The sequence below is a fragment of the Scardinius erythrophthalmus genome (assembly GCF_964197995.2).
Source record: "Scardinius erythrophthalmus genome assembly, chromosome: 6".
Lineage (NCBI taxonomy): Eukaryota > Metazoa > Chordata > Actinopteri > Cypriniformes > Leuciscidae > Scardinius > Scardinius erythrophthalmus.
The window spans coordinates 38719577-38863755 of record NC_138226.1 but is presented as its reverse complement, the minus strand read 5'-3'; the positions used below and the strand labels follow the sequence as shown (position 1 = coordinate 38863755).

General features: G+C 38.2%; 4 protein-coding genes across 5 annotated transcripts in view; 3 read left to right on the top strand and 1 right to left on the bottom strand.

Moving 5' to 3' along the window:
* The window catches only part of ppp1r9ala (protein phosphatase 1 regulatory subunit 9A-like A), a 56109-nt gene extending 14202 nt beyond the window's left edge, over positions 1–41907 (top strand). Inside the window, exons 3-19 of one of the 2 annotated variants that reach the window (XM_081368440.1) lie at positions 17146–17278; positions 18020–18140; positions 21679–21783; positions 24604–24727; positions 26966–27124; positions 27218–27271; positions 27361–27590; positions 28631–28727; positions 28815–28893; positions 31006–31157; positions 31260–31521; positions 32324–32375; positions 32526–32597; positions 34027–34225; positions 37767–37883; positions 38262–38450; positions 40411–41907. In XM_081368440.1, the coding sequence (XP_081224566.1) occupies positions 17146–17278; positions 18020–18140; positions 21679–21783; positions 24604–24727; positions 26966–27124; positions 27218–27271; positions 27361–27590; positions 28631–28727; positions 28815–28893; positions 31006–31157; positions 31260–31521; positions 32324–32375; positions 32526–32597; positions 34027–34225; positions 37767–37883; positions 38262–38450; positions 40411–40569 (2304 nt within the window). In that variant the 3' untranslated portion in view covers positions 40570–41907. The remainder of the gene's footprint in view (positions 1–17145; positions 17279–18019; positions 18141–21678; positions 21784–24603; positions 24728–26965; positions 27125–27217; positions 27272–27360; positions 27591–28630; positions 28728–28814; positions 28894–31005; positions 31158–31259; positions 31522–32323; positions 32376–32525; positions 32598–34026; positions 34226–37766; positions 37884–38261; positions 38451–40410) is intronic. The other variant, XM_081368441.1, reaches the window with a different exon arrangement.
* A 1503-nt stretch (positions 41908–43410) lies between these two features.
* pdk1 (pyruvate dehydrogenase kinase, isozyme 1) lies at positions 43411–53089 on the bottom strand. Its single transcript, XM_081368439.1, has 11 exons — positions 52304–53089; positions 51708–51849; positions 51546–51617; positions 50217–50401; positions 49884–49979; positions 49291–49368; positions 49097–49173; positions 48841–48939; positions 47180–47290; positions 44888–45001; positions 43411–43852 (listed from the first exon to the last, which is right to left on the bottom strand). Exons 1-11 carry the CDS (start codon positions 52410–52412, stop codon positions 43712–43714), a joined length of 1224 nt encoding a protein of 407 aa, XP_081224565.1. The 5' UTR covers positions 52413–53089; the 3' UTR covers positions 43411–43711.
* Positions 53090–56740: 3651 nt separating this feature from the next.
* Positions 56741–64246, top strand: LOC308692826 (tripartite motif-containing protein 16-like protein). The gene is made up of 6 exons (XM_081369231.1): positions 56741–57149; positions 57612–57707; positions 57844–58068; positions 59149–59308; positions 59387–59446; positions 61150–64246. The coding sequence occupies exons 1-6, from the start codon at positions 56808–56810 to the stop codon at positions 61683–61685; spliced, it is 1419 nt and encodes a 472-aa protein (XP_081225357.1). The 5' UTR covers positions 56741–56807; the 3' UTR covers positions 61686–64246.
* Positions 64247–64668: 422 nt separating this feature from the next.
* dync1i2a (dynein, cytoplasmic 1, intermediate chain 2a) lies at positions 64669–116416 on the top strand. Its single transcript, XM_081368471.1, has 16 exons — positions 64669–64739; positions 66804–66915; positions 67437–67551; positions 68670–68760; positions 78220–78335; positions 91853–91939; positions 93083–93245; positions 93331–93430; positions 95031–95156; positions 98518–98664; positions 99686–99799; positions 100236–100369; positions 101618–101762; positions 101849–101989; positions 102863–102988; positions 114984–116416. Exons 2-16 carry the CDS (start codon positions 66808–66810, stop codon positions 115095–115097), a joined length of 1827 nt encoding a protein of 608 aa, XP_081224597.1. The 5' UTR covers positions 64669–64739; positions 66804–66807; the 3' UTR covers positions 115098–116416.
* Positions 116417–144179: the final 27763 nt, after the last annotated feature.

Genomic DNA, 144179 nt, shown 5'->3' with positions numbered 1-144179 from the left:
AATGATGTTATTTAAGCCAGCGCAAATACCTGTGTTTACATCCTGTTTTCGGTTGAAGTCCAAAGTAGTCGATTGTCGAGTTCACGCGCGTGATCATAGGTAACTAAACCTATGCGGGTGAACTCGACAATCGATTACTTTAGACTTCAACTGAAAACAGGATGTAAACACAGGTATTTGCGCTGGCTTAAATAACATCATTTTTATTCATATCTTTCACATCTACTGCAGTCAGATCCACTCGTGTTCACTCTGAAGGAATCACTCACATTAGCTGGGCACTTGTAATGACACATCAAGGATGTTAAGAGGCTAAAAGCAGGTTTAGTACTTGCCCTATTGAAGTCAACAGGGTGCAAATTTTAAAAATAGAATAACTCGGTGTAGGCAACACCGATTTTTGTAGTTGTTCTCTGTATTGACAGCACTCCAAATGTACAAAAAAATGAGCTCAATGTTAAAATTGACCGGAGTTCTCCTTTAACTATTAAAACGGAATCCAGAAAAATGTAAAATTTTGGGCTGGGGAAAAAAAACGAACAGATTGTATAGGGCCCCACAATCACAGCCAATCAGAACACATTTTCCATTTAGCATACAAGATTTTGAACCAATCACATTTTCCTGGAGGCTGGGCCACCCAGCACATCGCTGCAGAAATAGAAACCAAGCGACAGACAAAACTGTTGTCACAGTAGAAGCTGGTTGGGACAGAAGCTCATTAATATGGAAGAGAGAGAAAGCTCAAATTGTCACACATGGTTAGGACACATTGCCAGCCTCGTACGGTTTACGAACAGTTTTAATGCATATTGCACTCAAAAGTCTTCTGACAATCGCAAGGTCCAGTGTGATTGGCTGCATTGGTGTCCTGGAGTCAGGGTGCACCAGAAACAGTCTGTCCCGTGTTCCGGGGGGAGGATTCGGGCTCTGATCCGGCTCTCACAGTAACCTGAGACTGTCCTGTAGAGGAAGAGACACAGAGACAGAAAGAGAGACTCTTTGTTGACAGAGAAGAATAACTCCCTTGATCACTCTCTTCTGTTAGATGTCTCTGTTGCTCCTGAAGTCATTGTGATCTATAAAGGGCCACATTCTAAGTCCACTTTTTTTTTTATTCGTCATTCAGTGGCTCTGAATTGTCAAAACACCTCTCAAAATGTTTGCTACAGATGCAGAAAAAATCAAAGCCGATCTGAATTTTTTATGACAGACAGATGAAAGTTTCTGAGGCAGTGTGTAAACGTGATTGACACAACGTGAGGTCGTATTTATTTTTTAACGTTCGAAAATTTCGGACTTGGTGTGCACTGACCTTGACTTTGAATTAGTGGCTGTTTTTGCTACTGTACCTTTAAGACTTATATATGTAAATATTTCTGTTGTGATTGGCTATTCAGTAAGTAAACACAAAGCTAGTACCATTCATTTGGGTGAGCCAGGTCTATAGATGTTGACGGTAGTACTTTACGCCTACAAAGAAGATCATAATAATACGTTTATTATCTGTTGTGTGGGATTGGCACATCCGCTTGCCATGCCCCGTTAGTAACTGTTGCTAACGCTGTCAAACTTTCTTACTGGTGCTTGTTTTGTCTCTGGCAAATATGTACGAAGAACTGATAGGATTAAGTGATTTATCCCAGCAGGAATTACTAAAGATTAACTGTATTTATAGCCATTATTTTAATGTGGTCTGCTGGTTTGTCATGGAAGGCTTAATCTAGAGCCCGATGTGTTCTGGGAATGAATGTTGCACAACCAAAGAAAATGATCATCACGGTCTACTAAAAAGAGACAAGCAAAATAGATGGCAAGCCAAAATAATTATGTTTTCCATCATTTATTTTTATATACATTTCATTGTTTTTTATTGGAACACTATTATGCTATTTTAAACAATCATAATTTTTATTTTGGAGTCTCCTTTACATGCATGCAGGGTCAAAAAACAATTGAATTTTCTCATAATATACTCTGCTGCATGAGCTCTTTTCTCACAGTGTCTGAAACGGTTCGACAAAGGATTCTGTCTCTCTAAACCCCTCCTCCCAAAGAGTCTACTTTGCTCTGATTGGTCAGATGGCCCAGTCTGTTGTGATTGGTCTACACTGCTCTGATTGGTCAGATGGCCCAGTCTGTTGTGATTGGTCTACTCTACTCCATTCTGATTGGTCAGATAGCCTAGTCTGTGATTGGTCTACTCCGTTCTGATTGGTCAGATGGCCCAGTCTGTTGTCATTGGTCCTCTCTGCTCTGATTGGTCAGATGAGACTGTTGTGATTGATCTTCTCTGCTCTGATTGGTCAGATGACCCAGTCTGTTGTGATTGGTCTACTCTGCTCTGATTGGTCAGATGGCCCAGTCTGTTGTGATTGGTCCACTCTGCTCTGATTGGTCAGATGGCCCAGTCTGTTGTGATTGGTCTTCTCCGCTCTGATTGGTCAGATGGCCCAGTCTGTTGTGATTGGTCCACTCTGCTCTGATTGGTCAGATGGCCCAGTCTGTTTTGATTGGTCCACTCTGCTCTGATTGGTCAGATGGCCCAGTCTGTTGTGATTGGTCCACTCTGCTCTGATTGGTCAGATGGCCCAGTCTGTTGTGATTGGTCTACTCTGCTCTGATTGGTCAGATGGCCCAGTCTGTTGTGATTGGTCTTCTCCGCTCTGATTGGTCAGATGGCCCAGTCTGTTGTGATTGGTCTACTCTGCTCTGATTGGTCAGATGGCCCAGTCTGTTGTGATTGGTCTACTCTGCTCTGATTGGTCAGATGGCCCAGTCTGTTGTGATTAATCTACTCTGCTCTGATTGGTCAGATGGCCCAGTCTGTGATTGGTCTACTCCGCTTTCATTGGTCAGATGGCCCAGTCTGTGATTTTGATCTACTCTGCTCTGATTGGTCAGATGAGTCTGTTGTGATTGATCTTTTCTGCTCTGGTTGGTCAGATGGCCCAGTCTGTTGTGATTGGTCTACTCTGCTCTGCTAAGTCAGATGGCCCATTCTGTGATTGGTCTACTCTGCTCTGATTGGTCAGATGGCCCAATCTGTTGTGATGTGATCTACTCTGCTTTAATTTCTCTTATCAAACATGTATAGAATGCCAAATGTGTTCTGAAAATCGCAAGCTCCTCCAGTCTGATTGGCTAATCTCTCAAGAATGTAATGAGGATGAATATATGCCACTATTTGTTTATAATTTAGAATAAATGTTAGTATGAATGAAAGTTATTCATAAATTAGGATTTATGAGTTTGTGTGCTAATTTGTGCGTACACATGATTAGTGAACGAGGACCATTGTTTTAATCAAATATCCTTTCTATTCTTTCAGTAGTTTTTGAATCGGTTTTCCCATGTAGATTGTGGTATGTAATGTTGTAGGTAGATATAGAAGGAGTCCAAAGAGTTTGAGTGTCTGCTCACTTGAACCAAATTTAAAAGCAGTTAAATGTATTTGTAGTGTAAACGTTAATGCATCCTGATGCTTCCCGGATAACAGTGAAAGACTGTTCTACTCATCTGTCAATCATTCACTGTACTAAAACAAGCACTTTAAACAGTGCAGGTTACGTGTGACTTTAACTGTCTGACCATTTACAATAACAACAAAAAACGATGAGCATTGCATGCATTTGAATATATCTGAGGCAAAAATGTAACCACTTTTTGGTGCTTTATCAACATCAGATCTTTTCCTCAAAACCCTTCACAAGTGAGATGCGTGTTACTAGCAGTTGTCAACAGTTATCCATCTCTGCTGAACACTTGTGTTCAGATCATCAGAGATGTTAATACTAGGGCCAAAGTAAAGAGCAGACAGCACATAGTTAGTTGGCGTGTGATGACACCTCACTGCGGTAATGACAGGTTGGTAAGTTAGCGCTTAGCTTTCCTGAGCCGTTGACTGTGTGTTTGGAGTATGTACTCTGGGTGTAACTCAGTTGCTGGCATCTCAAATACTCAAACCACAAATACTGTTGCACATTCCATATGTTATTATAGTTTTAAACATTTGTTGGTGGTGCGTATTTTTAAAAGTGGTGAGATTAGTATATTTGGACAGTAACAGCTGTCCGTCTGTCTGCCATGTTCTCTCTGAAAGACAGGGTTATTTTTGTTGTTGTGTGTGAAATAGTTATAGTTAATCGGCAGTTCAAGTGTGAGTTCAATCTCTGAACTCTTCTGCTCTTGATTCACTCGCTGTTTGTCTAAACTAGAATGCGTTGGCATGGCAAAAATAAAGGAAGAAAAAAACAAACAAAGTGGCAATAGTGCAAATTGAGCAATATTATCTAGTGGTTAAACAGATCGTAGTTTATACGTGATCCCTACGGACCCCACGGTTCAGAACGCATTTGATTCTCGGATTAATTGCAAAGTTTAATCATTATAGAGTTAAAGTTTATCATCTGCACGTTTTTTGTCTTGCCAATTTACACATTCACGCGATTTTAAACCATTCTAACGCAAGAAGATGCAAAAAAGAACTCAGTTTGCTATGCGTGCTGTTATCTGTGTATGTAAGCACAAAAAAAGGCTTCCTGTCTCGGCAAGTATTCTCGTAAACTATGGAAGTAAATAATGCCAAAAGTTTTTTAAACAAAAAAGCTTGTTGAATTGCACTACTTGTGAAAAAAACATGCATTGCATCAACCGTGCTTGCATTTTAATGCAGTGTATTTTTAGGGCTTGCTTTTATATTTAAGCTGTGAATATTTAAATTCAAAACATTTAACACACATTTTCAATATTACAAATTTTCAGATTTCACTTCCAAAATATTCATTCTGTTTAAAAATTACAACCTATAATATTCGACAGGCCATTTTGGGTCCATTTTATTTCGCGTAACAAATTCGCTTCCACAAATTCAGTGGTTCAAATTCGACATGAAATGTGTCTGTTTCTCTATTTTATCGAGTCAGGACATTTCCTTCATCCTCACACATGTCTGTTGTTGTTATATTTAGCAACACAAGGTGTGTTCCTCCTGTTTAGGGTTTTAATGTGCATTTGTCTGCTGTCGTGTTCTGCTTTGGCCGTTGTAGCGTGTGTGTGTGTGTGTCCCATGTGTTTATGAAGTGCACCTGCCGGTCGCCCCACCTCTTACCGTTCACTCCAGGAAGTTCAACAGCCTCTCCTCAAAGCTACACAAAAGTTTGAACAAACACACGGGTGTGGTGTAAACACGGGAATACTCGTGTTTCTGTGACACACATCCGCCGTCACCTGAGGAATGTAACTCTCTCTCTTTGTGTCTCTCTCTGACATACTTGAACATATTTTGGAAATACTCACCCTAATCAAGGGGTATGTGTAAAAGAGTGCACTACTATACTATGTTAGCAGTATGGATGGGATTCTCAGATGATATATTTGGCCAAATGTGCAGTAAACAACCAGAACTCTGTGTGCAGTACTGTATCCCACAATGCTGTGCGCTTGACTTGACAGTGAGATCAGTGAACTGGAAGTAATATCATCTCCTTCTTGACTCATCATTTGATCTCACTGCCAAAAGTTAACTACTAGGGCTGTCAATGTAAAAGGCATAGTTCACCCAGAAAGGAAATTTGTCTCATGTTGCTCCAAACCTGTGTGACTTGCTTGATTCTACAGGACACACATCTTAGTTTACACACAGATATGAATTAATATTTAAAGCTGAATATTCAGAGCTGATTGGAAATATTAGCGATTATTGTGAGCGCACACAGCAGTCGCTCACTGTAGTTTATAAGTAAATGATAGTGAAAGATCTTTACTTTCGTTTTATTTATAATTAAACGCAGGTGAGACGGATAATGTGCAGTGTTTGTATGAAGAAATTTAAATCAAAGCTTGAAATGATTGAAAGTTTGCATATTTACTCAACGAAGCCTCAGAAATATGCATATATTTAAATTTTTTTGGGTGCTTAGAAGTAGAGTGATCATAAATTATTCATGTTAACAATGAATAGGCTACTGATTGGTGTAATATTCAGTCTCTACTGTTGCTAAATTGCAGGACATGTGTGATGATAAAAAGAGATATTAAAAACATAATCCGCGCAGGAGACGCCGTTTCCAACTTCAAGGCTTCATGTGTGTGTGCTCCGAAACGGACCGCAACTAGTCAAGCAAATTATACAGGCTTTGTGTGTGCGTCTAAATGATCAAATACACTCAAAATATGTCAAAATGACCGGCTTGGAGTGTATTCACTTGGAGAGTAATAGTCTATATCGGGATTTGATTAATGTGTACTGACCTACTTTTGATTTATTCATCCAAGATTTGACATTTTGTGATTCAGTCTGTGTTTTCCGCATTGTGGAAATCATAGGGCCCTACTTTAGCAAGAGATGAAATGCATTATGGAAGTCTATTTGTTCATAGAAATTCACAAGTGTGACCATGTAAGGTGCCTGCATCATCAATAACAGTGGACTTTCGCAATATTGGACGGATTGCGTTCATACCATCAGTGAATTGTATCCCAGACCACCTTTTCAAGCAGACTGCCGTACAACCAACAAACTGAAATCAACAGACTCAGAGCCTTTCCCACATGATTTTGTGAGAATAAATGTGAGACAGAAATATAAAATATTATCGGAAATTACTAAAACTTACAGACATTTTATATTATGAGAAGTGTAAAAATATTTCAAACATTATATCAATTCAACTTCTACATGTGAAGTCATTTTGTTTATGTTGTCACATACAACGACTTATTACTCATTAAATTGTATGTGAGACTTCAGTGTCCATATACTTTATGGGGCCACTGTAAGTAGAAATACTGTAACCCAAACCAAATGAATAATAACATGTTTTTTTTTAAACTCTGAAACAGTTACTCATTAATAATTGGTTATAAAGTACAGCATGGGTACGATTCACTGGCGCTTTTCTTTTTCACAATCATGACACATGCTGACAATCAGTCAAATATTAAAGTGCATGGAATTGTGTAGTTTAAATTGGTCAGAAAGAATATAGCATTAATAATGTTCCTGTTGTCACAAATCTCCAAATCAGCTTCGTTATGGCAGGTGGAAATGAACCAAAATGTCATGTTGTAAATTCTCAGGAGTGTGTGAGGTGGTGTTGTACAGGTGTGCTGCTGGTGTTTAGGGATCAAGAGGCATTTATTTATCATTTGCACAATTAACGCTGGGGAAAACTGGCCATTGAAATACTGGTGGTGAGGCTCAGACATACAGTAATATTAACAGGAGCATACACAAATACAAACCCACAAATTTAGTAAGCATGACCACACATACAAGTGGAGCACTGGGATATTAAAGAGATGTGCTATTCTGCAGGCAGAGCAATAAAAGGTAGACAAAGCAATAAAAACAATAAAACGTGCACAAGCAATAATAATAATAAGTTGCAGTAACAAATACAATCAAGTCTAAAGTCTCGTTCACACCAAGGATGATAACTATAAAGATAACGATAAAGATATAGTTCTAAAAATCATTCTCAGTATTAAATAGCAGAGTTCACAATACAGCTGTAACGATAACGGCACAGATAAACGATATCATTGGAATCACTTTCAGATTGATTTTATCCAGCTTATGAATGATAAAAACATTGACAGCCAATCAGAATCCATCCTGATGTAATGAGCTCGAGCATTTAAAGTGACAGACAAGCACACGCTTAGAAAAACAGAATGATATCGTCTGCTGGACGCTAATATAGTTATCTATAGTTATAGTTATAGTTATAGTTATAGTTATCATTCTTGGTGTGAAGTTGAGCGGGCCTTTAACGGTGTAAAGTGTATTAAGTAGTCCTGAGTAAGAATACTGAGGTAGAAATCCTTGTGTCCGAAGTAGCAGTAAAAAGTGACATTGAATTGACGCAGAGCTAGATGAGTGGCAGTAATAAAGTGTCGGTTGTACAGTATTGCAGATCTAGATGAAGGACAGCTGGCTGGTAAGCAGTCTGATGGCTTTAAGAGAAAAGCTGTTCTTCAGTCTGGATGTCCGTGATCGGATGGATCGTAAGTGTCTGCCAGACGACAGTGTAGTAACGGTGTGAGCAGTGTGAGTGCAGTCCCTGATGATGCTGCGGGCCTTTCTCAAGCAGCCTGTCTGGTGAATGTCCTGTGAGGCTGGCAGTTTGTGTCCTGTGATGAGCTTAGATGTTCTCTCCACTCTCTGAAGAGCTTTTTGTCGGAGGAGGAGCAGTTGCAATGCCATACAGTGATGCAGCCGGTCTGAAGGCTCTCTGAGGTGCAGCGATAGAAGTTTGACATGATGTCCTCGGAGATGCCAAATCTCTGCAGCCTTCGCAGGAATAGAGACTTTGACGGGCTGTTCTCAATGATGTCTTAGTGTAGGCTCCAGGAAAGGTCCTCGGAAATGTGAATGCTCCTAACTCTCTCTACTTCCACCCAATTGATGTTAAGGGGAACGTGACCACCTCTCTGTGACTTGTTGCAGTCCACAATCATCTCCTTGGGATGCTTCTCAATACTCAAATTGATGCTTCCTCGTTTCCTCGTTCCTCTGCCCTCCAGCCTATGACCCGGAAACCGATCGAATTCAGCCATCTTGAAGGACATCTCAATTCTCTAGTTGCACCGCGATGAGCGAGGATGCACTGGTGTATCCTATGCGGAAGTCTTTCTTGTCGAGAAACCTGATGCACGTATAAATTCTCCTCCCCCTTCACATCTGTCGCAATCATTTTCATTTATGCTTTACTTTTGCAGTTTAAATAAACCATATATCACACATAAATCAACAGAGCATCTTGCTTTATCTTTATTATTTCATAAATAACCAAACTTAACAACAAAAGGGCAGATCCTTTGAGCACAGATGACGCTTTGAAGTGACGCACGTTTTCCTTCAATTCCTCCGCCCTCTTTTTCTTTCCTTGCAGCCTTCCCTCGCATCCTGGGACGCGAGGAAAGGAAGCGAGAGAACGAAACGAGGATGCACAAATAATAAATGAGAAGCACCCTTGGTCTTGCTGATGACCACTTGCATTTTTATTTATTTATTAAAACTAACATCATAAAGTATGATCTTTTTTTACTCTGAACAATGATGGAGCTATACTTGACTCTTCTTAGCAGCATATAAAATAAAAACTGCAAAAATTTAATGTAATAGGCTATTGTATTAGCCTAGTTATAGGCCTAAACAAAGGTTTATTTTATTTCAGGTTTATTTTAAGTTGGCAAGACTCCACATTAACATTTGAGGGCAACATTTTTATTCATAATGTGGAAATAATAACGGAGACATTTGAATGCTTCTCACTAGATCTCGCAGCGATGTTATATTACTTATGTGGTGAATTCAAATGCTTTCTTTACTGGATCTCTTAGCGCTGTGTAGTAACAGTGTGCTTGATCAAGATTGGCTCGCGTTGCACTGACACTGGTCCAAACTCATAACGGACTGTTAAGCAGAAATGAGTTGCACGGTTTCGTTCCGCTTTCATCACGTTTGCCATTTGACGTTGGCCAATGCTGTGGTGGTCGCGCCAGCGCGAATGCTAACAAAATTTTGGTTGGCAGGAAAAATGGTCCAATGAATCGTTCGGTTTGAAATGTGTACCGAACCGAAAGCCTTGTACCGAACGGTTCAATACGAATACGTGTTTCATTACACACCACATACAAATATGCATGTGTGTGTTCCATTCAAGTTTTTGTAACTGTGATCACATCTCTTGCTCCACCAATCCCTGCTGAAATCTGGGAAATGTTTCCTGGAACATGATTTGAGTTTGCTTCACCTCACACAGCTTGAGTGTGTGTGTGTGTGTGTGTGTAAGACACTTCTCTGAAGCTTAAATGAGTTGGACAGTATTGTCTTTGAAGGGAGAGATGGAGACATACAGGGGAGATTGGTCTAGGATTCCAGACTTTCTCTGGACTGGAGTTGTATAAATGTAAATGTGAAGCAGATGTACAGTATGAGTATTTAATGTACCCACATTACAAATATCAGGACATAAAACATGCACAGTGGTCAGGCATTAAGCATTCTGTCTCCATTTGCTCATCCTCATTTTGCCCCAAATTCTTCTCTGCTCTTCAGAAGGATGTTCACACTGCTCTTTTCCCATACACTGAAAGCATTCAGTGACCAAGGGCTTTAAAAGTCCAAACAGGTATTAAGGAAAGGATCAAAAAAGCCCTCCATGTGATTTCTTTCTGATGATTCCTATTCACTTTTTCTGAGAAACGCGTCCAAATTGGTTAATCACTAAAACCGTAGTGTCTTCCTCGGTAGCCTAGTTCTCAAATCTCATGCATTCTTTTGCAGCATCTCAAAACTTTGTACATTAAGATGTGTCATGGCAGGTTTGATGATGTTAATACAAGACGTCATTGGATCTCGCACATCTGGTGACTGATGAAGTCAAGCTTTGTGTGTAGGTCTAATTTCTTATGCGTCTCATCCCGTTGCTAAATCTAAAGTGTCATTTTAGAGCTAGTAACAGTTTTAATCCATCCCCTGTGATCTTGGTTCAGTAATAAATTGCACTGATATGCAGACTAATGCAGTTATTGGAGAGAGATTGATAAACTGATAAAGCGTGTGTGAATTACCTGAGTCTGTGTCAGCAGCATCTAGAGCTTATCTTATTGTCGTAAATTTTATCGCAGTCTTGATATGATATTGTTTATCGCCAAACCCTATTACAGTGGTTAACAGCTCTCTGGAGAGGAAGATTATCAGTAAATAATGACATTTAATTGAATCTAGTCTCTCACACGAAGCTGTCACATGACTATGGTAGATGTTGGGGATTTCGAACATGAGTCGTATCATCTTTAACACCTGTGATGCTTTATTTCTTCTGTGGGACATAAAAGGTTTGGAACAATATTAGTATAAACAGTCATTTTTTTGGTTCCCAAACTGTAACTGCTCTCTATATGAGGACGAGAGAGGAGGTCAGAAGTCAGACAGGAAGGTGTTTGAATGTTGTAGTGTAGCTGAAGCAGGTGTGAACAGCACAGCACAGATTCTCTTCCTCACTCTCAGAGACCAGGACTGATCAGGTTTCAGCAATGAAAAGGAACATTGTTTGAATCGCTGGCGTCGTCCAGGGCAACCGGAGAGATGGAAGAGAGACAGAAAGAAAGAGAAGGAGAAAAAGAGGCCAAGTGTAACCACAGAGCAGTGTGAGGTCAGCGCAGGCCTGCTATTCATCACACACGCACACACATACTCTCATAATTTTAACAGTTAATTAACACGCAATCACTGCAGTTTCTCAGTCTCGCTATTATTTTTCTAGATGGAGATTCACAGGTTCGTTCTCTGGTGGGTGTAAGTCGTTTTTAAATTGGGATGTTGTCTCGCTTTCCAGGAAAATATATAAATAAATACATTTACTTGAGAAGCAAAATTGGATTAGATAAGACTTGTTTTCAGAGAATTTATCTTGAACTATGCTATTGTTTCTCCATTTTCAAATATAAACTTCAAAGATACATTCTCTGAAAACAAGTCTTAGAAGCTTCTCAAGAGAATTTGATCTCGTTTTAAGGATAAGATATTGTTCTTTAAATCAAGACACAAATATTGATTTAGATTTTTTTTTTCCTCCAGTGTAACGAGCTTCTAAAGTTCAGCAGACACTGAGTCAGTGGGTGAACTGCATTGAGAGAGTTCTGTTCAGTCGCTTCCGTGAAGATTCATGCTGAGCTTTTCTTTTCTAATGTGCCGCCCAGCCGACATTTGCCGACTGTTGTTTAGATTAAACCCTGTGAGGAGTGTGGAGGAATCTACAGCGCCATGGCTGAAGAAATCCTATTTTACACAAGTTCTGTGTTTGCAGTCTGAATTAAAAGGAATAAGTTAAAAGAAGTGATTAAATGGCTACAAGTATTTCTCTTGCATTGTGAGTGCAACCACTTTGAAGAGAATGATTCTTATGAACTGGTTCTTTTTAATAAATCAATTGAAAGGATTCTTGGACATGGAATTTAAAGGGAACTTATTATGTCCCTTTTCACAAGATGTAATAATATAAGTCTCTGGTGTCCCAAGAATGTGTCTATGAAGTTTCAGGTCAAAATACCCCAGAGATCATTTATTATATCTTATATGTCAGCAAAAACACTACATTTTTGTGTGTGTCCCTTTAAATGCAAATGAGCTGCTGCTCCCGCCCCCTTTACACGAGCTTCGGATACTCCGGCAACAACAAAACTGGAGAATCTCACACAGCCAAAATATCAGAAATTGTCAGTAGCGGTGTTCAGACTTACATGTTCGAAACAGAGTCGGACACTGATGGAAGTTACAACTGGACATTTCTGAGTGGTTAGTGGATACATTTATGTAGTTGTTGTGGCGTTAAATTGATTCAACTCATCGACTAGCATGTACCGTTGGTGGATTTTTACTATTAGCCTATAGGCTGGTTGTTTACACATGTGGACACACATCTCTGTTCAAACATCTTATAAAAGGCCCCTTTAGATCAGTTTAACAAATCATTTGTGATTGGTTACAATTAACACCACTAAACTAAGTCACTTATCATCTTAACTTCAGCTCTAAAAATAAGTGAACAAGAACGATTCGCATATCAGCCCACAGTAGTTGTAGATCACAAGATGAGATGGTCTCTACATAAAGCCACTATGTGAGAATCGGTTCTTTTGAACTGTCCATTTCAGTCAATCATTGCAAACAGTGTGTTTTTGTATTTTTGTAGTGCGGTTATACACTTTTTGTATTTTATATTATATATATATATATATATAATATTGTTATATATATATATATATATATATATATATATATCAAATTGTCCTTAAATTCTTGTTTTTTTTGTATTAGTCTATTAATTCTTAAAATGTCTTAAGTTTCATTCAAACAAAAAAATTTGGTACAAAAGCAGTGTGTTTTTGTTTAGCTTGTAGTTAAGACCAATTATTATTGGTTAGGAAAGTTAGTCCCTGTGGTTGAGAGAGGAGACTTTGTGTGTGTAGACAGAGAGACGTCTAGTCGTGTGGATTGGAGATTATGTTCAGGGTCAGGAAGCTGAACACTTTTTTCCAGTTTTTGGACTATATCAATTTATATATCACCATCTCCATCCCAACCCTGTTCAGTTTCCATGTTTTATGGGGACTTTCCATAGATATTTTGATTTTTATACTGTACAAACTGTATTTTTTCCCCTAGCCTTACCCATCACAGAAAACTCTTTACATTTAAAAAAAATAAATAAGCCATTTTCCTCATTGGAACCAAAAAAAGTCCCCTCAAGGTCAAAAATGTATGGTATTACTGAATGTACACACAACAAAGGGTTTACCAGGACCACACACACAAACATGCACGGACATGCTCGCACACACACTCTGTTTATAGAGATGTCATATTAGACTTTTTTTTTTTTTGAAGTCCACTAAGTGATGTTAGTCAAGATTTCATGCACCAGAAGAAGTTGTAATTTATTAAACATACCGTTTTTGCTACTGTACCTTTAAGGTTTCTATATGTAAATGACAAGTATTTTTAACCAGAAGAGAGTGCAACAGTTCTCCTTAGGGAAATTGATTTTTAATAACTTAAGGCTTTAAAGACCCACGTACTGTACTGTGAGCTACGGTGTTGCTAAATGAAGGTATATGCTTTTGATCAAACCATCAATCTGCATAATTTAAACCTATTCTTTAATCTGATTGTCATTTGCAATGCTTCATGGGATTGTAGTTCTTTCCCTCATTAAAGCAGAGTAACTTTGTCTTTTTGTCTGATTGTTTTTTTTTTTTAAGTTTGTAATGTTGTGATTCACCTCATGGCTGGTTGGTTTAGTTCATGGCTTATAAAATCTTTTATGAAGACTTTTTAAAAAATCCCTATGGGACAAATACTTCAGGAACCAATGTATCTGAAAAAGTGGACACACACTGTTGCACTCTGTAGTTCTCATCTTTCATCAGGACTCGCCAAGTAAGTGAATGTGGAACAAGTGATGTGTAATTAATATGTAAATGTCTGTGGTCATATGGTAATGAATCATGGTTTTGACATCATAATCATCATGATCTGCTTTTCAGTTTAGCTTCAGTAAATATTCTGCACTCTTATGTAGAAGAGCAAGTCCACAATAAGACTTTCTTTTTAAATCAAACTGATGTCTGCTGTAAAGTGTGAAATTATTTGATCAATCTCAAAAGATAGTGTTTTTCAAATGTATTGATAAAATATAACATTGTTCCAACACATGCAGCTTTCTAGAATGAATCCAGTGAATCTGCCTTAGTCTGTGCTGTAATTTGACTTTGGCCCTCGTATGAATTTGGCATCATCCTGATATATTGATGTATTTCATCACATGAGAGCTCAGCACGTTTGCTGTGAGTTGCAGCGCTGTTTTCTGTGCAGTGATGCGGTTGTTTCTCTGTAATAAAGTTACTCTTTTCTGCTCCTAGTTTTAAAGCTATTTAATTCAAACCACAACCCTCAATGATATAAACCCAGATTGCGAAATACTTTGGACCCTTCAGAAATGTTCTTTTCCCCTAAAACTGCAGATCTGTATTTTGAGAAGCTCTCTAAACCTCCACAGAAAGAGCGGTTAGTTATGATGGTATCTGTCTCCGTGTCTTTCCGTCTTAGTAAAAGTTTGTGGCTCTCAGAAGGATTATATGATGAAAACAACATCAATTTCCTGTCTGATGAAAGTATGACGTGACTCAGATGAGCTGACTGACTGCTGTTGGCCTGCTTTGTGTATGTTCATGTGTAGTCGCTCAAGCTCCGACATGCTCCTGGTATTCCACACACAGGACATGTTTACCAAGTTCAATCACACCTCAGAGTCCAAATCAGTGGACTGATCACATTCCCTCTTCTACACTGAATGAATTGAATTTGATGAGAGACATACCTGAGTTTCTCTTCAGATCTATAGAGCCTTAGTGGAAAAAGTGTGTGTGTGTGTGTGTGTGTGAGAGAGAGTGAGAAAGAGAGAGAGAGCTGGCATGGATTTGTGCTTTGACTTTGTTCATTCAAAGTTTGGAGACCGGTCTGTGTGTCTCTCAACAAAATAATACTTAATTTAGGATAGTTTGACTCTGTCTACAGTTGGATTCATTTTATATTGAGTTTCCCCTCCAATTTCTTCTCTCAGACTGATAAAATATAATTAGTGGAAGCCAGTGAGATCATTTTACTCAAACCCAAAGTTTTATTGTTACTCTCTCACAGTGATCCGACTTAATCTGCTTTCACTCACATATTTAACTCTATCCATTATTCAGAAACAGTTCACATACTATTTAAAGGCATATTTCAGCCAAAAAAATAAAAGACAAGCGTCATTATTTACTGTTACAGTATGTCCTTCCAAATCTGTGTGACTGTAATAACACAAATTATTTTGAAATGTCTAGAGGATTGTTTGTCAAACAAAAATAAAAGGGGACTGTTGGACTGTCAAGCTCCTAAATTCTAATAATAAAAAAAAAACGTAAGTCCTTTATATGAGGGAAAACCAAAGTCGATATTTATTGAAAATGTCTACCACCATCATAGTTCCCAAATCTTTTTTGCCCTCATGCTTATAAGAAAATAAGGCATACTTAATATTTTTGGAATGAAATGTGGGGTGAATACATAATTACAAATTGGGGTGAAGTAAACTTTTAACTAAACTATAAATAAAATCTAATTAATTATACACAATTACAATTATTTGGAATGTTCAACCAAAAATTTAAATTTTCTAAATTTGCTCACCCTTCATCTTTCAAACACAAATGAAGATGTTTTAGTGAAACCTGAGAGATTTCTGTCCCTCCAACCAAAGGCCATTCACCCAATGATTTGACATTTCAAAAAGTTCATAATGACATTATAAAAGTAATCCATATGAAGTTTTGGTGTAATGTACTGAACCCCTAAAGGGCATGGTGGTGGAAAAAAAATATGAGATGGGAGGAAAAATAATAAGTCAATGCCTTTGGTCTCTCTCGCAAATGTTTTGCTTTCCCCCGAGAAACTTTGCGTTCGCTGGCGAAACCTTTGCGTTCCCCCGACAAACTTTGCGTTCCCCCAAGAAACTTTGCGTTCGTTCGCAAAACATTTGAGTTCTGCCGAAAAACATTGCGTTCCCCAGAGAAACTTTGTGTTTGCTCGCGAAACCTTTGCTTTCTGAGGAAAAACTTTGCTTTGCTCGCAAAACCTTTGCGTTCCCCCAAGAAACTTAGAATTCGCTCGTGAAAGCTTTTTGCAAGCAAAAGTAAAGTTTCTTGGCAGAACGCAAAACATTTGCGAGAGATCGCAAAGGCATTGACAAACAATTTTTCTTCAATCTTTTTTCTTTTGCATGTCCCCTTAGGGGCTCCATAGTAATTTAATTTCAATGGAGAGAAATCTCTGAGATTTCTCTAAAATATCTTCATTTGTGTGTTTCGAAGATGAACGAAAGTCTTGTTTCTGATAGGATTTGTATTTTTGAGTGAAAATTTTTTTTAATGATCTTAATTGCTTAAAAGTTAAACTTTGTAATACATGTTAGTTGACCATGAGCTGCAACAAGAAATAATTTTCTGTTTTGTTTAGAAAGAATTTGTTGTTTGTGGCTGAAAAAAAAAATCCAGCCATAATAATCTATAATAATAAAATAATAAAATGACCATTATATTTGTTGCTTGCCTTGTCCTTTGTTAGACAGGTGCTGTAAGAGCAGCTGCACTGCAGAACTGTGACCCTATCATTTTGTAAAACCATGGAAAAGATTAATCAGATTTCCGTTTTTTTTTTTTTTTAAAACCTTCTGACTAAAATTGACCAAAGAATGACTAAATCTGTAAAAGTGATTTTGTGTGTGTGTGCAGTTATTGTTTTGAAGTGATTTTATTTTTAGTAGACAAGGGCTGCTTTCACCGGGCTGATATTAAAGCAGAGAGGAAGCCCTTCTTTGGCAAGACTGTAGAGAAACTGATTACAGCTTTGATGTTTTGGTTTCTGTGAAATGTCCACTGTTTTTGCAATAACTGAAATACTGACCTGTGTTCTAGGAAGGGGTTTCATCTTCATAATACACATAATAAGCAGTCTTAAAGATTATGAAAGTAAATGAACAGTTATTGTGTGTTATTAGCTGTAATTGATCTTGAGTTGTGTTTGTGGTGTCTCAGGTGTACAGCACGTTCTCCAATGAAGACTACGACCGGAGGAATGACGACGTGGATCCTGTGGCGGCGTCTGCGGAGTACGAGCTGGAGAAACGGGTGGAGAAGATGGACGTGTTTCCTGTGGAGATAGAGAAAGGTGAGGATGTGTCTTTCACAAAATACTCTTGACTCTTTCTGGGATTTATTGATTAAAAAACCAACAGTCAAAACAATTTCAATTTGAGTTGAACTTTTAAAGACCACATTCTTGTTGACCTTTTTGTTCTTGTTATATATCAACTTTTGTTTTTCCGCACCAGAAACGGCCATAATATTAGATTTCATGCTAATTTTTTCCATCCTCTCACTGACCCTTAAATTAAGGCCCATTCACAACAAGAATGATAATTCTAAAGATTACGATAAAGATATAGTTCTAAAAATCTGTCTAAATATATAAGAATAGCAGTTCACACCACAACTATAAGGATAACGACACTGAGAAATTATATCATTGCAATCACTTTCAGAACAATTTTTTTCGATAAATGAACGATAAAATGAATGAGCTCGAGCATTTAAAGTGGCAGATGCCATAACTGCAACGCACACTTCGTTTAACAGAATGATATCGTCTGCTGGTGTGGACGTTAATATAGTTATTGTTATGGTTATATTTATAGTTATCGCTCTTTGTGTGAACAGGCCTTTAAACTGTTTTTGTTGGTGGCGACAAGTGAAGTGACTGTTACGAAAGGCATTTGTCTTGGAATCATTCATTCAAGAGATTCAAGAGAAACACTGATTCATCCAGGAATGAAACAAGTGAAATGTTTATGAGTGAGTCATTTAAACATTCTGCCTTTCTTTTTCTCTCTTTTTACTTGTCTTTGTGTAGGTGATAAAGGGCTGGGGATCAGTATTATAGGGATGGGTGTTGGGGCAGACCAGGGTCTGGAGAAACTGGGCATCTTCGTCAAGACCATCACGCAGGATGGAGCCGCAGAGAGAGATGGGAGGTGAGATCTTTTGATTCATCAAAAGATTAAAAGTTTGCACCGGTACAGTAGAATTTCTCACAACAAGCAGTGAATTACTGAGCAGGGCAGTAATTATTAGTTACCAGCTGTGACACATCTGGAACCTCACATGTAGCCTCCTTTACTGTGGGCTTTTACACCTGCTTTTCATCCAGCACACGAAAAAACACACACCTCTCCTCATCAAGTCCTGATATTCTATATTAGAGCCGCACAATCATTTGTTAAAAGATTGTGATCTCGTTACAAACACACAACCGATCTTATTCCTAAATGACAACAATTCGGCTATGTTTATTAAACACGATCACAGTGAACATTCAGACCTGCGTTGCCGCTGATCCAGAGAGCAGTTGACATGTATAGATATGAAACTGCTTCACAAACAGTCTTTTCAATCATTTCTGTCTTACAATAATTCAAATTGTCACAGAAGTGCTGGGATAAATGTAGTTTGAAAATAAACACTGATGTCTGCAGTAGTGATTAAATTAGAGCAAATCACCTTTCGAAATTAACTTGACGCTTCAAATTAACGATTGTATCACATTGTTACACCAGTAGGTGGCGACAAGTGAAGTGACTGTTACAAAAGGTATTTGTCTTAGAATCATTAATTCAAGAGAAACGCTGATTCATCCAGGAATAAAACAAGTGAAGTCTGCGTGAGTCATTGAATCATTCATTCAAACCGTTTTTTTTTTTTTTTATTCATTCAAATTAAGTAAAAAATGTTAACGTTTAAATCAGGACTGCAGCAATTAACATTTTGTCTGAACCTCTAGTAAGTTACATTTTGTTTTGTTTATTTTGTTCATAATCACAGGGAGAATCGTGATCTCTATTTAAAAAAACACACACAAAAAAAAACACGTGGTTCTCAGTTTATCCAGAATCGTGCAGCTCTTTCATATATTAGGCTATATCATCCTAATCAGACCAGTCGTCCAAATAATTGGAGCCAGCAAGTATTTTTTCTTTTTCTAATATTTTTTCTTTTTTCAGCGAGCATGCATTAAATTGACTGTAAAGACTTTGTTTTTTATAAATGATTTCTGTCAAATACATTTTTTAGACTTTCTATTCATCAAATAATCCTGAAAAAATGTTCATGTTTTTCACAAAAATATGAAGAGGCTCGACTGTTTTTAACATTGATAATAATCAGAAATGTTTCTTCAGCAGCAATTCATCATATTAGAATGATTTCTGAAGGATCATGTGACACTGAAGACTGGAGTAATGATGCTGAAAATACAACTTTTATCACAGGAATAAATTACATTTTAAAATATATTAAAATACGAAACAGTTATATTAAATTGTAATATTTCACAATATATATATATATATATTTTTTATCAAATAAATGCAGCCTTGATAAGCTTAAGAGACTTCCTTCAAAAACATGAAAAAGTCTGACCCCAAGCTTTTGAAGCGTGTGCGCGCTGGTGAACCCTGTTTCGGGTCATGTTGCAGCTGCAGTCGTGTTGGGCATGTCTATGTTCTGCTTCCTGAGGGCAACTGAAGCAGGACACACACGTTTGATCTCTCTGATCGGCTGTCGAACATTCTCTTTCCAAACACTTTCATGGATTTGTCTCTGTCACAGCACAGAAAACACACTTCCTCTTCCCTGTGAATCTCAGCGTTCGCTGCCAGCTGCTGACTCTTTGAAATACTCAGTGCTGTGTGGAAAAAGCAACCCAGCTGGGTATCAGGCCTCAGAGGTGTCAGCCGTAAACATGTTGTGATGTGTAGTTCGAGTGCAGATTAGGTGTGAGAAGTGTTAGCAGTCTGTCTTTGCCCAGAGAGGTGCGATTACTCATTCAGTGAGTCATGAACATGCGCTTAGCTTGTATTTTACGTGTCCCAGTGCAGCATTAGGCAGCACTTTTACAACAGTGTGAAGTACATACAATGAAAAGATCCAGATGTTTAACATTACATTACAGTGGGATTTGGAGCTTTGTTGAGGGCGATGTGTGTTTTGTAATCGGATATTAAAGTAAATTGTTACTTTTTGAATCGCATTTAATTTTATTTCACGCATTTACTTACAAATGCATTTCAAAACATCTGCACAAAGTATGCTGCCATATCAAAGGCCTGTAAAAAAGTATATGATCAGTTAGTCATGGCAACATGTTTTACTTGACTTTAGCTCATAATAATAAGTAATTCAACTTTTTTTTATTCGTTTTGCAAAATTGAACTTGTTTTTTATTTTTATTTTTTTAAATTCAGCTTAATATAATTTTAATTAAAATTAATTATACAGCCCAGATTCTTTTTCTATTTGAACATATTTTAAGCTGTAATTTATTCCTGTGATCAAAGCTGAATCTTCAGCATCATTACTCCAGTCTTCAGTGTCACATGATCCTTCAGAATCCTGAAGAAATGTGTCATGGTTTCCACAAGAAAATTAAGCAGCAAAAGCTGTTTTCAACACTGATAATAAAAATCATTGTTAATAATCGAGAATCAAAAAGTAATTGATAAAAACTGAGCATGCGAAACGGGTATTTAAATTGTGATAACAAATTGTAATTGTAAAATATTTCACAATGTTAATGTTTTTACTTTTTTGTCAAATAACTGCAGCTTTGGTGAGCAAAAGAGACTTTAAACATTAAAATATTGTATCATACCAAATTTTAGATCGGTAGTGTATATTGACACAAGTGTTACTGTAATACACAAAAATGTGTATTGTTTAAGCTACTTTTTATTAGGAATAAATAATGATGAATATCTACATATAACAATGCAAGAATGTGTAACTTTTGAAAGTAACATTTCACTACACTGGTTGAGGTGTCAATATTTTCAGGTTTGAGGCCAACAGTAGTTTGAGGTTTGTAATATTGTTTGCTGTTTGGTTTGTAACTTAAAGGAGAACTCCGGTCAATTTTAACATTGAGCTAATTTTTTTGTACATTTGGAGTGCTGTCAATACAGAGAACAACGACAAAAATACCTGGTTAAAAATTCGGTTGAAGTCCGAAGTAGTCGATTGCCGAGTTCACGCGCATAGGTTTAGTTACCTATGATCACGCGCGTGAACTCGGCAATCGATTACTTTGGACTTCAACCGAAAACAGGATGTAAACACAGGTATTTGCGCTGGCTTAAATAACATCATTTTTAAACATATCTTTCACATCTACTGCAGTCAGATTCACTCGTGTTCACTCTAAAGGAATCACTCACATTAGCTGGGCACTTGTAATGACACATCAAGGATGTTAAGAGGCTAAAAGCAGGTTTAGTACTTGCCCCATTGAAGTCAACAGGGTGCAAATTTTAAAAATAGAATAACTCGGTGTAGGCAACACCGATTTTTGTAGTTGTTCTCTGTATTGACAGCACTCCAAATGTACAAAAAAATGAGCTCAATGTTAAAATTGACCGGAGTTCTCCTTTAAGCATTAATAGTTGCTTAATGAGACACGTGAAATCAAGATTACTTTTGTCAATGCAACACATTAAACCTCATCGTGTTCTGTTCCAGGATCCAGGTGAATGATCAGATTGTGGAGGTGGATGGCATCAGTCTGGTTGGTGTGACGCAACACTTTGCTGCGACCGTCCTCAAGAACACGAAGGGAACCGTCAGGTCAGTTCTGCTCCGTCTGTTTGTTACATCAGCGCTTCTCAAAGTGTGTGGCGGCGACTGCAGGGCAGAAAAAGAAAACAAAAAAAAAACAAAAACTGCTGTGGAAAAGGCATTCGAGTGTGTAAATGGCGGTTGGCTCTGTGCCTTATAAAGTGGCACCAAATGCCAAATTCCTCAGAATTTTTCCTCTTCAGACCGTTGACTTTGCACTGTCTGAACAAGCCCAAGATCATCACCGTAAAGCTGCATCTCTTCAGCGACCGGCATCGCAAGCTGTGATCTTGCCGCTCCGCTGCCGTGCCAGAAGCTGAGCTCCTGAGGCAGCCGTCAAAAGAGCTCACTGCACATTGTTCATACGAATCAGCATCACTGAAATATTTGAAAATCTTTACATTTTCATCATTTTTTTGTGAAATTATTTGGTAGGCAGAGGTGGGGTTGGGGAGCGCCAGATTTATTTTTAAAGGTTTAAAGAGGAGTGCAACCAGAAGAGTGTGAGAACCACTGAGTTACATAAATATGAAGTCTTCTGTTATGAGTTAGAAGTTTTAGAGAAGACGTGAAAAACCTCACATTCAGTCTAGTTAGTTTAGTGTGGTCATTAGAATTTTCTAATAGTCTTGTGTTTGCAGACTTTTAACTGTAATGTGTGCCACATCACACCTTAATCTGGCCTTAAACACCCTCCAAATAGACGAGAAGAGACCTGACATGTAAAGCGATCTAGCATAGCTGTTATTTTTACGTGATGAAAAGGAGCTTGTTGGTTGGTCACGAGACTTAGGGTGTGTTCACACTTGCCACACTTGAGATTGCTCTGTTAGTGTGGTTCATTTGAATGCGTGTGAGAATGCTGCCATCCGAACCCTGGTCCGCACCAAACAAGCGGACCGAGACACGACTTCCAAACGATTGCTCTGTTAGTGCTGCCATCCGAACCCTGGTCCGCACCAAACTAGCAGAACAAACCCCTGAAAACGACCAATTTGTGCTTCAAATGAACACACACACACAGTAAACAACCCTGCTGACACGTACAACAGGTCTGAATTTATGTAAGATCCCAACATGATAAAAAATAACTGCTCAAACAGCTTTTCCCATTTTTGCAAGTGAATGCTGGGCAGCAGATGAACAGTTTTATTTTGCTCACCAGTTAGAGACGGGCCAGACCTTTGAGGAGCGATTAAGTGCTTTGCTTCCTGATCTGGGTCAAGAGATGCAGAAGAAACCAACTCAGATTTAGCAGAATGAGTACATTCAAAAGTCATTCCCTAAGATAAGGCTTACCCCTTTCACTGGAAACACAGGTCGTACACCAAGAGGAACCGCACCTTTAACCAGATCAGATTTAAGGTACACCATATGCACACCTTAACTCAATACCGTGGACCAGCACATCAGTACCAGAGTATCTTTTGACAGAGAACGGCATAATATCAGCTAAAGTAAGAGATTGTGCTGCACCAGTGTCTCTTAAAATTGTAATGGACTTACTAAGAGTGTTGTCAAAAGATTTATCGATACATATTGATACTGAAAAATCGGAAACTCTTCCAATACTCATATTTCGCAGAATAGACACACGATAGCAGCTGCTCTTTCTCGCTCTCTCATCTCTCCGACAGCGAGTTACACACAAACCCGTTTCCCCTCACTCACTTTTTTCATTTGCTCCAGATGAATATTGTTGGTGTTACAGGGCTTGAATTTCGGCATGAGTTTGCACGTATTGCACATAATTGTTAGCCTGGAAATCCAGACCTAAAACTGAAAGATTAATGGTCTGGCGTCGACTAATGTAAATCGGCCAGCTCGAGGGGCGGCACCAAGCATGCATTTGAAAATCTCACTGCATGCAATTGGATAACACTACGACCAATCACAACAACAAACCCCATACGCTTAGCTACCAGCGGAGCTAACTGGTAGATTAGACTCTTGCCGTATCCGTTCGGCAAAACAGCAAAAACGTCTTTCTTGCAAAGGAACGATTCGAGCGCCGTCTTCTGTTCCTCTTTTAGATAAAAAGCCAAGTCTAACTCGTTCATTGTAGCAGCGAAAGCCGTTTCAAACAACTGGTGTTCATCCATAGCCATCTTGCAATGTTTACTAATGACTTCGACGTCACAGCGCTGTCGTCATCTCGCCTCTGGCCCGCCTATATCAGATAACCCGATGTGATTGGTGCAGCTCGGATCGAGGGGCATATTTAATGAGCATCATTACTCGACACCAGAGTAACTCGCTGAGCAAATTCAACTTGTGCTCTCGCGAGAACTCTGGATTACCAGGGTACATAATTGTACTCATTCGCACAGATTTTGTGCTCACACCCAAAGTGTGCGCACATAAAGCCGCCTCTCAGTACTTAATTGAGTTCTTTTTCGCTGCTTATTGTGCTTAAACAGTCAAATACACACAAAATAATGTCAAAATGCCGGTTTTGGCGAGTATTCACGTAAACACAGTCAGTTATGTTTTAAGTACACATGCGTTTTCTTCCCCAGAAGAATCACTAATGAAAACATGAAGGAACCAGATTAGTTAAATTCCTAATTATAAAGGCCTGTACACCAAGAATGACTTTACAGGTGTGCTTTATTTGCTCTCTAGCAATTGCTTAAAAAAAAAAGAATGCTCTGAATGCTCATATTTCTCTGTAGGCTCTGGGCTACCAGTTCCCCACATGCAAATAAACAATATGCACTCTCACACAGGCTCTGTTGTTTTCTCTCCACCTGATCAGCAGATCAGTATACGTTACACACATAATCATCCTTGTTTCCTTCTTGCTCACCTGTCACTCTCCCCGTGCAGGTTTCTGATTGGCCGAGAGAAGCCGGGCGCTCAGAGTGAGGTGGCGCGTCTGATCAGCGAGACCCTCGAGCAGGAGCGCCAGCAGCAGCAGGTGGACGACGTGTACGAGCAGTCTACTGAAGAGGTCAGTCAAGCACATCTACTGGGCCTTTCTGCTTACATCTGTGCTTTCTACAAGTTTGAAGTGATTTTGTGGAGAGTATACAGAGCTACTTTTGTACTGTAGTTTAGTATCAGTGCACTTCTGTGTGTTCCTGTTGATGTTGTTAATTGTTAATTATTGGTTATAGTAGTTCCTAAAGACTCCTAAAGTGTATTTATTATAAGTTCATAAGTGTACCAATTAGCTTACTTCCTCTGAGTTAGTGGTTTGCGGCATGTTATTTATGATGTCAATCATACATCATTGGTATAGTTGTGGGATCTACCAGCTAGGGCTGGGTATCGTTAAAAAAATGTCGATACCGATACCGATAACTTGATTTCGATTCCGGTTCCTGAACGATACTTTTTTCGATACCAATTTTATGAAATCCATTTTAACAAGATTACATAACACATTACCTCAGAAAAACTTTAGTTTTATTTTTTCAGTTTGACTCATGCTCCTTAGTCAGTGCACTAAGGAACAAAAAAAAAAAAGCACAAAGGAACAAAATATTCCTTATACATATACATAAGGAACAAAATATTTTTGTATAAAGAGCTCATGCTCACCGAAGCTGAATTTGTTTGATCAAAAATACAGTAAAACTTGTAATATTGTGGAATGGTATTACAATTTAAAATCTTATTTGAATATATTTCAAAATGTAATTTATTCCTGTGATGTCAAAGCTGAATTTTTTCAAAATCATTACTTCAGTGTCACATGATCCTTCAGAAATATGAAAACAGTTTTTGGAAACTATGATACATTTTTTCATGATTCTTTGATGAATAAAAATTTCAAAAGAACAGCATTTATTTGAAACAGAAATCTTTTTTTTAATGATCATTTTTGATCACTTTAATGCATCCTTACTGAAAAAAAAATTCTGACCAACACATTTTTGAACGGCAGTGTACATTCAGTAGGTCATTATTGCAATATAAACACTGTCAGAGTGATCAACAAGGTATCTCTTCATTTACCAGTCGAAGACGGAGCAACTTTCTGCTCTTATGTTTACTCCGTGCACTGTCAAGGGCTTCATCATATCTGCCGTGGTACCGGTCTTTGCAGAAATTATTTTACCGCAAATACTGCATCGCGCGCTGTTGGCATCGAGCCTGGAGAAATGTAGCCACACTTTTGATCGACTTTTCCACATCTTTAGGGTATTGTGAGTGTGTGTACTGTGCTCGCGTCTCATTGAGTATGTGCGCAAGTTTGTGTGTGTGTGCTCGCGTCTCATATGAGAATGTGCGTGAACAGTTTGTATGCGCGCGCGCGTCTCATATGAGTATGTGCGCAGAGAGTTCCGCGCGTCTCGTGTGTGTAGAGTTTGCGTGTATGTGCGTGAGCGACTTTAGGCGTGTCGTTGTGCATTTCATATGTATTTGTTTGAGCACTGACGTTGACGAGTTAACCCCTCAGGTATCGAAATCTGGTACCGAAAAACAAGTCATTTTTCGATACTCGATAGTATCGAGGCAATTCGGTCGGTACCTAAAAAGTATCGAACTCGGTACCCAGCCCTACTACCAGCAGGGGCTAACTGGATCATGCTAAACTTTGGACTAGACGTACTTTTTTAACTTTATTTTAATCTTGTCATAGGGTTTTAAGGTGCAGTCATATTTAACTTTGCTTGGGGAAATCCATAACAAAAGATGGACGTGTCTGACAGTTGCGCTTGCGTCTTTTGCAGCATCTCAAGCATGACACGACATTCAAAAAACGTGCCGTTCAGTTTAAAAGTTAAAGTGATAGTTCGCCAAAAAATGAAAATTCTGTTATCATTTACTCACCCTCAAGTTGTTCTAATCCTGTATTAGTTTCTTTCTTTTGCTAAACTCGAAAGAAGATATTTTGAAGACACCGCGCAGCCGAGTTTAAGCATCTCCAGGCTTTTTCAGCTGTAATCTCCTCAGAGCTGCTTTGTGTTGAATGTTCTCAAGTATGCAAACTATATGTAAAAATGCACCATGTTGAATGAGGAAACAGATTTGTGAGTTCATTCACAATCGAAATCGGGTTTATTCCTGTCGAGTCACTCTGTTTTTCAGGTACGTTTTGCCAGTCAATTTTAAATGGTTAATGTTTTACCAGTTATGTAAAATAAGAGGCTTATAAAAGAAATGACTTATTTCTCATTTCTGCTCTATTGTTTCTTGTTGCGTGTGTTACATCATGTGTGTGTGTCTGATGTCTTCACAGGACGAGCACTACGAGGATGAGGAGGAAGGGGGGGAGGATGTCATCCTGGGTTCTAGTTTCGGCAGGAGGAACGTGGAAGTGTACGACCTGCCAGAGAGCGAAGAAGTGTTCCTGCCATCAAACATGGACACCACTCAGCTAATGTTCAGATTTAAAGAGGTAGCGCCTTCTGCTTTTCATTTCACTTGTTTTTTTTAAATAGTTTGCCATGAATGATTTCTTAATTCTTTGTATATTCTGTTTTAATTTCAGCTCCAGATTAAACACACCATTGCAGAGGCGGAAGTAGATGAACTAAAAGAGAGAGTACGAACTTACGAACCATCGTATCCATTGGTATCAAACGTATAGCAGTTCCTGTGTGTTTTAACGGTGATGTTTGTTTGATGATGTAGTTGAGGGATTCGTCGGAGGAGCGTGCGGCGTGGGAAGCGAGGGAAGCTCAGTTAGAGAGGAGCGTTCAGGAAAACTCGGAGAGAATCGTCCAGATGGAGAAGAACTGGCTGGAGGCTCAAGCTCTCTGCAAAAGCATCAACGAGCAGCTCAATGACACGCAGGGCCAATATGAAGCTCTGGATAAGAAATACAGCAAAGCCAAGAAGCTGCTCAAAGACTATCAGCAGAAGTGAGTGGAGACAGCAACACTAACCTCTCCATTAATGTTACCTGACATTTTAATTGTCTGTTATGTCTTGGATGGTGTGTTTATAAGCAGTTTATAAGCAGTGTTTATACGCTATCATTCAAAGGTTTGGGGTTTTAAAGAAATTAATATTTTATTCAGCAATGATGCATTAAATTGATTAAAAGTACAGCATAATGTTACAAAATATTTCCAATTTTCAATAACATAAAACAAACAAACAAAACAAATAATTTCTTTTGAAATTTCTGTTCATCGAATAATCCTGAAAAATAAACCATGTCAAATGACCATGTCATTTCCACAAAAATATGAAGCAGCAAAAACTGGTTTCAACATTGATAATAATCAGAAATGTTTCTTGATCAGCATATTAAAATGATCTCTGAAGAATCATGTTAACACTAAAGACTGAAGTAACGATGCTGAAGCTTTGCCATCACAACATTTTTTGTTTATTTTAAATTGTAATATTTATTGCTTTTACTGTGTTTTTGCTTAAGTAATTGAGTGAGTAGAAGAGAAAGAAAGAAAGAAAGAAAGAAAGAAAGAAAGAAAGAAAGAAAGAAAGAAAGAAAGAAAGAAAGAAAGAAAGAGAAAAAAAATAACCCCAGACTTTTGAATGTGTACAAACAATAGTTTTTGTTGAGGAACAAACAGATTACAGTCCTTCTGTCACACAAAGCTGTCATCAAAACTCTGGGATTATAGTCTGCAAGTTGTATGGGCTTGTTTTGTGATACTTTTTTTTTTTTTTTTTTTTTTTACTGCTTTTTGTTCTTTTTACACTTTGAATTGTCACAGTATGTTTTAATTGTATGAACAATTTCCTTCAGTGTTTCACAGTAGAAAGTTATCCAGATCTGGAATGAAATGAGAGTGAAAATCCTTTTCGGTCAACTAACCCTTTAGAGTGGGGCTTAAAATGTTCCTTAAGAGTTCAGAGATTCTGATTCTGTGTGTGTGTGTGTGTGTGTGTGTGTGTGTGTGTGTGTGTGTGTGTGTGTGTGTGTGTGTTGTAGAGAGGCGGAGTTTGAGCAGAGGGAGGAGGAGTTAAAGAGAACTCTGGAGGAGAGAGAGGCTTCATATAAAACTCAGATAGAGGATCTGCAGCAGAGGGTGAGAAGTTGAACATGAACAGAAACACACTCACACACACAGCTTTCATGTTCTCTGACTTCCACCTGTCAATCTCTCTCGGTGTAGTTGGCCAAGCTTGAATCCGGCGGTGGTCGTCATGAGTCTTCACTGTCGGGCAGTAAGTCTGCAGATTCACTTCTTTTGGGTGAGTTAAACCTGTTGTTGTTGTTTTAATAGCTCTCTGATTCCAAGAAGGATTCTTTGATTGTGAGGTCATGCTGAGCCTATACTGAAGTTAAAACAATTGGGATCAGTCACAGAAACATAGAAAAACTGAGGAGTAGCAACAAGAAAGGTGCATTATTAAGCTAAATAAGCATGAAATAGACTTTTCACATGGGAAATCAACTCTCAATGTTTGGATGACCTATTATGCTTTTTTTTTTTTACATGTTCAACTGTCTTTTGTGTGTAATGTTGCTGTTTGAGGATGAAAAAAGTCTCTATATTCTCTATATCAGTGCTCACTGTTTCTCAACTCCCTGAAACGCCTACATTGTAGTCTTGAGTTTTCTTCCGGGAACGAACACGTCACAATATTAGATAGTAATAATAGTTAGTAGTGTGTTGAAACGTGCGGTTATTGTAAGGGATGGGACATTTCCCAAACACACTCGAATCGCTTGACGGGTTGAGCATTTAATATTGGACAATAGAAATGTTGAATGACCGACAGTAATGTCCATTGATGCAAACTAATCTTTATTTTTTTATTTTTTTTTATTTTGCCATTATGAATTGAAAATTAAACATAGTTTGAAGGGCCTTAGAATAACATGTTTGTTGATGTTTTTCTGTTTTTAATTGTTTGTGGGTATAAATGTGTGATTTGTCTTATTGATTGACCCTTATAAAATCTTTCCCCGCCAGACTTTTTGAAAAAAAAAGGGGGGGGGGGGCACAAACAAACAAACAAACAAACAAACTGAATTATTAATGCAGGACCGAATGTAGGCTAATAGTTAAATAACCATTCTAACATTGCAACTTTACAATCTAAAAACAAAATAATGCTTTTTAAAGAAGTAGTTAAATTCACTAAACTTAAAAAAAAAAAAAAAAAAAAAAAAAAACTGATATCATAAAAATACACTTGTAGTTTTGAAATTCTATAGCACATTTATGTTCACCAACAACAACAAATATTCAACAAAAAATATTTTAGGAAAATACATTTATATTTTAGTGTTAATGTATATTTTAGTCAGAATTATTACGCTTCTATTCTATTGCGCTCCGTCTGCATGCACGCGGCGGCGCTCGTTCACGGAAGTTTAGCTTTCAGAAGCTCATTCATGACTTTCTAACATTTACAGATGGAGAATATGTCCGTGAAATGTAAGTTGTGCACTGAGGAAATTATTGGGTGTCACTTCAGCTTAAAGATTATTACTGCAACAATCGCTGCACAAGTTAAGGTTACGTATGATGACGAAAGCACGTTCGTGCAAGCCCTCCCGGAACCCCTAGCGAATGCATTGCAGTGCCTGCAGTTCGAAAAATAAAAATCTTTGTATGGAAGTCTTTGGGAACACTCTGAAATCGCCCAAAAAGGCGGATCTCCACAGAACGTGACTTGACGCTGATTGGACTATATCAAGAGGCAGAACAACAGTGACGGCTGGCGTAACTCTGTGGTTGAATGCGAATGTGATTGAAAAAGTCACTTTCACACTTTGCTTTTGGGAAGGGAAAAGCAGGGAAGTGTTGTCTCATAAATTACAGAAAATTCCATCAATATCGGGTAACGAGTTAAACTCTTTAGGTGCGGTCACATTACCGAAATTTTGAAGGAAAAAAGGTCCATTGTCAGTAGTGTAGCAATGTATGAAGCACTGTTCACACAGAAGTCACTTTCAAACCAAGCAGCTTTCTGACATCAGCGTTGAACACGAGCGAAATCTGCATGGTGAACTTCTTCGCTCTAAGTCAAAACTCCCAATTGGCCAATTGAAATGACTGGATTTCACCCACAAAATTTTGCAGCGCAATGGCAAATGTGACCGCACCATTCTATCTTTTCAAAATATGTATTCATCCAGGCAAACAGAGTTCAGCCAGACATACAGAATACAGATATACGGAAATTCAGTTCCCTGAGAAAACTGTGTACAAATGGACCAGAGCGTCTTAAATTCTGCCCACACTGTATATAGTACAATACATTTACAGGGAATGAGCGAGTAATTTAGACAATTGGAGAGCTTTCCAAAGATCTCCAAAAGCGTTGGTTGATGATTGGTGGGTTGTTCTCCAGGAGCGGACTGGAGTGAGGTGGTTCCCGAGACGGAGCGTTTGGACACCAGCGCCCATCGTGCAAGAGCCCATCTGGCTCAGAGGTCCAAACGCCAGCCCCCGTCCCGAAGCAAACTGAAAGAGACGCTCAGCTCCCCGACGGGACAAGCACAGGTCACGAAGAGCTTGAGATATTCATGAGCAGTTGACTGCTGTAAAAACCCAATTCATCTCGTTTAATGTCTCTGACGTTGGATGCGCTTGTCTCTATTCCAGGGTGAGGATGAGAGCGAGTCTTTGAGTCCAGATTCTCCACCGTCTCGTAGGAGATCAATCCAGGAGAGTTTGTTCCTGCCGGTTGCCATATCTTCCCCTGCAAACCACCCGAAGGATGAAGGATCTGTTACGAGCAGCAGCCAATCAGTGCAGAGGGATCCTCAGGGCCCCGCCCTCTCGCCCCCCAAAGACTCCTCCCCCTCCAGCTTCCTGAGGAACGTGAAGAAGAGAGAGTCCAAAGGCAAGGGCAAAGAGGTCAAAGGTAACTAGCTGGATTTAGGATCCTATTAGCATGGAGCTTTTTACAATGATCTATTTTCCGCCTAGCAACAGCAATATGATCAAAAAAAGACCTATTTAGTAATTATTATACAGATAGATCTGACTCCAAATTCTGATTGGATCATTTTTTTTATATAATTGCTCAATAAAAGAGTTAATTTCTTTAAACAAAAAAAACTTTTAAATTGCATCTACTACTAATGGCATTTGTTTGCATGTCCTGACTGTGTTTCCTGACATAATTCATGAAAGGAATGTCAAATAAAGCACAAACACATGACAATGGGACGCAGTCAGACACAGTTTGAATGGGACAATATGCACAGAAATGCACCTAAATAATGGCTGAATTAAGAATCACAGAGAAATTATACCATTGGAATCACTTTCAGAATGATTTTTTCCAGCTGATGAATGATAAGCATAATGCCAGCCAATCAGAATCTCTATAGAGCTTGAGCATTTAAAGCGGCAGACGACAAAACTCAGCGTATAATAAACAGAACTTTATCTTCCGCTTGTGTAGACGCTGCTATAGTTATCATTAGTTATATTTACAGTTATTGTTCTCGGTGTGAAGTTCGGGCCTGTAGCCTGGCAGACATGATCACTAGAAATGCTGCACTGAAATGGCTTGTTAAAGTAGTCCAGCTGTTGAGTGATTTTGCCTCAAAGAGTTTTCTCATTACTGCGACGAGAAAGTGCAAATCAATTCATGTTAGCCTGGCCATCAGATGTTTGTCTGTGTTTGTGCTCTGATACATTTCTGTTATTTATTTCAGACGAGTCTAATGATGCAGCTGGAAAAACCAAAAGAAGATTCCCAGATTTTGGGTTGGTGCAAAACAACAAATCCCCACCATCCTCCATAGTATCTTACAATATCAATAAATGGGCCATGAATGGTTTACTGTGAAGTTACTGTTTTTTTTTTTTTCTAATTATGGATTGTGTTGTATATAATGCATGTTGTTTCTCTGATAGTGGTTTAAGGAAATCTGGAGGAAAGGGGAAAAAAATGAACAAAGAATCTACAAGGGCGTCACTGGACAGCAGGTACACATGAACACACACACACACACACACACACACACACACACTGATGACACACTGATGATCCAAATCCATTTGACCTTAGAGGTTTGTCACTGTGAAAGCTGTTTTCCCAAATCTGCTCCTCTGTGAGGAACCATCATTTTGTGTTCTGCAAAGTTTGCTGCTTCTGTATTTGAAGATTTTTTTGTTCACGTTTTTATGGTATGCTGGAAAACAATGATCAGCATTTAATTTTTTTAAGGTTTTAAAGGCTTTTATTGCCAAAAACATTCAATGTATGCAAGGACTCAATATTTACAGTGTTGAATCATCATCATCATCATCTTCATAACCTCTGTAATTCACTCAGTCATGCTGGATATCAGCGGGTGGGCCAAATCCTGACGGATGGCAATCCATTCTTGCTCAATTTGTGGACTTCTGCTTGTCCACTCGCCTTTTGAGGACTGACCACATGTTCTCTATGGGATTAAGATCCGGGGAGTTGCCTGGCTACGGATCAAACATTTAAATGTAATGATCTCCGAGGCACTTCATTATCCCTCTTGCCTTGTTGTGACATGGCTCGCCATCATGCTGGAAAATGCACTTATCACCAGATTGCTCCTGGACCGTTGGGAGAAGATGCTCATGCTGGACGTTTTCAGACCATTCTTTATTCATGGGAGTGTTTTTGGGGCAGAATTGCCGCTGCCTTGGATGAAAAGCAACCCCTACACATGGACGGTCTCAGGATGCTTCTCTGTTGGCACGACACCAGACTCAAGGTAGCGTTCACCTCTTCTTCTCCGGATAGTTGATTTTCCAGATGTCCCAAGCAGTCGAAAGGGGGCTTCATCAGAGGAAATAACATTGCACCAGCCTTCCACTGTCCAATCCTTGTTCCTCCTGCTGAATTTTAGTCTGTCCTTGATGATTTTCTTGGAGAGAAGTGGCTTCTTTGCCGTCCTTCTTGAGTCCAGGCCGTGGTCCAGAAGTCTTCACCAAAGTTCTTTCAGATCCAACATTCTTTGCAGCTATTTCCACACATGCAAGGCCATTTTAATGCAAGGCGATGATGGCTGCACATCTTTGTTTGAAAGTAACCTTTGCAAACACAAGAACACATTGGTTGGAAGGGAACCTTTAATAGTTTGCTTTGATGATCCAATCAGAATGATAGAGTGATACTTGTTCATGGTTTCCCATATGCTGATGATATGATTAGTGAAATGGCCAAAACAGGGAAATTTGGGTTTTAAAAAAGTTTAAAAAATGTGGCTTATGAAGCATTTTGCAATTATTTAAAATGCATCTGTTCACAATAATCTAGAAACATTGTGAATCAGCACCACAACAACTGAAGCTAAACACAAACTTTATGTCACTGCCAACACTGTATTGGCTGTATGTGTATTGGCTCTTCTCATGTCTGGTCTTGGTGTTGCAGGGGTTCAGCAGAGTTACTGGACGAGTCCGGGGGGCGAGTCTCCCCCTCAGAGTCCATGACCTCCATCCCAACCTGCATGCCCTTCTCCTGGTTTGGAGAGAAGGACAAAGAGCGAGACCGAGAGCCGTCGTCCTCCACCAGCAGTCTCCCATACACCACTGCAGAAGCCAGCGAACACACACACAACTCCAAGAACAAGGTGAGAACTTCTTCTCTCACGGGGCCGTTCTGCGCAAGAAACCTGAATTTGATTCGCTTGCACGGATTAAAACTAATTCAGAACTGTTAATTATTAATTATTATTAATTGACTGAGTTTGTGTATGGGAATTTGACACCATTTATAAAACAATTATCTTACTTGGAGTGTGAATTCTGTCATCACTATCTGGTATCATTACTTATTACATGGCTTGGCTGAATTCCAATGTAGAATGCGGTCTGTTATTTCTTTATAACAGACCGCTGCGAAGTATAACAGACCGTTGCCATGAAAAACAGCGCGTTGCTATGGACGCGGAATGGACTATTTTCTTTGGCGGAAGCAATACAATCGTTTTTAAATCAATAAACTCCTTTTAAAATCAATAATTCGCGGCAAATTATTTATTTATTTTGTAGGTAGCCATGTAATAAGCGGGATAATGTATAGTGAGCCGGTTGTTATAGTGAATAACAACCCCTTCAGGCTGATTCAAGATCCCTCCGCTTCGCGTCGGGATCCCGTTCAGCCTGTCGGGGTTGTTATTCACTATAACAACCGGCTCACTATACATTATCCCTTACTTAATATATTGATCCTTGTAGTTTCAGGGCTAAATAATATGTAAATCAAAATATATTTTAGAAGTATTATATCAGCTTTTTTTTGTGTTCATTTATAACAATAAACATTAAACGAGCTTAAAAAATCAAGCAAAATTGATCAAATTAAGCCTAGTTTTTAAAACTAAATAGTATTCATAAGTGAGTCATGGTTTAAAATAGTTTATGCTTCTCTTTAATGCTTCTCACAACAAAAACATGAGATCTGTGCATTTAAGGCTTTTTTTTAAGTCAAGGGACACCAAAGTGTATCATTTGATTCATATTCATTAAAAAATGTCCATCTACATACCGTTCACAAGTTTGGGTTTGGTAAGATATTTTCGTGTTTTTAAAAGAAGTCTCTTCTGCTCACCAAGGCTGCATTTATTTGATCAAAAATACAGTAATATTGTGAAATATTATAAGAACTGTTTTCTATGTGAATATATTGTAAAGTGTAATTTATTCCTGTGATCAAAGCTGAATTTCCAGCATCATTACTCCAGTCTTCAGTGTCACATGATCATTCTAATATGATGATTTGATGCTCAAGAAACATTTATGATTATTATCAATGTTAAAAACAGTTGTGCTGCTTCATATCTTTATAGAAACTAGGATACATATTTTTTCAGAATTCTTTGATGAATATAATCTGAAATATATAAATATTTTGTAATAATGTAAAAGTATTTACTGTCACATTTGATCAATTTAATGCATCCTTTCCTAAAAAAAATAAAATAAAACTTGGTGATCCCAAACTTTTGAACAGTAGTGTATGTACTATTGACACTGTCTAGTTTATATCATCGCTTGTAAAAGTGAGTCATATGGGAGAACTAACCAGCTTTCTAACAACACACGACTAAAACTAAACAACAAATATCTGGCATCCAGCTGGACTTGGTTCAGTTTGTTTTCAATTGTGAGATGCTAAGGAGAAGCAGTGTCAGAGTGTTCTGGGATGAAGTCTGCAGGCATGTGGATGTGATCAATAACCGGACACGTGCGTGTGCTCAGAATATGACTATGAACTGCCTCCGGCTGAAGCGTGTTTGGGACAGTGATGTCATATTATTAACCCCTCTCCCCGAACAGACAAATCTCTCCTGGTCTTCTCTGTTCAGTCGCTCCTTAGATTTGGTACAGTATATTTTCTCTTATAGACGCTCAAATTGAATCTAGCAATGTAGTGAAATTCTAGCTGAATATCAGACCTAGTGTCTAGCATTAATAGTTGTAGAATCACATTAGTGTGTATGTGTTTGTTCTGAATGCAGTGCACTAGATGCATGATGCTGCTTATTATTTAATCAGATTTATTTGTACAATCACTCTTTTTTTTCTTCTTCTCTCTCAAATGATTATTTTTCCAGCCTCCGAATAAAGGCTTCTGTTGTCATTAAAACAACGTTGTTGCTTGTAGATGCATTACGCTGCTTATCTGATTTAGTATGTGCTGTTATGTTGTAGTTGTAGGTAAGTGGGGATTGACCGATATGAGTTGGGCGATGTAATGTAATATTAATAGGGCTGGGTTGAAAATATTGACTACTTTCATTTTGATGAGCCGATATTGATTCTTAAATCCCAAGATCGATTCTGTTGATGCATGAAAACACCTCAAAATTATTTGTAGCGCGCTTCCCATCCAGTAATCGCAACAAGCTTTTTAGTTTAATTACTTTTGATAAGAAACACGAAATTCAAACATATGTGGTTTTGTCGCTCTTCAAGCAGCACAAAAACCGATCGTCTTTACTACTAGTTATAGCATGAAATTAACAAAAATGAACATCAGAAGGAATGGTGAAAGAAACAGTACTTTTACTTTACTGTAACTTACTGAAATGTCTCATGTAATCGCTGTTTCAACCGCAGAAAGACGTCTATAAAACAGCTTGTAAACAATGTTGAGCGATGTTACATTTGCCTCAGAAAAGCCATTCAGTGACCATATCTCAATAGTTAGCTGTACAAAAATAACTAGAGAGGAGAATTGTAATAAATGTATGCATTATATTGTGTATTCATTATATTTTTACTCAAGCTGTCAAATAAATCTTTCAGGAAAACAACCATTGTTTAAATGTTTATATTTGAACAAATGGATTATAGTATATAGATTTTATGAATTCAATTAAAAGAAGTTAAGATAAAAACTGCCTTCTGTGCAGTTTTAAATGTTTGTATACAACTCAGTTTTAATTATATCTAAAAAATAAATAGCAAGATAGTTTGGACTCTTGATAATTTTAACCTTTAATATTATTGTAATGTACCAACGGACAGGGTTTCCTGTCTAGTTTACAGCATTATAGTTGATATTTTATATATTATATTATGTACTGTAGCTGATATACAGTATAAACAAATGAATCAATATCAAATCAAAACTGAATTAATGAAAGCTTGTGAACTGGAATCTAATCGATTCAAGACACCAGTATATATATATATATATATATATATATATATATATATATATATACACACCAGAATCGGAATCGGATAGATTCAATGATTCACTCATAATGACTCCACTTGTTTAATTACTGGATGAATCAGTGTTTTAGATGAATCTCTTGAATGAATGATTCAACGATAAAAACATTTATAAGTCATTTGTCGCCACCTACTGGTGATTTAATTGATGTAATAAACCTTTATCCTAGTACTTTTGAGATCATTTGAATTATTGTAAGACAGAAATGATGATACCGTAAATAATGTGCTGTACACACATATACACACACATGCAGCGTATTATGTACAATCAGCAGGATTGGAATGTGTTTGTGTTTTAGTAATCTTAATTGATTACGAGATGCTCTGTGGCTGTGCATCAGCTCATTCTCTAGGCGTAAAGAGCTGAAAATCCCCCTGTCTTTGTGTCTGGATAACAAATCCTGCTTTCTGTGCCTGTTCCAGAGTTTGTCAGTGCTAGATGATTCGAACCATAGCAGTCCTGCTTCAGATTTTTCTGGGCTGGTGGTGGAGCCCAACCTGTCGGGCCGCTCTCATACACTAACCTTCTCCTCCAGCGAGGTGAGTGCAGATCAGACACGTCACGTTCGTTTGCATGGCTTTCCTGTGGCGTGTGAAGGGTCCCCTGGAAGGTCAAGTATTGTCTCGATCCCCCGGCCCTTCGCTCGCGGAGTTCCTGAGTTGAAGTTATTTTTACTCTGAAGCGCTGCATGTGTGTGCTGATGGCGATCCCCGTTTCATTTCATGTGTCTGTCGTCAGTAGAGTTTGTTTTGCATGACGAGAGGATCGGCGGGATAAGCGGATAGCATTCATTCCATCCTAAACACATGCTGTGTGTTTTTTGCATTATGGTGTTAGAATTTGGGATGAAAATGTTATTGAAATGAGATTTCATGAGATTCACCTGGCTGATGTGTGTGTGTGTGTGTGTGTGTTAGATGCTGGACGAGGAGCCTTGCTCTGGAGGGAAGGAATATCACTGGCAGACCCGTCCGGTCTCTGATTGGACGTCCCAGCAGGTGTGTCATTGGCTGATGGGTATGAACATGGATCAGTACACACCTGAGTTCAGCACACAGGCCATCGATGGACACCAGCTCCTGAACCTGGACAGTGACAGACTCAAGGTGAGCGGGCGGAGCGCTCCGAGGAGGATATGATGTCAGAACTGTTTCTAATCTGATCTTAAAGGGATAGTTCACCCAAAAATATAAATTCTGCCATCATTTACTCATCCTCAAGTTGAGTTTCTGTCTTCTGCTGAACACAAAAGAAGATATTTTGAAGAATGTCGGTAACCAAAGAGTTGCTGGTCCCCATTGAAGTCCATCAACTGTTTGGTTACCCATATGCTTTGATGGACTTCCAAAAAAATATACCCATTATAAAGCTTGGAAGAGCCAGGACATTTTTTAATATAACTCAGATTGTATTCGACTGAAAGAAGAATGTCATATACACCCAGGATCAGTGTTGGGAACGTTACTTTAAAAAAGTAATTAGTTATAGTTACTCACTACTTGTTCCAAAAAGTAAGTAGTAACTGAATTACTATATAATAAAAGTAACTCGTTACAAGGGAAAGTAACTATTTGCGTTACTGTAAAAAAAAAGTTGCTATGTCAAAGAATTTGGATTTTTTTTTTTTTGCAGTTTTCACAAGTCAGTTGAAATGAGTAGAACAAACAGGTGTTTGTACATAACTTTCGATATTTATTGCATGTCGACAGACAGCAAGAGGTTTATTCTGCACTTCAAGCATTATCTTTGTAAGAAAAGTAAACAGTTACACCATATAAAGTGCATTTAACTCTAGCAAATTAAATCAACCTCTCTCAACTTTTTATTAAAAGTTGTATTAATAAAGTAAAGGCATAGATGTTTTCCTTAATTTTAATTAGCAGTAACTTAAACACTTTGCCGTTTGAATTTCCATAAACAAAATTACGGAGTATGTTTTTATGTTTCCACTGCTCGATCGCGTCTGCGCCTCACACACACACACACAAATGTAAACACTTTGCGCCTTTTCGATCGCGCCCGCGCCCCTCTCTCTCTCTCTCTCTCTCTCTCTCTCTCTCTCTCTCTCACACACTCACACACTCACACACACACACACACACTCTCACACACACACACACACACACACACACACACACACACACACACACACACACACACACATTCCAAATTACATCGCAGCCTGTTCAGAGCTAAGACGGGGCTACAGATTTGGTGTCCCTAAAGAACCCGCGTATCTCACAGTAGATCAATGAATTTGAAGTAGGCTAGTGCTTATATCTCCACCTTGAAAATGGCAACTTTTCATCGGATTGCTCCTGACTCGCCATCTCTGCGGCTTCATCGAATCTTTGTTTAGCTGGTGTGTGTGTGTGTGTGTGTGGCACGTGTGCTGGCATGTGTGTAAAAACACTGGCTCTGATTGGCTACCATGAAACACATGACTCTGCCTTAGCCAATCATAATCTCTTACCTCGTTATTAACCCACCTCATGACTTCAGGGTGAGAAAATCATGGGCTAATTTTCATTTTTGGGTGAGCTATCCCTTTAACCAGTATATCACCCACCCTTAACAATAGTGACATGAAATTATTTTAGGGATATTTTGGCTTCATAGTCTATGATATGCATGCAAAAAGGAAAGCACAATCTTTTAGAAAGATCTCCCCCTGGTGGCTGGCTAAAGTATAGCTCATAAACCCGCCCTCTTCATGTAATCCCGTGGGATGAGTCAAATTACAAAAATGCAATTTTTTGTCATTTTAGGTAGTTATCATGTTGGCGTATGTTCAAGTGTTAGTCAAGTGTTTTCCAATAAGTTTGGTTTTAGTTTAGTTGGTTATTTGATGCTATTAAAACGGGGTGTAACGTCATGATTGACAGCTGTGCTTGCCAGTGAAGGCCTGGTGCACTTTCTTTTTATTTCAAAATGCAGATTTAAAATATGCATTAATATCACTTCAACATTAAAGACGGTGCTTAGTTGTATATCGCCAGCCGTAAATGCCTCATGCCACTGTCGTCTGCTGATTCGCTTGTGTGTTTTTGAAACGCTCTCCCACAGGCTCTGGGTGTGTCCAGTCAGAACGATCGCGCCATCATCAAGAAGAAGCTGAAGGAGATGAAGAAAGCGCAGGAGAAGATGGAGAAACAGCGGGAAAAGCGTGAGAAAGAGGCCAGACGCAGCGGACGCCTGCCCGCCAGCACTGACTCGCTCTGCTGAAGATGATGTCGATATCTGCTCTCCTTCATGTTCGGCACACTCCAGCGGCAGACTGGGACCACTTCCTTCAACACACACACACACACACACACACACACACGCCGTTCTAAAGGAGTCACTGTCAGTGAATATCCTCACATATGGAGTACGGTCAGTAATAACCTGTGCGTAAACACTAATGAAGCTGCTTATGAGAACATCTTCACACACAAATATGAGCAGAATGTTCATCTAGAGGTAGTGAATTTAATAAGAAAAGCGTTTACAGACTCTACCCATTTTTGGGCCTGTTGCCTTCACTGTTAAAAAAAATATATTTTTTAAACAGTATTTTTGTCTTTTTACCGTTAAAAATCGAAACCTCCTAAAACAAGATAAATGCATAAGAAGCTAACTAAATTTAGCTACATTTTGTTAATTTGCCAGTGAAGAAAAATACATTTAATTGATATTCTCTTTCTTTTCAGAGAATATGAAATCAAGACAAAATACTGATAAGAAAATGATTTTTTTGCCGTGATTTTTCTACTAGGCTAGCTTGTGAGACGATGAATATGGCTGTCCAATGTATAGCAGACCAAAACTTTTATTAGTTTTAATTGTATTTTATGAAACCACTCTAGGGGCTTTAAAAACACTCACTAAGGGATATATAAATATTTAGATGCCTATTTTCACAACTTCGCCACTAACATTGTGGCACGGATAGTGCTTTTAAAAAGATTTCATGTTGTATTTTTAGTACTTTTTGCTGGAAACTTGTACAGTCGAGTGATATTGAGCACTATATTTTTTACTATAACAAAGGGGAACATGGTTTATAAATGTACAAATGAAATATTTTATACACGACTATTAGCATAGCTTTAAGGAAAAGACATTAACTTTTGTACACATTTTCTACTAAGTAGAATAGCTTGTTGGTTAAAACCATTTTGCTAATTCTGAAAAGCAGAGAGTGAAACTCAGTGAAAGGTGTTTGTACATCTAATCTTGATAAATACATACTGTTGGTTGTTTTTATTTGGACGGTTACTGCTTTTTATGTTATGGATGTGGTGCAAAAATACTTAATTGTTACAAAATATAGCATCGTTTTATTAGTTGCCATCACCCAGATTGAATTTCACTAATAACAAAGGATGTAATGAATACTGGATTATCATGATTGTAAGCTTGCCACCTGTGCTCATGTCATCATGATTCTGTGTCCTGTGGTTATATTTTTCTACCTTGTAAAATAGATGATTTTGGACACAAAGACTGTAAGACAAAATCAAGCTTTCTATCTGGTACAAAGCGCATAAACTGCTAAATAAATGCTTTCACCTCTCGTAGAAAAGACTGTGTGTGTTCAATTCAAAATGATTTGATTTAAAATGATCAATTTAGAAAGCCTTTTCAGTCACAGCTCAGTTACCTATTAAAGGTAGGGTAGGCAATTTTTGGAGAGGCTAGCAATTTAGCGAGTTAGCTTTGAAAGCAAAAGATCGCACCCTCCCTTCAGAGCGTCTCCAAAGTCACGTCTCCTTTAAAACACATGAACACGTACAGCAGGAGCAAACAAAAGCGTCACGAGAGACGGCGTTAATCTACCTCATGTCTCAAAGCACATAACATTACAATAATAATGAGCATAAACAGCTTAAAGAGCTCTTGTACCACCAGACTGCTGTAGATTCATTTCAGTGTTGCCATTAAAACATATAAATTTGAGTCACAAACCGCTCCGAGTTTAACATCAGGGGTTTCCATCTCCTCCAGATTACAGTAGTTATGGTGTGAACTCAGCATAAGCTGGTTGTTTGGTTCAGGAGGAACTGTAAAAGACGGCTGCGGTTTCGTTCGTGGCTCTCGGTGACTGACGCCTGTCTAACTCTGCATAGCATGAGACGCTCTGATGACGTGTGATGTCTGTGAGAGTAGGTGGTTCGGACCGAATGCAATGATTGGACGAACATTTAAGGGTCCTACGCCTTGCACAGACAATATACAGTATATAATATATACATGCATATATATATATATTTATACCATTAGACCACTTAACTTAGTGATTGCTGTCATAAAATTGTCATTTACTCACCCTCAAATTGTTTCAACCCTGTATGAATTTCTTTCTTTTGCTCTACAAGACATTTTGAAGAATGTCTGTAACCAAACAGTTGATGGACCCCACTTTCATAGTAAGAAAAAAAAAGTAGTTTTAGGCAAAACCATGATTTTCTCAGCTTTTTGTTCACGATGTTGCTTTAAAACAAAAACATAAACCTTTAAAATATTGAAAAAAGAAAAATGCATTCTGACACTGTGGTATGTGATTCATTTTTAGTAACTCTGTAAGAAAACCTGCATGAACTGACTTCACATCCACTAAAAATCCTCAAATCAATCGTTGACTAACTTATTGCAAAAGTGGCAAAAAAAAGTTCGATATTATGAGAAAAGCACGTGCAGGGAAGCGCAATGACAGACATATTAAAGCGTCCAATCCATTTGAAATGAGGCTGCAGTTCCAGTCCGTCTCCAGTAGAGGCCACTGGAATTAAACTCAGTCCTTTATTGACAATGAACAGAGTGAGTTTCAAACAGCTTAACACTTGTTTAAACCTATTTTTTACAGTCTATGGTTTAAACCCATCAAGAGAAGCACACAATTCACACAAACATGCGTTTTGTCACTTAAGTGCCTGAATTGTTACTTGGCTGAAGCTTAACATTTTCTGGTGGTGAGAAGCATTTAACACTTTAAACTATTCACGCTACACTCAGTTTCTTAAAAAAAAAAAAAAAAAAGCATCTTTTTTTTTAGACCTTTCGATCTTTTCATCGTCTCTGAAAACAACGTAACACGTGGGACTGTGTGTGGAATGTGAAGTCCCAGTTATGCTGGTGCCAACATTTTAAACAATGATCAACATTACAGTCCATCTCATGATGAAGGATAATAAATACTGACTAACACATTCAAATATAGAAGCAAGAAAACGCACACTGGATCTCACTCAAAAGTAATACACACTCAACATACACCAGAACAGCAACTGCATTATCGTCTATCTGGGATGTGATGGCACTAGCAACACCTGTGCTAACTTCTAACACTGGCATGTGACATGAAGGGCAGATGCGCTGGACGAGTCTAGGCGCTGCGGAAGGTGGTCATGTCTTTGGGCTCTTTGCTGGGAACACACCAGTCGTCGGCCTCGTGGATGGTTTTGTAATGTTTCCAGGCGGATTTGTTGTAAACGGGAAGCCTCTCGATGGACTCGGTGGACAAAGCCTTCAGGAATCAAAACAACACGGTATTATGAATGGAATTCAGGAGTGAAAAAGAAAATAAATCAACCACTCTTATTTCAGAAAAAAAAAGCTGGTCATGTGGGTGAACCTAACAAAAACATGTCCAGTTCTTAAATTGTAATATTTTAATAATAATAATAATAATAATAATAATAATATGTATTATTTTTATCATACATGATCCATTAAAATGTTTGGGGTTGGTTAGAATTTTTTATTTTTTCTAAAATAAGTAACTTGTTCACCAAGGCTGCATTTATTTGATCAAAAATACAGTAAAACAGCAATATTGTGAAATGTTAATATTTAAAAACTCTTTTCTATTTTGAATAGTTTTTTTTATTTCTATATATATTATTCCAGTCTTCAGTGTCACATGATTCTTCAGAAATCATTCAGTGTTAAAAAATTGTTGTACTGCTTGATATTTTTTCAGTATTCTTTGATGAATAGAAATATTTTTTGTAACAATGTTAGTAAATGTCTTTACAGTCACTTTTGATCAATTGAATGCATCCTTGCTGAATAAAACATTAATTTCTTTAAAAAAATAAAATAAACGTAAATCTTACCAACCCCAAACTTTTGAATGGTAGTGAATATATATTTTTATAATCTAAATAATAATCATTTTATAATTACTGTGTTTTATAATAAATGCAATATTTATTTAAAAAAAATTTTTTTTAATTATTTTAGAACCGTTTTAGATTGTAACAATTAAACATATCGGTAGAGGCTTCCCATTTTTTTCAAATTCTCAGTGTAATGTGTCAAGATATTTTTCTCATCACATTCTCATTACTGTAAAACAATGTTTTAGTTTTTTCCCCATATTACTGTGATGAGAATTGTTATTTTGCATTACAGTAAAAAGAATGTCATATTTCATAATTAACAAGAAATGCAAAGCATCTGAATGGACTTAAAATAGAATTAATTTTCTGTAATAATAATAATGAAAATAAATATATCATTTTGAGTGGATGAAATACAGTTTTCAAGAGTTACTCACTCTAATGTAAATGACGGCATCTGTGCCGTATCCCTCCATAGAGTAGAGCTTCAGGTCACCCTGGAAATATCTGGCGTAAAGTTTGGAGAGGGGCAGCCCGTAACCAAAGCCAGCCTGAGACCACGACACAACACATGCCATCAACACAACAAACTTTTACTTTTGCTTCAACGTCTCATTTAAGACTGTACAGGAAATATGTCATTCAAAACAATGCCTTTGCCATTTTTAGTGATCGAAAAGTTGAGACGGGGCAGGAAATAATCAGGGTGTCTACAGATATAAACAAGTTAAATTTAAGACTTTTTAAGACCTTTTTAATGCCACTTTAAATAAAATTTAAGACCAAACCTGTGATGGAAATACACAATATATTACATGCGTATATGTAATATTTAAGCTAAGTAATTGAAATAATTTAATAATCATTACTTGTTTATTGAACTAAAATCAATGTAACATTTGCAATCGTGAGAATATTCAGCAAAATAGCTCCTGTCATGTTATGTTACTCAGGGTTTTTCCTGGCTCAAAATGAGGCGTAGGTGGTAAAATCCTAATAATGTATTTTAATAATAAGATAATTAAATTTGTATTTTTTTGTAGATCATCATATGGCCTAATGTGTTTCCCACATTATTTTTGTGGGTGGTGCTTGGTACTTGTAGTACATGTATGCATGCCCCCCCGGAAGAAAATTTTGTACATTTTTAAAGATAAATTCATTAATCTGGTGCACTTTGAGTCATCCAAATCCACTAATAAAAATAGATAGTCCACCCGCAAACCACCCAAATTCTTTGATTTAGATATCTGCATCTGATCATCACATTACAATTATTTAAATGATCAGTGTTAAGCATGATAATATGGTAAAATATCACACTGAAGTAGCCTGATTTAAAAGGAACATTTATTTAAAATAAAAGTTCTTCTTTTGGCAAAATTACATTTACTTAATAGCCTAAACAGAGGCTTTACTCCCTTCAAACTTAAATTGTCAATATTTCATTACATCACTGTTTGAAAGCACTATTTTTTGTAACTTTTATAAAAAGGCATTTTTCCCCTAATTTTATTAAATGTATGCTTCATCTTTCATTTCAAATTCTTAAATTTGATCAATATATTCAATTAAAATAATAAGACACTAGGCTGTTAATCAAATTAAACAATTTACATTGAAAAATTATAACTGTATTAAATTGGATTATTTTAAATATTTTTGAATATACAAATAAGGAATGTTGAAAAGATGATACTTTATGAAACTAAACCGCCAGTAGGAGGCGGCAGGCGACCGTCTTAATGAGCGAGTCATTGAGTCATTCATTCAAACGATTCGTTCAAACGGCTGATTTATTCAGAATGAGGCAGTTTATGAATGGGTAATTGATTCTTTGACTCAACCGATTCGTTCAAAACGCTGAATCATTCAGTAATGCTGCTGCAACAAGTGTTGCTGTGAGATGCGCAATCTTTGTTTGTAACTATTTTCGCTGCTGAAACAGAACAAAAACAGTCATTGCGTCTAAAATGTAAGTGACTTAATTTTAACTATTTGTTTATTGAACTGTAATGAAATCAGTCTCGGTTTCAATCTTGATGGCATTCAGGAAAACAGCTCTCTGGTCGTGTGTAGCCTAGCTATTTATGGTTTCTTAACTATGTTATAAATAACTGCGCGAGCCTCAACAGCGCAACATTGTTACCGTATACATTAGGTAGGCCTATATTATTATCAACTATAGGCTATCAATCGCCACTTACATTAAATGAAATAAAACAGAACCATCCTCATTTTTACCTCAGTATGTTTCTTTGTTTGCCGTTATGCTCATTTGTTTTGATTTCTTCCTTTAAAATCTATGACAGACACAGAGACAAGCAGCGCGAGCCTCAACAGCGTTACCAGAAAAAGCCTACATTATCATTATCAATAGCTGTTTATGTAATAAAATCTGAATCATTCTGGCGATTCGATGCTTCACTGCTTATTTGACGGACATTAGGTCCGTCAGACTGGAGACATTTTTGCGGTAACGTTACCAGAAATATTTAAGACCTATCGAATCTGAATTTAAGACATTTTAATACTTTTTAAGGTCTTTTATTAGGAAAACTTTATTTAAGACATTTTAAGACTTTTTAAGGACCCGCGGCCACCCTGAATAATGAAGGCAAGAGATCGTGATCGAGAAATGCAGGCTCGAACGTCCTACATCCGTAACTTTCTAACCATAAGAAATGAACCTGAAAGATTGCGGACTGGGTTATATGTCTCATACTGACCAGAGGAGTGGCTCGAGACGTGTCCATCTGAGGACGAGGAGCAGTGGAGTAGGTGTACGTGAACAACCTGTCAATCTTCCTCAGTGGAACTCCGCCTCCACGATCACTGACCTATGACAGAGCAAGATGAGAGTCTGTGATCATGAATCACATTAAACTTAGTTTTTATCGTTTAATAGCCAATCAGCGATCAAGGATTCTGTCAATAAGTGCACCCTTATGTGGTTTCAAATCTATACGACTGACTGACTTCTGTGAAACATAAAAGAAGATACAATGGAAGTCAATGGTGACCAAAACTAAAACATCTTTTATGTTCTGCAAAAGATCATGAATCATAAATGATGACAGAATTTTGGGTGAACTATCCCTTTAGTAGGTTTTTCTTAATATGGAAATGTGTTTTTTTGTTTTTAATGAAATGAGACTCTAAATAAGACACTAAAACTGCCAGTAGGTGGCGGTAAATGTCATTCATTCATTCAGCTGATTCATTCATGAATGAAGTAAATGGCTCTTTTGAATGGCCACTGAATCATTTGTTCACCCTATTAGTTGAAAACATGGATTCATTCAGTGATGAAACACTGCTGTGTGTTGTTTGGAAGACACACCACAGTTCTGGCAAAACTCGTTGGTAAAACTGAACAAAAACAGACAATATTATGTCTAAAATATAACACAATATTAACTACTTATTTAGTGTACTGTTGTATAATTGAACTGGCGAGTTAAACGCGCTAATCATTTAACGAATTTATATTAATAATTGTAAAATGTAATTTTCAGCATCATTACTCCAGTCTTCAGTCACATGATCCTTCAGAAATCATTCTGATATGCTGATTTGCTGCTCAAGAAACACTTCTGATTATTATCAATGTTGAAAATCAATGCCTGCTTTATATTTTTGTGAAAAAAATATATTTTGATGCACAGAAAGTTCAAAAGAACAGCATTTATTTAAAATAAAAATCTATTGAAACATTTTAAAAAGCATTTACTGTCACTTTTGAACAATTTAATGCATACTTGCCAAATTAAAGTACTAACATTTTTTTACTGACACCAAATTTTGGATGGTAATGTTTGGATGAAATATGTGAGGAATCTGGTAATGTCCTGGAGTTATGAAGAAGGTCTAAAGGTGATGATACACAGGGCAACATTTTGGGCAATGTTGCCGTCAACGGGCAACCAGATGAGACACAGGGCCCATGACCGATCTAAATTACCCAGATATATATTTATTGGCCATTTTCAATGGGAAAGTGCCCAAGCAACAATCGATTGGCAAGATTGCCCAGCAACATTGCTCAAAAAGTTGCCCTGTGTATCATCACCTTAAGAAGTGATTGACTCTAACTGGCTGTTCAGCTTTAAGACTCTTATTCCTCGGCTGGGATCGTGTCGAGACTTTGAAGCTGCACTGAAACTCACATTTGGTTTCATTGAAGTCACTATATGGAGAAAAATCCTGGAATGTTTTCCTCAAAAACAATCATTTCTTTTCAAACTGAAGAAAGAAAGACATGAACATCTTGGGTGACGTGGGGGAGAGTAAATTATCAGGAAATTTTATAATTCTGAAGCGAACCACTCCTTTAATAAGTCGAGGTGAGGCGTTACCACAGATTTGAGCACAGCCAGTCTGTCCGTACCTTGACGGTCAAGTCTTCGTGTCCGAGGACGATCTGGATGTGCACCGGGGGATATTCCATGGCATCTTCATAAAGTTCCATGGTAGCGCGCATGGCATTCTGCAGGAGTCACACAACATATTTATAGCTCAGCACTGCTGCACATCTAAAGAGCAAAGCCATTCACACCACAGGAAACCAGGCACACGCCGCACAACTCAATTCTTCACTCAACACACACATCAACACTTCAGAGATGTAAAACGATGTACAGCACCTTACAGAGCTCAAACACCATGTGGTACAGATGAGACGGCACATACACCACAACAATGGGTTTATCCGGTCCTTTAACTGCAGAGGAAACACATGAGAAACAGCAGTCACACTTCCGATCATCCGTGCGGAATGCTGAAGCATTTACCGATCATGAATGCAGTCACATGACATGCGTGTGCAGCAGAAAGTTACCATTAAATTCTTCCAGTACTACCTCAGGTGAGCTCATGTAATACCGGTCACACAGGTTTTGGGCATTTTCATACGCATCTAAAAAAGAAAAGAATGTTTGAATGTTGATTAGAAAAGTAGATTTTTACATATACTGAAGAAATGTGGGTGGTGCTTGTCAATGCAATGCTTTGGGTGGTAAGACATTTTGATCAAATTTCACCTAAAAATACTCAAAAATGAACTAGATTTCCTTAATGAAGTCTACAATGTATATATATATAATGTTATGCCATGGTATCTTGCCAAAACTCAAAGATCACATCTATTTGAATGAACAAGTCTAATTTAGGATTATTTAGTTTTTTTGCATTGATATTATTTTCATAACAATTAGGCAAATTTCAATTCTCAGTGATGTTTCTCATTAGATTTTTATTAGTTGCTGTATAAAAATGATATTATCTAAATTGTTTTCCTACATTTAAGTATTCATCCATCACGGTAGCATTTGCTGTACTCAATTTAATTCATGCTTATTTGAGTCATTACCCCACAAATAAAATATTTGAAACTATTGCAAAATGTTTATATGAAAGAAAAATCCCGGTCACCTTTGACCACATCAGTGACGAGACAGTTCGGGTCGATGCTGCCGATCTGTTTGGGATGAGCAGGATTGACACGCACCTTTCCCCCAAACAGAAGCGCTGAAAACACACAGACATCATCATGTTATTGACATATTGACATAAAAGGGTGGCGATCAATGAATGAGATTCAGAAATGTGGGGCACTGATGGCTGTGAAACCGTAAACACGCCAGTCGCTAAACCAAACGACACTACGAGTGAACATTCCAGGATCCCATTCAACTGACTTTACATTTCTGCTGTCCATAATGGGCTCTATTATAAACTACAGCACTAGAAGAGTGTGTGTCTCACTGTGCTGGTTCAGGAGCATTCTGATTGAAATCCTGCTCATGTAGAAGCGGTCCAGGAAGTACTGCATGTTCTGGCTGGTGATTGGGTCGGTGCCGTAGGTCTCCTTGTACTCCACCACTCCTTGAGCCATGGTGGGAACTACATCATTGTGGCGGTTTCTGATCTTAATCACAGCATCTGTGAAGCTAAAACAACAGAGGTGTGTGTTTATGTGTGTAAAAGTGTGTGTATTTGTAAGCACAAGCAGAGCTGGAAGGTAGAGGTCTTCACGGGTCCACTTGGACCTGGGAGGGTTCAGGTCGGTCCAAAACTTTTGTATAAAAAAATTATTTTAAATAAATGTATTGTGCGAATTTCCCCCTTTGGGAATAAATAATGTTTATAATCTAATATAAAAGTCCCCCTGTAGTCAACCATTTTATCCCTTAAAACTCATCTTTGATCACCAAAATGACATATTTAAGCAATTTCTTCATCGAGTTACATAGCTTGAATGTAACTCGACACCCTTGCCTCATTTAGTATACGTGGTTTATGAATATGCAAATGAGCCCCGCCTCCACTCACTCAGCTCAGCTCAGAGATCCACTGGTTGACGATCACACGTTGATCTGATTGGTTACAAGGTAGTTTGTGACGTCAGAAACGCCAGCGGTTTCAAAAGCGTGTTTTTGAGACTGTCTTTGGTTCACTGCCGTTTTAAGGAGAAAATACTCAGCAATGGTGTCGACTTATGAATTTACACATGGTTTGTCTTAAAGCATATTAAAAACCCCACACAGACATATAAACAACATTAAAAGCTGGATTTTCACCACTGGGGGACTTTAAAAAATGCCATCCTTTTGTTTTTCATTTTGAGCATTTAGCAATATTTTACTACTTAAAACAAATACGTATCAATAATTCTATAACATTATTATTATCATCCCCACTTCTCTGTAAATTCGTGCTTCTATGTAAATAATCAATCCCTTCTTGACATTGGTGCATGCAGCAGCTCCAACTAAACACTCATTTAACAATGAGTGCTTATTAATATTAATATAAATATAAATTTCCTTGCAAATAAAATTACTGATAAGATTTTGGTCATATCGCCCACCCCAAACCTACCGTGTGTTTCTAATTGGTCATATCTGGTTGAAAAAGTCACCACTCATCTTTATTTTTGGAAATATATTTTTGAGCCGGATGCGGACTCTGTCATAACTTTTGTCTCGTTTTAAACTCCATTACGCACATTGGGTTTGGGTGTGAAATGACTGGGGTCTTAGATCTTAGGACCAGAGAAGACCTCTACTGCAGGGTATTTGATGTTTCTCTTACTCTTGTGTGACTGTTTGATCATCCATATTCCTGTCCTTGAACTCAAGTATATCCTGGAAACTTTGCATGTACCTGCAGAGATGCAACACAACCAAAAAAAATGTAGCTCAGATTTGCAAACATATCCCAATAATAGCACTACACGCATGTATTCGCACTGACCAGCTCTGCACCAGGTGCACTGAAGGAGTTCTCAGTAGGTTATCAGGCAATAAATCGATTTCCTTCAAAATATTTGCCAGCCTGACAGGAAGCTCCTGCCTTAGAAACGTGAATGACGTTTTCTCACACGCGTTCTCTGAACCTGAAGAGAAAAATGTGTACAGAAAGACAGAAAACATAATCATCATTTGGTAATTTCACCATTTAATTGATAAAGGTGGGACTGAGTACAGGATTCCCAGAGTTACGGGTGCTTGGGGGTCCAATAAACTGAACAAGGGGCCCAGAAAACCCCTGCCTAATGCAACGTAAACACCATGATATAAAGACATATAGATATGGTAATCCAACAATACCATAGTATATGTAAAATTACTGTTATTTATATCAAATACCATCATCACATGATACTTTCCCCACCTATCATTCTATTATAATCTACTTAAAATTACACAAATAGAACAGGGATTAAATATTCAAACTTTTGTTTTTATTGTCTCTCGATTCTACTCCACTGTAGGATTGAATCATGTTAGATAGCCTACTTTACTGTTCTGTTCACATATTAAATTGTATCTACTTGATTCCAGACTTACCAAAATCTATGAACTGTTTCATAGAGAGAGGAGAAGGAGAGAATCTGGAGTAAAAGTCGATTTGCTTGGAAATAGACGCAGCCTTCATCAAGGTCCTGAAGATTCTCATATTGGCGTCTTTTGCTGTTTAGTTCTTCAGAAAATCTAGAAAAATGTGTCCTGTTGGTTTTCTGAGCTCATATTATTTTGTCCAAAATATAGTCAGCAGAAGACTGTGCACTTGTTTCTCGTGGTGTAAAGTTGAATGTCAGTCATGTTCGCACATGCATCGTCAGTTCACTCATCCAGAATCAGTGATCCCGGTTTGTCCAGGACTGTCTGGAAAATGCAGTTCCACTCTGTAGAAAATGCAGTCCTGTATTGACCGGTAATGGCATTGCACACATTATATGATGGCCCTACACATGCAGGTAATCCCGGAGTAATGCTTGACGTGTGTGAAGACAGATAAGCACTCCAGCAGCGTGTGTGTGTGTGTGTGAGCTCATCTGATATGCAGGAGCATCTGCGCACACAGGGCCTCTGACCGCAAGACACACGCTAAACAACACCGGCTGAGCTCCGAGGACAACACACCCTGAAACAAGCTGTAATCTCTGACCTGTTATCTTGATTGTCTATTTGTTTTTCCAGGTTGCTGTAAACACGTTGACTCGCGTAAATGCTGCACTGACATAGATGTTTCATTAACGCATAGAGCGTCCACTCTGTTTACTTCCGCGTTGTGGGAGCCGCTGAATCACGTGACTGTCTGCGGCGTTCCCGATAGCACGTCTGTTAAAGATCACTTCATTAGGAAAGCAGATGCTGTTTACTAACATCTGACAGACGTCTTTAAGATGCCAGTTTTACATACATTCTAAATCATGAACATCTTATAGACATGCTAAAAGTTTTGACATCTGACAGGAAACGTCCTTTAGACGTATTGCAGATGAGCAAACAAACATGAAAAAAATGTGTCTTCGAAATGCAAACACGCACATCAAATAGATGTCTCCGTGATGTACGTGTGTCAGGGACGTAAATGCTGAATAAATGTTTTCAAATAATTACGTGTGTGTGTATTTTGGGTATACCCAGAAATAATTATGTTAAAAAAGGTGTCGTGTAAATGCCCCCCAAAGATAGGCTACATATGTACAGTTCAGTTCAATACAGTATGGAAATAGCTTCTTAATTAGAAGATTTACTTGTAGCCTAAATAAATATTAATGATTTCACATTGTAATTTTGGCTGCCCCTGAATTATTAATTAATCAGCTAAAGTAAATTATGCTATAAAACCCCATTCATTCATTCATTCATTCGAGACGTGCATTTGCATGCGATGCGTGGGGCAACATAGCATAATGATTATTATTATTATTAATTTTAGGTTTATCAACAAAAGCACAAATGTATACAACTGTCACAGACATTCAGTAATTTTTGTCTTAGTTTCATTTTCATTAACTTTTAGCAAGTTTTCATTCGTTTCCCGATTTCCTTTGACCAGTTTTCCCAATCCCACCACTTCTAAGTTGTCATGGAGATTAATTTAATGATCACAGGTGTTTGTCATTATTACCCTCATTTGCCTTTTATTTGCAGTCTTTTCGGTTCTCATTTGTCCGGTCTCGTTTGTTTTAAGGTTGTGTTTACTTTGATTACCTGTTCTTGGATTTTGTTTTTGGAGTTTATTAAAAACTGTTAGCCTGAATCTTCTTCTTCGTGTGCTTTACCACAACTGTTGCTACAACAACCATGTAAACAACAACATTAAAAGTGAGAAAAGTAAAATAAACAGACAAACAAAATACACATACGGTAGGCCGGCCAAGGGTAATATAAATTACATTATATAAAGGTGCCTCAACTGTATATTATAGGAAAGAATGAACATTATGTACACAACGTTATGGAGTGATATCCATTTGTTACAATTCCCTTGATGTCACACCCTCCTGGTAAAACAAGTCTTTAGTCTTTATATTCTTGTTCACAAAAACAATTATTTATTAACACCATTTATGAATTATGATGACTCCTATGGCTTGCCACTCTTCTTTAACTGTTTTTCTATCCTCCTGTCAAAGTGCTTCTGCTCACTGATAAAAAAAATTAAAAGGATATCCATGGTGAATTTGATATTGTCACTGTGTGTGTGTGTGTGTGTGTGTGTGTGTGTGTGTGTGTGTGTGTGTGTGTGTGTGTGTGTGTGTGTGTGTGTGTGTGTGTGTGCTGCCATTGATGTCAGGTGAGTGTGGATTGCATCTATTTGCTCCTGATCTTCAAAGTACAACGGCACAGGCACTTGTTGGTGGAACACTTTTGGAAAAAGTGTCAAGACACTTTGATTTATTTTGGCCACTGATGATGGACTGTGCAGAGAAAATTGAAAATGGCATTAAAAACATGTCCATGTATGTCTCTGTAAGTCGTTTATTTACTAGACAAGCTATTGGTTGGGAATGCAGTTAAAATTTTATACAAGTTAAGATAGAGATTTTCATTTTCTTAAGTAGCTAAAGCAAACACACACCTTTATGAGATGAAAGTTAAAAAGAACTTGGTAAAGACAGAGTATGATAAAACCACATAGCACACATAGCCTACATTTTAGTCCAGATCAGCAAGCTATTTTAAGAAAAATGTATATTAAGATATAAATTAGATAATTAGATCATCTAATTTATAAGAAACAACTAGCATCATGCTAAACAACAACAACTTTAGCAGATTATTTAACATAGGCCTACCTCAGTTAATGTCGCTGTACAGCCTCCCCCTACTGGACGCATCAGGAACAACAGGGCCTGGGGTCGGTAAAATTTACAGCAAAGTCCTGGAAGTTTAATGCATATTTTACCAACTGAAAATGTTCCTAAAAGGTGGAACCTTTTTTTTTTTTTTTTTTTTTTTTTATATACGCCTTTGCAAACATGGTTACTCCCTCACTACACCAAACCACGGTTATATTACACTGCATCTACAAATCCGCCTAAATCATCGCATTTGCTTCAGGATTTGATGTTATACTTACACTTGGAAAAGATAAAATATTCAATTAGAGGTTCTCATACATTTTCTTATATCTGGCAACCCTGGTAATGGGATTGACATTGATATTGTGACTTTTTCTTTTTCACACACCTCTCTATTATGGTGGTCTTGTGTTGTTGGATGCTTAGGCAGCTTTATATATGTCAATAGGGTTTATGTTGTTTACTGTTGTATCATTGTTACACCTTGATTGTGGTATCCATCCCTTTTTAAATACTGTCATTATTTAACTATTGCATAATTTTTGTATCTTCATTATTACTAATAACTAATTTATTTTCATTTTCAGTATCTTTTTTTTTTTTAAACATCCTAACTAACTAGCATCCTGTAAGGCAGTAGCCTGTGCTCGGGGTTGAAGATGTAAAAATACAGTCTCTGTACAAACCAATAGCATTTGTCTTTGTAATAAAAAAGAGAGGGGAAAAAAACACCAAACTACAAAAAGTCCCTAAAATTCCGTCGCCAGTAAAGTTCAGCAGACACGCAAAGCGAAATATGCATTGAACAGAAAGTAAGGCTTGGTTAGTTATCGACCACGTGATATTATAACAACAATAAGCCTTGATAATATGAAGCCTCTTTTGAAATTGCCCCGCATAGCTCGATACACATTGGAGCCTCAGTGTCATAACATCACTACAAATTACTGAAGAAGAAGAAGAAGAAGAAGGAGGAGGAGGAGGAGGAGGAGGAGGAGGAGGAGGAGGTAAAGCCTACTGTGGGAAAATTGTTTTTATATTAGACATTAGTTTGACATTGAGTTTCCTTTCTATCTTAATCGGAATGCGGGCGAAATATCATGTTGGTTAAAACAGTGTTTTAAATGTGTTTCCAGTTATATCATTTAAACAAAAAAGATAAAAAATACACTCTGAATTATATTTATTAAATTCAAGTCGTGTAGCTCTATGCTAATGCATTGCAGCTATAACAACATGTTTATTTGAGTTCATTCATGAAAATGGTTAAAAACAATGTGAAAACTGTTTCTAGTGAATAACACATTCAAACCTTTAAATTGTTTTTTCTCTCTCTACTTTTTTCACTTAATTCACACCATTACATCCAATTTTTTTTGAATGCTACATATATTTTTGGAATGAATGATTTTTGTTTATTATTGTTATGCCCTAATATATGAAAGTCCCTCAGTGAACTTTTTTAACAAGTACATCTTGAGGACCAAATGTCCCCACAAAGTTAGTAAAACCTGAAATGTTTAACACATATGTTTGAGCCCAGCTTATAAATCATAAATTATGTGTGTGTTTTTTTTCTTTCTTTCTTGTAAATGTAAAAATGCAGAATGTTTTCTGTGAGGGTGTTTAAGGGTTAAGGTTAGTTTTTGCACACGTTTCTTGAACAGAACCAGGAAACCGTTTTAGCTGTTCCGAGAAAATGAAACTTACTGGGCTGTCATGTCTGTCTTTCACTGTCTGTGTGTAAATACAGTGAAATGGCAGAAGCCAGTTTTTCTCAGGAGCAGTTCAGCTGTCCAGTGTGTCTGGATCTACTGAATGATCCGGTGGCCATTCCCTGTGGACACAGCTACTGTAAGATCTGCATTACATGCTGCTGGGATCAGGAGGATGAGAAGGGAGTCTACAGCTGTCCTCAATGCAGACAGACCTTCACTGAAAGACCTGCGCTGAATAAAAACACCATTCTGGCTGAAGTGGTGGAGCAGCTGAAGAAGACGAAACTTCAAGCTGATGTTTCTGCTCGACCGAAAGATGTGGAGATGTGTGCTGGAAAAAAAAGCAAGAAAGGAAAGAAAACGCCAGGAAAAAAACATCTGGTGTGCCTTAACTCTTACTGTCTTTGCTTTGTGACCGTCTCACATTATATGGGTTGCAAACCCCATTCACATAAAATCAAATGAATATAAGTATCCAATATTGTATGTACTCGTTTATACAATACTTGCTACACTGTCAGAAATAGGGGTACAGTAGGAGTCCATTTCTGTCCCCCAAGGTACAATCTACACTAATGAACCCCATAGGGCTTATAGTAATTGGACCTCAAGGTACATATAGAGGTATGTACCTTTTTGAGGGTCAAAAAGGTACATATATGTTCCCAAGCATTAAAAGGCCTATGCCAAGGGTACAAAAGCTGTGCCCTTGAGGGAACAGCCCCAGTGACAAGCCATTGTACCCCTAAAGGTACAATAATGTACTTTATTTTCTGAGAGTGTACACAAAATAGTTTTTTTTTCCTCTCTCACATTTACAGTTTTACTTGTCTTTATATCCAGACGATTGTAAAAGAGCGACAGAGTAAGTTCCAGCAGAGAATCCAGCAGAGAGAGAAAGATCTTGAGGAGTTGAGAGAGGCGGTGGAGTCTCATAAGGTGCGTTTAGAGAACAACAGTAGTTTAGACTCTCTTCCAGTGTCTTTCAGCCCCGCTGAAGCCTGTCGTGATACACAGGCCACGTCTCCGGGAACAGAAAGAGCTGACTGTGATGTGTGTCGTGTGTCCTATACAGCGCTCTGCAGAGGCAGCGGTGGGGGACAGCGAGAGGATCTTCATTGAGCTGTTCGGCAACATTGAGATGATCTGCTCTGAGGTGGCACAGCGGATCAGAGATCAGGAAAAGGCGGCAGTGAGTCGAGCTGAAGGACTCGTGGAGCAACTGGAGCAGGAGATTGATGACCTGAGGAGGAGAGATGCTGAGCTGAGGATGCTTTCTCACACACATCGTTTCCGCAAGGTAACAGAGATCTGGAATACAGGACAGTAGTTTTAGAAACACCTTACCGTTAGATACTTTCTTCATTTTAATTCTATTTAATTGGAGGAATTTGTTATAGGCCTACTCACACAGCTGAAAAACTGTTTAAACTTTAATACTTATCTCGTCCTGCACCGTTTGTGCTATACAGACATATATGATACATTAAATCATGTGGCTTTTTGAGAAAAGGTGACACTATTACTTTTCTTAACCATTAGGATTTTCACCTGATGGATGATAAAAAGCATAAAAGTCCCAAAGACTTGAAAGAGGGGGTAACATTTACATTGTATTCCATTTAAACTGATTGGATTTCTAAGATCTGTGGAAATTACTAGAACAGAAGTGCTCGACTAGACCTGAACAGCCCAGTAGAACACCATGAAAACGATACAAGACACAACTGTAGCAAATAAAGCATATATAATATCAACATAGGCGTCGATTTCGGTGGGGACGGTGGGTACGTCCACCAATCATCATTGATCGTTGTTTAGGTACATTAAACCACGTTAAGCTTTTTCCTTAGGCTCTAATGAAGCAGAAACGCTTGATGTCAGATTACGTCCATAATAATTTGACTTTTGGTTTGATTTTTTGACCGTTTTCAGTGGTTATGAGGAGCAATATGAGAGAGAAATTTGGTAATCATTGTTTAGGTACATTAAACCACGTCATGTCATATTGTCAGCATGGTACTTATGAAGCAGAATAGTGGGTCATATGTCTAATGCTTTTTGAAAACTTAAGGCTTTCTTCTTCATAAAATCAGAATCGGACATCATCACATTTTTGTATACGTTTTTATTTATTTACATTAGTAAGCTACAAGACATCGTCTTTCAAAACATGACCTGCGCGAAAGATAAAAAAAAATGAATGCGTCATTGTACCCAGCACTTCTGAAAATGCACTTCCGAATGCACATTTCAAACCAAACTGACGCCCATGAATAGCAAACTGGTAGTTCAAGTATACACAAGTCACTCAAGATGATTTGAATAAACAAGCAGAGTAAATATCATTCTGTTCATGAAGGTTTTTGTCTTCCTGTAGAGTTTCCAGTCTCTCTCTGAACCTCCTGAATCTACAGATGTTCCCAGCATCACTGTCAGCTCTCTCCTCGCTTTTGATGATGTGGGAAAGTCTGTCTTTCAACTGAAAGAAAAACTGCAGGATTTCTGCAGAGAGGAGATAGACAAGATATCTGGCAGAGGTAAAGTAGTGGACATTTATGAACTCTTAGACTTTTTAATGGGAGCTATATATTAACTATGTCTGTTTCATTTTTTAGTAACATACATTGAAATCATTCCCACCAATGAACCCAAGATCAGGGAGGAGTTCCTTCAATGTAAGACACAATTTACATTTTCATTTAAATATTATTAAGTATGTTACAAAGACAATTGGGATGTCCTCACAATACAGATATTTTTTGTGATTTCAAATATTCTGAGGCCATTTTTGGTATTTCAGTCCAACAGTAATATGCCTTTTACTGTTTGTTTACTCTCCGCTTGTCTGTGCATTAGTGGTAGGGATTTCTCAGTGACTGTTTCCATCCAAAGTTGTGAATTTAGCTTATGCACAAAATTGGAATATCGCATAAAACAATTGCGCATAAAGCACCATCTCCATCCAGCAAGTCGAAAGGAGCAAAATTGCCACTTCCTGATAAACCTGTGAAATAAAGTTCGCTTTCAGTCAGTCAAGTTGATTGACTGGTGCATTGGGGTCTCACTTGGGAGCCCAATCCCCTTCGATGGTAACAAAATGGGCCAATGAATGGACATTGGCGAGTTAGATTTGCATGGCAAGCCACTCCCCCGGACATACAGGAATATAAGCTTGCCTGCAACTCATTCATTCAGATTTTTGCTTCGGAGCTGAGTGAATTTGTCACAGCGATCTGCCATTCGCCTTCGCACTGAGAAGGAGAAGCTTCTTCAGTTGGAGAAAGGGCACATATAGCTGTGTTTTCACCTAAAAAGAGCAAACTTGCACAGATAAGTGAGGTGATTTCATCCCTGGGCGCTTCAACAATGAAAACAGTAGTTTCCCAAAGGAGCAAGCACAGGTAACGTCCAACAAACCGCAGCTATCGACCGTCCCCTTAGAAAGTTCTGTCTTTCCATCCCACCAAGTACAGAGGTCTGTCCGACTTACAGGGGGCACTGGGAAGGGTCAGAGGTTGTTGTGCTCTCCATAGGGACCTCAATTCGTAACGTCGAACATGATGTCCTAACCCTCATTCACTGAAGGAGGTTAACGGGGACGTTACGTCCCATCTGCCACAACCCTGTATCCCTCAATGCCTGTACCCCTCTCAGCTCCTCAGCACAAGCCTGAATGAGGGAGTTGCCAGCAAGCTGTATGTATATACCCGTATGTTCGGGGTAGTGGCTTGCCATGCAAATCTAACTCGCCAATGTCCGTTTTGTTGCCACTCGAAGGTGATTGGGCTCCCAAGTGAGACCTCAGTGCATCAGTCATTCGACGTAACGTCTCCGTTCCCTCATTCAGGGCTTTTATAAATTACTTGCGCCTCAGAGCACACAGACGAAACGCACTATAATCAGTCATGGTATCTTGCTTTCGGAGGAGAATGCCTGCTGTTTTCAAATGTAGTTGTGCGAGACATTTCTGGGAGGTACTTATACCGAACCACTTTGACGACAGACTTTGGCTCAGGCATTTCAGAAAGAATGAAAAACAACATTTCATCGGTCCGCTGGTTGGACCAGTTATGCCGTCCCATTCCGCAAAGTCACCTGTCTTTTTTGATGGACATCAAGGAATTTTATTCAGTAAATGTGTTTCCATTGTATTTATTATGCACATGTTTTCTTATCGGATAAAATAAATAATCAGCCTCAATTGAGTGCCTTAGTTTTTAATGCATATTTTTTTAATTTATGCACATCTTGGCGTTTGCATCCAGGGTTTTTTATGTCATATCACAAAATGTGCTTAAAAATAAGGGGGATGAAAACATAGCTATTGACACACCAAAATGGAGGATGAATAAATGATTTTGTGTTTTATTTCCATCAGATTCCAGCCAGTTCACTCTAGATCCAAACACAGCGAATAAACACCTCCATCTGTCTGAGGGGAACAGAGTGGCGACTTTCACTGCCAGCGTCCAGCAGTATCCTGATCATCCAGACAGATTTCATTATTATCCTCAGGTGTTGTGCAGAGAGAGTGTGTGTGGACGCTGTTACTGGGAGCTTGAGTGGAGTGGGAGTGGATTTGTGGGTATATCAGTGTCTTATATGTACATCAAGAGGAAGGCACAGAGAGATGAGTGTGTGTTCGGATATAATGATCAGTCCTGGAGTTTGATCTGCTCGACCTCCAGATGCTCCTTCATTCACAGTGACAGTCATACTGAACTCCTTGTGCCCTTCATCAGCAGTAAGATAGGAGTGTATGTGGATCACAGTGCAGGAACTCTGTCCTTCTACAGCGTCTCCGACACAATGACCCTCATCCACAGAGTCCAGGCCACATTCACTCAGCCGCTCTATCCTGGGTTTGGGGTTATAAATGGGACAGCAGTAAAACTGTGCGATCCAACACTGTAGATTACAAAGAGCTGACTGCAAATATTACTACAATGTGGCTTTGAGTTGCATGATAAATCGGGAACAGTGAGATATTATTATGGTGTTTCGAAATTATCAAGTCAAGTATTTCAACACGTAAAGTAATAAAATTTTCTCATTAGAATCATGTTCTGAGAGCGGTGATGAATAAATATGGACAAAATACTAGCAGAAACAACGAATATCAGAGTGATCAATAGTAATGTAAGATAAATGTATTAAAGGGTTTTTTTTGCCTTACTGCGACATCCCCAAACTCATTTGGTCATTAGTCCTAAATAGTAGGGGTGAGCGGGGCACAATTTAAAGCGGAGCTACACGTGGTTTAAACGCTTCCACATATGCTAGCATGACGAAACTTAGTGTGTTTACTAGTTGTCATATCAACACCAAAGAAAAAAATCTTCAGAAATCATTAGCAATTTCTTTACTATAGCCAACTTACTGAAGTTAAGAGGTTAAGTTAATTTAAGTGTTACTCAGTTTTAGTACTGAAGGGTGTGGATTGGAATCCACTTCTGCTTTAATGTGTATGTAATGAGTGATTATAATCAAGGTATTAATCAATATTTCTCCTTCTAAATATCAAATGAGTTGAATGACTTCTCTGGAGATTTTACTTTGTTATAGAAGTTACCAGTGTGATTACTGAAATGTTCTTTTCATGTATTCTCTAATGTCTGTATTTGATATCTGAACGCAGTAACAGTGCTTGCTTATTTAACCCGGCTTCAAGAAATGAAATAGGGAAATGTTTTGTGTTTAAGAAAGGTCTTCAACGTGTTAAAACACATGTTGAAGCCAATAGTTAAAGGGACCATTTCTCAGTTAAAGCCTTACTTTCCAGTTAGACTAAAGTGTAGCTTTCCTTGAGAGAATGAACGCATTATCTTGATGTTTTGAGAGGACTCTCCTGTTTATAGTTAAAGCCTGGCCAAATCCAACCTGGGAAAAGCTGCGTGTCGGTGTGTGTGTGTTAGTCTTCTTGGTTACAGGTTAAGGAACCACTGGCATTATTGGAGATTGACTGAGTTGTTGTTCGGGACATGCTGGCACCCAGCAACCCAAATCTGAGAACTGGAAGGTCACGACGTGCCTGACTTCAGGGTCCGAGTGTCAGCTGCATAATCAATGGAGATATGCTTCAGTCTATCTGTATATGTGTGGAAAATTACTATGTTTATCTATTTCTTAGCCAATCAGAAACTGCAACCTGAATCAATGACGTAGCTTATACCTTGTTGTAGGCTATAACTGCTGTGATCTTTGTAACTGTAAGCGCGAGGCGGCCTACGAACTCCTGGGTGAGTCTTGAAGCTGACTTCTGCTGATGAAACTGCAAACTATCTTAAGTAAAACTTCTCTTTAATTTATTATAATTTTGACTCTGGGTCTTCTTTCAAACATCTGGTCCTTGGGTCCTAAACTGTTAACCCCTAACAGTGTTTATTTAAAACAAGACAAATCTGCTATTTTAATCTCTGATCTGCTATTTAAAAGTTTAGATACTTCTTAAATGCTTAGCTAACTAGCAGAATACACTAGCCAGGTTAAAATCCCTGTTGTGTAGTGTGAGCATGCCATGTTGTAACACTGTGCCCCGCTATTAGAACTATGTGGTTATGATGTTAGAGATATTATTCACATTAATTGCTTTAATGAATTTTATTGAGAAACAGGTGAACAAATACTGAGAGCTCAATGTAAAGCAAAGATATGGAAAGCATTCTGGTTCGTCTGTTTGTGTCCTGTTCAGTGAGAGCTGTGTGTGGCGGGAGGGAGGAGTGTGTTTTGTTCAGCTCTTCGTTTTTCTGAATGTGTTTCTTCATCTATTTGCCCAAATTGTTTTGAACTATGCTGTACAGATGTGTTATGCAGTGTTCATGGTCAAACTCCAAAATGAGTTCATTTTTATGTATTTAAAAAGACATTATTTTATATGAAAAGGTTAATAATGTTACTTTATTGTGAAAATATTTTGCTCATAAAGCTGACATTTTCATATGATCATGTTACAATGTGCCTCACCTATGGTGTGTTTGTCACATTTCATTTCTTTTGGGGTAAATAAAGACAACATGTATACACTGTAATAATGAAACAAACCCACATGTAGCACGTGTGGAATTAATGTGGAAAAAAAAATACACTAGAAGGTCAAAAAGGTAGGTTGTGCACATTGGTTTGTGCACACCTCTGTGTATCTACCAATCTAGCATTCTGTTAGATTTATAAACACTTACATTGGTATAGGAATGTTACTGTAGTCCAACCCTAATCAAACACACACTTGCCTGTCATTTTTAAGCAATCCTGAAGACATAGATTTTTCAGGTGTAATCTTTTCATGTGTTTAATCATGTACATATACACATTTGTGTAGTTTAATATTTGTCCTGTTTTTAAGCATTTTGTACTTTCTTATTCTTAAAAAAAAAACAAAAAAACACACACACACACACACACACACATTATCTTCTGCATCTCTATCTTCTGCTTCTTGCTGTATTGCCAGAATAAAATGGTCAGGTGGAATGTGCAGTTCTAGACTCTGTGTTCTTCCCTGCTGGACTCAAGCCATGCAGACATTTCAAGCACTAACCCAATGGTCTCCAGTCCAGGGACCAGAGGCTGGATGTATAAACGTTGTCGCAATTTTCCCCACACATATCGGGATTTATAAAAAAAAGAAATTGCAATATAAAATGAAATAAAAGCATAACATAATATAGCTATACCATAACCTACATGGTATATGCCCCCAGAGGGTAATAACTGAAAATATAGCAATGAGTTAACAAAAAGCAATAACTGTGTCATGTTTGCTGTTTTCTTTTTATGGAGAATTTTAGCATTACTCTTTCCTTTTCTTTTTTTTTTTTTTACATCTTTGAGAAAACAATCGCGTTTTTGACATTCGGTTATATTGATCCTCCCCGGCACCCGTCAGTCGCGCCTCCTCCGCATCCGCGCACCCGGAAACTGATCAGTGCAACAAAAGCATCGCTTTCTGCAGGCAATAAACACCACCAGGTCTGTTCACAACATGCTTTCAGATAGGAGAAAACATTTCAGCAGTATGTTTATAATACAAATCAACTGTTTATCCTTCAGTATGTCACTTTTAATGTGTAGGGTGTAGTCCAGCGGTAGGGTTTTACTGGGGCTGCTACTACTGTGAATCAGATGGCAGTAACACACATTAAAGTCCTCTGTTATATATATATATATATATATATATATATATATATATATATATATATATATGCATGCTGTAAGACTGTGTGGTTGTTGTTTTGTTGTTTCTGCTGTGAGAAGGCAGAAGTTAATCTCATTCAGATTAATCCGCTTTAAAATGGATTACAGTAAATGTTTATGTGCTCTCAGAATCAGAGAAGTGTACACAGACTTGAAATAGATTATTGGACTTTCAGTTTTGTAGTGCCTAAACAAACAATGATATTATTATCATTATTAATGCATATTGTGATCCCATGAGTTGTCTGTGTCTCTGCTCTCTTTGCTATAAGTTACACTGCTATAAGTTAAAATGCTGATAATGCTAGACTTGGACAGTTAATTCAAGCCTAAAATGCACAAATGCCATTGTATTGTATAAACACATTCGCATGCAGTGTCATTCAAAACATTAGATGTAAGGTTGTGAGATCTTGTCAGATGTAAGGAGAGATGTTCATAGTTAATGGGATGAACTCGATGAGAAATGACTAGCTAAATATATTCACTCAAATTCACAAAAACATCTGTTAAAGTCATTGCGCAAGAATGAAGAAGGACAATATAATTCTGAGAAAAGATCAGTGTGTTTTGCCACTTTAGATAATTCAGGAAGCTGGTTGAAAGAAGTGCGTCTCTTATGCTGAAATGACTAAAATGATCTTGTGTGACTGTTTTTAAAGTGTTGAGTTTAACAGTGGTTATATTGTGCTGTGAACTCCTCCTAAGATCACGAGTTATGATCTGTATCAGGACTCAGACAGTGCTGGAGTCTCCAGTGGAAACTGGCCTGCTCACTGCACTAAACTACTCCGTTTCAAGTGCATTAATGTGGTCGTTCAGAGCGGTCTTTGAGACACACAAACACGACTCCTGAACGTCTGTCTGAAGAGCCTGAGACGAGACTATGTGAAGGAAGGGTGTCTCTTTCTTTCCCTCAGCACCTTACGCTTTTCTCTTACTGTTTGCTGAGGATGTAAATAAGAAATAAGTCACACCTGAGGTTGTGTGTTACAGTAATTCAGCAGTCAATTTTTTAAAGCTTACTATATCATATTTAATACACAATTCTAAAGCCTCTACATTAACATATATATAGGCTAGTAGTTGGTAATTCATACTTTTTATCAAGTATAACCGCCTCAGGTTGTTGTACGCTTGTCTTTTCCTTTGAAATCTTATGAAGTAGACAAAAGAATAACATTTATGTATTGAAGATGAACATACATTTCTTTATATGATACCTCAGGCTTTTGAGGATTTATCTCTCAATCATCATTGTATTGCATTGCATTATATGTTTTGTCCCCACAATAAACACTACAGAGCTTTGATCATAAAACTAAGCACTTAAATATCATCTTACTGAGACATTATTTTAATAGCAGATATAGAGTGAAGACTTGTATTTATATGCATTTTATTAGTAGCCTGCTTATAAAGATCTCACTGATTTGTATTACAATCAGGATTTTACTTTTTGGCCATATAAATGTCAGTAACAGCATAACATTTACATTTTTTGCTAATTTTGTGCCTCTGAATAAATTGTGTTTTTTCCTCCTCGAGAATGAGCTGCTTATTCTCACTATATCAAACTATATTAGCCAAAAATAACTTAAGTGATCAAATATGATACTCAACAAAAACACATATGCAAACTATTTTTTTTTTAATTATCTAAATATACAAAAAAAAAAAGGCTGAGACTGGCTGTTTTTCCGTATCTTTTTGACATTGTCTCTCTAAATAATTTTAGATGTTATCATTTTGAATGCACATTATACAGAAAAACCTTGCATAACACACATATTCTGGCTTCCTTACACTAAATTTTCTTTGTGTGTGTGTTTTGTGAAGCATCATGTCGGATAAAAGTGAGCTGAAGGCTGAGCTTGAGCGAAAGAAACAACGCTTGGCTCAGATTAGAGAGGAGAAGAAGAGAAAGGAGGAGGAACGCAAGAAAAAAGAGGTACAGACTTTTACTTGCATTAAAGGGATAGCTCACCCAAAAATTAAAATTTTGTCATCATTTGCTCTCTCTCAAGTTGTTCCAAACCTGTATACATTTCTTTCGTCTCTTGAACACAAAAGAAGATATTTTGAAGAATGTCGGTAACCAGACAGTTGGACCCCATTGACTTCTATAGTATGGAGAAAAAACACTATGGAAGTCAATGGGGTCCATCAACTGTTTGGTTACCCATATTATAATTATAATATCATTCCATAATACCATAATATTCTTCAAAATATCTCCTTTAGTGTTCCGCAGAAGAAAGAAATATATACAGCTTTGAAACAACTTGAGTTCGTTTGAATTTCCCATAAAAGAAAGAGAAATGTTAGTTTGTTTATCTTACTATAACTTTAACATGGTTGAGCTTGATGAATTCAATCAACACTGGGTTAGATTGCTGGTTTTTGTTCTTTGGGAACAATAGAAAGTTAGTTTTTTTGAATGAAGTGTTTGATCGCCTGTGTTTGTGTCAGGCTGAGCTGAAGAAGGAGGCCGTCCCGCAGCAGGATGATTCGGACCTGGAGAAGAAGCGCAGAGAGGCTGACGCTCTTCTGCAGAGTATGGGCATCACGTCAGACACGCCTGCGGGTAGGACCGTTTCACATTTACCTGTCCTAAGATATCAAACTCTGAACAGTGAGACGACCTCTCGTGCCAATGTTCAATAATAATAACTTATTTTTGGTATATTATCAGGCCACAATTTATCCTACAAGCGCAGTCACAATATCAGAAATTTGTCAGAATTTTACGGGCAAAGCAAACCCATTGTCCATTATCAGTAGTTTAACAATGCATGAAGCACCACTTACTCATGGGTGACTTGAGTCGGCAGCTTTTGCGAAATCCATGTGTTCGTCTAATGCATCATCACGTGAAATTCCATATTACATAGATATTTTTTTACGTTTTAGTTTTTTACCCCTTACACCAGTTTAACCCCCCCCCCCCAAAAAAAGTACATAAATAAAACTTAATAAATAAGTTGCACAATATAAACTAATATTTCTAAAAACAGCATGAATAAAGGGAAAAATAAATATAAATAACACATGCACAGATCAATAAAGGGTTTGGGCAAATAAATATATAGTTTAGACTTTATAGAAATAGTAGGTAGAACAGATAAAGGACATATTTGGAAGTGCTCTTTCTCAGAGAGATATAGGGACCCCAATTTTGTCACATAGATTCCTATGAAGATGACTTCATTTCGGCCCCGGAATTATGCTGTGCAAATTTAGATGTTCAAAATCTGTCTCTGCAAGACTATGTGCATTTCATACAAATGAAGAAACCCAGTGCAGTGTGCTTCATTGATTGAACACGAGGGGGCAGAAGTGCACCACACTAGTTCTGATGGTGTCTCTGCAATTTCATCAAGCACTTACATTTTCTATATCTGAACTGTGTCATTTTTTAATTAAGAACATTGTTCAAATGGAATAGAAACGTTGACAATCTTGGTCAAATGTTTGATGCTCAGGCTAATAATCATTTAACAGATATCTATATCCATTTTAAAATGATTCTGTTTGTAATTAGTTGATATTAATCCTTTTTTTTGTGTGTAGTATTACATACATCCTCTAAAAATCGCCAAAGCACCAGTTCATTAAAATACATTGAGCAAAAATGTGTTTTAATGAACTGAATCTGCAAAAATGCAGATGAAAGTATGTTTATCTATTTTTCTCTTTCTTTAGTTCCTGCACCCGTGTCTCCCACAGCCAAATCTGTGGGAAGTCCAAGCGAGGCAGGGAGCCAAGACTCAGGAGAAGGAGCCACCGGACCAAGGTATTATCTCTCTCTCTCTCTCTCTCTCTCTCTTTATATATATATCTATCATGCATGTGTCAGCGGAGAGGTGTGTGGCTTTAACATTGCATGAAGGACAAACCGTCAGGGAAAGGGTTGTTGTATTGTTGTGTCTGTGCTGTGCAGGTCTGAGCAGGTTGGGAAAGGTTCTGCTGAATACATCTCTGTCATTAGCTGTTTTCATCTGTAACTTAAAAGAGAATTTACTGCTGGAAAACCCCTGAGAAGAGAGGAGGAAAACATGTTCTCCAACACCTAGTGCGCTGCCCATCTAGTCTGCGTTTGAGAGCACCATAGATGTGCTCTTAATGTAAAAGCTGTTCCAAAATGATGATGATGATGATGATGCGGCCTTCTAAGCCATATTCTAAAGGAGAATCATATCTACAAAGAAGGCTATCCCAGAATGCACTGCAAAAAGCTCCAATCAATGATAATTGTATGGAGGGCTGCACTGACGATGTGTTTTTGTAGGCCAATTTGAAAGTTTGGCAAAACGATCTGTGACCAACAAAAGTTTATGATTTTTACATGTTTTGTTCATCACGATAATCTTCACAATTTACTTTTATGAATTTTGAAACCTAAAAACAAACAGCAGAAGTAAAAAGCTAAACGTATGCTATAAACAAACTACACTGCGGTCACATCACATGACTTGTTCAACGCCTCTGCCATTAAACTTCTGACGACTCTTTCAGTCTTTATTCTAAAAAACATTTTCCCTGAAAGTTTGAGTTATAATAGTTTGCAAGAGCTCGATTATAAAAAAGCGACTAGTTAGTAGATGAGTTTATCTGTTCGGCTGATGACGTTTGATGTCCCCGACAAGCTCTCTAGTCCCTTTTAGACACTTGTTAGCAGTTTTTAAAAATCACATATTACTGATGCATTTTATGTTGTAGAATAAAACATGAAAATATCCTGAGCTTGAGTAAACCAAAGACCTTGTTTAACCAAAAACCTGTTAAAAAAAGTAAAAAAAATACATCATTCCTACATCACTCCAAGAGAATAGTAAAAACAGTTCAGTCTCATTACATTTTTTTTAACCCTTTGCCTATAGTGTTGCTCAGGCTTACATTATATCTGTTAGGAGACAGCTGTGAATTATCAGTACCAGATTCTAGTTCAAAAAACTGGTTGTAAAACAATATTGCCACTAGTCAAAATAGAGAGGGAAACTGGAAAATATTCTGGAGTGTTAAAACGCGATCTCTATTCCCTGACGACACTGGCTAGAACCGAACACGCATTTCCCACAGTGCTTTTCTGAGGCACATGAGCTAAGCACTACTAGGCCATGGCTCCAGCTAGTAAAACAATATGAATATAGAAATGTTATAGATTTTTATGCTGGAATAAGACCTGTGGGAGCAGTGAAGAGCTGCCGTGGAGAGTGTTTAACCCCTGATTACAGCAGAGGCTCTCTCACACACACACACACACACACACACACACACAGAGATGCCCCCGGGGCTCCGTGTCCACTCATATCCCGCACCACTTCACCACTTCCTACACACATGCAGGTCATGTTACCGACTGCACACACACATTCTCCCTCATCACAGTCACACTCCGTCTGATGCACTCATGACCACACACAGCCTCAGGTTGTGCTTCCACTGATGTGGGTCGGTTTAGTGTCAGGATCTGTTAGGATTTCATTGCCTTTTTAAAGTCAGCATGAAATAAAAGTGAACCCTATTTATTTTCTAAATGCACATTATAGATATGCATTTATTGTGAACCAGTCATTGATGCCTGTTTTTTTTTTTTTTTATATATTTACTTTGACCTCATAATGTTTCATCAAAATGCCATGACTGGATCACAACAGACTACTCTCTGGTGATGAATGCAGGATTTCTCCAATCATTAAAGGCCCTGTTTACTCCTGGTATTAAGATGTGTTTTGGTCGATCGGATCACAAGTGGACGACGCTAAATACAGGAGTAAATAGTGTCTAAAACATTTTAAGCTTGTCCACCGAAAACACATTTGACCGGATTTCTTTCGTAGTGTAAACACTCATGTGATCGAATGTGTTCAAACCAAGCGTGCCGCACAAGCCCTGAAAAGTGAAGCCAAAACGTCTCGATCGCCCCCCGGTGACTGGTCCTAGTATAGGTCATAAGCCCCGCCTCCCCGTGTTATTCAACGGGACGTGAGACCAACTAAACAATTAAATTACACTTTTTTCCAAAGGTGGTTTCTTTCATTTGCTGTCGTTTTATCACGCTGATATAAGTTCAAGTGTCTGTTTCAAAAATAAGTTGGTTTTAGTTAGTTACGTGATGCGGTGGTGTGACGTCATGATTGACAGCTGTGATTGACAGGTTCTCTGAGCGAAGTAGTCACTGAAGCACCAACAGACTTTTTTTTCGGGATCTTCGGAGGACTGAGGAGATTGTATTTACTTTATTTTAACAAGCCTCTTGTCGTACTGCAATCAGTTTTTAAAAAAGTAACTCTCCCTGAGGGCATTCTGCGAGAGTGAGGGCGGAGCGTGGATTTCGCGGCTTTACTTCCTGCTCACGACTGCGCAGGTCTGGTCCCGAGATCGCTACTGCGCAGACTCAAGTTGCAATATGTCAGCGCCATATCGGGACACTGCCGGCTTCAGTTCTCATCAATGGAAGAGAGCGAAGGGGCGTCGTCCATCTTTTTTTACAGTCTATGGTTCAAACAGCCACAAAACACCATCTGCTCTCCGTCTACTGATCTAATGAGTAACATTATGAGAAGAGCTCTAGCCAGACGGGATTTAAACTTTGTCGGCTGAAGACCAGAGTTTGGCTTGAAAATGAAAAACGCACCAAGCACAATGTTCTCTCATCATTCCTGATTTCTAACACACACTCACAGCGTTCCGCTGGTCTTGAGCAGAAACTAAAGCTGATGATCTCCATGTGTTTTTCCATCGTCTCTGGTTGTGTAAATTGCATGAGCTTATTTCATCATATATATAAATATGTGTTGTGTTCTTTGTTCTCAATAACAAAATAAACACACAACAAAATTACAGCGGTGAGAAAACAGCAGTTAAAGTCTTTTTTTGGCTTTTAGTATGAATATGTTGTTAGCCTACTCTTATAAGCTAGTGTGCTCCAAAACAATGACAAAATTTACATTTAGAAGATGTAAACGTACAGTCTCTCACTTCCGCCAATATGTATCAAAGATTTTAATGACATCACTCTGCACTTCAGCTTCTCATCAGATTTTCTGTCCAATCAAATGCTCTCTAGAATCTGAAGCTCCGCCCCCTACACTATAAATAGATGCTGATGCTGCAGCTAAAATCGGTCAGTTGTTCACACATTTACTATTTTCTACATGGTGAATGGCACATAGTGCACTATATAGGGAACGATTCAGACAGTGTAAATATGCTTTCCATTGGGACGAATGAAGTCTGGTTTCACGATAGTGTCACTTGAACACAGTCCGCTCCGGTCCAGAGACAAGGATCATATGAGCGAGTCCCACAGACCAGAAAACGTATCGGACCCATTTGAATTCTTCACAGAATGCTGTATTTTAAAGCGATGGAGGAGATTAGGAGGAGAAACGGTTAGAGATTAGGAGGAAACTACGGTTTTACCGAGCTCAACTAGGCCTGTCACGATTATGAAATTTGGCTGACGATTAATTGTCTAAAAAATAATTGCGGTTATGACGATTAATTGTCAGTTTTAGGGCTTTGACGATTAATTGTCTGTGTTAGGGCTTTGGCGATTATGCCGATTAATTGTCTGTTTTAGGGCTTTGTGCTTCATTCATTAAATAATTGTGATAAATTTAATCCTTTGTAAGTTATCATTTTGCAGTGTAAGATTACAGTTAACACCTTTAAATAATAAATAAATATATTCAATAGCTATGACAATTTGTTTATTAAACTTAGTGAGTGTATAAATCAGCAGCAAAAAGTAATTTTTGAAAACATCTGCACAGTAATTTAATAAAATCTAAACATGTTAATAAAAACAAATGTGCACAAACCATGATAATATGATACGCTTCAAAACAGAGCGGAACAAAGCGCGTATGCGCATCGCGGGTGCAGAATGATGTGCTTAATGCAACATGGAGTCACAGTGCGCAGCGCTGCACAAGTGCGCATTTAAAAGTTCACGGCACAAAGTGAAGAAATGTCGAGGGCACAAATCCTAGTCTAGGCTATATCAGTCCAACAGTTTATTGATCATTTGTTTCTTCACAGTTTTAAACTCCAGTTATTGCGCGTCTGATGCCAATTCATAAAAAAAAAAAAAATTCATATCCTTGTGCTGTGTAGGCACACGGTAGCAAGCGAGTCATTTAGAAACAGCAAAAAAACTCCAAAATAAAGTCATTTTATGCAAATCCACAGTCCTTTATCTACAGATCAAGCATTATAACGTCAATGTCACATTGGAGAAAGCTTTACCGTGTATCCTGTCGTAACCGGACGACGCGCGCTGTTTGAATGCTGAACGGAATGATTGACAGCTGCAGACGAGTTTGTGAACTTTAATTTAACAATGTAAATATACTACTGTCCCTCACATTAAGCTTTGAAATGGCTTCAGATGACTTTGAATATGTTGCTGGAAAACGTAATTAGTGCTTGTCTATTTATTTTGGTCCATGACTCCCCCTTGTGCCGTAGGCCTATAAAAGAGCGCAATAATCGCGGTTGTCTGAAACAATCGCGGTTAGATCAAATAATCGCGATCAGACGGTTATTTAATTATCGCGACAGGCCTAAGCTCAACGCCTCCGGCCGAGCTGTGATATAAACTAAACGCTATTGGCTATTTAAAAAAGGGGAGGAGCTGTTCGATATGTCCCGCCCTGTCTTCCTGTTACAGTGGAAATTACGTCACCACATTGAATAATGCTGTGTGTTTCAAGGCACTTCAGTGGACTTTTAAGAAGGCATCTGATCATAGAGATGTGGATATGTTTGTACCAGCTCTGCAATTCAGCACTCTAGTCACGTCACGATTATTTAAACAATAGATTGCTTGCTAGCACTTTACTTTACAGTCCTGTTCCCCATGTACAAACTATGTACTTCTTATAGTAATTGCAATAACTGGGTAATAACTAGGTACTAACCCTGAACCTATCACTAAACCTAACCTTATCCCATGTAGTTACCTTATATTACCAGTACTTTCTTAGGGAAGTACATGTAAGTGCGCGTACTAAAAAATAAAGTGCAACTGATTGCTTTAATTGTCTCTTTCAATTAGAATAACAACTTCAATTCCTGCTATAAAGAACCTCTCCAGTGTGTTCATGTTTTTACTCATGTTTGACCTCGACGGACTGAACAGAAGAAGTAAACCAGAGAAGATTTACACGTCAAAGAAGGCGAAGCCTCAGAGCCACACGCTACCTGTCACGTCAGTGCCACGGACTAACGGTGTTTATCAGCTGGAACAAACTTTTCTGTAAAGTTCACTTTGGCAAGCTGTTTCAAACTCCAGAAACTTAGTTGGCCTGATTTTGTCCGAAATGACGTCACGCCAGTTCGTTTTCCGATTTCACTTGAAGATTATCGGGGCCTTAATGGAGTGGAGAAATCACAATCCAATGTCTTTTTCTATCAAAAATGGCCAAAAATGATCTGTAGATTCACATCAGTCTGTTGTTTTGAGAGATGAAGGCTATTTCATGCCCCACTGTCTTAATAGAAGAAAGCCAAGACTTCAGTTTCAGACCCTGCGCTGGTGCTCAGCTAGAAGCTTCATCGAACACCACACATTATACACCAGCTGCATTCGCAGTCAAGAGAGTTTTCATCAATAGCTATAGAATAGTTTTATACATTTTTTTGTTATCTTTTTTTTTGTTATCTTTCATCATAATGTAAACGCCTCTTGTGCTACTTTCCTTTTTGACTTGTGTCACTCCCTCTTATTTTTAACTCAGAGGGAAAATGACCCATACTTAGAAGTTAGAGGTCTCAGACCCCTGAAAATAACCAATTGTGACAACCCCAAATCTGCACACGCATTTTTCACCTGCTGTGTAGACCTTACTTAAGACAATTGTTTAGGGGACAGACAGCTTTTCGGCCGAACATTGCACCAATTTAGTGACCAAATAATATGCACTCCTGTATCTGGTCACATGAAACATGATTTTGATGGCATTTCTAGTATTTACTTAAAATTCTCGTATTTATGGTGCATCTATGATGGTGTCATTTAAGGTTTATTATGTACTGGAGGAGTGTGGTTTGTCTCCTGGACATCAGAACAGATGATTTCCTTTAGAAACATAGCACTACATGGACATCTGGTTCTGTTTCTGTGTTTGTGGTGTGTGTGTGTGTAAGCTTTTCTGCTTGTCTCTTAACTGCTCTGAAGTGTCGTAACATTGTGTTTTTAGCCAACTTTCATATAACAACCTCTCTCTGTCTCTGTCTGTGTCTGTAACCCTGTCCCGTGGCTCTGACACTAACAGGACTCTGCACTGGGACTGTGACCCCTCCACTCTTCTGCTTCACTCTGAGCTGGGGTACTGCACACTTTCTGCTCTTTCTCCTTCACTCTTTCAGACCTGTAGAGGAGTCATGAGTGGCATATGATCGAGAGCGAGATGGTTTAAATGCCACACAGATGTGGATGTAAATGTAACCAGACTTATAAAGCGAGCACAGTGATGTCCAGAGGACATGTAGGGACTGTTTACACCTGTATGAACATCTGGGAGTGATTCTGTGAGTTTGGTGCATGTTGACTCTACATGTCAATAGTTTGGACACACTTATTTAGTATTTATTCATTAATGTTAATATTTTTACCCCCCGTTTCACAGACATGGGTTAAGCCTAGTCCCAGACTAAATGCATGTTTGAGCTGTTAACTGAAAGCAACTTGCACTGACATATTGCACTTGAAATATTCAGTGTTTTGTCTCGAGATGAACACCAGTAATGTTTTATAGGGCATGCTTATTAAAGCTACTAATATGTCCTTATAAACCTAAGGCCTAATCCTGTCTGTGAAACCAGGCCTTAGAATAATAGTAAAGTCATCAAAATTATGAAATGACGCAAGTGTATATATATATATATATATATTAGGGGTTGCACGACTACTGATTTCTGCTAGTCGATTTCTTATCAAAACAATACTCGAGTTACTCGACTACTCGTCGTTCATGCTACTGTAAATGAAAAGACATGAAATAGCTAGATCTTATCAATAAACATTTATTTATTCATAGCCTAATGCAACAATTACATAAGTAAACTCTCAAAACATTATAATTATGACATTTCATTTTTAAATTTTCATGTAACAGTCAAAAGCCAAATAAATGGCCGTTCTTGCCTTTCATTTCAGACGTCTAGCTTCTAGGGGCCGTTCACATATCGCGTCTTTTCCGCGCTCAAGGTCGTTATTTCAAATGTAGGCGAGCGCGCTCATAATGAAAGCAACATGGTGCGCTAGTTTTTCCATGCGGGTTTTTCCTTCTCATCTCCAGAAATATATCTAGTAGTAAAGCTAATGCAAGGGCTAGAAATAAATTAATCCTTTGCTGAATGATACTTCTTCGTCGTCATCATGGAGAGCGCAGTTTGTTTGCATAGCAACGACAGACGCCACGGGAGCGCGAGCGCTTGTAGGAGACAGCGGCACGGCCGCGCGCGCTTTCCACACGTTTTTAGACGCAATATGTGAACGGCCTCTTGCAGAGTTGGCCAATTACAATATTTTTGTCATCCTTGATGAAATACTTCCACACATCTGACGTGTGGTGTCTGTTGGTGACGTTCGCCATTTTTAATTCATTTATGGTTAATGGACGCTCGAGTACTCGATTGTTTCCGACAGCGTCGACTAGTGGTTGAAGTAGTCGATCGATCGACTACTCGACTAGTATATGCAAGCCCTAATATATATATATATATATAATGACCAAAAATGTTAAACAAATCAAAACTATCTGTATTTAAAGCTTTTCCAACAGTATTGAAGGAGTTCCCAAGTTCAATGTTGGCAACTTTTTCTTCACAACCCAGTCCAACTTTTCCATTATAATTAATTAATTCATTGAAAAAAATGTAATATGGTTTTTGCTTTTGTTTTGAAATTAATTTATAGACCGGTTATATGTATGTACAAAGGTAATTTTTAGGCATTTAACTAAAAGCCTTTTGAGATCATGAGTAACAAATTTAAGTCAAGTGTGTCCACATTTTTTATATTTTTTCATGTCAGAATGTTACATGCATTTCTAGTCCCCTATAAATGTGTGTAGGGGTGATTGGATCACAATGCTTTTCTTAGGCCCTGTTTACACCTGTTATTAAGATGCGTTCTAGTCGATCACAAGTAGACGAGGGAGAGACATTCCCGTTCACACCTGGATTTTTAATCCATCTCTTTTATCCACTTTCAACCACTTCTGTCCTGATTTCTTCGAGGTGAGGGTCTATGGGGGGGGGTAAATGTAATAAAAAAAAAACCTTTTGATCTAATGGACAAAAAAAGCTTGTGTAATTTACATATGAACGCTCACGGAGACGATGGAAAAACATACGGAGAGCATCAGCTTTAGTTTCTGCTCAGAGTCGCAAGACCAGCCGAACCCTGTGAGTGTGTGTTAGAAATCAGGAATGGTGAGAGAACATTGTGCTTGGTACATTTTTCATCTTCAAGCCAAACTCGGGTCTTCAGCCGACAAAGTTTAAATCCCGTCTGGCTAGAGATCTTCCCATAAAGTTACTCATTAGATCAGTAGATGGAGAGCAGACGGTGTTTTGTGGCTGTTTGAACACATTCGATCACATGAGTGTTTACACTACGAAAGCAATCCGGTCAAATGTGTTTTCAACAACCTCTGGAAGTGGTCAAAGTGGACAAGCTCAAACGTTTCACACCCTGTTTACTCCTGTATTTAGCGTTGTCCACTCGTGATCCGATCGACGAAAACGCATCATAATACCAGCTGTAAACAGGGCCTGAGACGCATTGGACCCCGTTTACACCGGTACTGTGATTATTGCTGTTCACTTATGATCAGATCAGCTGAGAGGGCTGTTACTAGGTGTAAATTAGGCTTTAAAGGATGAATTAGCTGAATTTTAATTTTTTGTATTGTTACAATGTCGGTAGTTGTAAAAATACACCCGAAACTGGACTTTTATTAAAACTACAGATTGAACTTCTGCAATTTTGTATTCCTGCCCACAGACAATCGGATCAACAGAAGGGTGGCGCCAAAATCAAAAGTGCATTATGAGTGTTTTTGGCGAAAGGGAACAGGCCTTTTTCTCTAGCAATGTGGCATCAAGTAAAAAAAATAAAAGCCTTTCTACTGCATAGACAGCAGCATTTTATTAAAAGCCTGTGTGAATTTGTATATGTTTGAGCAGTGTGTGCACAGTTCCTCCGTATGATTTGTGTGTTTGTGCGCTCTCCCAGACGTGGTCCTCTGAAGTTGGCAATGGCGAAGACGACCCATGTGGATTTCCCACCCAAAGAGGTGGTGTCCTACACCAAGGAGACCCAGACGCCCACCGCGACACAGCAGAAAGAGGGTAAGCTGTGATCATGCACGAATTATGACTAATACCATTCAATACCATTTTTTTTATGTTATGGCCAGTAAAGAAAGCAATTTCTGATATTGTTATATATTTAGTGTCCTTGTTGTATGTTACATGTACTTATCAGTAATAACAGTAAATTATGCATAATTAGCCTACATGCAACTTATCCTAAACCAAACCCAAACCTTATAGTAAGTACATGTAGTTAATTATTATTACTCAGTACTTAAATATATAATTACACTTTAACAATGATGAGTAATTTAATAATCATTCTAATTCTGTGTGAATAGTGAAGTGTAAACTACAACTATAGCGATAACGACACAGAGGAACAATATCGTTGGAATCACTTTCAAAATGATATTTTCCAGCTGATAAAAATATTGACAGCCAATCTGAATCCACCCAACTTTAAAGAGCTTGTGCATTTGAAATAGCAGACAACAAAACTACTCTGCTCTGATTGGTCAGATGACCCAGTCTGTTGTGATTGGTCTACAGCTGCTCTGATTGGTTAGATTACCCAGTCTGTTGTGATTGATCTACTCTGCTCTGATTGGTCAGATAACCCAGTCAGTTGTGATTGGTCTACTCCGCTCTGATTGGTCAACCACTTACAGTGTGTTGGAAACGAAATGTCCATTATCTGAATTTCAGCTCTGGATCTTCCTCAGCACTTGATGCACAGTGATGCAAACAGTAATGATGGCACTGGTTTTTCCGTATTTTTTTTCTCTCGCAAGTCCTCATCCTTTTGAAAGTGCATCAAAGTGGATTTGCTTCTACAGCGCAGAAAACAGCGTCTTCTCGACATGAACAACATGAACCAAACTCTTCCAGTCTCAGCTACAACTACAGTGTTTGAGGCTCAAAGTGTATGTTGTTCCTGGGCAGACAATGAAGATTATGCAAATGTGTTACAAACCTACGTAAGAAGTAAGACCGGAATCACTGATGACTCGTTTCAGGAAGTTCAGAATGTTTTTTTTCTTCTTCTTTTGGGAGTCAGTTACTCCATTTATCTGTACTTTGATCTTGGCAGACCTTTTACATTCAGAAACAGCTATAGGACACGCTACATGAAAGGTAAAATGTGAAAGAGCATAATGGAGCACTTTAATGCTCCAAGTGAACATAGTAATCGGCCAATGCTGATAATCTCAAAACGGCATTAGTCTATCACTAATGTAGAGTATAGATCACAAACAGTATATTTCCTTTAAAATCTGTTATAGAAACTGAATTTACTGTTCAAATAAACTAATGCAAATAATCAAAATCCAGTAGTTAATAAAGAATAAAGCAGTATTTATGATTGTGGTATAGTTTATGATTGTGGACTAGTATATTGTGCATCTCTATTTTGGATCTTCTCTTTTACCCATAATTCTTTTTGGTTACTAATGAAACATGTCTCAGGAACAAGTAGAACCTGATTATATAATGCTGAGGATGCAAATCTTGGTCGAAACAAGCAACCCCAAACATCACACAGCGTGATTGACACGTCAGTCATGGGGGGGGACTGCTGAATGACACTGCATTTGCACCCAGAGTTAGAGCGCAAGCCTCTGATCTAAGAGCTATTCAGATGTGTGTGTGTGTGTGTGTGTGTGTGTGTGTGAGAGAGAGAGGCATCAGAAGTGTGTGACCCTTTTTGGAAATGATCTGACCATAGTGAACATGGAGATGAAAGCTGAGGGAAAATTGCAGAGACTCGAGAAACATAAGACGTCAAGGCAAGATTAAACACACACACACACACACACACACACACACACACACACACACACACACACACACACACACACACACACACACACATCCGTTTACAGAGACAGCGAGAAGGGGCACAGGAAATGAGCAGAAGGTTAGTGGAGATATCGGAGTGTGTGTGTGTGTGTGTGTGTCCAAAGGCAGGTCAGGATTTGTGTAATTGCAGTTGTACCCTTTCATGTGGCCGTTCGTGCATGTGTGTGACCGACCCACTCATGACAAACACAAGATCACTGCTTTGCCGTGTGTGTGTGTGTGTGTGTGTGTGTGTGTATCTTTGAGATGTTTATTCTGTTGATGTTTTTTCAGGAGATAATGAAAGAACATTTTAATGAAAGCCGTTTATGGGATCTATTTTTAGGGATATCATGACTATATAATTATTGGACAATTAAATTGCCATTTGTCTGATTAGGCTGATAATTGTTGCAGATATTATCAGGGATAATTTTAGATTTTTACTATTCTTAAACTTACTCTCCATTACAGAATACTTTATAAGTTAAATATGTTTTATTGGAAGCACTATTATAATTTTTTTAAACTAAAACAGACTAAAAATAAATATTTTAATAAATTAACCCTAAATAGCAATATATAAAAAAATAACAAAATAACAAGATACATAATTTTTTTTTTTAAATTAAACTAAAAATATAAAAATCAAAGGTAAAACTGAAATAACACTTTGTATAACAGCTTTGAGACAGATAATGCAATATATATGAGAAATGTCAAAAGTGAGAGTAAAGACTTTTACTTTTTAAAGTAAAAGGTGAGCAGTTGCTCATTAACATTTAAAGAGACATGCACTGAAACGGGTCGCTGTGAACAGCTGTTTTTGGGGAGGTAAAAAGGGTGTTGTTTTACACAACCATTCAGGAATTTAAACTAAAGTATGTTACAAACTTTACATGAAGACCCTAAAGAATCATACCAACTTGTGGAAAATGGGCATCCGATGACCACTTAAAAAAAAAAATCTCTCATCTCATCTCCCATCTCTCCTTCCATTCCTGCCACTGTATAATCATTTCATCAACTTTCACGCTCTCTTCTGTCTCTCCTCCAGCACATAACAAATCACTCTGGTTGAATTTTTTTCTTCATGTTCAGTCTGACCTGATATGACCAATACCTGAAGGTTTTAGATCGAGATTCTGTTTTCCAGTGGCGCTTCATCCGTCCGTTTTATGGTCTTGGTGTGCATTAAAAAAGCTGTAGATGTGTGTACGGAAATCACGTTCATTACTGCCCGATCCACAGCTCTGCTTGCTGCAGCACCAGGAGTTGTGAGAGTATGAAATTGAATTAAATATGATTGTTTTAATTGCCCGTGTGCTCACGGGAGGGTTAATATCCCGTGCTAATCACAAGGATCCTCTCATATGGAGAGCATCTCTCTTAAAGTGAGGAACCCTCAGCCTGGCTCTTCACTGATCCCAACATCTCTAAATGAATACTATTGTCCATCATCTCCTAAATACACTTAGTTCATCATTTATCAGCTATCAGTCAATGACACAGGAATTATCAATACATTGATCATAGGGATAATAAAGCCCCCGCTTTGCTCATTTTATTTTTAGTTTGTGTCTTGCACAAAAATCTGCATGACCAACTTTAACCCGTTGGGAAATCTGCATTGGGAAATCTTTCGTCCATTGGCGACAATTCCCGATCTCATGAAATAACTGGATTTTGCCAGCAAACATTCACTGAACAATGTTAAATGTGACCGCACCGTAAGATTTTAAAACATTGGGGCATTAGAGGTGTATTTATTTATAATGTCTTTACAACAAAATGAAATAAATACAAGTTGACCAAAAATGAATGCACCTCTTGATGGAAATAACATCACAACATTTATTTCCATCAAGAGATGCATCAGTCTTTGGTCAGATCTTGTATTAACAATGCAAGAGTCCAGCACTCTGTAAAGTCTCCTCCAGCACATCCCAAAGACTTACGATGAATTTAAGGTCTGGACTCAGAGGAGACGATTCATGTGTGAAAATGATTCTTCATGCTCCTCACAACCATTCTTTCACAGTTTGAGCCTGATCAATCCTGACATTGTCATCCTGGAATATGGCCATGATGCGTCTTCCTACATGATTGTTTAAGAAATGAAAAGCTACACACTCCATCAATTAGGGCTAGAAGAGCTGTTGCCAAACATATAACATGCTAGAAACATAATAATCACTGCAATAATGATCCAATCATAGACTCTTACGCATTTGCCTATTTAAATCCAAACAGCAACTTGTTGCCGTTTCAGCCATTAGTGAAATTCCAAATCCTGTGGATTCCTATTGAAATAACTGGATTTCGCCCTCAAAAATATGCTGAACAAGGGTAAATGTGACATTAAATGTGACTTTTAAAACATTAAAATCCAGGCCTGTGATGCCCAAAAGTGGCATTGAACATTGATCTGTTCAAATGATCTTCCTGTGTGAGCTCTAAGCGCACATCTTTCTTTTGCTTTTTCTAAGGGGTAAAGCCAATCACAAACAACCCGTTCATTGAGTTGCAGAAGTCCCGTAGTCTTATTCACAGAGCTAAGGTTTGCTCGGTCCTCTTTCACAAACACAAACAAGGAGTCGGCGTTCGGAGGGTCTCTCTGTGTCCTCTTTCCTGCGGGCGTGCGACGGAGTCTGTGCACCTGCAGAGGACATCAAAGAGCATTAGTCTTGTTCTCGAACAACCTCTGACCCCATGGGGCGCTCACATTAATACATTGTCCTTTGACAAAGCCTGCCGATTACCGGCCGCTCTCTTTCTCTCTCTGCTTACGCCCTCCCCCCTGCAAAAAAGCTTTTATTTCTTGAGGGATACAAAAGCTATAATTGCTGCAGCTTTGAGATGAGGTGTCGATGGGAAGGGGATCTGCCATCAGGGTGAATTCTGTTAAATGTTTTTCTCTCTCTCTCTCTTTCTCTCCTCCCCTCTGTGGGGTCACCAGGATCACTTGCTTTTCTCCAAATGGGCATTTTTGCTGGCAGGTGCATTACACCCCTTATTTTCAGATTGTCTTTCCGCTGCTAATGCCTGGCAGGTTGATTGCTCGGGTCTGGCTGGCAGAGAAAGGGCCGCGCTGCGTTCGGGCCCCGGACTGAAAGACACTGATTACTGTTTTCCTCCAAGCCTGATTGAGGCCCTTGAAAGGAAAGATTTTAACCTTCTCTCCTCTCTCGTTCCTGAGTACGGGCCCGGCACGGCGAGATGGCCCGTGTCATCAGAACGACTCCATAAACTCATCAGAGCGAACCCCCCCTCCCCCCCTCTCTCTCTTCAAACCCGGCCTTTCCAGAGAGAGCCGTGGACACGTTTCCGATGTAAAAGCTGACAGATGACATTATCATTTTGATTATTGCAGGAAAGGGCGATTTCGCTCTCTATTGAAACAAGTTTTTCTGGTCATGCAAAACAGCATGCCATTAACATGGGCGTAACACAAAACCTTCGTTTTGATTATCGAATATGACTGTTTGTCGAGAAATTAAAGGAAATTCATTATTTTGGCTTGGTGTCATTAGGTGAGAATCTTTGAAGAATGGCCTAGACACTTTTATTTCCTATAAAATGGAAACCAAAAGCAGTCCATTAGACTGATTTACAAAGTCTTTAGTTGTAGCGCTATGTTCATAGTGTTCTGAGGTCAGAGCTTTGTGTGAGGAGAACATTGAAAGTCGTTATTAACTGATAATATTCACATTTAAAATGGTTCAAGAAGTCATTTTGACTAGAAAAATGGTGCCAGTGGTTCTCATGTGTCGTGGCTAAATGGCATTTGCTGCCTTATTTCATTTGAGAGCCGCGGCGGACGGGGGTATTTTCAGTGAATAATGACTTATTTCATTCTGTTTCTCACAGACAAGCTTGTCTTATGGTTTACTATAGACTAGGGCTACACGATTAATATAAATAAAAATGTTTACATGTGAGGAACTTGTGACCTATTGTAGTCAGTAGCTATGTTTCCATCGTATTTTTATGTGTATTTTGGGACATCACGTGAAAAAAACCTGAATGGAAGTGCCAAGACGTGCATAAATTCGTAAAAAAAACGTACGCGTTCAATTGCAAACTATGCTTGAAACACATTTACTGAATAAATCTCTCGATGTGCGATAAAAAAGCTGTGACTGCAATGGGACAGCATAACCGGACTAACCGACGGCATCTGAAATGTTGTTTTGGTCATTCTGAAATGCCTTAGCCAAAGTTTTTGTCGGAATAATACCTCACAGAACTGTCTTGGGGCCGTTAACATGATACTGTTTTCAACTAAAATCAAAAAACGCTTTATGCGTTTTAGCCATTCATTAACACCACATGTTTTTGGGGACCTGAAAACGCAAACGAAAAGTGCACATTTTTGAATGCGATACCATTATCGTCACATGTAAACACACAGGTGTCATACACTAGGTGGCGGTATGCCCCTTCGAGTGGGTTTGCCAACTGCCATTAAAAGGAAAAGAAGCAGCTCATAGCATATTTAAAGGAACCGTATGTAAGAAATGTATTTCAATTAATCATAAAATGGCCCTGATGTGTCACTAGACATTAAGAAATCATGTTCATTTCAAATACTTATATCACTGACAACAGTAGTCCGGCCAGGATATTGTCATTTAAAAGTGAAGTTGCAGCCCTCAACTGATGTTGATGTTGTCATGTTGTGTTTTGGCCTGATGCCCCACCCTCCACCTATCTACCAATCACAAAGTCAGTAGTGTTTCGGCATCCAGGTTGCCAGCTCTGCTCTAGTTACCACAGCTGCAGCTACAAACGTGTCGGATAAAAAATGTCTAACGTTATGAAACCTTAAAGACCTCGTTATGAATCCGAAATACGTTGTGACAGAGTCCGAAATAAAACAAGGATTTGTATAGGAGATGCAAGTTAGACTAACAGCTACTGTTCTAACAATGTACTGTCACATACGAGCGTACATCTTTACGATTATACACCGCTCTACAGTAATTTGAAAGTGATTGCAGTACCAGTTTTGGCCACAATCTTACATATCTAGTTTTATCAGACTATCTGATGTCGTTGCCATATGGGTTGTGTCTTGCTTTGGATATTCTGTCATTCTGACACCGCGAGATTCATGCTTTCTAACCTTATTTCCACTATTTTCATTCTGCTGCAATTATTCTGCTCATTGTACATATAACATGCAAGACGTTTATATATTCATAATTGTAACCACACTGTTTACAATGTCGGAAGCAATGTCTTGACTCTCTGCACATCCCTGTGTGCATTGGAGGGATTTTAATAACTTTAATGTACTTGAAGTCTGCAACAAACACTAGGAAAATACAAGTATCGGATTGGGACTCAATATTCAATTACTCTGATGGGGGGCACAAAAAACTTGATCGGGACATCCCTAGTAATATTTTGTATTATGTTTACATTTACATTTATGCATTTGGCAGATGCTTTTATCCAAACCGACTTACATTGCATTTCAAGGTACTCATTTTTACATTGTTATCAGTTCTTGGTTTTCCTGGGAATCGAACCCATGACCTTGGCGTTGCAAGCGCTAATGCTCTACTGTTTGAGCTACAGGAAAGCTTATATATTATATATATATCCCAAAGTCATGCAGCCTTAAATGGACTACTTCTAATGGTATTTTTATGGTGGTTATATTTTTTTACAGACCTACCTTTTTTTATTTGACTGAAAATGTAATGGGGCTATAATAATATTCTTCAGATATTCTCCTTTTCTGGTGCATGGAGGAAAGAAAGTCATACGAGTTTGGAATTGCTTGAAGGCAAATAAATGAAGACATTTAATTTTGGGAGCTATTCCTTTGAGGTATTTTTAACATGTTTTTCCCCCTGAGCTTTTGCATTTGTTCAGGCTTCAGTGGTGAGTATTGTCGGAGATGAGCTGTGTGTGTGGCTTACAGCTGGTCAGGGCAGCAGCTTCATTTAGCTGCTCGTGTTTAGGGGTGAATAGCGGCCCATGGACCCCCTGCCGACTCTCTAATTGCATGAACTTGTGTATCCGGAGAGAGTCTTGACTAAAAGCAGTCAGGCAGAAACCCCTGTGCCATCCCCGTGCCACCACACACACACAATTGCAGCAGAACCATCTGCCTAATACACACAGCCAGCCGTCAGCTGTCTCCGCCACTGGCACCTGCTGCCCTGCGTGTGTCTATGGGATGCGCTGCTGAATAGTCCCTGTCTCAGTTACACCGGGAGTCTGTTGGACGGGCTGTAGGTTAAGACCTCTGTGATGGCGAAGACCCCTGTAGATTAGAGAGAAGACAGACTCGATACAATGTTCACACACACACACACACACACACACACACACACACACACACACACACACACACACACACACACACTCTCTCTCTCCAGGTTGTTCTTGAGCAAACAATCAGACAAACTGTCTGTCAGCAGTCCTGGACTTGGAATTCGGTGGCTGATTCACTGGTTTTTCCACCAATTCAATTGATATTAATCAGAACCAGTGAAATGAAGCAAATCCTCCCACAGTCCTGGTTATTTTCTGTTACGGGCATTCGGGGTGAAATTAACATCTATTACCTGCTAGTTCTTTTAGCAACATCACTTTTAGCAGTGATGGGTAATTTTATCTTAATACTTTTATTGTATTTGTTCAATTTCAAGTACCATTTACACTTAAAAATCTGCGTTACACATTCTGGAGCCTCTTTATATAGTGAGTTATTTTTAAAATGGCAGATAATATAGAGCATGTAACTAACCGCTATGGTCGATCGGTAAAAATACAAGGAAATTTCCCACTCTGAATGCTCGAAAAACAGTGGTTTAATCTGTGTCCTGTTTTTACAGGTCTGCTTTTTTATAGGTATCTCGGACCAAAAGTTGTAATTTTAGATTTTAATAGCATTTATCGGTAGCGCTTTACAGTAGTCTCATTTATATAAACATTAATATGTTAACTAACATTAGCAAACAATGAGCAATGCATTTTTACAGCATTATCCTTTGTTAATAAACATTTTCATGTTAGTTCATAATGCATTAACATACAACTTTTGATATTTGTTGAATTGTATTAGTACATTTTGAAATTAATATTGATTAAAATTAATAAATGATGTAGAAGTATTGTGCATTGCTAGGTCATGTTAACGAAAGTAGTTAACTAATGTTAGCAAATGAAACCTTATTGGAAAGTGTTACCCATTTATCTCTGACCCTTACATTTAAAAAGGCTACTGTTGCTTTAAGAGGTCGTTTACATATGTTAATGACCTCTGTTATGATTGGCTGACTTCATGCAACAGTTCATATTGTCCTTAGGCCAAGTTGAAAGCAGTGCTACATTAAGTTGTTAAACACCAATCAGAAACTTTCTCACTTCTATCCTCATTGAATATATATAACTAGTAACACTTTTGTTTAGGGTCCAATTCTCACTATTAACTAGTTAAGTGTGCTTGCTGAAAGCGCACACTTATTGTTCTTCTTAAGTTTTCTTCTTATTATTATTATTATTATTATTCCCGGGAGAAAAATTTTGGCCAGCTCCTGCGCCTAGGCCCTTTGAGACAGAGACACCGTTCCAACTTTAAAACGTTCGGTCAGTACCGGTGTAAGTTGCTCGCGAAGATGACATCACAAGTCCATGTCGTTCATCCGCCATAGTGGATTGAACAGAAAGCGAAACTAAAGTTTCACAGGTCACAAATTTGGTCCGAACTTCACGAAACTGGACGTACATGATCCTTGGAGCAAGCCACACCAAAGTTACTAGAAGGATTTTTGATTTTCGGAAGTGTTTGCCCGTCACAGCCAAACGAAATCGGCGGCGTAGTCGCCAAAACAGGAAGTAGTTCATATCTCAGGAACGTTGTCACGTATCGAAACCAAACTTTGTACATTAACTCGAGACTCCAATGTGAGGATGTACAAGATAAAAAAAAAAAAAAAAAAAATTACATTATTTGGCAACCCCCCCCCCCCCAGCTATTTGGCCAGCTCCTGCGCCTAGGCCCTTTGAGACAGAGACACCATTCCAACTTTAAAACGTCCGGTCAGCACCGGTGTAAGTTGCTCGCGAAGATGACATCACAAGTCCATGTCGTTTGTCCGCCATATTGGATTGAACAGAAAGCGAAACTAAAGTTTCACAGGTCACAAATTTGGTCCGAACTTCACGAAACTAGACGTACATGATCATTGGAGCAAGCCTCATCAAAGTTACTAGAAGGATTTTTGATTTTCGGAAGCGTTTGCCCGTCACAGCCAAACGAAATCAGCGGCGTAGTCGCCAAACAGGAAGTCGTCCATATCTCAGGAACTCTGTCACGTATCGAAACCAAACTTTATACATGAACTCGGGACTCCAATGTGAGGATGTACAAGATCTGAATTTTTTTATTTTTTTTTTATTTAAGGGCAATAGACAAACCCATTTACCTATGTCTATGCAAGAGTTTCACCTTTTTATGTTAGGTAATGCATTTAGACAGTAGGTGGCACTGTTGTATTACATTTCACAGAGCAGCCAAGTCAGTGTATAGACTGCATTCGTTTTTACCAGGTTTGTCTTAATAAATGCAGGCATGAATTTCGTTTTTTGCTTTGGTCTATTTTAATCATCTTCATTTATTAATATATACAGATTTGTATGCATGAATTGTGCATTTCCAATCCTCAAAGCAGTTAATAAAAAAATAAAAAAACTTTATACAAAATACATCATGCTCTTCTTCGATAACCGAACAAACAATTAATTGTCTGTGGCTGTGTTTGTGCGCGCGGGAAATATGCTGCGCATAACAATAGAAAACAAGGAGAAACGCGCAGTCACATGCTCAAACAATCAACAACGTCGCTCTAGAGGTGCGTTGTGGACTGCGAAGTGGACTTCACAGGGTATTCCGCCATCTTAAGTTAGAGTCTAATCCGAAGGGAGCGAACATGTTCAGTTCGAAGGGCACTGCGCACAGCATAGGGAATAAGGGAACATCGATACATCACTTCACAGGAAGTGGAGAGCGATGATCACACACCCAACTGTCATTTCGCGCATCAGGTCATCACCAGTCAGAACGGTCATAACTAACGATGGAGGAGTTGTGTGTAAGTAATACATTTCGCCATTGTTATACAAATGACAGTATTTTTAATGGTTATTGTTGTGAATATTACATATACTATTTTTGATGATTATAATTTACCTCAGTGAATGCAGCCAGCTTAGCTAGTTTGTGAAGGAAAGTGATTTTATTTTAGGTAGTTGTAAAATAGTGCAATATAATTGTAAATATATAATATAATAATAAAAATTAAAATATGAATGTAGTCCTATATATATTTCTTATATCATAATCTGCGCGACTCCGTCGTTGACTTTCTTTGATGACATTTGCTGGGCGTTTCTAATGAGCGATTGTCAGTGAAGTCCACTTCAACTGATATACCGTGCTCAGGAAGTAGGGGAGCAGTGAACACTGCATATGGACCCTGTCGAATGGAACGCACATTAGATGTGTAAAAACAAGTGGAAAACGCGAGCGCGCCGCTGTCTCCTTTCGCTTGTTCTCCTGTGGCGTCTGTCGTTGCTATGCAACCATGAACTGCGCTCTCCATGATGACAAGAGCTGTGTCTGAAATCGCTCCCTATCCACTATATAGTGCACTATTTAGGGTGTCGGCCATTTTGTGTCCGAATTCTGAGTGAACGACATCATTCCCTACATTCTTCACTACTTTTATCCACAATCCTCTCTGAATTCGAGTGTACATACGATGTACACTTGCTGAGACACTATTTCCCACAATCCATCACGATAAGGCGATTGAGCGCGAATGAAAAATAAACAAAAATGCCACCATGGCAACGGTGCACCCGAGTTAGAAAACAATCATTTATAAGACCAGACGCCTGGTTATTTATTTATACATACCGTTATGTCTATATTTGAAAAATCAAATGTGTTGTGTAGTGTTTTGTTCTCTTTTATTTTCACATATAAATTAAAAAGTAAATAAATATGACAAGCAAGTGTTTTTATTATCTTTTTTTTTAATCAAATAACGCAATAAACGTGAAAAATACATACATACAATGGTTACATACAATTCACACAGCCAAAAAAAGGAAATATTAAAGATGGGTAGGTAATGTTTATGACAAATTGTCTGAGCTCTCTGGCGCGTGATAATTATGTCAGCGTCCAAATTCTTTGCTGATGTAGTGCACTCAACTATGTAGGGATTAGTGAACGAGTGAGCGGTTTCAGACACAGCTAAGGAAGTATCAGCAAAAGATTACTATCTTTTACTACGATAATTATGTCAGCGTCCAAATTCTTTGCTGATGTAGTGCACTCAACTATGTAGGGATTAGTGAACGAGTGAGCGGTTTCAGACACTGCTAAGGAAGTATCAGCAAAAGATTACTAGATTTCTAGCCCTTGCATTAGCTTTACTACTAGATATATTTATGGAGATGAAAAATAATAAGGCGCCCTGTACAGCTATGATCAGCTTTTCGGCCGAGCATTCAATGTTGTTACGCTGCAAGCTGATGGTTCGTTGCTGCCACGCTCTATCACTCGCACACCATAAAGAGCAAATTGTTTTTTAATGTTTCAATTTCGTGATTAAAATGACATAATTAGGAAGCGGATAATTTCTTCATAAACAGCTCATTATGACTCAATGTTAGAATGCTGCACCTACACTCGATAGTGTGAATAAGATCAGCGCAACGCAGACCACTGCATTGACAGGGTAAAACACATGATCTGTCTACGGCCAGGGCTCAGCGGAAGACAGAAAATGCCGGTCCAGCGCTGATTGAGGAATTAAATTCGAAAATAAAAGACAGTTTGACATCTTTTTTCTCGCATTCTTGCATTTTTTCTCGCATCTCGCATCTATCCACTACCTGCTTACGTTAGTGCACTGCACCCGAGCAAGCACACTTTGCAGTTCCTCCGGAAATGCATTTTTCTAGTTGCTTATTAGTGTGTGTATTACTATGATCTTGGCTGTTTATTAGCACTTATAAAGCACATATTAATGTCTTATTTTGCATGACCATATTCTACATCCCATAATCCTGGCCAATACCTAAACTTAACAACTACCTTACTAACTATTAATAAGCAGTAATTAGGAGTTTGAGGCAAAAGTCATAGTTAATAGTGAGAATTGGACCCTAATCTAAAGTGTGACCATGTAACCTCATAAATATCCACATAAGAACTTTAACCAATGGTTTCCAAATGCAATGTACTTAAAGGGATAGTTCACCCAAAAATGAAAATTCTGTCATTATTTACTCACCTTCAAGTTGTTCCAAACCTGTATGAATTTACTTCTTCAGGCGAACACAAAAGAAGATATTTTAAAGAATGTCGGTAACCAGACAGTTGGACCCCATTGACTTCCATAGTATTTTTTTTTTTTTCCTACTGGAAGTCAATGGGGACCAGCATCTCTTTGGTTACCAACTTTCTTCAAAATATCTTATTTTGTGTTCAACACAACATAGAAACTCATAAACATTTAGAACAACATGAGGGTGAGTAAACGATGACAGAATATTCATTTTTGGGTGAACTATCCCTTTAACCCAGGGTAAAGTATTAACAGTTTAAAGCATGGCTCCTTTAATAACACAGTACTGCAGCTCTGGTGTAAATGATGTTTGTGATGTGGCTATTGCAGAGGAAGATGAGGAGGAAGAGGCCCCAGCACCACAGCCAGAGGTCGAGGCAGAGAAAGAGAAACCAGTGGAGAAACAAGAAGAGGAAGGTAAAGTACTGAACACATCTCATGTTCACTGTCCTACCAACTCCACTGGAATGCATTACAGATCATTTGGTGGGTTTGCATATTTTACATGTTTCACTATAATAATCCAAACACTGATATTTGTTGACATTATATTATTCATGATTGAAGAAGACAATTCACATATGTTCTGTCTTTGCCTATGAAAATTGGCAGTGGGTGTTGCTGAAATCAGATTTTTAGTATAATGTTGGTAGTTGGTAGTAGAGAACATAATGCAATGGGGAAAAACAGACTGCTGAATTATTTACTATTTAATGCACACAATTTCAGCTCCAAGTTATGGACATATTTCCACCTTGAGTGTGTGTTCAGTTTTCAATAGTTCAGTGGTTCGAAATAAATGTTTCCACTTATGTGCAGTTACCCTGTACGATATATACTTGTGCTCAGACATTTAGACAACAATTAAGCATCTTGGTTGGCTCAAAACTGGAACAAGAACAAACCTGGAACATTTGTTAAAGGGATAGTTCACCCAAAAATGAAAATTGCCCTATGATTTACTCACCCTCAAGCCATCCTAGGTGTATATGACATTCTTCTTTCAGTCGAATACAATCTGAGTTATTTTAAAATATGTCCTTCCAAGCTTTATAATGGCAGTCAATGGCTTGTTCTGTTCGGAAGCTAGTTATTTTACTATATAAAGTTTTAAATATGGATATTTTTCTTACACAAACGCATCGCTTCGCTTCAGAAGGCCTCTATTAAACCACCAGAGCCATGTGGAGCACTTTTATGATGGATAGATGCACTTTTATGATGGATAGATGCACTTTTATGATGGATAGATGCACTTTTATGATGGATAGATGCACTTTTATGGACTTCAAAACAGAAACAGCCATTCACTGCCATTATAAAGCTTGGAAGAGCCAGGACATTTTTTAATATAACTCCGATTGTATTCGTCTGAGAGAAGAAAGTCATATACACCTAGGATGACTTGAGGGTGAGTAAATCATGGGCTAATTTTCATTTTTGGGTGAACTATCCCTTTAACCATTAGAATCAAGAATTCAACTATTCTGATTTATAAATGGATTTAATTTCATCCGATTGCACACCTGTCATTTGTTCCCTGTCTGTGGATGAGTGCAGCGGCCCCTCGTGAGCTGACAGAGGAGGAGAAGTTGCAGATTCTGCACTCGGAGGAGTTCATGGAGTTTTTCGACCACAGCACACGCATCGTGGAGCGCGCTCTGTCCGAACACGTGGATGTTTTCTTCGACTACAGCGGCCGTGACATGGAGGAGAAGGAGGGGTAACCATCAGCCCTAAAAAAAAATAATCACAGAGCAGCTCATATGCACTGTTTAATGTGAGATGTGTGTGTGTGTGTATCTAAGTGAGATGCAGGCTGGGGCGAAACTGTCTCTGAACAGGCAGTTTGTTGATGACCGCTGGTCCAAACAGCGAGTGGTAACCTGTCTGGATTGGTCCCCACAGGTACGGGACCTCAAAACTTGACTTTATAAATCAAGCATGCATGCATACAGTACAGACAATGATAATAACACAAGAAATTAGGTGTTGATCAAGTTTTAATAACTTATACTTCTTGTAAGTGATATAATATCGGATATAATATGGATGTAATATGTATTATAAGTCATTTACTGTAATCAGGAATGGCTATTTATTATAATCTAGTACCATTTGACTGATCTTCAAAACCATTTAATCTACAGATGTACAGGTCATTTTGATTTTACAGGTCAATTTGACCCTGTTTGGATGAAGTTTAGGATCTGTAATATCACAGAACACTTCAGTTTTATACTCATAATTTCAGAGCCACACACATTTATTATTTATTCACCGTGGATTTTCTCTGAATTATCTTCACTACATTTCAAAATTAACCATGATGTTTTAAAATCTGCTTGTATTTCTGATGGTGGTAATAGTGAATGTGAAATAAAAGAGGAATTTGTCTGAAACCGTCAAAAATGTTGAAAATATTCGTAATATTTAAAAAATTTCTGACGGTTTCAGACAAATTCCTCTTTTATAATACTGTATAATATTATATTACTGATCCTCTTAAAACAAGCAAAAGCTCTAGCTCATCTGGTAAACATAAGAAAATAACAATTTTGGACTCAGTTGGCAGTATTATTTGTCCCTGCATGCTGGGATGTGATAAAGTATATACAAAATACACTCACCTTCAAAGTATTTAAAATAGAGTCATATGACTCGTGGAAAAAAGGTGACAGCATCAAACCCCAATTGATAAATTTACAGTTAATAAAACAAATTAAACTAAAAATATCTTAACTTATAAGATTTAGTTAAAATCTTGCACAGCTGCACTGAAGTGTCATGTTACGCCTTGGCTTGTTAAGTAAAGTTGTTGTTTTTTCTGATAAAGCTATTTTTATTATTATAATTTTTTTTTTAAAAGCATGACATTTCAGTGATTTACTCAACTACGTGTTATTCCAATATGTATGACTTTCATCACTGAATAACAGCTTAAATTTCAGTCTGAATATAGCATGTAATTGAAGAACTGCAACATCGACACTGTTATTGAACTGAATTGAATCAACATTGAATGACTTTAAGAATGATACCATTGCCTTCTGCAGAGCTGCTTTACAGCTTTAATTAAGATCATTTCATAATTTATGAATTTTGCAACAATAGTTTTTTTTTTGTTTATTTCTGTGAATCTGCTTTGAAACAATCTACCGTATATTTACAAGGCGCTATACAAATAAACGTGACTCGATATGAGTTGTCTACTTCTTTTTATAAGTCATACATGGTTTAGAATGCGGTGAGGTGAACTACTTTGGTAGCATTTATTTTGCATTTTAAATTATTATTATTAAAAAGTATATTTAGTCCCTATGAAAATTATTTAGTTTTTTTTTTTATATATATATATTTGTAACAGTCAGCATAAAAAAGATTAAATGTGTGTAAGTGGGCGGTTCTTTGTCAGAATGAGCTGTACTGTGGACTTGATGCCTGCAGTCAAAAGTTGTTCTTAAATAGACAAAAGTTTTGTTTTCCTGACCTGTACACGTGTTCACAGTATCCAGAGTTGCTGGTCGCCTCTTACAACAACAATGAGGAAGCCCCACATGAGCCCGATGGAGTGGCTTTGGTCTGGAACATGAAATACAAGAAGGCCACACCGGAGTATGTCTTCCACTGTCAGGTACGCGCACACACACACACACACACACACACACACACACACACACACACACACACATGCACCTCCTGAAAACTCGATTTGGTACTCATGCATTGTCTGATCGACACTTTTCTGTTCTATGACGTTAATGTTAATCAAACAACAAAAGAAAAAGTGAAAATCTGCCACTGCACTTGACTGAATAACTTTTGTTGCCTTAATAAGGATTAATCTATATTTATATTTTTACACAATATATACATTTGATAACATTTAATTTCTGAAGTATTTTTGTATCTGATTGACCTGAAAAACTTAAAGCATTGTTTATTTAATTTATATCTTTGTTCTGTTCATTTTGTGTGTGTGTGCTTCTGCTTGTAATTTGTATTTTTACAATTGTGTACAATTGTGAAATTTCACAACAAAGTCGTTGTGAAAAATGCAAAAATTCTAATAAAACTTAATTATTAGAATTAAAGGTTACATGGATCAAAAGTAGGGCTGCACGATTAATCGCAATTAACATGAAATCGCGTTTAAACCGATTTGGCTTTTTGCGATTTCGAAATCGCAAATGCTGCGATTATTTTTTTTAATGCGCGGCTTGTCGGTGACGCACGGCTCTGTGATCGGTAGTAAACGCGGCTCCATATGAAAGCACTGTGAGTTTGAGTCGCTTATAACGTGCATTTGAAAAACCAAACATGAGAAGCATTTATCAACCTCTTATCCAACAAAAGACAACATTTAATAACATGGTTTTTACTCCAAACTCACTTCATAACAACAGTTGAGCATCCTTCTGTGAGATGACATGGCTTCTTACACAGAATAAGCACACAACATAATGATACTGTATTATCATGAAAATACCCGAGAAGACTTGAAGAACTCTGATAAATCACATATTGTCGTAATCGTGTCGTGTTTATTAGTCATGTTTAATCAATCAAAGCGTTTCATTCTACTGTTTATTCAGCTACAGATAGTATGATGCCCATTGGGATTTCCTGGAATGACCTGTTATCTACTTCTGCGGGGCATGTTTGCGCGAGAGCGCCCTCTATCTTTCAGATGGAGCAGCATTTACTTCTGATCACAGAGCCGTGCTTCACCGAGAAGCTGCGCATAAAATAGTCGCAGCCTTATCCAAGTTGCGTGCGGTTTAATTTTGATTAATTTTAATTTTGCAGTCCTCATCTCAAGCAACAAAAACAATTTATTTGAAAATGTTGGCAGGGTAAGTAGAAAAACTGCTATATTTTTTACTCTTTTACAGTGATTTCATAGACTTGTGTGACGTATAGACCCAAATTTAAACTGTTGTTCATTGACAAACTTGCCCTCTGCTGTAGACATTTAATTTCAATTCCACGTGATAAAAGTTCGTTTTTTCATGCACACAAGTGTTTGGCATCAACCTAGTGCAACATCTCAAGTCATGCTTAAATTGAACACAAGTGAGGCTGAGATTTGAGAAATGCCGTGAAGGGGAAGAGTTTCAGTGAATATTGAGTTAATTTGAGTTAATTGAGTTAAGTCTTCAGAAGACTTGAAATATTGTCTTATGGATTACTTTTATGTCTTTTTTGGAGCTTGACAGTTTTAGACACTGACTCATTGTATGGAAAAAAGCGGCACATTCTGCGTAACGTCTCCTTTTGTGTTCCATGAAAGAGAGAAAGTCATACAGGCTTAGAGCGACATGGGTGAGGGGGAATTTTCATTTATGATTTAACTATTATTTTAAACTCTCTGCACACACATGCGCATTCATGCACATACTCAGGTTCGTGGTGTTAGCTGAGGTTTATAAGCATAGAGTCAGTAACACTTCTTATATTCAGTATTCTGCTTCCTGAATAGTACTTATCCATCTAAATACATTCAAAATCTGCATACGTCTTTTGCATTCCTTAGTTTTGACTTGGTAGATCTTAAGCTTATGAAACATTTATAACTTTAAGTCCCCCTGTAGCCAATCATTTTATCCCTTAAAACTCATCTTTGATCACCAAAATGACATATTTAAATGTTATTTTCTTCATGCCTTAAAATAGCTTGAATGTAACTCTACACCCTTGCCTCATTTAGCATACACGGTTCTATGAATATGCAAATAAGCCCCGCCTCCACTCACTCACAGCAGCTCAGAGATCCACTGGTTGAAAACAGCACATAGACATATAAACAACATTAAAAGCTGGATTTTCACCACAGGGGGACTTTAGGATTACGAAACAATTATAACTTAATACTTTTCAACTAAAACCATAATGTATCTAATTAATAACTTCTTAGCAACGTGTGAATGTGTAAAGATTTAAACATTTTTAAAGTTACTGTGTTAATAACCATGTTAGTACTACATTAAACGCCATTGACCACCATAAAAAATTTAGAAATTCTTTGAAATTTCAAATTATTCATGAACTATGGCAAAAGACATTTTTACCAATATTTTATTTGAAAATATCATTATATTAAATTTGTAAGAACTTATAACATGAGAATTACCAGTGTGAACTCTATTGAATTCAGTTGATTAAACACTCAGTAAAGTCATGAGACTCAAAGATTTTAATCATACTAGCCATAATGCTGCATTACAAGCAATACAGAAGCAGATTGTGGCATTTCTTGGAAGGTTTTATCTCTCCGGATGTGTATTTGTTGAGTGTTACTGTATGTTCAGTGTGTGTTTGGCCTGAGGTGATCCGTTGTGGATAGCCTGAGTAGAACCACATGTGCTGCCCTCAGGAACGGATACACAGCTCGCTCGCTCGCTCTCTCTCTCTCTCTCACACACACACACACACACACACACACACACACACACACACACACACACACACACACACACGCACACACACACACATGCAGTTTAGACTTGTTACTTTTTCCATCTTCTTAGCTGAGTATGTTGGGGCTGGTAAACTGGAGAGTGTGATGAGCATTGATCAACACATACATGAAGCACATCAAATATGTTAAACGAAGGCTCAAATCTGCTTTCTTGATGCCTGAGAACCAATGAGTTTTGTTTTCACATCACTCCAGTAAGTTTGAGCTTCCCAATAAGGTTTAATCTCACGTGGCAAACAAGCACAGCTGAGCTGCCTTTGACTATATTTGATCAATATTTATATGAATTAAAGCCTAAATTAAATCTGTTCATCATATAAAGCAATAGTGTCTCTACAGAAGACCTGAATTAAACTGCTTGATTTATATGGATTACTTTTATGTCTATAAACTTTTTAAAAGTTTGTATCTCTCTCTCTCTCTCTCTCTCTCTCTCTCTCTCTCTCTCTCTCTCTCTCTCTCTCTCTCTCTCTCTCTCTCTCTCTCTCTCTCTCTCTCTCTCTCTCTCCTGTAGTCTGCGGTCATGTCTGCAGCGTTTGCAAAGTTTCATCCTAACCTGGTTGTCGGTGGCACTTATTCAGGACAGATCGTCCTGTGGGACAACAGAAGTAACAGGCGCACCCCTGTCCAGAGGACCCCTCTCTCTGCTGCGGCCCACACGGTACATGGCATCACACACACACACCACGCAGAAAAGGAGGCGAAGCCGTAGCTGCGTTCCAAGAATCTTGAGATATTAATACTGTGATGTCCTAAATCAAAATACTGGCTGACAATAAAGCACTGAGCTTAATTTGAGGTGTAGATACAATTAACTTTAATTATTATCATTCATAATGTCTTAATATTAATTCAAAAGCAAAACGAGTGAAAAAATAGATATTAGGGAGATATTAATGAAAATAACCAATAAGCGTCCTCTGCAGCCACCTACTGGTTACAACGATAATTTAAACTTTTTTTTATTTTTAAATAAGTGTGTTTTCCTACATCTTGAAACTTTTAGTTTTATAAATGGGGACAATCTTTGAAGGATGAACAAACATTTTTTTGGTCATCACATTAAAAATAACATTTAAATATGATATTATAGTTTTGAAAAAGATGTGTAGTACTCATAAGCGTTTGACTATTTCTGTCACAATACAATAGTTATGGTTAGTGTTACTACATTAAATCCATGGTGAATGTTGCTGATTTGTGGACTTCTATATCTTGTTCATTCTTGGCACAATGTTTCTCCTGGTTTTCACTTCAGCGGTGTTTGATCTGATATGTATGGTTTAGCACAGGGATGGGCAACTTCGGTCCTGGAGGGCCACTGTCCTACAGAGTTTAGCTCCAACCCTGAAAAAATCACCTGCCTGTAACTTTCTAGTAATCCTTAGGACCTTGATTAGCTTGTTCAGGTGTGTTTGATAAGGGTTAAAGCTAAACTCTGTAGGACAGTGGCCCTCCAGGACCGATGTTGCCCATCCCTGGCTTAGCACAAGTGAAGCACAAATGAGTAGCGCAGTTTCGTTCCACTTTCATTTCATTTGCCATTTGATGCTGGGCAACGTTGTGGTTGCTGACCTATATCAAATTTTGGTCGCACTGACAGGAAAAATGGTCGCAAAATGCAACCATTTGGTCGCAGTCTGGAGCCCTGCCCTAACCTTAGTTTTCTGTTTCTCTTCCAGCACCCAGTGTACTGTGTTAATGTGGTTGGCACACAGAACGCTCATAACCTCATTAGCATCTCTACTGATGGAAAGATGTGCTCCTGGAGTCTGGACATGCTGTCTCAACCACAGGTACCCACAATTTCCTCTGCTCTCACGTTCTCGCTCTCTTCATGTTTTCAGAGTTTGAATATCATACTCAAAGAAAGCAACTTGCTTACTCAACCTGTAAAAATAGTGAATGTTGTATACAAATCTTACCGACAAATGCCAAGGGAAGTGATTTGTTGGCTTCAGAAGCACTGACTCACTGAGAGCCACAACCTCTTCCCTGCTGCTTTACACACACACTCACACACACACACACACACACACACACAGAGAGCTGCGTTTGGAGTAAGTATACCATTAACTCATCCTTGAGTTTCCAAAAACATTTGCCAAACCACAGTGTCAGATGTTAATGATTGTTAAAACGCCGGCTGAATTTAAATTGCGCATTTCTAATCTGTGAGAGAGGCTGTGGTGTTATTGATGTGTGTGTGCGTGTGTGTGTGTGTGTCAACAGGACAGTATGGAGCTGGTGTTTAAGCAGTCTAAATCCGTTGCGGTCACCTCCATGTCCTTCCCTCTGGGTGACGTTAATAACTTTGTGGTGGGGAGTGAGGATGGATCAGTGTACACAGCCTGTCGCCATGGCAGGTAATACACACACTTACACACACTGTTCACTTCAGGAGATCTCTGGATCTGTGCATGTAATCTGATTACGCCAACAAACATTTTCTCTCTCACAAAATTAGTGGTCGACTGACAGATCGGCCAATATTTGGCATTTTTTAAATATCGGCATTGGCCGGTAAGTTTTCCTGTGTGGCCGATATATTGGACGCGTAACTTTTATTTTGACGAGACGCCAGACTTTTATTTTGACGGCGCTGAGAACGCCCTGGGATACTGCAGCATCTGAGCACATGGTGCTCCCGTTCTTCACAGGGGGGCAGGGTTTCATATTATTTTGAAGCTTCCTCGGGCGCCGCCATTGATTAGCGCACCCTCACCTGCTGTTAGCATTCCATTGACTCCCATTCATTTTGGCGTCACTTTGACAGAGAATAACTTTACATCTGAGGTGTTTAAAGACTCTGTTTGTCCATTATTTATTTCTAAAGAAACACAAAAATGTATAAAATGCTCCATTACCTTGTAGCTTACGTTATGGCCCCGTAGAAGCAATTTTTGTAAAAATAGGCTAAATATATATGTATATATGTGTGCGTATATATATATATATATATATATATATATATATATATACGCACACATATATACATATATATTTATATATACACACTATTTATCATTCAATTGTTATTTAATATATATATTTATATATATATAAGTAAATAGTAAATGAATGTGTATAAGTAATTAATATTAATTTCTATTAATAATACATTAATAGTGTCTACTGTAGAGCTTTACTGAAGCAGAAATCATGTTATGATCGTTATCTGTTATCTCCCAAAACTTTATTGCTCTGAATGGAAGTTCCTGCACAAATGTTTTTTTAAATTAGAAATATGAAAATCAACTGTTTATGAATGGAATATAGTAGATGTGTTTGTGTGTGCTGTACTGAGCTGAGAGAGCGAATGTTTCCTCTTCATTTGTGATGCTGTGATTATCTCATCCTCTACACACACTCTCAGCATCTCACTCGGCTGTTTACCTCTCACAGTAATGAGCTCACACACAGCTCACACACTCAGCGGTGTGTGTGTGTGTGTGTGTTAGTAATGTGAAGTGTTACCTGACTGATGGAAACATGCTGAGATCATTAACCCTCTGTGTGTGTGTGTGTGTGTGTGTGTGTGTGTGTGTGTGTGTGTGTGTGTGTGTGTGTGTGTGTGTGTGTGTGTGTGTGTGTGTGTGTGTGTGTGTGAGCAGTCGGGCAGGTATCAGTGAGATGTTTGAGGGACATCATGGTCCAATCACAGGCATTCACTGTCACACAGCGACTGGGCTGGTGGATTTCTCTCATCTCTTCCTGACCTCCTCTTTTGATTGGACCGTTAAACTCTGGAGCAGCAAGGTAACAGATCATTCATACACACTCATTACATTACACTGTCATTCATGAATCTCTCAGCTGACTGTGTGTTTCTCTCTCTGCTGTAGAATAACAAGCCGCTGTACTCGTTTGAGGATAACTCGGATTATGTTTATGATGTGATGTGGTCTCCGGTACACCCCGCCCTGTTCGCGTGTGTTGACGGACTCGGACGCATCGACCTGTGGAACCTCAACAATGACACTGAGGTTACAACTGCATACATGCCATGAAACATCACTGATACACACACTAGCATATGCAGAATTAACTTTATTTATTTTCACCACACAGGCTTCTGCACTGAGAGACAAAATCTGATTTCTTTTAGTAGTGCTGGGAAATATAAACAATTATATCCAATATATTTTCAGTTTAAAATTTTCTTAAAGTCCCCCTGTGGTCAATCATTTTATCCCTTAAATCTCATCTTTGATCACCAAAATGACATATTTAAGGTTTTTTCCTTGAAAAAAAAAGTTCTTCATGCCTTAAAATAGCTTGAATGTAACTCTACACCCTTGCCTCGTTTAGTATACGTGGTTCAGTGAATATGCAAATGAGCCCCGCCTCCACTCACTCACACCAGCTCAGAGATCCACTGGTTGACGAGCACACGTTGATCTGATTGGTTACAAGGTAGTTTGTGACGTCAGAAACACCAGCAATTTCAAAGCGTGTTTTTGAGACTGTCTTTGGTTCACTGCAGTTTTAAGGAGAAAATACTCAGCAATGGTGTCGACTTATGAATTTACACATGGTTTGTCTTAAATCATATTAAAAACACCATATAGACATATAAACAACATTAAAAACTTGATTTTCACCACAGGGGGACTTTAAGTACTGTGGCTGCGGGTTTACCAAGCAGGTCTCTTGGTTTGTTGTGATCAGCCTTGTCCTGTTTGTAGTTCAACATGCGTTTGACAGCAAGTTATTTTTCAAATATCAGCATGAAGTCCTTCTGTTACATGTTACATGACCTCTTTGATTAATAATGTGGATGGATCAGATACTGACTGAACAAATGGTATTATTGGTATTATTAGTCAAGCTCAATGTGTGTGTGTGTGTGTGTGCAGGTGCCCTCTGTCAGCGTGGCTGTGGAAGGGAGTCCTGCTCTGAACAGACTGCGCTGGTCTCAGTCGGGCAGAGAGATCGCCGTCGGGGACTCAGAGGGACAGATACACATTTACGACATCGGCGAGGTGAGAGAGTAGAGTTTACTGAACACACACATCACAGACTGACTTCACATCAACACCTTCAGCTCCGGGGCGGCTTTCTCACTCTCGCTCTATCACGAGACAGTCGTGTAAAAAGCCCATGCGGAGCCTTTAAAGATGACACACACCACAATTACACATCTGTCACAGAGGGGCCCTTCAGGGGCCACAGAGGGCCTCTGTCACTCACAAGAGGGGATGAAAGCAGATAGAGTAGAAGAATGAGATGGGGGATTGTTAGCCAGGGGTCAGTTCACTCTAAGAATAGCCTGATCGTACACTGTTTACGCCTCTTTACAAAACGATCACATATTACACACTGTTTACGCCTCTTTACAAAACTCTTGCATATTCAGGGTGGCCGCGGGTCCTTAAAAAGTCTTAAAAAGTCTTAAAAAGTCTTAAATAAAGTTTTCCTAATAAAAGGCCTTATAAAGTATTAAAATGTCTTAAATTCAGATTTGATAGGTCTTAAATATTTCTGGTCACGTTACCGCTAAAATTTCTCCAGTCTGACGGACCTAATGTCCGTCAAATAACCAGTGAAGCATCGAATCGCCAGATTGATTCAGATTTTATTACATAAACAGCTATTTATAATGATAATGTAGGCTTTTTCTGGTAACGCTGTTTCGTTATTTCAAATGTAGGCGCGTTGCGCGTGGCAAGCGCGCTCATAAGAGACGCCGGCGCGACCACAACATTGCCCAACATCAAATGGCAAACGTAAAATGCAAGCGGAACGAAACTGCTCGTTATTGTGTGGTTGAAGGACCGTTTATCAGTTTGGACCAAAGCAGCGCGAGCCGATCTTGATCAAGCGACACTGTTACTAGATTCATTTTGGAATCTAAAAAGACACATCTCTCAAAAACATGCAGTGTGCTATGTGAACACGCTGGGAAGAAAGCAAAAGGTTCGCAAATTGAATACGGTAACTTGTAACAAAGTGTAAATTAAATATAGCGTAATATTCAAACAATTGATACAAGCCCATTTAAATTTTAATCCTGCGCGCTGCGCAAAAGTTCAGTTATGTTGGCCTAATAGTTAATTTAGCCTACTTTTAAAACATTTATGTATTTTTTTTATATTTTTGTTTATATAAATTGTATTTATATTATTAGGCCCATTTATTCGTTTTATTTTACAGCAGTTTGTGTGTACAATGGATATAAGCCCATTTAAATTTTAATCGTGCGCGTTGCGCAAAAGTTCACTTATCAAAATTCTGGCCTAATAAATTTACTTTTAAAAAATGTATGTAGGCTATATTTTTGTTTATATAATTGTTATTTATATTATTAGGCCCATTTATTCGTTTAATTTTACAGGAATTTGTGTAGGCTATATTCCTTCTTACATAGGCCTAATTTGTCATTTGAAATAAAACATTTCTGTTTGAAAAATGTTGTTGTTGCTCATTAGTTCTTTAGGAGGTAAGGCTGTGGTCTAAGCTAAAAGTGATATACATGTAGATTTTTTTTTTCCTTTTTTGGAGCGAGCGGGGTCGATTTAAGTGGAGCGCGGAGCAAACTGCGTTGAGCGCTGAGCGATAATGAGCGGAGCGGCCTGATGTTGAGCGGGGGAGCGGAGAGGTGAACATTTCCGTGAGCGATGAGCGGAGATTCTCACCGCTCCACTCCGCTCATATGCTCTCTAGTACTATATAAATTACAAAGGTTTAATTGGCATCTTTATTTCAAACGACCCGACCGACCGCGACCCGAATATCATTAAAAATATTTTTGGATGACTTGTAACCGCGGGTGACCGCAGGCACCCGCTCATTTCGGATCAACCCGCGCATCACTGGTTACTACACAGCGCTAAGAGATCCAGTAAAGAAAGCATTCGATTTCACCACAGAAGTAATAACATCGCTGCGAGATCTAGTGAGAAACATTCACATTTCTCTGTTATTAATGGATCAAACAGCGCTGACGTGGAAACCAGGAAGAAACATTGTGCCATGAATGAACTATCAGTGTCCATAGATCAGCAACTTTCACCATGGATTTACTGTAGTAACACTAACTGCAACCATGGACGTTTGGCAGGAATAGTACAGGCTATAATGCTTTCAAGTAACACGTCGGTTTTATTTTGACATTATGAAAACAATTGCTGCCCTCAAATGTTAATCTGAAATCAAATAAACCTTAGTTTATAACTACTACAATATCACATTTCATTTTTTCCAAGGAGCTGTTTTGTTTTATGTGCTCCTAAGAAGAGTCAATTATAGCTCTAAAATTGCTCAAAGTAAAACAAATATATCATACTTTATGATGTTAGTTTTAATATAAAAAAGAATAAAAAATTTAAATCAAGGAAATTTCTCTGCCATTTATTTCTTTATGCTGTATCAAAAACGTACCGAACCGAACCATGACACAAGTGTATCGTATCGAACTGAACCGTGAATTTTGTGAACCGTTACACCCCTAATATATACGCATGTAATATAATGTGTATTTCCATCACAGGTTTGGTCTTAAATTTCATTCAAAGTGGCATTAAAAAGGTCTTAAAAAGTCTTAAATTTAACTTGTTCATATCTGTAGACACCCTGATATTACACACTGTTTACACTCCTTTACAAAACATTTGCATAATACACACTGTTTACACCCCTTTACAAAACGCTCACATATTACACACTCTTTACACCTTTACCAAACGCTCACATATTACAAACTGTTTACACCTTTACAAAACGCTCACATATTACACACTGTTTACACCCCTATACAAAACGCTCACATATTACACACTGTTTACGCCTCTTTACAAAACTCTTGCATATTACACAGTTTACACCCCTTTACAAAACATTTGCATAATACACACTGTTTACACCCCTTTACAAAACGCTCACATATTACACACAGTTTATGCCTCTTTACAAAACGCTCACATATTACACACTGTTTACACGTTCGCATATTACCCAATGTTTACACATTCGCATATTACACACTGTTTACACTCCTTTACAAAACGCTCACATATTACACACTGTTAACACCTCTTCACAAAACGCTCACAGATTACACACTGTTTACGGCTCTTTACAAAACGCTTGCATATTACACACAGTTTACACCCGTTTACAAAACGCTCACATATTACACACTGTTTATGCCTCTTTACAAAACGCTTGCATATTACACACTGTTTACACCCATTTACATAACGCTCACATATTACACACTGTTTACACCCCTTTACATAACGCTCACATATTACACACTGTTTACACCCCTTTACATAACGCTCACATATTACACACTGTTTACACCCCTTTACATAACGCTCACATATTACACACTGTTTACACCCCTTTACATAACGCTCACATATTACACACTGTTTACACCCCTTTACAAAACGCTCACATATTACACAATGTTTACACATTCGCATATTACACACTGTTTATACCCCTTTACAAAACGCTCGCATATTACACACTGTTTACACCCCTTTACAAAACGCTCGCATATTACACACTGTTTACACCCCTTTACAAAACGCTCGCATATTACACACTGTTTACGCCTCTTTACAAAACGCTCACATATTACACAATGTTTACACGTTCGCATATTACACACTGTTTACACCTCTTTACAAAACACTCACATATTACACACTGTTTACACCCCTTTACAAAACGCTCACATATTACACACTGTTTACACGTTCGCATATTACACACTGTTTACGCCTCTTCACAAAACGCTCACAGATTACACAGTGTTTACACCTCTTTACAAAACACTCACATATTACACACTGTTTACACCTCTTCACAAAACGCTCACATATTACACACTGTTTACACCCCTTTACATAACGCTCACATATTACACACTGTTTACACCCCTTTACATAACGCTCACATATTACACACTGTTTACACCCCTTTACATAACGCTCACATATTACACACTGTTTACACCCCTTTACAAAACGCTCACATATTACACAATGTTTACACATTCGCATATTACACACTGTTTACACCCCTTTACAAAACGCTCGCATATTACACACTGTTTACACCCCTTTACAAAACGCTCGCATATTACACACTGTTTACACCCCTTTACAAAACGCTCACATATTACACACTGTTTACACCCCTTTACATAACGCTCACATATTACACACTGTTTACACCCCTTTACATAACGCTCACATATTACACACTGTTTACACCCCTTTACAAAACGCTCACATATTACACAATGTTTACACATTCGCATATTACACACTGTTTACACCCCTTTACAAAACGCTCGCATATTACACACTGTTTACACCCCTTTACAAAACGCTCGCATATTACACACTGTTTACACCCCTTTACAAAAAGCTCACATATTACACAATGTTTACACGTTCGCATATTACACACTGTTTACACCTCTTTACAAAACACTCACATATTACACACTGTTTACACCCCTTTACAAAACGCTCACATATTACACACTGTTTACACGTTCGCATATTACACACTGTTTACGCCTCTTCACAAAACGCTCACAGATTACACACTGTTTACGCCTCTTTACAAAACGCTCACATATTACACACTGTTTACACCTCTTTACAAAACGCTCACATATTACACACTGTTTACACCTCTTCACAAAACGCTTGCATATTACACACTGTTTACACCCCTTTACAAAACGCTCGCATATTACACACTGTTTACGCCTCTTTACAAAACGCTCACATATTACACAATGTTTACACGTTCGCATATTACACACTGTTTACACCTCTTTACAAAACACTCACATATTACACACTGTTTACACCCCTTTACAAAACGCTCACATATTACACACTGTTTACACGTTCGCATATTACACACTGTTTACGCCTCTTCACAAAACGCTCACAGATTACACAGTGTTTACACCTCTTTACAAAACACTCACATATTACACACTGTTTACACCTCTTCACAAAACGCTCACATATTACACACTGTTTACACCCCTTTACATAACGCTCACATATTACACACTGTTTACACCCCTTTACATAACGCTCACATATTACACACTGTTTACACCCCTTTACATAACGCTCACATATTACACACTGTTTACACCCCTTTACAAAACGCTCACATATTACACAATGTTTACACATTCGCATATTACACACTGTTTACACCCCTTTACAAAACGCTCGCATATTACACACTGTTTACGCCTCTTTACAAAACGCTCACATATTACACAATGTTTACACGTTCGCATATTACACACTGTTTACACCTCTTTACAAAACACTCACATATTACACACTGTTTACACCCCTTTACAAAACGCTCACATATTACACACTGTTTACACGTTCGCATATTACACACTGTTTACGCCTCTTCACAAAACGCTCACAGATTACACACTGTTTACGCCTCTTTACAAAACGCTCACATATTACACACTGTTTACACCTCTTTACAAAACGCTCACATATTACACACTGTTTACACCTCTTCACAAAACGCTTGCATATTACACAGTTTACTCCCCTTTACAAAACACTCACATATTACACACTGTTTACACCCCTTTACATAACGCTCACATATTACACACTGTTTACACCCCTTTACAAAACGCTCACATATTACACACTGTTTATGCCTCTTTACAAAACGCTTTCATATTACACACTGTTTACGGCTCTTTACAAAACGCTTTCATATTACACACTGTTTACACCCCTTTACATAACGCTCACATATTACACACTGTTTACACCCCTTTACATAATGCTCACATATTACACACTGTTTACACCCCTTTACAAAACGCTTGCATATTGCACACTGTTTACACCCCTTTACAAAACGCTCACATATTACACACTGTTTATGCCTCTTTACAAAACGCTCACATATTACACACTGTTTACACCCCTTTACATGACGCTCACATATTACACACTGTTTATGCCTCTTTACATAACGCTCACATATTACACACTGTTTACACCCCTTTACATAACGCTCACATATTACACACTGTTTACACCCCTTTACAAAACGCTTGCATATTACACACTGTTTACACCTCTTCACAAAACGCTCACATATTACACACTGTTTACACCCCTTTACATAACGCTCACATATTACACACTGTTTACACCCCTTTACATAACGCTCACATATTACACACTGTTTACACCCCTTTACATAACGCTCACATATTACACACTGTTTACACCCCTTTACAAAACGCTCACATATTACACACTGTTTACACCCCTTTACATAACGCTCACATATTACACACTGTTTACACCCCTTTACAAAACGCTTGCATATTACACACTGTTTACACCTCTTCACAAAACGCTCACATATTACACACTGTTTATGCCTCTTTACAAAACGCTCACATATTACACACTGTTTATGCCTCTTTACAAAACGCTTTCATATTACACACTGTTTACGGCTCTTTACAAAACGCTTTCATATTACACACTGTTTACACCCCTTTACATAACGCTCACATATTACACACTGTTTACACCCCTTTACATAATGCTCACATATTACACACTGTTTACACCCCTTTACAAAACGCTTGCATATTGCACACTGTTTACACCCCTTTACATAACGCTCACATATTACACACTGTTTATGCCTCTTTACAAAACGCTCACATATTACACACTGTTTACACCCCTTTACATAACGCTCACATATTACACACTGTTTATGCCTCTTTACAAAACGCTCACATATTACACACTGTTTATGCCTCTTTACAAAACGCTCACATATTACACACTGTTTACACCCCTTTACAAAACGCTCACATATTACACACTGTTTACACCCCTTTACATAACGCTCACATATTACACACTGTTTACACCCCTTTACATAACGCTCACATATTACACACTGTTTACACCCCTTTACAAAACGCTCACATATTACACACTGTTTATGCCTCTTTACAAAATGCTTTCATATTACACACTGTTTACACCTCTTCACAAAACGCTCACATATTACACACTGTTTATGCCTCTTTACAAAACGCTTTCATATTACACACTGTTTACGGCTCTTTACAAAACGCTTTCATATTACACACTGTTTACACCCCTTTACATAACGCTCACATATTACACACTGTTTATGCCTCTTTACAAAACGCTCACATATTACACTGTTTACACCTCTTCACAAAACGCTCACATATTACACACTGTTTATGCCTCTTTACAAAACGCTCACATATTACACACTGTTTATGCCTCTTTACAAAACGCTTTCATATTACACACTGTTTACGGCTCTTTACAAAACGCTTTCATATTACACACTGTTTACACCCCTTTACATAACGCTCACATATTACACACTGTTTACACCCCTTTACATAATGCTCACATATTACACACTGTTTACACCCCTTTACAAAACGCTTGCATATTACACACTGTTTACACCCCTTTACATAACGCTCACATATTACACACTGTTTATGCCTCTTTACAAAACGCTTGCATATTACACACTGTTTACACCCCTTTACATAACGCTCACATATTACACACTGTTTATGCCTCTTTACAAAACGCTCACATATTACCCACTGTTTACACCCCTTTACAAAACGCTCACATATTACACACTGTTTACACCCCTTTACAAAACGCTTGCATATTACACACTGTTTACACCCCTTTACATAACGCTCACATATTACACACTGTTTATGCCTCTTTACAAAACGCTCACATATTACCCACTGTTTACACCCCTTTACAAAACGCTTGCATATTACACACTGTTTACACCCCTTTACATAACGCTCACATATTACACACTGTTTACACCCCTTTACAAAACGCTTGCATATTACACACTGTTTACACCCCTTTACAAAACGCTTGCATATTACACACTGTTTATGCCTCTTTACAAAACGCTCACATTTTACACACTGTTTATGCCTCTTTACAAAACGCTTTCATATTACACACTGTTTACACCTCTTCACAAAATGCTCACATATTACACACTGTTTACGGCTCTTTACAAAACGCTTTCATATTCCACACTGTTTACACCTCTTCACAAAACGCTTTCATATTACACACTGTTTACACCCCTTTACAAAACGCTCACATATTACACACTGTTTACGCCTCTTTACAAAACGCTTTCATATTACACACTGTTTACACCTCTTCACAAAACGCTCACATATTACACACTGTTTATGCCTCTTTACAAAACGCTTTCATATTACACACTGTTTACTCCCCTTTACAAAACACTCACATATTACACACTGTTTACACCCCTTTACATAACGCTCACATATTACACACTGTTTATGCCTCTTTACAAAACGCTCACATATTACCCACTGTTTACACCCCTTTACAAAACGCTTGCATATTACACACTGTTTACACCCCTTTACATAACGCTCACATATTACACACTGTTTACACCCCTTTACAAAACGCTTGCATATTACACACTGTTTACACCCCTTTACAAAACGCTTGCATATTACACACTGTTTATGCCTCTTTACAAAACGCTCACATTTTACACACTGTTTATGCCTCTTTACAAAACGCTTTCATATTACACACTGTTTACACCTCTTCACAAAATGCTCACATATTACACACTGTTTACGGCTCTTTACAAAACGCTTTCATATTCCACACTGTTTACACCTCTTCACAAAACGCTTTCATATTACACACTGTTTACACCCCTTTACAAAACGCTCACATATTACACACTGTTTACGCCTCTTTACAAAACGCTTTCATATTACACACTGTTTACACCTCTTCACAAAACGCTCACATATTACACACTGTTTATGCCTCTTTACAAAACGCTTTCATATTACACACTGTTTACTCCCCTTTACAAAACGCTTGCATATTACACACTGTTTACACCTCTTCACAAAACGCTTTCATATTACACACTGTTTACACCCCTTTACAAAACGCTCACATATTACACACTGTTTATGCCTCTTTACAAAACGCTTTCATAATACACACTGTTTACACCCCTTTACAAAACGCTTGCATATTACACACTGTTTACACCTCTTCACAAAACGCTTTCATATTACACACTGTTTACACCCCTTTACAAAACGCTCACATATTACACACTGTTTACGCCTCTTTACAAAACGCTTTCATATTACACACTGTTTACACCTCTTCACAAAACGCTCACATATTACACACTGTTTATGCCTCTTTACAAAACGCTCACATATTACACACTGTTTACGGCTCTTTAACAAAACGCTTTCATATTACACACTGTTTACACCCCTTTACAAAACGCTCACATATTACACACTGTTTATGCCTCTTTACAAAACGCTTTCATATTACACAGTTTACACGTTCGCATATTACACACTGTTTACTAGGGGTGGTTAATCTGTCTGATTTCCCGATTCGATTCGATTACGATTATTGAAGTCCCGATTCGATTACAGTCGATTTTCGATTATTAACGATTTTCGATTAGCGATTATTGATTTTCCAGTTCACAACAGTAAACAAAAATACACTAAGTGATTGCAGTATTAAAAAAAGTCAGCTGCTGAATTACTTAACTCTTTTATTGAGTAACAACTCAAAGCACTTTCTGTGTCGTGTAGTTATAACTTCAGAATTATTTGTATGTAGCTTATGTTCTGTAGAACACAGAAATGAATACATCACATTGTGTTGTGACTCATCAAGTTGAACCAAACTAGCTTTTAATACAATGTTGGTATGAGCCACCACAGTATTTTACAAATATAAAAAATAACACAAAGTGAAAATAAAGTGGCATTTTGGCGTTAATATTGAAACGACAGTTACCATGGTGAATACACAATACTAACAAGAACTGTTAATGAAACATGGAAACTGCTCCTGGTGAATAGAATGAAAATCATGCCTGCATGCAAATCCTTCTCAGCTAACACACGACGTACCAGTAACGTGATTTATTGGTATTTTACTTTTATTTCATGACTTACTAATTTACAACGTAACAACGTTGCATGCTCGTAGTTTCCTTTGCACTTTGCACTATACAGTGAAGCGATACACGGCGCGCCCCTCCGCATTTGCGCGTGCAATTGAAGAGTGTGCGCTACGAGTACAGTATAACGGCTGACAGGACAGGAACGTCCGTTTTTCTGAGGTGAAATACTTTTTATTTCAGCGTACACATACGTCACTGCCTGGTAGTTCCTATACTGTGCTGGGTTTTCTGAAGTAGTTGTGATTCGCCTCTCATAACATAACATGCTCTAAATGCACGCAGAGTGGATTTTTTTTTTTTTTTTTTTTTTATAAAAAATCGATTTTTGAAAATTTGATAATCGATTCATACTCGTCCATAACATACTCGCGATTAATCAATAATCGATTTTTTTCACCACCCCTACTGTTTACACCTCTTCACAAAACGCTCACATATTACACACTGTTTATGCCTCTTTACAAAACGCTCACATATTACACACTGTTTACACCCCTTCACAAAACGCTTTCATATTACACAGTTTACACGTTCGCATATTACACACTGTTTACACCTCTTCACAAAACGCTCACATATTACACACTGTTTATGCCTCTTTACAAAACGCTCACATATTACACACTGTTTATGCCTCTTTACAAAACGCTTTCATATTACACAGTTTACACGTTCGCATATTACACACTGTTTACACCTCTTCACAAAACGCTCACATATTACACACTGTTTATGCCTCTTTACAAAATGCTCACATATTACACACTGTTTACACCCCTTCACAAAACGCTCTCATATTACACAGTTTACACGTTCGCATATTACACACTGTTTACACCTCTTCACAAAACGCTCACATATTACACACTGTTTATGCCTCTTTACAAAACGCTTTCATATTACACACTGTTTACACCTCTTCACAAAACGCTCACATATTACACACTGTTTATGCCTCTTTACAAAACGCTCACATATTACACACTGTTTACGGCTCTTTAACAAAACGCTTTCATATTACACACTGTTTACACCCCTTTACAAAACGCTCACATATTACACACTGTTTATGCCTCTTTACAAAACGCTTTCATATTACACAGTTTACACGTTCGCATATTACACACTGTTTACACCTCTTCACAAAACGCTCACATATTACACACTGTTTATGCCTCTTTACAAAACGCTCACATATTACACACTGTTTACACCTCTTCACAAAATGCTCACATATTACACACTGTTTACACCTCTTCACAAAATGCTCACATATTACACACTGTTTACACCTCTTCACAAAATGCTCACATATTACACACTGTTTACACCCCTTCACAAAATGCTCACATATTACACACTGTTTACACCCCTTTACAAAACGCTCACATATTACACACTGTTTATGCCTCTTTACAAAACGCTTGCATATTACACAGTTTACACGTTCGCATATTACACACTGTTTACACCTCTTCACAAAACGCTCACATATTACACACTGTTTATGCCTCTTTACAAAACGCTCACATATTACACACTGTTTACACCTCTTCACAAAATGCTCACATATTACACACTGTTTACACCTCTTCACAAAATGCTCACATATTACACACTGTTTACACCTCTTCACAAAATGCTCACATATTACACACTGTTTTCACCCCTTCACAAAATGCTCACATATTACACACTGTTTACACCCCTTTACAAAACGCTCACATATTACACACTGTTTATGCCTCTTTACAAAACGCTTGCATATTACACACTGTTTACACCTCTTTACAAAACACTCACATATTACACACTGTTTACACCCCTTTACATAATGCTCACATATTACACACTCTGTTTTTCCTCTTCTCTCCATAGCAAATCGCAGTCCCGCGGAGCGACGAATGGACCCGGTTTGTGCGAACGCTGGCGGAGATCAACGAGAACCGCGACGATGCGGAGGAGCTGGCCGCCCAGCGCCTTTCCGCTTGATCGTCATGGAAACCAGCAAAGCTGTAATCATCTCTCTCTTTGGAAATGAAATGATTTCTGTCTGCAAACCTTTGATTCTGCCTTTTGTTTGGAATGAAAATAAGTAACGTTGACCGTAGGTGCGATTCATAGTGCGAGAGCAGAAGGTCTCCCTGTCGCCCCACAACCAGAAGCCTTAACATTTGCATGCAAAAACAAAAACCATAATGAATGTTTCTGTTTTTCTATCCAGGTATCGCTGAGCGTGCTAATCTCAGCTCATTATGCACAACCAAATATAAACCATTTACACAGATGAATCTCATTAAACCGGTGTCTCGCTCATAGTTCATCCCCAAAATTAAAAAAAGAAAAATGAAAGAAAATACTTCTTTTTTTTTCATGATAGTTAAAAACATTTTCAGTTTCAGTTTAAGGCAAAACAAAAATCTTTAATTGTCAGATATACTGCCTTAAATTTACACAGATTTGAGCAAAACTAATTTTGTATTTCAGGGTTTTTTTTATTGTAATACAGTAAGAATGGTTAATTGGAATTAAGTAGAAAATGTCCTAAAAATATCCATTCGTTCCCTTTAAAATGTGGTTGTTTTCTTTTGATTTGGGAGTTGAGATATGGTAAATGAAATATCTTTGAGAGGTTTTGTAAGATTCACCCTAACATCAAACTGTTGTCAATAATAGTAAACTGTTGTATTCTATCAGACTCGATCACAGACCTAGAGAAATCTCGAGATCTACCTCTTGTAGATGGTTTCAGTGGGACACATTCAGCATCACGAGTGGAGATTTCTGCTGTCTAGCTCTGGACCAAATGCTGGAGTAATTTGTGACTTTTTTTTTTTTTGCTCTTGTTTCATTTTTTTTTCTCCTGTTAATGATTGATCTTGTTCCTCTCCACCTTAGCAGAGGCACAATCACGTATTTATTATACATATCAATATACTGGGTTGATTTTCAGACTGTCTGAATTGCTCTTTTCAAGATCAAGGTCTTCCTTTTCCAGTGTCCCTCTCCTTTTTGAAACGCTAACATTATCTTTTGCAGGACCTCTTTGAATGTCTTTGTATATCTCAATACTTTTTCTAAACCAAAACTTTGGTAAATGTCTTCTGATTTACCTCAATCAGTTTGAAGTCATCAGTCTTTCCTGTAGTGTTCATGAGCAGAAAGTAGGTTTATGAGGATTTCAAAACCTTGTTTCCAACAGTGTTCCTCATGTTTAAATGAATGTCCAATCATTTCTGCATTTGAAAATAACTATTGTGATTTATTTCAATAAATGACAATACAATAATAAAATGCATTTAAACACAGTCTATCTTGTTTTTTTTTTGTTTTTTTTTACATTTTTATTCCCTGTTAGATCCCATAACAGTATATACATACCATGATTCCACAGTCAGGCATAATTGTACTTTGGTCATTATTTAAACTTTTGGCTCAAAAGGTCTGATTGACCAGTCATATTAAAAAAACACAACCATTTTCAACATTGATAATAGAAGAAAATATCTATTGATAATAGAAAAGAAAAAAAAGAAGAGGGCCGCACACAGGAGTTGCCCTCACAATTTAAAAGATCTGGAATGTTTTTGCAAAGAAGAATTGGAAAATATTCCCAAGACAAGATGTGCCAAACTATCTAAACAGACTGAGTGCTTTAATAAAATCAAAATCAAGTTGAACTAAGTGCTAGTTCAGGGGTATGAACACTTATGCAGTTACATATAGCAGAATAAGTGATATATACATACAACCCCAAATCAAGAAAAGAAAATTCTGTAAAATGCAATAAAATCAAGAATCTATGATTTGTTCATTCTCTTTCAAATTTATTTAACTGACAAAAGTACAAAGAAAAGATTTCCAATGTTTTCACTGAACAACTTAATTGTATTTTGTAAATAGCTTCAACACGCTCCAAAAAAAGGCTGGGACAGAGGCAAAAAAAAAAAGAAAAGAAAAGTGAAAAGCTCATAGAATATCCAAATTAAACTCTTTTGAAACAGCCCATAATTAGCAGGTGATTTAGTAATAAGTGAGGGAATCGTGATTTAGTGTAAAAAGAGCATCTCAGTCTTTGCAAGCAAATATGGGTCATGGCTCACCACTTTGTGCCAACCCAGAGAGCAACATAGTGTCGGCCCAGATCCGGCCCACATCTGGGACCTGTTGAATCCACATGTGCCAGATGTGGCCCAGATCTGGGCCGACACTATGTTGCTGTCTGGGAAATATCATGAGAATTGTCAAAAACACATTTCTTAATGCAAAACTGCAACAAATTGATGTCTTTCACCATCTACCATACATAATATTGTAAAAAGATTCAGGGAATCCAGAGAAATCTCAGTCCGTGTAGGGCAAGGAACGAAACCTCTGTTGAATGTGCGTGACCTTTGACCCCTCAGACGGCATTGCATGAGAAACCATCATGCTACTCTGTTAAATAAATTTAGCCACATTTTCTCTGGAGAACTTTGGAAAACCGTTGTCACTTAATACAGTCTGTCGCTGCATCAAGAAATGCAACTTGAATCTCTTGTTAAGCAAGGAGAAAGCTATACATCAGTTCTATGAGGAGATGCCGGAGAGTTCTCTGGGCCCGAGCACATCAAGACAATGCCAGGCCTCATTCTGCACATGCTAAAAGAGTGATTTTGAAGTCACTCTGCACAGTAGAAGGGTTGTGCTTTAATGTCTGCCTGCAGTCCAGATCTGTCTCTTACTGAAAACGTATGATGACCCATCATGAAAAGGAGAATCAGACAACGATGACCACAGACTGTTGAGACTGTTATATCAGTCGAGAATGGGTAAAAATTCCACTTGAAAAGGAAAGGTGATGTGACTCAGTGGTAAACAATGACTCAAAACACAATTAAGTTGTTCAATCTTTTCTTAGTAAAGATTGAACTTTTGTCCATCTTTTCTTAGTACTTTTGTCAGTTCAATAAAGTTGAAAGGATGATCAAATCACAGATTCTTGATTTTATTGCATTTTACAAAATGTCCCAACTTTTCTTAATATGGGGTTGTATATACGATTATACCTGTCACTTAGATTTCCAGTGGCATTGCATAGGTTCTCATTTTTACATTAAACATGCAAAAGTTCTGATAATGATTTATGGTGTGTAGACTTACCCACTCTAAACTGTGGAAGTATTACATAACTGTATTTGTAACTGCAGCCAACTGGAGTCTCCCAACATGATTGACACTAACATGAGGAAGCTCTGAGGTTGAGGCAAAAACATCTCCTGTAATATAAACCACAGGCATTCTTGTAATGCACACTCACCTAAAGGATTATTAGGAACACCATACTAATACTGTGTTTGACCCCCTTTCGCCTTCAGAACTGCCTTAATTCTACGTGGCATTGATTCAACAAGGTGCTGAAAGCATTCTTTAGAAATGTTGGCCCATATTGATAGGATAGCATCTTGCAGTTGATGGAGATTTGTGGGATGCACATCCAGGGCACGAAGCTCCCGTTCCACCACATCCCAAAGATGCTCTATTGGGTTGAGATCTGGTGACTGTGGGGGCCATTTTAGTACAGTGAACTCATTGTCATGTTCAAGAAACCAATTTGAAATGATTCGAACTTTGTGACATGGTGCATTATCCTGCTGGAAGTAGCCATCAGAGGATGGGTACATGGTGGTCATAAAGGGATGGACATGGTCAGAAACAATGCTCAGGTAGGCCGTGGCATTTAAACGATGCCCAATTGGCACTAAGGGGCCTAAAGTGTGCCAAGAAAACATCCCCCACACCATTACACCACCACCACCAGCCTGCACAGTGGTAACAAGGCATGATGGATCCATGTTCTCATTCTGTTTACGTCAAATTCTGACTCTACCATCTGAATGTCTCAACAGAAATCGAGACTCATCAGACCAGGCAACATTTTTCCAGTCTTCAACTGTCCAATTTTGGTGAGCTCGTGCAAATTGTAGCCTCTTTTTCCTATTTGTAGTGGAGATGAGTGGTACCCGGTGGGGTCTTCTGCTGTTGTAGCCCATCCGCCTCAAGGTTGTGCGTGTTGTGGCTTCACAAATGCTTTGCTGCATACCTCGGTTGTAACGAGTGGTTATTTCAGTCAAAGTTGCTCTTCTATCAGCTTGAATCAGTCGTCCCATTCTCCTCTGACCTCTAGCATCAACAAGGCATTTTCGCCCACAGGACTGCCGCATACTGGATGTTTTCCCTTTTCACACCATTCTTCGTAAACCCTAGAAATGGTTGTGCATGAAAATCCCAGTAACTGAGCAGATTGTGAAATACTCAGACCAGCCCGTCTGGCACCAACAACCATGCCACGCTCAAAATGGCTTAAATCACCTTAAATCACCCATTCTGACATTCAGTTTGGTTGATTAGATAATTGCATTAATGAGAAATTGAACAGGTGTTCCTAATAATACTTTAGGTGAGTGTATATGTCACCTGCAAAGAAAAGGTGCAGAATACATGGCTACTTTTAAAAGCTCGAAATCTACAGTCCCAGCAAGGACACCAACTTAACCAAACCACTAACCAGTCAAACCTCGACCCGCTGGTTAACACACATCCAGCCGGACAGCAGAATGAAGTATTAGAGACACTGTCCTCCAAAGTTAATGTAAAACAATCTCTGCAGAAGGTCATAGAGTTACAGCAGTCTGTGGAGATGGTCTGAAAACACAGAGTCTCAGTGTTGCGTCCCAATGCAATCTCACACACATCTTGCAGACCGCAATTAGAGGAGTCCTGGAAGGACTGTGAAACCTCTAATTTCACCGTAGTGAGACATCACAGGTGTGTGTTTGTATCTCCTGGCCCTCCGCAGAGCTCTGAAGCTCCTCTGTCTCCATTTTCCTCAGTCAGTCAGTCAATCTCATTGCTGCACGTTCACGTTGTCCGGCCCGATCGAGCGGCCACCCGCGTGCACGTTTAGATGACATCAGCAGGGGCCACCGGCGAGCCAGCAGGAGCAACTATACAACAAATGCATTACAATGCAAAGACAAACTATCATAATACCTGCAGAAGAATCTCACATCCGTCGCTCCTGCTATGCCGGATTCACACAGGGTGTAAATCATCTACATACATAACACTGACAGCAATTTAAAAAAAGGTGAGCTGCAATCCGAAAGTCCTTTTCTCGAACCAGAGGCATCATGACGATGCATTCATATGCAGATATTGACTTCAGCTGGAATGGAATATCTATGAGACATTATCCAAAACAGTGATATGTAACACGAAGGCTATTATAGGTGTGGGTCATTCTCAGGTGCCTCGTTTATGACTTACTGCTGATATTAAAAAAATAATAATGCTGAACTGAATCATATTTGATAGACTAGATTATGGGTGGTTGCTGAAAATTCAGCATCGCCATCACAGGAATAAATTACATTTTAAAACAGTTATTTTAAAGTGTAACAGTATTTCACAATATTACTGTTCACTGTATTTTTGATTAAATAAATTCAGCCTTGGCATAAGAGACTTGTTTGAAAAACAAATATCTTACAGAATCTAAACGTTTGAATGGTAGTATTCTTCACATTCTGCATGATTTATTGAAATGTAGCCTATATGTCTATGTGTAATTGTTCTGAAATGCATATTTCTTTAGGCCAGCCCATAAGTTCGCACAAAAGACATATACATTTTCAATTTGCTTTTGGATTATTGCGGGAAATAAACTCTGTGTGACTAACAAAATTTTTGGATTCTAGCATGTTTAATTTATCATGATAATCTTAACAAATGAATACAGCTTTTGAAGCCTAAATTCCCTTGGAACCAGAAATGCTTAATCATTTACGGTTTTGACCTAACATAATACATCATACATGCAGAAGTTCTGTATTAGAATGTAAGATTAATTATATGACTAGGCACATACTGAGTGATACAACTTTAACTTACAGTTTTTTTTTTAAATTGCTAACACAGTTTTGTCCAATCTGTAGTCATTTTCAAAACTCTAAACACAATTAGCACAACGTCCGTCTGTTGTGACCATACCATTAACACGTTTCTAAAATATTTTAATATTCTTTTCACACAAGCTTACTCAATACCAAAATCCAATATCTTTCTGGTCTTATTTACAAATGCTTAAACACAGCATGACAGAAATGAAGACCTTATGTCCCAAATCATAAAGCCTCTACTCCTGCAACAACAGCAACTCAAAAGTACTGAAAAAAATATGTAAAAAATATTTAAACAACTGATAAGCATTTTTGGGTAACAGATCACTGAAATATTGAGAAATAGCTGGATCCAATCTCAGTTGGAGGCATAGTCAGGTGTTGAAGTTCTTTCCATTACTTGGACACAGTAAAATAGGACTCTTTGAATTGGTTTTGTTCAGTGTGGTGCAGAACAACTCAGCTGAGAGAGCAGAGAGAGAGAGAGAGAAAATATATCTGGGCTAGGGAGAGGAGTATTTGTAGGAGGAGAGGAGTAGATGGAGGAGGGAGAGGAGTAGTTGATAAAAGAGAGGAGTAGATGAAGGAGGAGAGATGGAGGGAGAGGAGGAGAGGAGTAGTTGATGAAGGAGAGGTGTAGATGAGGAGGAGAGGAGTAGTTGATAAAAGAGGAGTAGATGAAGGAGGAGAGGAGGAGGGAGAGGAGTAGATGAGGAGGAGAGGAGTCGTTGATGAAGGAGAGGAGTAGATGGAGGAGGAGAGGAGTAGTTGATGGAGGAAGAGGAGTAGGTGATAAAGGAGAGGAGTAGATGGAGGAGGAGAGATGGAGGGAGAGGAGTAGATGAGGAGGAGAGGAGTCGTTGATGAAGGAGAGGAGTAGATGGAGAAGGAGAGGAGTAGTTGATGGAGGGAGAGGAGGAGATGAGGAGGAGAGGAGTAGGTGATAAAGGAGAGGAGTAGATGGAGGAGGGAGAGGAGTAGTTGATAAAAGAGAGGAGTAGATGAAGGGAGAGGAGTAGATGAGGAGGAGAGGAGGAGTTGATGAAGGAGAGGAGTAGATGGAGGAGGAGAGGAGTAGTTGATGGAGGGAGAGGAGTAGGTGATAAAGGAGAGGAGTAGATGGAGGAGGGAGAGGAGTAGATGAGGAGGAGAGGAGTAGTTGATGGAGGGAGAGGAGTAGGTGATAAAGGAGAGGAGTAGATGGAGGAAGGGAGGACTAGATGAAGGAGGGAGAGGAGTAGATGAAGGGAGAGGAGTAGATGGAGGAGGGAGAGGAGTAGTTGATAAAAGAGAGGAGTAGATGAGGGGAGAGGAGTAGATGGAGGAGGGAGAGGAGTAGTTGATAAAAGAGAGTAGATGAGGAGGAGAGGAGGAGTTGATGAAGGAGAGGAGTAGATGAGGAGGAGAGTAGTTGATAAAAGAGGAGTAGATGAAGGGGGAGAGATGGAGGGAGAGGAGTAGATGAGGAGGAGAGGAGTCGTTGATGAAGGAGAGGAGTAGATGGAGGAGGAGAGGAGTAGTTGATGGAGGGAGAGGAGTAGTGATAAAGGAGAGGAGTAGATGGAGGAGGAGAGATGGAGGGAGAGGAGTAGATGAGGAGGAGAGGAGTCGTTGATGAAGGAGAGGAGTAGATGGAGAAGGAGAGGAGTAGTTGATGGAGGGAGAGGAGTAGGTGATAAAGGAGAGGAGTAGATGAGGAGGAGAGGAGTAGGTGATAAAGGAGAGGAGTAGATGGAGGAGGGAGAGGAGTAGTTGATAAAAGAGAGGAGTAGATGAAGGGAGAGGAGGAGTTGATGAAGGAGAGGAGTAGATGGAGGAGGAGAGGAGTAGTTGATGGAGGGAGAGGAGTAGGTGATAAAGGAGAGGAGTAGATGAAGGAGGGAGAGGAGTAGTTGATAAAAGAGAGGAGTAGATGAAGGGAGAGGAGTAGATGGAGGAGGAGAGGAGTAGTAGTTGATGGAGGGAGAGGAGTAGATGGAGGAGGAGAGGAGTAGAAGAAGGAGGAGAGGGGTAGTTGATGAAGGAGAGGAGTAGATGGAGGAGGGAGAGTTGGAGGAGAGGAGTAGATGAAGGAGGGAGAGGAGTAGATGAAGGGAGAGGAGTAGATGGAGGAGGGAGAGGAGTAGTTGATAAAGGAGAGGAGTAGATGAAGGGAGAGGAGTAGATGGAGGAGGGAGAGGAGTAGTTGATAAAAGAGAGAAGTTGATGAAGGAGAGGAGTAGATGGAGGAGGAGAGGAGTAGTTGATGGAGGGAGAGGAGTAGGTGATAAAGGAGAGGAGTAGATGGAGGAAGGGAGGAGTAGATGAAGGAGGAGAGGAGTAGTAGTTGATGGAGGGAGAGGAGTAGATGGAGGAGGAGAGGGGTAGTTGATGAAGGAGAGGAGTAGAAGAAGGAGGAGAGGGGTAGTTGAAGAAGGAGAGGAGTAGATGGAGGAGTAGATTTGGAGGAGAGGATTAGTTGATGGAGCAGAGGAGTAGAAGAAGGAGGAGAGGAGGAGATGGAGGAGGAGAGGAGTAATTAATGGAGGGAGGGGAGTTGCTGATAAAGGAGAGGAGTAGATGGAGGAGGGAGAGGAGTTGCTGATAAAGGAGAGGAGTAGATGGAGGAGGAGAGGAGTGGTTGATGGGGAGATGAGTAGGTGATAAAGGAGAGGAGTAGATGATAAAGGAGTAGAGTAGATGGAGGAGGAGAGGAGTAGATGTTAAAGGAGGAGAGTAAATGGAGGAGGAGAGGAGTAGATGGAGGAGGAGAGGAGTAGATGATAAAGGAGAAGAGTAGACAGAGGAGGAGAGGAGGAGTTGAAGGAGGAGAGGAGTAGATAATAAAGGAGGAGAGTAGATGGAGGAGGAGAGGAGTAGATGATAAAGGAGAAGAGTAGACAGAGGAGGAGAGGAGTTAAAGGAGGAGAGGAGTAGATGATAAAGGAGGAGAGTAGATGGAGGACGAGAGGAGTAGATGATAAAGGAGAAGAGTAGATGGAGGAGGAGAGGAGTAGATGATAAAGGAGAAGAGTAGACAGAGGAGGAGAGGAGGAGTTGAAGGAGGAGAGAAGTAGATGATAAAGGAGGAGAGAAGAGGAGTAGATGATAAAGGAGAAGAGTAGATGGAGGAGGAAAGGAGTAGTTGAAGAAGGAGAGGAATAGATTGAGGAGGAGGAGAGTAGCTGTATATATATATATACAGCGGGGGAAATAAGTATTGAACACGTCATCATTTTTCTCAGTAAATATATTTCCAAAGGTGCTATTGACATGGAATTTTCACCAGATGTTGGTAACAACCCAAGTAAGCCATACATACAAAGAAACAAACAAAAATATGTTCAGAAATTAAGTTATGTGTAATAATGTGAAATGACACAGGGAAAAGGTATTGAACACATGAAGAAAGGGAGGCGCGAAAAGGCATGGAAAGCCAAGACAACTGCTGAAAACTTACAGTAATTAAAAAGCAATCCAGCCCCCTGTCAGTGGAAATTAATAACAGCTGGTTCAGTCCCAAATGATGGCCTACAAAAAGGTCTCACTGCCAAGGTGTCACACAAGACACATCTCATGATGGGTAAAAGCAAAGAGAACCTAATTGTTGCAAAACATAATGATGGCATTGGTTATAGGCGCCATTCTAAGCTTCTGAATGGTCCAGTGAGCACTGTTGGGGACATAATACGGAAGTGGAAAGACAATAATTTCACCATAAATTTGCCTCGACCAGTGCTCCTCGCAAGATTTCTGACAGAGGAGTGAAAAGAATAATCAGAAGATTATTCTTACTTGGGTTGTTACCAACATCTGGTGAAAATTTCATGTCAATAGCACCTTTGGAAATATATTTACTGAGAAAAATGATGACGTGTTCAATACTTATTTCCCCCGCTGTATATACAGTGCTATGCATAAGTTTAGACACCCATGCTAAAGTTGACTATAAAGAGGAATAAAAATCATCTTTTGGAAATTGAACTTAATGCCTTAATTTAAAAAATTAGGAAAAATCCAACCTTTAAGGACACCAATTTTCTTTGTGAATGAATAATGTATCATAAATAAATACGTTGATATCAGAAACCTCAAGTCTGCTCATCTGCGAATCCTAATGCAAACCAGCCGGCTGATTCAGAGAAAGACTGAACCCAAAAGAGACAGCAGAGAAGAGGCGCTGAACTAGAATCAGACCGCTCCATCTGAACTGTGTGTGTTTCAGGCAGCACAGCTGATCCAGGAACAGCGCTGAGAGGGTTTATGAGTGAGATTGTAGGAGGGCAGTGGAATAAATCTGTGGTTAGACTCAAAATGAAGCCAAACCACGGCAGTATAATACAAGAAGAGAGAGAGAGAGAGAGACCACTGGCCACTAATACATACATGCACACACTGAAAAATAATACTGATACCCACAAACACACACATAACTCTACTTCATAACTCTAAGACTCAAATACAAACATCATGGTGTGTGTCCAGGGGTTCATATCTTGTTTTAGAGGGGATTTTAACATGGACATTTTTAACATAGCCAAGTAAAAAAGAAGTGTGCTTAACTGTGCTGAATGTGCACTTCAAATCTTAAAGGGATAGTTCACCCAAAAATGAAAATGTTGTCATTATTTACTCACCCTCAAGTTGTTCCAAACCTGTATAAGTTCATTCCTCCAGTCGAACACAAAAGAAGATAAAGACATTCTGAATAATGTTGGTAACCAGTAAGTTGATGGGCTCCAGCATCTCGTTTATTACCAACATTCTTCAAAATATCTTCTTTTGTGTTCGACAGGAGGAAGAAATTCATACTGGTTTGAAACAACATGAGGGTGAGTAAATGGCAACATGATAAAGGAGTTTTCATTTTTAGGTGAACTATTCCTTTAAAAGTATATATATATATTTTTTAAATGTACTTGCAGATAATATAATATTAATGATAATATAATATTAATAAAAAAAAATAATTTGACTGCACTTAAAAAAAAATTAACATTTAAGTGCTTATGTTTTAATAACTTTTGTCACACTTATTTTGATGTGTTGACTAACATACTAAAGCACATAAAATACTTGATTATATTTTTTACTGTATTTTTTTTACATTTAAAGGTAATGTATTTAAATGTGCTACACTGCAACTTCGTCATTATATGTATTTACAAATATATTAGAATAGATTAAATTCATGAAATACAAGTTTAAATAGAAATTACATTAAAGTATATTTTAGTTTACCATAAATGTTTGTCAATACATTCAGCAGAACATATTTCAAAGACAATAAATGTGAAAATAGAAGTGAAATTACCTAAGTCTTACTGTAAGTGGGTCAATTGCAATTAATAAAAAATTAAAACTATAATACATTTTCATTCAGTTGCAATTAACATGAAATTAAGTGCATGAAAACATAACATTCAGTTCACACGCATTCAGTGTATTCTTTTAAAATATATTAATTTTCACAATAAGGACTCTTATTAAAAGTATGCTGAAGTGAGTTTTTCCACAAGGGCAGATATGAATATCCCCCCATTTTCTATATATAGAATCTACACCCATATCCCAAAAATTATAATAATAATCCATTTTATTCGTAATGCGCCTTTCTCAAACTCAAAGCGCTACAGCATGCACAGAACAAAATAAATGAACAAATTGCCTCTGGACATCCGCCTTGCACCTTCAATTGCTATTTTTAAATCTAAATTGAAAACTTATTTTTATTCCCTAGCATTTTAATTATCTCCTGATGCTGTTTCTGTCTGTTCTGTTTGGTTGTTTCTATGTTTCATTCTATTTGTTTTTACTTTGTTCAGCACTTTGGATAGCCCTGCTATGTTTAAATGTGCTGTATAAATAAAATTGACTTACTTACTTACTATAAATCAAACAAGGAGAAATATCCAAATCACTCAAAAGCAACCACCCAGAACATAAAATCTAGAAATGGATGAATATAAATGTTGGCTCGATACTCAAGGCCAGAATGATAAAAAGGACATGCATCAATGTTTTACTGTTTCGCACTATGAAAATCATAGCAGAAACAAACATTCCTCAACATTCATTCAAAAGCATCTGAACTTTCTTCGGCTATTTATAGAAAACATAACTCATCTGACGGCCTTCTTTATGAAAACTGAGCAAAAACAAAAACATTTAGGCTCCTTTAAAGCCTGAATTTGCAGTGATGTATGGGGTAATCAGATAGGAGGGGGCATTTGAGGCAGACAATTTGGCCCCTAATTTTTGTCACATCAGGATTGTGCACTCCAGTAAGTGTTTCTAAATCAGCTACATAAACCCGAAAACAAAGGTCCCTTTAAGACGTGATGTCACTGTGTCAGAGGGACGGAGCGGGCGAAACAAGCGTCCATTCAGAGCCGAAACACAAAGGTCATCAGGATCAGGGTTGGTGTGAGACGGATTCTGGCGGGTCCTGACCTCCAGCTCCACCCCCTTTACTCTCTGCGCGTTCCCCTTGGGGGCTTCGCCTCACTGGGCCCGAGAGCCCACCTCGCCCCCTCCTGTCCCCGGAGAGAGCACCCCCTCCGGGGCGTCCCGGCCTCTGACTCGGGAGCATCTATCACTGCTCCGGGACCCTAATCAGGGCCAAAGAGGGGCGGAAGTGACACCCGGGGTCGAGGTGGACTCTGTAAACATCCGAACGGTTTCTTTAAAAAGGCTGTCCGTCAAGATCCGAGAGGTAAAGCGGGATATCCGTTACTCTAAAAAAAGATCCTATCCGTCATTTGATTCATTAATTACTCCTCTTAAGTACCCGAGTGATCTATCAATAGCTCTAATTAGCCTGTTAGCGTAACTGTGGTGGATGGGTGCAGCGCGAGGCGGTGCAACTCAATATAACTGATGCTGCCTTCTGAACAGTGTTATTTTAGTGCCACTGACGTCTGGAATTAGATTTTATTTTTGGTCACTTTATTTGATGGTCCCCTTTAGATATTCTACTAACTATAAGTAACTTTGCAACTACATGCCAACTAACTGTCATTAGAGTACTGTAGAAGACTGTTAGGTTTGGTTAGAGTTAGTATAATAAGTTGACATATAGTTGCAGAGTTACTTATAGACCGTAGAATGTCTGTTGAAGAGCATCACAATAAAGTGTTAGCAGATATTAATACTCTAATGAGAGTTGGTTGACCTGTAGTTGCAAAGTTACTTGTAGTTAGTAGAATGTCTAAAGTGGGCCATCAAAAAAAGTGTTACCTTATTTTTATGGTTTCATTTACATTTTAGTTGTAATTTTGTTGTGTTTATGTCATTTTTATTAGTTTTTGCTTTTTTATTTAAGTTTTTTATATCTTATTTCAGCTATTTGCCAAGGCAACATTTCTCGTTTTCGTTTAGTTTAAGTACGGAAACTAAAACTTAATAAGCTATAACTAAAACTATATAGACATAAAAAAAAAGCAATGTAAGTCTATAACAATCGAGATCTGAGAATAAAAATCCCATTCATTTTGTGAAGGAATCAAGTGTGCCATGTTTGTTCAGTAACAAACTGTGAGTGACGAGTGCTGAATAATTAGATTTTGTTCAAACCACTAACCATTGAGGATATTAATAGTGATGAAAAATGACTGGCCATTATATTGAACAGAGGCATGTTTAATGGTGGTGGCAGAAGTGGTCTTCTATGTGCCGCGCTTGTAAGTGTGTTGGCGGTTTCTACATGCCGTAAGAGTGGAGGCCGCAGGTACACACACTGCTGTCAAACTCAATACACTCACAGTGCAGCCGGTTAGACACAGTCCTGCAGGGCATCTTGCCCCAATTATGCCCTGACAGAGGTCACAGCCCCGCAGACCTGACCTTCTCTCTCTCTCTCTCTCTCTCTCTCTCTCTCTCTCCCTCTCTGCATTATCTGACACTTGTGTCTGCCTACATGTGTACAATTAGCATTTGATAAAAATGGGCTTCAGTTATGCAGCATTCTTGAAAACTGCTGTGAATTAGAAGGTGTGGACAAAAGTCAAATGTGAGCTTGTCCGGGTTTTAATCGAGTCACCAAAACAAGTAGTGTTTCACTAATGTGTTTTTTTTTTTAATAGCTGATGGTCCTAACAATATTTAGAGAGCAGGATGGCTGATATAATACCACAAATATTATAATTATAAGAAATGGATCATTACACCAAAACCTCAACAAGCTACAAGATTTAAGGTAAGAGTTAGAAAACAAATACATCAATGCACACTCTAAACACACACACACACACACACACACACACACACACACACACACACACACACACACACACACACACACACACACACACACACACACACACACACACACACAAACACACACACACACACACACACACGCACACACACACTCTTCTCTCTAGTACTGTAATATGGCACATACATAGTCTTCGGGCTCAAACATGAATTGGGGCTCAGGTCAGGAGGCAGACAGACTGGCTAAACCGACCGTCTGCTAGCTGTCTCACGTCACTGAGGTCAGATCAATCCCATCACATAGAGGCTCTTTCACCTAGAAATCATACAGTTTTTTACAATCACTTTGCTACTATTTTCAGAACCTTGATCTCATTTTTCAAAACTCTAGACACAAAACTCAAAACGGTTATCACTTGTAACACAGGCTGTCTAATGTTCAAAACACTGCATTGTGCATTCACATCTTTAAGGAAATCTTGCACTTGCACAATCATTGGTTCAAAAAACAAATTTACTGTGAAATACCGTTGAGACATAACTATAGATCACACACAAGCAACCGATAGTTTCACTGTGCCATTGTTCGTACAATCATTAAATATTGTAGAACAAAATAGGTGATACAGGTTTCATTATGGCACTACATGTACAGTAAATACATCTCTGTAAAGGCACTGCAGTAGTAGAGAGAATACGACAGACAGTGGAATCATTGAACAAAGTTTGTAATATATTGATGCAAAACACTACAGTACAATCACAACATAGGGTTATTTGAATCAAAGCAAAAATAATTAGCTATGAAATAGAAAAGAAAAGACAGTACTGTAAAACATCAAATGCAGTGTTCCTCAACTTGCTTGCTTGTACTGTAAGAAACAAAAGAGTGATTATCTATACAGTGCAGTGCTGTCAATACTGTAAATAGTCTGAAAAGGTGGTACAGTATTTGGGACCATAGACTGATGAAGCATTATGATACAAATATTACAGTAGGCTACATCCATGGATATTGTAGTCTAATTGGTTCATGCTCAATTAGCGTGGAGCAAGGACCAATTAGACTACAATATCCATGGATCGTTATCTTGAAACTTTCATGATTTACTGTAAACATGGAAGATTGTTTGTCTGTTTCCATACAACTATGCATTAAGAGTAATGCAACAGTAACTTATCATTTTGAGCAGTTGTATCAATTGATAGTTAGATCATTGTAAGGAAATGAATAGACACTCTTTTGAAATGTAATGTGTGAATTGCCTTTTGAAATAGCAGTACTTTGATGTTAAGTTGTGTCATATTGAACAGGTGATTTTTGTTGAATGAACAAATGATCTAAGTTTTATGTGTATTGTATCCAAGCAATTGAGAAAAGGGTTAGAGTTTTGAAAAATGTGCATTTTGATCATTGGTTGTGAGTTTTGTGTCTAGAGTTGTGAAAAATGACATCAAGGTTCTGAAAATAGTAGCAAAGTGATTGTAAAAAACTGTAATATAGAGACTGTGTCTGTTCCCCGAATTAGGAAATACAAAAAAGTTCCAAACCCATCTAAGGGTAAAATTTTTATTGATGTTCAACAAATAAAAAGCATATATAATATGGATGAACAAATGATAAAGCTTGGGTTGCTGAATATTCAATCCCTTTCTTCAAAAGCACTTATTGTTAATGATATGATCACAGACTATAATCTAGATGTTCTGTGTTTGATAGAAACCTGGCTAAAACCAAACAATTACATTACTTTAAATGAGTCCAGCCCGCAAGATTACTGTTAGAAACACGAGGCTCGTTTAAAAAGAAAAGGGGGAGGTTTTGCTGTAATTTATAGTAATATCTTCAGTATTACTCAGAAGTCTAGTTTTAAATATAATTCTTTTGAAGTGTTGGTGCTTTATGTAACACTATCTAGTGTAAATGATAAATCACGTTTGACATTTGTGCTGGCTACTGTATACAGGCCACCAGGGCACCATACAGACTTTATCAAAGAAATCTTTATTGCTGATTTTCTATCAGAGTTAGTATTGACTGCAGATAAAGTACTAATTGTTGGTGATTTTAATATACATGTAGATAACGAAAAAGATGCATTGGGATTGGCATTAAAAGACATTCTTAACTCTACTGGAGTTAGACAACATGTGTCAGGACCTACTCATCGTCATAATCATACTCTAGATCTAATATTATCACATGGAATAGATGTTGATGCCGTTGAAATTCTGCAGCAGAGCGAAGACATCTCAGATCATTATCTAGTCTCGTGTAAACTTCATTTAGCCAAGGTTGCAAAGCTGACTCCGTGTTACAAATATGTGAGACCTATCACTGTCACTAAAGATTGCTTTATTAATAATCTTCCTGATCAGTTTCATCTCGTCAGCATCCCAGATAGCTTAGAAGAACTCGATGTTGCAACAGAAATGATTGATTCTCTCTTTTCCAGCACTTTAGACACAGTTGCTCCGTTGCGCTTAAAGAAGATTAAAGGAAATAGTCCAATTCCGTGGTACAATGAGCACACTCGGGCCCTTAAGAAAAATGGAGAATAATTTCGCGTTTCATGGAGAAAGAGCACGATTGCGTACAGAAAGGCCTTAAAAATGGCTAGATCTGCTTATTTTTCAATACTTTTAGAAGAAAACAAACAAAAGCCTAGGTATTTATTCGAAACAGTGGCTAAATTAATGAAAAATAAAGCTCCAACACCGGACGTTTCCAAGCAGCACAACAGTAATGACTTAATGAACTTCTTCACTTACAAGATTGATAATATTAGAGAGAAAATTATAACTATGCAACCATGTATTACAGCAGGGATGGGCAACTTCGGTCCTGGAGGGCCACTGTCCTATAGAGTTTAGCTTCAACCCTAATCAAACACACCTGAACAAGCTAATCAAGGTCCTCAGGATTACTAGAAAATTACAGGCAGGTGATTTTTTCAGGGCTGGAGCTAAACTCTGTAGGACAGTGGCCCTCCAGGACTGAAGTTGCCCATCCCTGTACTACAGTATCGCATCAGGCAGTGCATTGTAGTCTCCCGGACGAAAAATTTCATTCATTCATTCCTATAGGAGAGGAAGAATTGTCTAAACTCATTAAATCATCTAAATCTACAACATGTATGTTAGACCCTATACTGACTAAGCTACTGAAAGAGATGATCCAGAGGTCATAGATCCTCTTCTTAATATCATTAATTCATCTTTGTCATTTGGATATGTACCGAAAACTTTTAAGCTGGCTATTATTAAACCTTTAATTAAAAAACACAACTTGATCCTAGAGAATTCGTGGTTGTGTCTCTCTATTAGTGTTACTTGATCTTAGTGCTGCATTTGACACTATCGACCACAACATTCTTTTAAATAGACTCGAAAATTATGTTGGCATTAGTGGAATTGCACTAGCATGGTTTAAATCATACTTATCTGACCGTTATCAGTTTGTAGCAGTAAATGAAGAGATGTCTCATCGATCACAAGTTCAGTATGGCGTACCACAAGGCTCAGTACTAGGACCACTGCTGTTCACTCTGTACATGCTACCCTTAGGAGATATCATTAGGAAACATGGCATTAGTTTTCACTGTTATGCTGACGATACTCAGCTCTATATTTCTTCAAAACCTAACGAAACTTACCAATTCACAAAATTAACGGAATGCATACACTCTCAGAAAAAAACGTACAAAAGCTGTCACTGTGGTGGTACCTTTTCAAAAGGTACACCTTTGTACCTAAAGAGTGCATATTAGTCCCTCAAAGGTACATATTGGTACCAAAAGTGTACATATTAGTACCTAAATGGTACATATTAGAACCCTTTTGAAGGGTATTGTCCCAGTGACAGCTTTTGTACCTTTTTTTCTGAGAGTGTAGGTGATATAAAACATTGGATGACTAGTCATTTCCTACTACTTAATTCTGAAAAAAAAACAAAGATTCTAATTATTGACAAAAAACCTCTGCACGTAGAATCCAGAATACTGTCTAACACTTAATGGCTGCTCTGTTAAGTCTTCGTCGTCGGTTAGGAACCTGGGTGTGCTCTTTGATACCAATCTTTCCTTTGAAAGTCACGTGTCTAGTATCTGTAAAACCCCATTCTTCCATCTTAAAAATATCTCTAAATTACGACATATGCTTTCAATGAAAAATGTGGAACAGTTAGTTCATGCGTTCATGACCTCAAGGCTAGATAATGGGTTATTGTAATGCTCTACTGGGTGGTTGCCCTGCACCCGTAATAAACAAAGTCCAGTTGGTCCAAAACGCAGCAGCTCGAGTTCTTACCAGAACCAGGAAGTATGACCATATTTGCCCGGTTCTGTCAACACTGCATTGGCTCCCTATTAAACATCGTATCAATTTTAAAATATTGCTGATTACTTACAAAGCACTAAATGGTTTATCTCCCCAGTACTTGAGCGAGCTCTTGACGCAATATAATCCTTCACGTCTATTGCGATCTCAAAATTCTGACCAGTTGATAATACCTAGAATATCAAAATTGACTGCTGGCGGTAGATCCTTGATTACTTTGGAACAGTCTTCCTAACATTGTCCGGGAAGCAGACACACTCTGTCAGTTTAAATCTAGACTAAAAACGCATCTCTTTTACCTGGCATTCAAATAGAACATTATACATTTCTATTATTCAAATCAGTTAAATGATTATTAGGCTGCATAGATTAGGTCAGCTGGAACCGGGGACACTTCCTATAACACCGGATGTACTCGTTACATCATAAGAAGAATGGCATCTACGCTAATGTTAGTCTTTCTGTTTATTCCGAGGTTTACTGAAGTCAGCCAGATCTGGGCCGTATCCAGATCAGATGGTGGACCTGCGCCTGGACTCATCCATGACACATTCCTGAAGTGCCAGCCTCATCAGCCCTGTGAAGGCCTCATCGACACGACAACCATCGGCACTGATCCTCAACAAGCTCGTCTCCATACCGGCACGATGACTCCGACTTCCAACCAGATGGAACTGGATAATATTCTGAATGTTCTGATCCGATCTGACTTCTGACCTGTAATGCTGACTGAATCATAATCATACACTGTTCGCTCGTTGACCAGAGGAGAACTGAGCGACTGAGCCTGGGCTCTCCCAAGGTTTTTTCTCCATTCTGTCACTGATGGAGTTTTGGTTCCTTGCCACTGTTGCGTTGGCTTTTGGCTTGCTTAGTTGGGGACATTTAATATTCAACAATATTATTGATCTGCCTTACTTCAGGTGGACTATGACGCAATTTTCTTCTAGAAACAAACTTTGTTGTATTATTTTCATGTTATCACTGTGAAGCTGCCTTGATACAATCTTTATTCTTTAATCTTTTAATATTGTAAAAAGCACTATATAAATAAAGGTGACTTGAGTTGACACACACACAAAATATTAGCATGACTTCTCTGTAGTGTAATGGCATTGTCTCCAGTGGTCAATTTATCTCTTAAAATTCATTCACCTGCATAATCGCTAACCACCTCACACACACCCAACACAATTACATTGCTGCCGCAATAACACCCATGGCCGTGACATGAGTTTGACTTTTCTAAATAAAGCCTTTTTGGAGTGATAATTTCAGAGGTCTAGATGTATAGAAGTGTGTTGCAAAAGTGAAGTGAAATTGGATAATTCTTCTTAGGATGCAAAATCATTATAAAAGTACCACGAACGTGGTCCATGTTATATAGCCTATGCTATATTCCAAGTCTTTGGAGGTCATACAACATTTGTGTAAAAACACTGTATTCCCTGATAATCTTCCCCTCTAGTGGCCTGTCAACCGCTGTGACCGGATCATTGAGTCAGTGAGTTGAACCAGAACCAGATCAGTATGATTTTCATTGTATACTGACTTACATTTCAGTCTGTTCCTCATGAATTTAACACGTGGGCTTTGAAGTAGCATAGTCAAATAGTTTTGTATGGTTATTCTGTGTAACTTCACAAAATCAACAAGGTGTGTGGGTAAGAACAAATGAATTTTAGGACAATATCAGCAACACTTGTTGAATGAAATTAAATGATCACAAAGTGGAACTGAAAAATTATACTTTTTTATTTCACCTCAGAAAATTGTATTTTTAAACAGACAAAACTTAAACTTACAAATGGCCAATGAGAAAGTTAAAGCTAGTCAGATGTTATAATATCCACCACCAATCACATATCAGAGTATCAAAATACAAAGACATGATTCAAACGTACAGTTAACCAATATAGTCAATGGGCCGTTATTGTGATACTTTAATGGTGTACTTTTTAACATTTAAAAAGATTTAAAAGAAAGGTTGTAATATTTGCACAGAGAAAAAAAAAAGTTGTAATATTTGCTAAACTGAGCTGTTGGAGGTGCTGACCCCTATTTAAACAGAGGACGAGAGAGAGAGATAGCTGTTTAACCAGAGCATAGTATGAAAGAGAGAGAGAGAGAGAGAGAGAGAGAGAGAGAGAGAGAGAGAGAGAGAGAGAGAGAGAGAAACACCAAGGCAGAAAGAGAAGAATGAAAAGCCAGAGGCAGCAGTAGATGGCAGTATTGATCTCCATCATGTTTCTAAACAGATTCTCTGTCTCTCTCTGTGAGTGTGTGTGTGTGTGTGTGTGTGGATTAGCGGAGTGTAAGGAGGCACTCTCTCTCTCTCTCTGGTTTATCTCTGTACTGTTGACATCTTAAGAGAAAAGAGTAACACTAACCACTGGCCCATAATCCCCTGGGAGGCAGACTGCCTAAAAACACAGGTCTGTCTTCAGCGGCGTGTGTACAATACTGTGAGAACATCACACTCTGCGGCTGGCGCGTAATCTTCAGATTTGTAAAATAACTTATAATTTGTAAAATAACACAAATTCAGTGGGGTCCCTCTTATTGTTTGCAAATCAGCAAGTACCATATAAACCTCAGAACTGAATCTCTGTGTCTGTATAAACTGAACTGACTCCACAGGTTGCTTCTGCATTATCACCTCAGCTCTAATCGTATCAGTCATTCAGCTCAGCTCTATCATTAAACTCCAACAAAACAATTTGACTTTAGTGAACCATGATGGCCGATTCAAAAACATTGTGTTTGTCTTTAAGGTATCAAATTACAGTAACAGAGCTGACATAAAGCTGATAGTAACATATTTAAAAGTAACAGACCTATTAGCAACAAATATCATGGAACAAGAGATGATTTGCTTCAAGCTCTCATGGGATGCTCCTACTTACTGTAAGAGATCCAAAAATCTTATCTATAATGTTAGATGGCCTGTTTAAGAGATTTTGGCCAGAATATAATGGATGCATCAAATAATTTCATATTCTTTATTAATCAAAATGAAGAGCCAAGAATGGAGATTTTATTAATAGTTGAGGTTTTATCTAAAAGAGCTGACGGTAACATAACTGATAGTACCAGGTAAGATAGTAACAGATATTACGGATACATAATAAAAAAGAGGTAACAGAGATGACAGTAACGGAACTGGTGTTAAAAGATTTGATAGCAACAAAGCTGATAGTAACAGAGCTAAAAGAAACAGAGCTGACAGTAACATATTTGACAGTAAAATCTAATTGATAGTAACAGGACTGAAAGTAACATGCTTTATCTAATTGAGATAACAGTAACAGACACGAAAGTAACATGCATTCCAGATACTTAGTGAAAAGGAGGTGCCAGAGCTGATCGTAAAAGATGACAGTAATAGAACAGACGTTAAAAGATCTGATAGAAACAAATCTGATAGTAACAGAATTGACAGTTACAAAGCATACAGTACTGTAACTGATTTTAAAATAGTTTACGGTAACAGGGGTGATAGTAACAGTGGTAACAGTAACAAACCTGAACATAACAGACATTATAGTAACAAAGCTGATTTAACAGAACTGATGGCAACAGTGATGACAGTAACAGCCTATAGAATAACTGACAGTAACAGAGCTCTCAGTGACATCTGATATTATAACAGATACTAACAGCTAACAGACAGTAACAGAGTTGACAGTAACAAACCTAAATATAACAGATAGGATAGTAAGAGATTTTAACAGAGCTAATGCTAACAGAGATGAATGTAAGAGACAACACTATAACTGATAGTAAAACAGCAGACAGTCAGGGCTGACAGTTATAGAATTGATATTAACAGAGTTGACTGTAACAAACCTAAATATAACAGGCAGGATAGTGACAAAGCTTATTTTAACAGACACGACAGAAACAGAACTAACAGTCACAGAGTTGACAGTAACAAACCTAAATATAACAGGCAGGATAGTAACAAAGCTGATAGTAACAGAGCTGACCGTGGCAGAGGTCACAGTAACAAACCTGGGTATAACAGAGATAATATTAACATAACTGATAGTAACAGAACTAACAGTCAGAGAGCAAACAACAACAGATGATAGTAACAAACCTAAATACAACAGACATAATATTAACATAACTGATAGTAACAGAGCTAAAAGTCACAGAGCAAACAGTAACAGAGCTGATAGTAGCATATGTGACAGTAACAAACCTGAATATATCAGACATGATAGTAACATACTGTAGCTGATTTTAGGAGAGCTGATAGTAACAAACTGACAGTAACAGCTATAATAACAGAGTTGACAGTTCATGTGTTAACTCTGTGGAAGCCAAAGAGGCCTTCATAACAAAGCAATTTCTTGATGCAGTCAAAGCTATTTTTGTTTTATGAGCTAAACTTTAAAGAACTCATCGGACCTTTGTTTCTGTGTGCAGGTCTTCAACAGGTCGAAGAGTTACACAGCTGTCGCTCCTGTTGCTTCTCAAGACAACCGAGTAAATCTGTCAATCAAACCCTGAGCACTCTCCATCAGTATTCAGACACATGCACACATACACTTATAGTCAAAATATGAACTCTGAACTACACACTCACACAGAGACAGAACCACACACACTCAGAGCAGATGTCAATCAAAATATGAACTTCCTGCTGCAACAAACATGCAAATGAAAGTGAATCAGTTTGCAGGGAAAATCTGCAGACCAAGTTTAATGGCCTTTGATGGGATTTCTCACCCTTGTTCTTTCTCTTATTCTCTCTCCTTAACTAATTGTGGAATTGTCAATTGAGTATGACAGTGTGAGTGAGCGTGTACTTATGTACACTAGCTTTGTGTGCAATAAAACTGTTACTGAATGTTTGTTGCAGACTCTTTTGATTTGTATCTTTTGTTACCTGCTCAGGAGACACTGTCACGACACACCATTGCCACATTCTTGCAAGCAGGTTTGGTAAGAAAGCATCTGTCATGGGCATCAATGAGAATGTAAATGAAGGTATGAGTGCAGCAGCAAGTGACAGTCTCAGAAACGTACTTCTCTGGGGTGTGAGCTAGCGCAAGACTGCTGCTTTAAAACACAAAAAGATAGTTCTGTGTTTTTATTACACAGTACAATGTAAAAAAGAATGGTAATCCACAATTGTTACGTTAAACAATTATTTCTATCTGATTAAACCCATGGGTTTGTGCGTTTGTTACAATAAATGAATGCATTAGGTTAATTCAGTGATGTTAAATAATATGTTTGACTTGAATAAAACCAATTACTGTTTTTCTGAATTGCTAAAACACATTTCTTGAAACCATCACTCACTTTCTCAAAACCTCAAACACAAAACCAAATTCTCAAACCACATTCAGAGAACCTCTGACTCTTCTGGCAAAATCAAACAATTGCCTCAAAACCATTTTATCTGTGCTCAAAATCAAACAATGCTTTCAGATCATACACACAGCGAGTCAATATTATAAACACTACAGATCATTCATTAGACACTACATCAAAACATGGAGAACACAGAATCCAAAGCAAGCAGTTACAGAAAAAAAGTATATTGTAATAAAATAAACTAATTTTGCCATTATGTAAAACATATGACAACTTACAGTAGTAAGGTGAATAGATGGTATGCACTGCAAGAATAGTATTCTACTGAATATTGTATAGTATTGAATATCTGTATATTCAGCACTTGCATACTCTGAAAATGCAGTGACCCAACTGCAAAAGCCAAAAAGGTTACAGTAAAAAACTCAACATGAAAAGCATGTTACAGTCACTCAGAAGAGTTGTGCAACTGCAGAATCAAGGTCAGTGAGAGATTGATTCTGCTTCAGCATCACGTCTTCATGTTGAGTCTGTCTGAGGAGTTTGTCCACATCACAGACAATCTCTGCAGAAAAAAACCCTAAAGCAGATTCAGCCTTGACAACATTCTCCACACCTTCCTCTTCCTCCTTGTTCACCACCTCTTACACACATACTCTTCCTCCTCTCCCTCTTATATTGTTCAATCCATTGTTGGTATCAACATTCAGTGCAACATTTTGAGTCAATTTTGAACTGACTTGTATTATGTACAGTTGGTTTTGATCACATCATTAGAAATAAGTGTGAACAATTTTGAGTCATTGTGTGTAAACGATGACAACTTGTAGTTGTGTTCAACTTTTGCCTGCCTGTGTTTAGTGTTTTGAAACATAAGTGCATCACAGTGCGACATGTGTTTTAGTGAGTGAGAATGTGTTTAGAGTTTTGCAAACAGTGTTTTAACTACCAGAACTTGTTTAATGTTTTACAGAAAGAGTGATTATTATCGGAAAAATTGTTTTAGGCTATTGATAATTTGCATGGTTCAGATTATGGGGTTTAGTGTTTTAGTAATTCAGAAAAACTGTAATTTAGATGTTAAAAATTCTTCGCTTTTCCTACCATTCAAAATGTTTTTTTTTTTTTAATTCTTTTGATCGGACAAAACACATTAAATTGATCAAAAGTGACTTTAAAGACATAGGACCCTATCTTGCACCCAGCGCAATTGACTTTGTACACCGACGCATGTATCATTCCTATTTTGCACCCGCGCAAAGCGCGCTTTTCCCTCCACAGAAGCACGTCGCTAAACTAGGGAATGAACTTGCGCTCCCTGGGCGGTTCAGCGCAAAAAAGGAGGCGTGTTCCGGCGCAAACGTTCCTTCATGCTATTTTGCAGGTTTAGAAAACAATTGCGCCACTAACCAGGAAAAAATAGTTTAAAGTCAGTGGGGCTATTTTAAGGGCGCATGCTTGGCCATAATCAATGTAGCGTGTGCACAACGCGCATACACTTTGATTCTCTCATCTACACAGAAGCAGCAGTTTTCATTTTTGCAAATCATACATTATTACGATAGATAGATAGATAGATAGATAGATAGATAGATAGATAGATAGATAGATAGATAGATAGATAGATAGATAGATAGACAATTTATTATAAAAGCATACATCTAGCTTACACATTTACCCAAATTATCATACGCCTTTTTAACCGAAGTTAATTTGGGTGGGTTTCTCCTTCCCCAACGTCCCTGACGAGAGCGTTGCTCTCCTCGGCTGTGAACCGCTCCTGGCGCGCGCCTGGCAAATCCACCGTTATAATAGGAATCCGCTTTAGAACAAGCGTGCCTGCTCTTAAAGGGAATGTGAGATGACGCTCTGATTGGTTTATTTCATGTTACGCCCAAACCACACCTATGAATAATGAAGCTACTTCAGACCAACCCATTTTAGATTTGCGCCGGGCGCAAGAGTCATTTATCCCGCCGGGAAAATAGCAACAGCGCCAAGACCCGCCCACAAAGTTACTTGCACTTTGCGCTTTGACACTTGCGTTTCAGATCGTTAAAATAGGGCCCATAATGTTACAACATTTATTTATTTTTCAAATACTGCAAATGCTGTTCTTTTGAGCTTTCTATTCATCAAAATATTGTCACAGTTTCCACAAAAATATTACGCATTTTGTGAGCTTTTGTGAGCCGGGCCTTGCACAGGAAAAAGGGCTCCTCTCTTATAATTATTTATGAAAAGTACATTTACATATTGTTGATCATCTTTTATTTAATTACACTCTTTAACACTAGACACTATAGGGCTGTATCAACAAAGACCATTTTACCATTTATTACAGTTTTTTTTTTCGATTGCTTAAACACGTTTCTTGAAACTATGCCTCGTATTCTCAAAACTGTTAACACAAATCCATAACGTCTCACCCAATTCCTCAAACATCCTATTTTCAGGTCAAAATTAAGCTCTACACTCAAAACCATTCACTCTTACTGAAAAAACAAACTTTACCCTCAGACAGGACACACAAGCCCTCAAAATCACACACACTACAACAGTCTAACACACTGGTGCAATAAATCCAAAACAACATTTCCAAAACTGGTAAGTTATGTTGATTGTGCCCCCCAACCCACACACACACAAACCTTTTCACATGATGAACACAAAAGACACAACCAATGGATACATTGGCACATTTTTATTCATTCATGTACTACACAGTACAACACACACACACATTTCTTTTCCTGTTTTACTTTTTTTTTATTCTCTCCTCTCTCCCTGAAGGTTCTCGAGGCGACGTTAAAGCAACTCAAATTTGGCCTTACTCGTAGCCCAGCCTCCCTCATAGTCATACCATTGATAAAGACATGGGCACCTAGAGTGGCTTGAATTTCATCTGAGACTGCTTGTTTTCTTTCCCTTGCCCTTCGTCCTCCTCCTCCTTCTTATCCCTCCTCGATCTCTTCCTTCATGTCTTTCTGGATCCATTGTTCCAAAACCCAATAAACTGATTCGGGCCCTTTTATCTATCTATTGAAGGATCTGATTGATGTGTGTTATATTTTGACTCTTAATGTTTCCACCTGGGTAATTGTGTGCTAACTGAGCTGAAGCTGTGACTTGAGTGAACAATATTGAATGCTAGTGCTTTCTAAATGACAACATGGTCCAGGCAATGAGAAATGAAGGGATTTGTGTGTAGAGTTTTGCAGTGACAGTTCAACAAATCTGACTCATGTGTCAAAACAGGGAATAGTGTTTATAGTTTAGGGAAATGGGTGTGCTTTTTGATAAATGGCATTATAGTTTTAAAATTTTAGTTCAAAAGTCTGGTTATAGTGTTTAAGCAATCGAGAAAAACTGTAAAATCCATTTACACTGCAGTTTCCATTGGCTAAACAATGTAATGAGATTAATGTTCTAAATATAACAGTTTGAAAATAGAAATATGAAATGTTGGGAAAAAATTTATTATACTATTATATATGAAACTAAAAACGCCAGTAGGAGGCGGCAAGTCGTAATAAGTGAATCGCAGAATCATTCATTCAACTGATTTGTTCAAACCGTCTTATTCTTTCATTAAAGAAGCAAGTGTCCACTGATTTTATAAATGGGTCATTGAATCACTGACTCACCCGATTTGTTCAAAAACAGTGAGTGTTGCTGGGAGACGCAACATTTGCTGATATTCGAGAAAAAAGCACTCTTGCATGTGTGATTTTGCTTAACTAAATTATGTTATAAACACAAAATACAAGATATCATATAAGGGCAATCTTGAATTTTGGGGGGTATTTTTATTCATTTTGGTGGCATTTCTGAACTTGCTATTTGACGTCAATGTCAGATCAGTTTGCTTGTTATTAAGCTTAATGGAGGGTTATTGCCTAAGTCAAGTCAAGTCAAGTCAAGTTTATTTATATAGCGCTTTTCACAACATAGATTGTATCAAAGCAGCTTCACAGTAATACATTAAAACAATACATCAATGTTTGTTTCTAGTGGAACGTCCACGTTTGGTAATGCTGATCAATGGTATCGTTGATTGATTAATTCAATTAAATATCCCCAAATATCCCCAACTGAGCAAGCCAAAGGCAACAGTGGCAAGGAACCGAAAAACTCCATCAGGTGACCTAATGGAGAAAAAAAAAACCTTGGGAGAACCCAGGCTCAGTTGGGGGCCAGTTCTCCTCTGGCGTTTTGAACTAGAGGTCAGATTTACCTGTCAGATTAAAAGAATTATATGAATGCCTGGCTGAAGAGATGCGTCTTTAATCTAGTTTTAAACTGGGAGAGCGAGTATGAGCAACGAACAGTTTCAAGAAGGCTATTCCAGAGTTTTGGAGCTAAATATGAAAATGCTCTCCCTCCTTTGGTTGATCTGGATATCCTAGATATGACCAAAAGCCTCGAATTTAGTGATCTTAAAGAGCGCGATGGATTATAGGGCGATAGAAGATCGGTTAAATAGACTGGAGCTAAGCCGTTTAGGGCTTTATAAGTCAGTAGTAATACCTTGTAATTAATACGAAACTTTATAGGTAACCAATGTAGTGATGATAAAATTGGTGTTATATGATCATATTTTCTTGATCTAGTTAGAACTCTTGCGGCGGCATTTTGGACTAACTGTATCTTGTTTATTGAGGTTGCAGGACAACCAGCTAATAAAGCATTGCAGTAATCTAGTCTCGATGTCATGAATGCATGAACTAACTTTTCTGCATCAGAAACAGATAGCATATTACGTAATGTTCCTAAGTTAGGCTGGCTGTATTGGAATGTTTTAATAGTGGTTTAATTTCACAGTGGTGACAAATAGTGCCGAAGTTTAGGGCAAACACGTTCGTTACTTCGGTTCACCAATGAAGGCAGGTCCGGGTGTGAGATGCGGCGGCTGTGACAAAGGATGTCGGAGAGTGGGAGAGGCTTGTATGGTTGGGAAGAATTATTAAGAATAAGTTGTCGGACACACACTTAATTAGGAATTTTAACAAAAAATTAAATAACATCTCATGTGGTCTATCTGTCCACGTGCTTGTTTGTGAGCATAAGAGTCATCTTTCAAAAACATTTTAAAAATCGTATTTATTCCAAACTTTTGAACAATAGTGTATGTTACATAAATATAGCAATTAATGCTGCATTTTGTCTTATTTTACATCTTCACATAATCCTTCTTCTTTAATTAATGTTATTTTCTAATTTTACTTGGTCTTCTTTTATAAATTATACATTTGCATTTTATTTTAAT

Excerpts from the sequence above, each read along its gene's own strand:
- LOC308692826 (XM_081369231.1), top strand. The coding sequence starts at position 56,808 with ATGGCAGAAGCCAGTTTTTCTCAGGAGCAGTTCAGCTGTCCAGTGTGT. Across the intron at positions 57,150-57,611 it reads CGCCAGGAAAAAAACATCTG|ACGATTGTAAAAGAGCGACA; the intron begins GTGTGCCTTAAC and ends CTTTATATCCAG. Across the intron at positions 59,309-59,386 it reads AGACAAGATATCTGGCAGAG|TAACATACATTGAAATCATT; the intron begins GTAAAGTAGTGG and ends TTCATTTTTTAG.
- pdk1 (XM_081368439.1), bottom strand. The coding sequence starts at position 52,412 with ATGAGAATCTTCAGGACCTTGATGAAGGCTGCGTCTATTTCCAAGCAA. Across the intron at positions 48,940-49,096 it reads TGGTGTTTGAGCTCTGTAAG|AATGCCATGCGCGCTACCAT; the intron begins GTGCTGTACATC and ends TGACTCCTGCAG. Across the intron at positions 47,291-48,840 it reads ACGAAGACTTGACCGTCAAG|GTCAGTGATCGTGGAGGCGG; the intron begins GTACGGACAGAC and ends GCTCTGTCATAG.
- dync1i2a (XM_081368471.1), top strand. The coding sequence starts at position 66,808 with ATGTCGGATAAAAGTGAGCTGAAGGCTGAGCTTGAGCGAAAGAAACAA. Across the intron at positions 78,336-91,852 it reads CGCGACACAGCAGAAAGAGG|AGGAAGATGAGGAGGAAGAG; the intron begins GTAAGCTGTGAT and ends TGGCTATTGCAG. Across the intron at positions 93,431-95,030 it reads GTCTGGATTGGTCCCCACAG|TATCCAGAGTTGCTGGTCGC; the intron begins GTACGGGACCTC and ends ACGTGTTCACAG.